The 144,179-nt window shown below is 19.2% G+C and overlaps 22 protein-coding genes across 22 annotated transcripts; 17 read left to right on the forward strand and 5 right to left on the reverse strand.

Annotated features, from left to right (window-relative positions):
* Nucleotides 1-174: 174 nt before the first annotated feature.
* MKS88_001547 (tryptophan-rich antigen) lies at nt 175-1,594 on the reverse strand (the record flags this gene model as incomplete). Its single annotated transcript, XM_067214482.1, has 3 exons — nt 175-231; nt 376-1,116; nt 1,535-1,594. The coding sequence occupies 3 exons, from the start codon at nt 1,592-1,594 to the stop codon at nt 175-177; spliced, it is 858 nt and encodes a 285-aa protein (XP_067074913.1).
* A 3,107-nt stretch (nt 1,595-4,701) lies between these two features.
* On the reverse strand, nt 4,702-5,757 carry MKS88_001548 (tryptophan-rich antigen; the record flags this gene model as incomplete). The annotated part of the gene is made up of 2 exons (XM_067214484.1): nt 4,702-5,475; nt 5,689-5,757. The coding sequence occupies 2 exons, from the start codon at nt 5,755-5,757 to the stop codon at nt 4,702-4,704; spliced, it is 843 nt and encodes a 280-aa protein (XP_067074914.1).
* A 4,474-nt stretch (nt 5,758-10,231) lies between these two features.
* MKS88_001549 (lysophospholipase) lies at nt 10,232-11,332 on the forward strand (the record flags this gene model as incomplete). The annotated part of the gene is made up of 1 exon (XM_067214485.1): nt 10,232-11,332. The coding sequence occupies one exon, from the start codon at nt 10,232-10,234 to the stop codon at nt 11,330-11,332; it is 1,101 nt and encodes a 366-aa protein (XP_067074915.1).
* An 8,275-nt stretch (nt 11,333-19,607) lies between these two features.
* On the reverse strand, nt 19,608-20,435 carry MKS88_001550 (uncharacterized protein; the record flags this gene model as incomplete). Its single annotated transcript, XM_067214486.1, has 2 exons — nt 19,608-20,228; nt 20,367-20,435. 2 exons carry the CDS (start codon nt 20,433-20,435, stop codon nt 19,608-19,610), a joined length of 690 nt encoding a protein of 229 aa, XP_067074916.1.
* A 5,603-nt stretch (nt 20,436-26,038) lies between these two features.
* MKS88_001551 (uncharacterized protein) lies at nt 26,039-27,031 on the reverse strand (the record flags this gene model as incomplete). Its single annotated transcript, XM_067214487.1, has 2 exons — nt 26,039-26,812; nt 26,942-27,031. 2 exons carry the CDS (start codon nt 27,029-27,031, stop codon nt 26,039-26,041), a joined length of 864 nt encoding a protein of 287 aa, XP_067074917.1.
* Nucleotides 27,032-34,670: 7,639 nt separating this feature from the next.
* MKS88_001552 (uncharacterized protein) lies at nt 34,671-35,537 on the reverse strand (the record flags this gene model as incomplete). The annotated part of the gene is made up of 2 exons (XM_067214488.1): nt 34,671-35,255; nt 35,454-35,537. 2 exons carry the CDS (start codon nt 35,535-35,537, stop codon nt 34,671-34,673), a joined length of 669 nt encoding a protein of 222 aa, XP_067074918.1.
* A 24,772-nt stretch (nt 35,538-60,309) lies between these two features.
* MKS88_001553 (uncharacterized protein) lies at nt 60,310-61,286 on the forward strand (the record flags this gene model as incomplete). The annotated part of the gene is made up of 2 exons (XM_067214489.1): nt 60,310-60,396; nt 60,525-61,286. 2 exons carry the CDS (start codon nt 60,310-60,312, stop codon nt 61,284-61,286), a joined length of 849 nt encoding a protein of 282 aa, XP_067074919.1.
* Nucleotides 61,287-63,271: 1,985 nt separating this feature from the next.
* MKS88_001554 (fam-l protein) lies at nt 63,272-64,230 on the forward strand (the record flags this gene model as incomplete). Its single annotated transcript, XM_067214490.1, has 2 exons — nt 63,272-63,358; nt 63,490-64,230. The coding sequence occupies 2 exons, from the start codon at nt 63,272-63,274 to the stop codon at nt 64,228-64,230; spliced, it is 828 nt and encodes a 275-aa protein (XP_067074920.1).
* Nucleotides 64,231-69,648: 5,418 nt separating this feature from the next.
* MKS88_001555 (PIR protein) lies at nt 69,649-70,560 on the forward strand (the record flags this gene model as incomplete). The annotated part of the gene is made up of 4 exons (XM_067214491.1): nt 69,649-69,687; nt 69,806-70,072; nt 70,190-70,300; nt 70,420-70,560. 4 exons carry the CDS (start codon nt 69,649-69,651, stop codon nt 70,558-70,560), a joined length of 558 nt encoding a protein of 185 aa, XP_067074921.1.
* Nucleotides 70,561-76,093: 5,533 nt separating this feature from the next.
* On the forward strand, nt 76,094-77,081 carry MKS88_001556 (fam-l protein; the record flags this gene model as incomplete). Its single annotated transcript, XM_067214492.1, has 2 exons — nt 76,094-76,180; nt 76,305-77,081. The coding sequence occupies 2 exons, from the start codon at nt 76,094-76,096 to the stop codon at nt 77,079-77,081; spliced, it is 864 nt and encodes a 287-aa protein (XP_067074922.1).
* A 2,965-nt stretch (nt 77,082-80,046) lies between these two features.
* On the forward strand, nt 80,047-80,868 carry MKS88_001557 (uncharacterized protein; the record flags this gene model as incomplete). The annotated part of the gene is made up of 2 exons (XM_067214493.1): nt 80,047-80,133; nt 80,260-80,868. The coding sequence occupies 2 exons, from the start codon at nt 80,047-80,049 to the stop codon at nt 80,866-80,868; spliced, it is 696 nt and encodes a 231-aa protein (XP_067074923.1).
* A 7,728-nt stretch (nt 80,869-88,596) lies between these two features.
* On the forward strand, nt 88,597-89,573 carry MKS88_001558 (uncharacterized protein; the record flags this gene model as incomplete). Its single annotated transcript, XM_067214495.1, has 2 exons — nt 88,597-88,683; nt 88,812-89,573. The coding sequence occupies 2 exons, from the start codon at nt 88,597-88,599 to the stop codon at nt 89,571-89,573; spliced, it is 849 nt and encodes a 282-aa protein (XP_067074924.1).
* A 1,999-nt stretch (nt 89,574-91,572) lies between these two features.
* On the forward strand, nt 91,573-92,530 carry MKS88_001559 (fam-l protein; the record flags this gene model as incomplete). The annotated part of the gene is made up of 2 exons (XM_067214496.1): nt 91,573-91,659; nt 91,790-92,530. 2 exons carry the CDS (start codon nt 91,573-91,575, stop codon nt 92,528-92,530), a joined length of 828 nt encoding a protein of 275 aa, XP_067074925.1.
* A 3,722-nt stretch (nt 92,531-96,252) lies between these two features.
* Nucleotides 96,253-97,176, forward strand: MKS88_001560 (PIR protein; the record flags this gene model as incomplete). The annotated part of the gene is made up of 4 exons (XM_067214497.1): nt 96,253-96,258; nt 96,419-96,621; nt 96,780-96,888; nt 97,012-97,176. The coding sequence occupies 4 exons, from the start codon at nt 96,253-96,255 to the stop codon at nt 97,174-97,176; spliced, it is 483 nt and encodes a 160-aa protein (XP_067074926.1).
* A 3,768-nt stretch (nt 97,177-100,944) lies between these two features.
* MKS88_001561 (fam-m protein) lies at nt 100,945-101,827 on the forward strand (the record flags this gene model as incomplete). The annotated part of the gene is made up of 2 exons (XM_067214498.1): nt 100,945-101,031; nt 101,153-101,827. 2 exons carry the CDS (start codon nt 100,945-100,947, stop codon nt 101,825-101,827), a joined length of 762 nt encoding a protein of 253 aa, XP_067074927.1.
* Nucleotides 101,828-104,415: 2,588 nt separating this feature from the next.
* MKS88_001562 (fam-l protein) lies at nt 104,416-105,411 on the forward strand (the record flags this gene model as incomplete). The annotated part of the gene is made up of 2 exons (XM_067214499.1): nt 104,416-104,502; nt 104,620-105,411. 2 exons carry the CDS (start codon nt 104,416-104,418, stop codon nt 105,409-105,411), a joined length of 879 nt encoding a protein of 292 aa, XP_067074928.1.
* Nucleotides 105,412-114,989: 9,578 nt separating this feature from the next.
* On the forward strand, nt 114,990-116,007 carry MKS88_001563 (fam-l protein; the record flags this gene model as incomplete). Its single annotated transcript, XM_067214500.1, has 2 exons — nt 114,990-115,047; nt 115,346-116,007. 2 exons carry the CDS (start codon nt 114,990-114,992, stop codon nt 116,005-116,007), a joined length of 720 nt encoding a protein of 239 aa, XP_067074929.1.
* A 2,754-nt stretch (nt 116,008-118,761) lies between these two features.
* MKS88_001564 (fam-m protein) lies at nt 118,762-119,673 on the forward strand (the record flags this gene model as incomplete). The annotated part of the gene is made up of 2 exons (XM_067214501.1): nt 118,762-118,848; nt 118,975-119,673. The coding sequence occupies 2 exons, from the start codon at nt 118,762-118,764 to the stop codon at nt 119,671-119,673; spliced, it is 786 nt and encodes a 261-aa protein (XP_067074930.1).
* Nucleotides 119,674-122,209: 2,536 nt separating this feature from the next.
* MKS88_001565 (fam-l protein) lies at nt 122,210-123,217 on the forward strand (the record flags this gene model as incomplete). The annotated part of the gene is made up of 2 exons (XM_067214502.1): nt 122,210-122,296; nt 122,423-123,217. 2 exons carry the CDS (start codon nt 122,210-122,212, stop codon nt 123,215-123,217), a joined length of 882 nt encoding a protein of 293 aa, XP_067074931.1.
* Nucleotides 123,218-133,565: 10,348 nt separating this feature from the next.
* On the forward strand, nt 133,566-134,527 carry MKS88_001566 (fam-l protein; the record flags this gene model as incomplete). Its single annotated transcript, XM_067214503.1, has 2 exons — nt 133,566-133,673; nt 133,775-134,527. 2 exons carry the CDS (start codon nt 133,566-133,568, stop codon nt 134,525-134,527), a joined length of 861 nt encoding a protein of 286 aa, XP_067074932.1.
* Nucleotides 134,528-137,190: 2,663 nt separating this feature from the next.
* Nucleotides 137,191-138,104, forward strand: MKS88_001567 (uncharacterized protein; the record flags this gene model as incomplete). The annotated part of the gene is made up of 2 exons (XM_067214504.1): nt 137,191-137,277; nt 137,415-138,104. The coding sequence occupies 2 exons, from the start codon at nt 137,191-137,193 to the stop codon at nt 138,102-138,104; spliced, it is 777 nt and encodes a 258-aa protein (XP_067074933.1).
* Nucleotides 138,105-141,014: 2,910 nt separating this feature from the next.
* MKS88_001568 (uncharacterized protein) lies at nt 141,015-141,695 on the forward strand (the record flags this gene model as incomplete). The annotated part of the gene is made up of 2 exons (XM_067214506.1): nt 141,015-141,034; nt 141,239-141,695. The coding sequence occupies 2 exons, from the start codon at nt 141,015-141,017 to the stop codon at nt 141,693-141,695; spliced, it is 477 nt and encodes a 158-aa protein (XP_067074934.1).
* Between the last annotated feature and the right edge of the window lie 2,484 nt (nt 141,696-144,179).

Genomic DNA, 144,179 nt, shown 5'->3' on the forward strand with positions numbered 1-144,179 from the left:
AATTTATCTGTTCGTTTATTCGTTTATTCGTTTGTTCGTTTGTTCGGTTGCTCGTTTGTTCGGTTGCTCGTTTGTTCGGTTGCCCGTTTGTTCGTTTATTCGTTAGTTCGTTTGTTCGTTTATTCGTTCGTTCGTTTGTTCGTTCGTTTTCTCGTTTGCTAATCATTAGTTGATTTATTGGTTTGTTTGCCTGTTATTTGTTCCTTTCCCTTCAGACAAGGTTTGAGGTTTCTGAAGGTATTATACGTATAAAAGCATGGAATAATATTACAAACTCTTTTCCTCAATTTTCCTTCCTTAATATTTTCTTTTTTTTTTTTTATTGTATCTTTTTATTCGTTCTTGTACGTAATTATGCTTCTCATTAAGCCATACATTCCACTGCTTCTTTATTATCCATCGTTTAATAAAAGAATTCATCCAATCACCAAAAAGAATAATTTTACTTTTTTCCCATTCTAACCATATATTGTTGCAATGGTTTTTATATGTTTCTTCCCGTTCCTTAATCCATGTAACCCATTCATCCGATTCCCTATTTATTCTTTTTCTCCACCTGTAATAATTTAACCAATCTTTTATAATTTTCTTCTTCCTGTCGTTATTATTTCCATTGATATCCCAATATTCATCTTCCTCAAGTTTCAACTTACTTGTATTCCATTCATTTATTTTCTCCTTTGTCCATTGATCCCACTCATTAATAACTAGTTTACAAAAAGAAGAATGAACTTCTTGAATCCATTTTTCCCAATCTATTGTCATATAACTTTTCCCATTTTTTTCGATCCATTCTGTCCAATTAGTATCAACCCAACTTTTACATATCCAGAATACTTCTGATCTATATTCTACATAAATGTTTTCGTTATAATGCGACCATTTATTATTCATAAATTTTAACCATTCATTCCATGAACGTTGTTTCATCCATTCCCAATAACTTATTTTTTCTTCTACATTCATTGAGAAAAGTTCATAAAAGACATCCATGTTTTTCATCCATTTATTCCACTCTCTTGTTTTCCATGTTTCTGTTAATTGTCCATTATTTTTCTTAAAAATTAAAGAACTTTTTAGTTCATTTGTAGTGTTACTCGTATTTACATAAAAAGTCTAAATAGTAGCAAACAAATATTTGCATATATGTTCAAGGAAATACATGATGAGTACATACGTCCATGCATACATGCATATATTTATACATATATAAGTATATACGTAACTACATGACTACACAACTGCATGACTACATGACTACACAACTGCATAACTGCATAACTACACAACTACTTAACTACATAACTGCATAACTACACAACTACTTAACTACATAACTACACAACTGAATAACTACATAACTACACAACTGAATAACTACATAACTACACAACTGAATAACTACATTACTACACAACTGAATAACTACATTACTACACAACTGAATAACTACATTACTACAGAAATGTACATATTTTTAATTTAAATCGTTAAGATCTATGAATAATTTTTATACAGATTTTTTTCGACTTACAGGAGCAGCACTTAAAATGATAGATAAGAATATAATATACAGAATAACAGATAAATTCATGGTATTATTAATTAATGCCCCTATAGTATTTGGTAATTCTTTGGGTACATAATTATATTATGGCTATTTTTTTAAGCAAGGATATTATTAACATATAGTAAATATATATTCTTACTTGTATTCGTATTGGTATTCGCATTTGTATACATACTTTAGTATACCTTTTAATTATAGCATGAAAGGAAAAAAAATACAGCTAAAGCACTTTTTATATGTTATGGATAATTATCCGCACACATTATAAATTATTTAATAAGTGGGATGATATTACACAACAAGTCCAGGAGTATCCTACATTTTTAAAATTTCTTTATAAAGAAAAAAAAATATATTAATAAATAAATGGTATAATGGACGATGTTTTAAAAAACTGGATGTGTTAAAAAAAAAAAAAAAAATTGAAAAAACAGAAAATTGTTATAAAAAATGTAATTTTCTATTCACATAAAAATGGCACAACAGCAGATGATATTACAACTAAAATTATTTTACAAATATTAAATAATGAATTATATGGCTGGTTTAGTTGTCAACTGCTCCATAAGAAATAATTTTATTGTGCATTTAAATTTTAAAAATTCAGAGAAATGACAATTGTAATTATTTGAATTATATTTATACAAATATGCCAATTTTTACGATTTCTTTAAATATTTAAGTTATATATTTTTTTCTTTTTTTTCTAATTTTATTAAAAAAAGAATTAAAAGTGTTATGTCTTTTAAAAAATATCATATCGTAAGGTTAGAGATCTGTGTACTATATTATGAATATTTGAACATTAATGTATTATGTATGTATATATATATATATATATATATATATATATGAATTTACAGTATGTTTAGAATTACGCACATTTGTGCAGGACATTTTTTAGAATTGTTTTAATTATTCACTTTATATACATTTATTCGCATATTGTTACGTATTATTCATATAAATATATATATAAAGAAACCCTTTTGTAGTAAATAAATATGGATGCATTGGCGCTAAATGCTTTAATTACGGACATTTAAATTGATGTTAATGAAATGAATATTGAAATAGTTGAAAAAAATTATTTTAAATTTACATACCAAATTTGTACTTTTAATATTTAATAACAATAAAAAATAAAAAAAGTTATTTAAAGATTTTTATATTTTACGAAAATTGTAAATTTTTAGAAACATTAAAATAAATTTTTTTTTTCATTTTTCATTTTTAATCCTTTTTTTCCTAAAAAAAATTGCCTTCTTAATTTATGGATATAATTGTAAGTTCGTTTAGAAGAAAATTCTCCATTTTAGTATAGTAAAATTAGGAAAAATACAATTGACAGAAGAATTTTTTTTTTTTATTAATATGATTATGATTCTAGTAGACTTTTTCTTACATTTAAAGGCGATTAAAAAAAATTAAAATTTCCTATAACATCATATGAAATTATATGAAATTATAGACATACAAAGCATAGTATATTATTATTTTTTGTGCGATTAAGTAGTGAATCTAATTTTTAGTAATTATATTTGAATGCCTTGTTTTACTGTTTGTATTTATTTTGAATGCAAAAATGATATTTTAAATAAATCCTTCGAAAAAAAGGAAAACATTTATATCTGTCTTTTATAAGAATTGCTAAGGTATATAACTTACTGCAGCAAGGGCCCTAGAGTTGATCTTTTTGTTGAGCATTTTTTCCATAATCTGGAATATGTGAAAAGTATATATATATATAAAACGCATACATATTATGTAATGTATATAAATACACATATAATGCGAATATATATATATATATATGTGCAGCAGCACCATGGGAAAGTATTTCATGAGTACTTTCTATATAATTCAATAAAAGGAAACGTAAGAAAAAGAAATTACTATCAATGAAAAGGATTGAGGGTATTAAAATTTACAAAAAAAAGTTAAAACAAGAAGAGTATTTTTTGTAATATATGAAAAAAGAAAATAATAAAGCGTAATAATAATTGTAACGGTAAATGGTGCCATATTATGTGGGACAATATAATTTGTAGTAAGTATGGCAATAATTTTTAAACTTAAAAAAAAGGATATCAATAATTTAATAATTTATAATTAGTTCCTTTTACATATTAAACAAGTAAAACTGAAATATTATTGTTCCATATAATTTGGCATTTTGTACATATATTTATAAACATAAAATATTATATAACAAAATATCTCTATAATGGGTTTACTTTTTTGTTTTTTGCTTTGATAAAAAAGGTTCACATTTCAAATAAAAGTTCAAGCAAATATTTAAAATTCAAAAGATAAGCAAAATAATTGTTATAAAAATTATAACAAAACAACTGGGATGACATACAAAATAACAAATATATAAGAAACTCATTAAAACACAAAAATATCTCATATAATGAATAATTTCACATTATCCAATTTTAAAATGTATTTATATATATATATATATATGTATATGTATATATACACAAAAGGGAAATAATAACTTATTTAAAAAAAGAACTAAAAAAAAAATAAAAACTTTAAAAAAAAAAAAAATTTTAATTTAAAATTTAAAAGCACTACATATGTAATAAAAAGAAAAAAAATTACTTCAATGAAAAAAAAAATAATAAAATTTCACTATTTTAAAGAGAAATCGTAGAAACCTAATTAACAAAAATACATAATAATTTTTAATTTTAAACAATGTTCATTTCTATTCATTTTATATTTTCGCAAAAAAACAGTTCTGTATTCATATTACACTAATTAGTTGTATTTTACCTATTTACTTCAATGTAATACAATTTCTTGACGGAGAATATATTACTGTAAGAACCATATTTTATGTAAAACTTCAACTTTTATAATTTTTGCATTTTATATTTTTATTGTTTTCATAACTCTTAAAGATTGTGTTGATTGAAGGAAATCACACTATGATAACGTAGTGTATCATAATAATAGGAACACCTCAATTAGTTAATTCCCACTTATTTTATAAAATCAAAAAAAAAAAAATTCTCTATATGATTCTGTCTATCCATACATCAATCTATGTATAAATATTTGTTTATTTATTTTTTCCCTCTTTTTTTATATTTTTTTTACTAATTTAATCTGTCTGTTTACCTAAACCATGAATTCCATTGTTTTTCTTGTGATAATTTATTAATAAAGGCAGCGACCCATTTATTAAAAACAGACTGTTTATTATTTTTCCATTTTGAAAAAGTTGGGCTACCATTTTTCGTAAGCGCTCTTTCTTTTTCAGTTATCCACTGGAACCATTGTTTTCTTTGTGATTCGTTTCTTTCTCTCCATTCATTGTAATTAGCTGCGTCAACTTTCTCTTCTGGAGTTTTAGGATCTGGAGGTCCCATAATGGCATATTTAAGCCAACGTTTATCTTCTTGCACTTTCCATCCTAATGAATTCCATTCCATAATTATGTTAACTTTAAATTTATTCCAATTTGCATTTAATATATTAGCTATATGGGAATCCAAATTATTAATATATTCTTGCCAATCCTTTTCTAGGAGTTTTTTACCATTTCCATTTAACCAGTCCTTCCACTGTTTTTCATTCCATGATGAAGATTTATTCTTAAGGTCAGATTTATATTCACTATCCATCTGTGCATTAAAATTCATCCATTTCTTTTCTTTTTCTTCTAACCATTCTTTAACGCTAATATCATGATCCTTAACCCATCCTTCTATCTCTTTATTTATTATATCATCAAAGTGTTTGAGTTCTTCTTCAGCATGTTCCATAAAATTATTCCACTCTTTCATTTTCCATTCTTTTGTTTGGTTTCTCCACAAATCTTCAGAATATGGTTTATTTAATGGCTTATCTTTTACATCATTTTTTTTTTTTTTTTCTGTTTGAGCTTCCTACAATCGGTTTAAAAAATATTACATGGAAGAAATTATGTTTTTTCTTTTTAATGCTAATTTGATTGTTATAAAATGTTAAATGCATACGTGTATGTGTAAATATACATACATGTATGTATATATATATATATATATATATATGTAAACGCATAAGTACATACAGACTTCATAAATAATATATAAATATATATTCTTATCTATTTTTCATACTGCTGCAAAATAGATATTTAAAAGAAGAGAAGATAACACAAGAATGCTAACATAAATCTTTAATGTCATTGCTGCTAACTTTAATATTTAGTAATATCTGATTTTTATTTATTGTTAAAAAATTCCTGCGAATTGAAAAAATTAAGCTACAGTTAAAACACAAATATACATATATATATACGTTTTTTATTTTGATTTACACTTCTCTGTTTTAAAAAAAAAAAAGAGAAAATCTGTAAAGATAATTAATTAAACTGATAAAGAATATTGTATTTACTTTAATTAACAGTTATTATTATACTCCTAATTATACTTTGTGAATAAAAAGTAGAAAATAGTAATTATTATATAAAAACAAGTGTTAAGTAAAAGACGTAAATCCCAAAAATTAAAAATAATTTAATTAGTTTGTATGAAAATAAAATTTGTTTTTTTATAATTAAATTTTACAGGATTAAAAATAATGGTTAAATAAAAGGGAGCTTTTATTCTATATTATATTAAAGGAAAACAAAATAGAGCTTTTTTTCTTTAAAAATTTCTTTTTTAGATTTAAAACTTATAGCTTTCAAAGAATTTATTAAATTTTTTTACTATTTCCCCATTGGTGCAAAAATTTGAACTTTTTTTTGTTAATATTCAAATCAAAAAAAAACAAAACAAAACAAAACATTTAAATTTAAGTGAATTCTTTTTTTTTCTTCTAAAATTTTACTCTAAAACTGTAAAAAATAAAAATAAATTATTAAATAATTAAACACTTAATATATTAAACATTTAATATATAATTATTATTATTATATAATAATATATGTAATACTATATATATGGAATATTTTGTAAAAAACTGAAAATTTTCTCTTCATTTTAAAAATTTCTTTTACATTATACATAGTTAGCATGTAGTTAAACAATCATTTAATAATTGATATAGTAAGATAATATAACTTTTCGAAGTTCGTGCAATTAAAAATTCTCTACATGTATATATTTTGAGAGTTTAATGTGAACTAGCTGTATTAAATATTCATTACTGCAGTATAACAGGTGGTGGTGGTGTTTAATCGAATAAATAAAGAAAGATATATTTATATAAATTGAAAAATAATATGTTAAATAAAAATGCATAAATATTTAAAAAAAAAAAATCAAAAGAACAAACAAAACAGATTATTAAAAATACAAAGAAAAATAAACAAAAAAAAATTTTTTTGTAGCCTATAATTTATATTTACTGCTTTTCATTTTACGCCTTTATTTTTAAGTACTAATATTAAAAAAAATAAAATATTTCATGAAATAAATTTTAACTGTTTGTTTATATTTGTAATATTTTACAAAAATATATATTTATTAATTTATTTTAATTTTTATTTTAATTTTTTTTTTTTTTTTTTTGACAGAAACTTTCATTCTTTTATAGTAAAAGAAAAAATTGTGAAATTTACAAATGCACATAAAACTTTATTTTCCTCACTCTCAACATGTTTAGTTATGAATATATTATTTACTTTTAAAATGTTAGAATTAGAAATTACTATGTTATTTTATTTATTACATTTGTTATTATATAGTTGTGTTAATATAATATTATTAAATTAGAAATAAGTTATTTGATATTATTAAATTAGAAATAAGTTATTTGATATTATTACATTAGAAATAAGCTATTTGATATTATTAAATTTGAAATAAGCTATTTTGAAAAAAAAATGAAAAAAATAATTCTATATGTTTTTTATATTTTCACTTGCAAGCGTATTAATATTAAAAAAAAAAAGTGCTTTATTTAATTGTATAAAATAAGCATATGCTAAAAGTTAACATTTTCTATGAATTTTTTATTTTAATGCATAAATTAACAGGTAGGGCAATTAAAAAAACATGTAATAATAAAATTTTTTATTTTTATGATTTATTTATTAAATATGGAAAGCACTTATATAAAAAGTATGAATTGAAATTCGGAAGAAAAATAATAAAAAAAAAGATATACAAATAAAGGCACACATAAAAGGAGTTATCACGAAGAAAATTTTTTTTTTTTGAATAATAATAATTTATATACATTAAAAACAATTAAATAGTATTTTAATGATGGTTGATATAAAATAGAATAATGTTCATTTTATATTGTAGAACGGAAGTGTTATTACTGCTGTAAAATGTTAATTTCTAATATTATGTATTATTAATTAGAATATTTTAATGTAAAGATTAATTTTTTCATATTTGTAAATACATTTTAATTTTTATAATTCATTATCGTTTAGACATAAAGAAAGTAAGCCATATTTTAGTAATTATAAATTTAAAAGAAAAAAAAAAAAAAAAAAATACAATTAGAAATAATCGTTCAATTGAAAAAAATATATAAAAAAGTACAAAAAATGTAGTTATAAGAATAATTTTTTCGTTTATGGAATTGAAGGGTCAAGCATAAAAAAAAAAAAAATATTTTTTTTAATTGTGTGAATGGATGATTCATATTTAAAATTTATATGAAAATTTACTATAAAAAGGAAAAATAATAAAAATAAAAAATAAATAAATAAAATAAAGTAACAGTATTTTACACATGGAAAAGTTAAAAAGGAAAACATTCCACTATAAGTACAATTAAAAATGCATAAAAGGTTTCCATAAAACAATTGTCTACGAGTTTGAATCATTATATTATTCCAATTGAACTGATATATAATGAAATACACATTATTTATGGAACTGTTTTTTTATTATGTTTAAAACAGTAAACATTTACACAATAGTAAACGTCAACAGCTTAAATGTTTAATATTATTATATAGTAGGTAAATAAAAATTTAGTAAAAATATTCATGAAAATAATTAAAAATAAAGCGATATCAATATGTACAATGGTGAAATTTTCTCCTTTTTTTGTATATCCAAAAATAATAGTCTTTTAATTATAAACTATATAGCATAATTTTTATTTGTTACAACTAATAAATACCTATTTCGTAATAATAAAAATAAGAGAAAAAAAATACCATGAAGTTTGCTAATAATGCTATAAAGAGCGCTTAATATAATTAGCTACAATAATTCAGTAATCACAACATTATAAATGTATATATATATATATATATATATGTGTATATGTGTTTATATAAGCATTACTGTAACAGAAAATAATTTAAGATTAACTTACTTTCTTTGTAATAATAAAAACAGTTAGTCACATTAAATATTATAATTAATTAATCTTACTGTTGTTTACTAACAACATGAAAAAATTCCAATTTAATTAGCAAAATGAATTTTTTTTATTAAAAATTTAGCTTTTACATAAATTTATCCTATCACTGATAAATTTTTCATTTAAATTTTTACTCTGTTCTAGTATAGTAGATTAGTAATTGAAGTTATTCCTTAAGTACTTAATCATCACTACCTTGAATATTTTAAGGGTGAACCTTTAGAATCGTAAATGATACTTCATATGTTGTTCAAAAATGGATATAAAAACAGCATACACATATATATATATATATATATATATATATAATGTGCTTGTTTAACACAAAAATTTTACTTAATTTTCGTCTGTCATGATGGGAATGCTAATAGTTATATTTGGTATATGCAGGAAGAATAATTCCACATTGTTACATTACTGCTAATATAAACTCCCACAATATACATATTTTTGCGTAGAACAAATAAAAGAAATTTTATTTTAAGCAAAATAAATATGAACTTATTGATGTCATTGCAATTTTATAGTTTTAATACAAGGAGGATAATTTTTTATTAAAGTGAAAAATTTTTGAAAAAAAATGTTAATTTAATTTTTTCTTGCAAAAATAATGATCACATTTTATTATTTTTATGTATACTTTTGAAGTAACCAACAAATATGTATTTATTTAATGCGTATTTAAAGGAAAACAAGGATAGATAGAAAAAAAAGTATGCAATAAAAAATTCTAAATTAGCAGAATAAATAATATATAAAAAAAATCCTTTCTTAATAGCTCTGTGTTGAATGTTTGTCTTTGTGTATTTTACCGAAAAAATTTAAGCCTTATTTATTTATATCTGCATATACATATATATACGTATAAATATATAATATATTTTACAATACTTTTTTTGTTTTTCGTTAATTTAAATATTTATTATTTTTTAATTTTTTTTTATTTTATAGTGAATTATACCGTGCTTAATTTCATTATATATTATTATAATTTATATTAATTTAGCGTATATCTAATTTAATTTCGCATTTTCACATGTATTATCATATATATATATATTTTTAGCTAGCATTAATTATTTCGCTTAAAAAGTGTATGTTGTTCATAATTAAAATTTTTTGATATAATTGTTTGTATTCTAATTTAATTTTAATTTAATTTATTTTATTTTTTATTTTATTTTTTTTTTTTTGTATTGTATCGTTATATTTTGCTTTATTTTTGTTGTATTTTTTTTTCATTTATTTTTAAAAATTCATTTTACGCTACTTTTATTTAATATATTATCTTTTAGGAATTATTTTATTATTCATTATTTTATAATGACTGAATGCGAATTACTAGATAATGAAAAAACATACACCAAATTAGATGGAAAACCTCGAATTGATTCATTTTTTAATAAGGATGGCTTATTATTAAGAACATATGGGTGGCTTGTAAAAAATGCCATAGGTATTATAGTATTAATTCATGGTATACAATCACATACTAGAATAACCTTTTTAAGACATAACATTGAAATAGGAAATAATGATAAGGTTATAATAAAGGATGCAGATGATTTTTATGTTTATAAAGACAGTTGGATAGAACATTTTAATAAAAATGGATATTCAGTATTTGGTTTAGACCTACAAGGTCATGGGTTATCCGATGGATGGAAAAATTTATATCTACATATAAATAATTTTGATGATTTTGCATATGACGTAATTCAATATATTAATAAAATTCACGAGACAAGTATAACTGATAGCGAAAATTGTATAACATCATATGATGACAATGAAAAAAAAAAAAAAAAAAATAATAATAATAGTAATATTAAAAAGCTTCCGATCTACTTAATTGGTTTTTCAATGGGAGGAAATATTGTATTAAGGACATTAGAATTATTAGGAAAAGTAAATAATAATAGTAATTCCAACCTAAATATTAAGGGATGCATATCATTATCTGGGATGGTTTCTCTTCAGCAATTACCACCCCCCAAAACTTCTGCATTCAAGAATATTATGTTATTATCAAAGTGTGTTGCACGTTGTTTTCCTACATTTCGACTTTTTTATAAATGCCCACATAACATGCATCCAGTTATTAAAGTTCTTTTAACTTCTGATAAAATTCGAAGTAAAAAATCCATAACATGTATATTTGGTTCTGAACTTTTAAGAGCAATGTATAATTTAGAGAATGATATGAAACATATACCTAAAGATATTCCTATATTGTTCGTTCACTCGAAACAAGATAGCATATGTTATTATGGAGGGGTTTCGTCATTTTATAATAGACTTGATGTAGAAAATAAGGAACTGCATACAATAGATAAAATGGATCACATAATTGTTTGGGAGCCCGGGAATGAAAAAATTTTAGAGAAAATTATAGAATGGCTTAGAGATTTACAAGAGAAGTAAGTAATAATTAATAGACAAGTTTATAAAAAGCAGAATTAAGGCAAACGGATTAATTGATACACCTTCTAGGTTTTGTTGTTTCTCATTTGTGGTTTAAGGTTTATGCATTAGGATTATAATTTTGATACTCACGAATGAGTGATTGGTATCCCGGTGAATAATTTAATTGTTTTAAAATAAAGAGAATTATTTTTCAAGTCATATGTAATATTATCTAAAAAATCATTGTAATTTATACTTTTATTTAGTTAGTACCATAAAATGGTTCGTTTATAATTAATGTAAAAAAATATAGTTTATATTAGTTTCTGTTAACATTTTCATTTAATATTTAAGATAAGGAATTGTGATTACAGAATTAATTAACTGAAAATAAAAACAGTGAAGTATATTTTTCACTTCACGAAAATATTATTATATATTAAAAGAAAGAATATAATTCTTGCTCGTTACAATTTTTTTTTTTTTTTTTTTTTTTTTTTTTTTTTTATTGAATTCATTCCGAATTTTATTCCTGTTAAGAAGAAAATAAATATAAAGTATATATTAAATTTAATTAGAGGTAAAAATGAAAGAATATAACTGGGCGAAGCTTGTGGAAAAAATACTTGATTTATTAGGCATTGGTTATTTATTTAAAATACGTATATATAACCTTTAAAGGATAAGAAAAAGTAAAAATTAATATAGATATTGGCATATATATTTATGAATAATATAAATATGAAAACTATTAATGTAGAATACCTAAAATTTTAGCTTTGAGAAAAATGAAAATTTTGAAGTGTTCAGTTATGAAGGGACACTCCTTATACTGCTGTAATGTTTTTTTATCAAAATTAATGTATTCGTGGACGAAATATTTTGGAAGTATTTTTTCTTTTGTTCATTTTTTATAAATACTAAAATGATTGTAGTTTTGTATTGTAAATTGTGGAATCTTTAAATATATATTTTAGAAAATGTTTCTCTGATTATGTTGAAAACGTTTCCAAAAAAGAAAAAAAAAAAAAATAATATAATATAATAAAATAATGAAGGAATGAAATAAAATACATTTTTTTGTTATTTTATATTTTATGATTCCTTAAGTCGAGTTAAAGCCCGTAAATCACTTTCGTCTGTAGGTTATAGCAAATAAAATTGAAATAAATTTTTTTTATTATAGCCACTATTTTTGAAATTGAATTATACTTTATTTTATATATTATATATTAATGGTATACCTCTCCTAACAGAAATATACGTTTATTATATTAGTCATGTGCTTATGGGGTGAATTAACGAATAATTGTCATAGCACATCCACGTAACTGTACAAGTTCAACTAAACAAGGTAATAAGAACTCGTAAAACAACATATTTCCAATTATTTTCATTTCCTCATATTGAAAATAAGTGTAATATGTATGTAAATTATTAATATTAATTTACATAATTAAGTAAAAAGCGTGTACTAGAATGATGCACATTTTTTAATTTTATTTTATTTCGTTATGTAAAAATAATTAGGAGGAACAGTAACAGTAACACAATCACTGAATAATATGTTAGTAAGGGGAATCATGTAGATGAACAGTTTATTGCTACAGGAGATTTTAGAACGTTAAGGAGGTGACGTAAGGGGAAAAACGTTTACAACGTCTTTTCCTTTTTAATTAAAATTATTGCACGAACTTTATTAATGTACAATTTGAAATATTCTATTAATGAAAGGCAGCAATTACATATATAAATACCTTTTTTTGTATATTTTTCATATTTTATAATTGATTAACTCCAGATAAGAAATTTCATTAATATAGAAACAAATATATTTTCTTTTTTTTAATTAGCTAAAGGGTATATTAATAAAGTTAGTGTACTTTCTTTCTTAAATAAAGGGGCAACAAAAATATCGTAAATAATGCAATAATTTATATGTACGATAGAAAGCGGAGGTAAGTAGAATATACACAATAAGTATATTATAAATACATAGAAAAATATGTGTTATGTTTAAATGTAGATGATAAATTAGATGAGGAAAATGAAGAACATGATAAATTATTTGGAAAACTAAATGAAGATATGGCTGCATACAACTATGGCATTATAAGCTCTGATACTGAACATTTTATGAAATCTTTATATAGATAAGCGAATTGTTACAAGAGCACAATTTTAAAAATTAGAGGGAAATAAAATATGGTATATTAATACCAGAACTTTTAAAAAAATACAAAGCCCCTTATTGTGGAAAATTTATAAAATATATATTACATCTCATAAAACTTGTAAAAAAAAATTATATACATTTTAAATTAAAAATATATCACTGAACGAAAGAGGAAAATGAAAGCGTTATGTGAAAGAAAAATTAATATGAAAATTAAAAAGATTAACACGTAGGAATATTTATATTACTCTTGTTTTATTATGGGATAAAATTTTATTCATATTTTCAATAACGAATTGTTTAGGGGTTTATATATATTTTTTACAAAATTATCATACATAATGACATTTTATATAGTGTTCAAACTTGTAAAAATTCATAAATTTTTTATACCTTATTGAAAATTTAAGAAATCTCAGAAAATTTTGAGATTACTAGCACTTTATATTATAATGCACTCTGAAAAAATATTGGTGCAACTGTTTTAACTTAGAAGGAATATCGGCGTTATCAATTATTATAAATATTCAAGAGAAGGGATAAATGTATATTCCTAATATGTGCACCATTTGTTATTATAATATATATACATATATATAGCATTAAAAATAATAATTCATGTTTAGAAATTTATTACAATTTTGTACTATCCTGTTTATATGAATGTGTCTTTGTATTTTATTTTTTTCAATTTACACTATCATAAATCGTATTAGAAATGTATATATATATATATATATATTCTTAGATTCATATTTTATTTTTGTTTATGATTTTATAGTAATATATGTTTCTAAGGGATGAGAATTATATAAGATAAATTTTTCCTTACGAAAGAATTCTATTTTTTCTGCAATTAATTATATACAAGTATATAATAATGAGGGGATTTATTTCTATGCAAAATAATGAGTTGATAAAAAATTTACTATAAAACAGGTATTCGTAACTTTTATTATTTTATTTTATTTTATTTTATTTTTTGTTTTTATACAGTCATTTGTTTAAAATAATATATGTATATATTATTATTTATTTTTCATATGTCTGAAAAATAGTTATATAAAAGAAGAAAGGATGACACACGAATAATAACATAAATCTTTAATGCTGTTGTTGCTAACTTTAATATTTAGTAATATCTGATTTTTATTTTTTGTTAAAAAATTCTTCCGAACTGAAAAAATTAAGGTAAGGTTGTAACACAAATATGTATTATATATATATATGCATATATGTTTTCTTATTTGGATATGCACTTGTCTCTTTTTTAATAAAAAAAAGAAAAAATCTCTAAAGATAATATAACTGATAAAGATTATTGTATTTACTTTAATTTATTAACAGTTATTATATTACTCCTAATTTTATTTTGTTAAGAAAAAGTAAAAAATAGTAATTACTAAATAATAACAAGTATTAAATATAAAATATAAATCCTAAAAATTAAAAAAAATATAAATTACAACTAATTTAATTAGTTTTTATGAAAATAAAAACTTCATAATTAAATTTTGCAGTATTATAAATATTTGTTAAATAAAAAGGTACTTTTATTCTATATTATATATTAAAAACCAAAAAAAAAAAAAAATAGTAGCATTTTTTCTTTAAAAATTTCGTTTATAGATTTAGAGCTTTGGGTTTATATAAAATTTATTAAATGTTTTTACTATTTTCCATTGGTGCAAAAATTTAACTTTTTTTTTAATATTGGAAAAAAAAAAAAAATAAATAAATAAAAAAAAATATATAATTTTATTTGAATTTTTTTTTTCTAAAAATTTACTCTAAAACTTTAAAAAATTAAAATATATTTAGTAATAAAAGATAACATATAATATATTATTAATGTATAAAAATATATATAATATTATATATAAGGAATATTTAAAAAAAAAATAGAAAAATTTCTCTTAATTTTAAAAAATTCTTTTACATCATAATATAGATAGCATGTAATTAAACACTTATTTAACAACTGATATGGTATGGATAATATAAATTTTGAGAGTTCGTGAGATTAAGAATTTTCTACAACCATATTTTTTCAGAGTTCCATGTGAACTTGTATTAAAACTCGTTATTTAAAAAAATATGGGTGTGTGCTTAATAGAATATATTTTATATATACATATATAAATTGAAAAATAATATGTTAATAAATAATAATGTACATATACTTAATAAAAAAAAAACAAAAAGGATCATTAAAATTTACGAAATAAAATTATTTTTCTGTTTTTATAATTTATCTTAAGTTTTTCCTTTTCATTTTACCACTCTATTTTTAACTACTAGTATTAAAAAAAAAAACAAATGTTATATAATAGATTTTAACCGTTTGTTTATATTTGTAATATTTTACAAGAATATTTATTTATTTATTTTATTTTATTTTTTTTTGTTTTTATGTAATGATTGATTTAAAATAATATATATATATATATATATATATATATATATATTTTTACATATCAAAAAAATGTAATAATATGAATTTAATAATATATATATTATTTTTATGTAATTAGATATGTTTATATGAACGTAGTGTATAATTTTGTTACTGACTTGTTACAAATTCTGATATATTGGAAATAGATTTATAATAAAAATATATTATTAACCATCTTTATTTAAATAATATAATAAATGTATGTTTAAATTGTTTGGATCATTTATGTAAATAGTTAAAATTGTATAAAATGTAAAAAAAAAAAAAAAAAAAATGGATAATATGTATTCAATGTAATGACATAAACACCTTTTAAATAAAATTATCAAAATGATGAATTAGTTTTGTATGTAATATTCATTAAATATTATAATGGTGTATACTTTAAAAAACATATCATATATTTGAATATATCATTAAATAATAAAAAAAGATCATTAAATTATTTAAAATTACGGATAAAAAGTGCATTTACTAATACATAATAGTTTAGTACACGTATATGAATCCATGATAATATTCTAAATATAAAGTTTACAAATAATAAGCATTATACAAATATATTATTTTTCTGATATTTGCATGTCTATGGCTTTATTCACAAATCAAGCTCTTTTTGTGTAATATAATATAATAATTAATAAATTGTTGGTAAGTATATAAATTCCTTTTAGAATAAAATTATCCATATTATATTTATTATATTATAATTTTTTTATAAAAAAAAAAAAAAATTATTTTTATCATGTTGATTCCTGTTATACACAGGAAGAACAAAAGCTGGAAAAAATACAGAGTACAGAAAAATAAATATAAATTAAACATTTTTGTAAATTTGAATTATTAGAAGAAAACGAAAATATTTAGAACAGTTAATAATAGTTGGTGCACTAATTTAAAAAATAATAAATTAGTAGTAATACACAAATAATAATTAGTAGTAGATATAAATAATTGTATATTATCAGTCAAGTAAGAAAATAGTTCTACTGGTATCTTTAGAAAAATTATATAGTAGAAGTGCATAAAAAAAGGAATAAATGGAATTTTTAATATTTAAAATATGTTGTTAATAACCTTAAGTGCTACACTATAATAATTCCTTTTAGAAATTTTATACAACTCAAATAAAAATAATAAGTTTACACAAAAAGGAGATTTGTGAATGGAAATAATTTGTACAGATTATAAAGAAAATACATGAAAAATATATATTAAATATAAGATTTTATAAATGCATGTGCAATTATTTTATTTAATATGATTATATGGTGCTTACGCTTTTGAATCTGTATTATGTTATCATATATTTATTAATCATATTTATTTCATTAAAAAGAAATATTTAAGCGAATTTAGTTAATACTCGTTGGTAAATAAAAGTTTAAAATATATTTTTTTCCTGTAGAAATGTATTATAATATGTGTATTTATATTATACTATATGTACTATGTAAAATAAAATTATGTATTTGTCAATATTAAATATATATATAAAAGAATTTTTTTATAAACAGTTGAAACTAATTTTTGTACATATCGTGTTATATTCTGAAATTTTTTTTTTATATGTTTATATATTTAGTGTTATTTATATCGTAAACACTGATATAATATGGAGAGTCAAATAATTAATTATTAGATGCTATTCACTAAATTGTTAACGTGTTACTACGGGAGTTCATCCTACCAGTAATAAAAAAAAAATGTAATTCTGTATGAGCTAAGGATAATACTTGAAAACGTTTACTCTGTTATTGTTGAAATAAGGAAATGTAAGAAAAAAAAAAAAAAAAAGTTTTAAGTCGTAAATTGTGAATTAAAGAATAAATATTTTGTACAAATTTGGTTGTAAAAATCATTAACAGAAATATGGTAATACATACATTGTAGCACAATCTAAATATATCCCAATTTGAATATTTTTTTATGATATTGTATAATTTAAAAATAATATTGTTAAATGAAATTTTTTTTCTTTTTAAGAATATCCCTTCAATTTAAACATGTGGAAGAATATAAATTCTATTGAGACAAAATAAATATATTATTTTATTAGATAAATGACTTATATATATAGAAATCTACGAAGAGCACATAATAAACACGAATGTTTTGGTTAAGGTTAAGGGTTAAGCTTTAAGCGCAATGTATTATATGCAAATTTACCTTAGAGGCAGAAAATTTTTTTATGAATGATAAAATAATTTTTACAAATATATGTAAAGAATTAACAAATTACTAGTTATATATATGATCAGGTGAAGTACATTCAATGATATAATAGTTTTATAAAATACGCAAAAAGACGAAACGGATATATATTTATTAAATTTAACTAAGTATTTAAAGAGGTATATAAACTATATTTATGAAGGATATATATATATATATATATTTCATTTTAAATGAGAAATAAAATGTTAACAATATTTTCTTATTAAAAAAATGATTAAAATGTAAAAACTTGAAGATAACACTAGAGCGGGTCGTCATTTAATGTTCCCGTCTATGATGTATTCTGTTGGAGTAAACTTCATAAGATTACTGGAGTCGCATTTTTTTTCGTCCTTTGTATTGATATATTAAAATATATATATGTGATTCACATGATTTAAAGTTATAATGAATAATTAAAAATTAAAAACTTAACCAAATGGAAATGTAAAATTTCTTATTTAAAACTGTGAAGGAATAGTTGATGTAGGAATTACATTAATGAAAAGTTATTAAAAACGAATTTCCTTTAACGAGGTAATAATTAGAGTTTATTTCAAGATACATAATATAATAATATAATTTTAAAATAATAGGATCTTGTAGTTAGTATATAAAAAAATGAGAATCAATTTTGATATGGTGTTGGTCTTCCCGTAAACACACATCCGTAATGCATAAAAAGTGGAAGAAAAAAAAAAAAAAAAAAAATCTATATTAACTGGTACAAATAAACAGTGCTAATAACTATACATTTTATTTAGCAAAACTAGTAATAAATATTAATTATTAGTAGAAGTCTATTATTGATAAAAGCCAAACAGATACGTAAATTTTTAAAGAAAGATGAATGAATTAATGTAATTTAATTGATTGAATTTTGTCATATTTTATAAATTAGTAAATGTCAATATTTTTTACGGAAACATAATTAAGAGGAAAATAAAAAAAAAAAATTTACATATATATATAGGTATAGAAGTAGTTATAGATATATTTATATCGCTTGAAAGTATATTTTTACATAAATTGTGAAAATTTGATAATTCAAAATTTAAAATGATTTCGATTTACTTATATAACTTTATACATAGAATTATATGAAGATAACTTTTTAAGATAAAATGTAAAAAAATGAATAATTTATATAATATATATAGCTGCATTAGGGATATACTCATCTTTATTATTAAAGTATAAAATTTTATGTACTTTCGAATTGCTGTAGTAAATTAAAAAATTTTTTAGATTAATTTTATAAGATGAATATTTTTTCTATATTAATTACTAGAACTTTGGACCTCTTTATCAAAAAATTGTATATATACTAATTTAAAAAGAATGTACTATATACAATAAGAATAAATGCTATTGAAGAAATATTACAAACAATACAAAAAAAAAAAAGAAAAAAGAAAATACAGGGTTTCAACACAAGTTAATTACATTGATATTAAGAATATGTAGAACAATATGCTAACAGATATAATTAGAATAAAAAACATAAACAATGCATACACAGTTATGATGGACATAGCTGCATAAAGTACCTTATTTTTTTTTTTTAAATATGAAAATGCCTCTACTATATGTCGAAATTTAACTGAATGAACATTATTAATGTAGTTGATGTGGAATAAGTCTGATTTAAATTTTGAGCTTGCTTTTTTTGATAATTTTGTTGGGTTCTTATGCTTCACAACATTATCATAATGTTTTGAGGTATCAGATTTTTTTTTTATGTTATGTTCAAAGTTGCATGCATCATGTTGTTTTTGATGATTTTTACATTGCATCAAATTATTAATTTCTTTTTTGGAAACTTCGCGTAGTACTAATTTATTAAATTGTTTTCGAAAAAGGTCATCATGAGCTAATGCATTTAGTCTTTCTCCAAATGCATCATCACTTTCGTCTAATAAACTATATATTCTTTTTTTTAACATTTCATATTTTTTTTCTTGTTCTAATTTTGTTTCACTATATAATAATCTACTACATCTTACATTAAATGTGTTATTACTGTAGAATACCTCATTCCATGATTTACTGCATGTGGTTAACTGTAAATAATGATACAAATATTCAACATTTAAATTTAATTTATTTATATATGTACTAATCAAATTTTCTTCTACTTATAGAAACATAAAATAACAAAAAAGAACAAAAATTAATTAATTACAAGAATTATATGGTACCTTACAGGAATATTCCCATGCCCATATTAAAGTTGAAAATAGTATATTTTTAGTAAAAAAGACTAGCATATTTATATTTTCTTTTTTAATAAATATTTTTAAAGTTACTAAAACTTATGTAATAATTGATGTACTGTATATATATGATATTTTCAATAATATTAAGCAAATGGTTGGTTTATAATTTATTTTAATTATTTGCTACTATGTAAATATAAAAAACTTTTGAATTTTTTTTTTTTTTAATTAAGTTTAATTACTGTTGCGAATAGAAGATCACACAAAAAAAATAAAATTATAAAAATTACATATTTTAGTAAGAGGTTTATTTAAAAATTTTCTTAATTCATAATACTTAAATAAGACATATAAAACATGATTTAATAAGTATTAAAAGAATAATATTGTATTAAAATTATAGTTCTATAGGAAAAAAATTAAAGGAAAAAAAAAAAAATATATATATATGTTTCATTCATTGAAGAAATACTACGATATGGATATAATAGGGAATTAAAATCTCTGTGACAACATATGTACTAACTTGTATGTACAAAATAATTTAAGAATAAATATTATGTTTAAATCTGTTTTTAAAAATTGTATAATAAAAATTTTTTAGAAATGATCATTTATCCTGCTGTAATGTTTTCCAAAATTATTTTTGATAAAAATTCATAGGGAAAAAGAAAAAATGACAATATATATAATATTAATAAAATTATAATATTTTGCATGCATTTATATTATATATGTTGTAGTAGATTTAGATATACATTAATTTAGATTGATTAATTAATTAAATCTAAGGTGATAAGATATAATTACACATAGCGTACCCATGGTTTTACACTTATAAAAAGTATATGTATTTTTTATATTGTATAATAACTCAATAATATGTTCTGTTAGCTCTTCGTATGGTGATGTATATATATTTATATATAAATTCACTAATTCGAATAGTATAATTCTAAAAACAACATTAAAACTATAAAAGTTGAACTGGTAGGTATATATACATTTTTTTATATCAATTTTAGTGATACAAATACGACTGCATATAGTAAGAAAAAAAAAATTATAAATAAAACATTGCTCTTTTAAATTATGCTTTGTGGTTTTCAACATTTAACCATATTTGTATATATATATACATACGTACATTTTTTTTGGTAATATTTAGAATGATATTTTTATTTCAAGTTTTTTATTTTTTGTTCAATAATGTAATTTGTTTGTGTTAAATGTTATTATTTTATTTTTATTTTTTAATTCGAAGATTATTAGAAATGTGATGCAAAGAAGTGAAATATTCTGCATTTATGTTTCAGAGAAATTATACTTTAATTAAATTTTATGCAGGATTGAAATTATGAAAATACAATAAAAAAAAAAAAAGAAAGAAAGAATTTTATGTTTAGTTAATATGAAGTATTTTATTTAATTATTTATAAATACTTTTTTTTTTTGTTTTTTGTTTTGCTATTGTTTTTGCTCTAGCTTTAAAAATTTATATTTAAAATGGATGCAAGATGTTTAATTGATAAATATTATTTTACAAATTTATAGTTCAACATGTTTAAATAAAAAAATTCATATAACATATTTAGCCTATGTAATTATAATATAATGTAATATGTTGGCACAAACAACTGTTAAATGAGGGGAAAAAAAAAGAGAAAAGAAAGAAAAGTTCCCTTTTACATATTGCGTACTTACTATTTATATACATATATAAAGCATTAAGGAAAAGAACAAAAATTAAAAAAAATTGGTATTATTAATAATAAATAAAAAATTATATATTTGAAGGGAATAAGTTTAATGTGAAAATTTCCTTGTCTTTGCATTGAAGTTAATAGAGAAAGAAGAAATAATATTTATGGTTAATTTTTTAATTTTATTGCTCTTCCTGTTTGACTTTGTTTCGTTAGATTAGATATATTGTTAAATATTCATATAATAGTTATTTAAAAAAAACATAAATTTCACAATTTCATAAATATATAACAACTTTTTTAATTATATGCAAAAGGATAAAATAAAAAAAATAAAGAAAATAAAAAATAGGTATCAATCTAGATATGTATATTCTAGCTTTCTAAAATTTGTATATAATAATAAAACTTCGGCTTTTGTCTTACTATTATTTCTAAAAGGTAACAAAAAATAGAAATTATTTGATTCTTGTGTTAATAATTTTATTTTAGCATCCTCATATTCCATAAAAAATATGAACATTTCATGTAATTTTTATTTTATGAAAAATTGTTAAATTTTGTTTACTTACGTTACTTTTCCCCGTTAATTATTTTTTCTAAAACCTAATCATACTGATATGTTTTATTTATGATAAGCAATATTAAAAGTGGTATGACATTGTTGTATTTCTAAAAACTTTGTTTCGAAATAAAAAACCATAAGGAAATGGAAATAAATATTTAAAATGATTTATTTTCAAATTGCAGTGAAATACTTTTTATTTTATCCATATTTTATGTGTATAAATGAAAGGAATTTCTTTATTGATGAAATAAATTTTTTTTTAAAAATATGTTTTTTATCAAAATGTCGAATTTGTAGATGTATTAAGTAAATGAATTTTTATAATTTAATTCTTCTAAAAATATTTTAAAATGGTTTTACATATATAAGTTCGAGGGAATCAGTACTAAATTATTTTTTTAGTTACTTGCTTTTTCTGTATATTAATAAGAAATTGACACTGTATATGTATATATATAAGTGAGTTATACAATCTTTACTAAGAAATTGTAAAGGATTTAAAAAAATTTAGAGAAATATAAATAATATCTTTATATTAAGTAGAAGTAGGAACTACATTCTATTCACTCTTCTTGGTAAATATATGATTACTATAAGGAAATGATCATAGAGATATTTTTGTTACTTCTTAACATAAAAGCTTTTGTACTTATCCTTTCGATGTGGACATGTCAGTATTGCAGTAATGTGATATAATTACAATATTCAATCATTTTTGTTGCATTATTTTTTATATTTTTATTTTTTTGATAATATTATGTTTTGTAATATTTTTTTGTAATAACATACTTTTCTGTAAATAATATATATATGTATATGAAAGAATAAATCTATTGCAAGAATGATTTTCTTTTTTAGATAATAAAGCTTTTAATAGAAACAATGTAGATATTAAATATTTCTATACATTTTTCTTTGGTGAGGAAAAAGAATAATTTGATAAAAAATATTGTATTATACATTTTTACATATTCTATAAATGTCATATGATCACGTTTGTAGTTATTTATAAATTGTTCCTATTACTACTAAATATGTATTATTATATAAATATATTTTTTTATTTTTATGCTTTTTCTTTTTTGGAATTTTTTTTTTCATATATTAGTACAACATTTGAATTTTCTCATGAAATGCATGAGAATTTTTGAGTTCATTAGTTTCACGATAATTCGTGAATACTGAATATTTTAAAAGCATATAGACTTTTGTAAAAACATATATATACTTTTGAGGAGTACTAATTCAAAATGTAGTATTAATTATTCTTTTTTGTTATCTATGTATAATACTTGTTAGATCATAGTTAAAAACAGACTTAACCTAAGATGATATAAATATTTGAAGTGAAATTAAAATGATTATGTATAAAAAGAATAACATAAAATAGAAGGTTAATAACGTTCTCATATTTGAATTACGTAAAAACTGTTAATGTTCGAAATTCCAAAGGGCTGAAATGAAAATAAGTGGTATGAATAACACTTTCAAAGAAATTCAATTGAAAAAGTATATGCCTAATATATAATGGAATCAAAAAGGGTATAGGAGGTTTTAAAATGTTACAATATGTAGCTCAAAAAAAATTAAGGAAAAGTTAGTATATAAAATAAAGGGTGAAAAATATATAAAGTAATGTGTAGATTTAATGGATTATGTTATGGGGATAAATAAGAAACACTCAAATTGATTATTTACTTAATGCATTAAAATTGTGATTTTCTAGGGGTATAAAAGAGAGAGAAACTATGTAAAATATTTTTTTTATGAATTTTTTAAAACAGAGTACTTGATATGTAAAATATTTTAGGATTTTAATAACTTTTAGGGTTTTAACACTTACAAAATATTAAAAAGCAGAATTGAGTATTGAATTAGGGAAATAATTAAGTAAAAATGTCGTGTAAAACAATTTGTAAAAATTAAAATTTAACTTTGATGTGGGAATAGTTCATTGACAGGTTTTATCTAAACAAAGGATATTTATATCTATATCTATATATATACATATTTAGGGAAGAAAAAAAAAAGAGGAAACAAGTAGCTGTAATGAGATAATGATAAAAAAAATACAAAACATTATATATATATATAATTTAGGTGAAGAATGAAAACAAATAATTAACACTTAATACTTGTATTTCCAAAAATTAAAAGCGAAGAGAATTGTAAACGTAAACGAAACGGTTGATGAGTCTTGACAACTATAATAAGTATTATGTAACATTTTTGATGTATATTTTTATGAAGAAGGAAAATGTAAAGAAGGCACTCATTTTTTATATTATTATTTTATTTTTATCTTATTAATTTTAATGAAACACTTTCTTTAATGCCCAGGAACTATCGTGCTCAGATAAAATTTGTAAAAATTTAATATATATATATATATATTTATTTATTTATTTAATTATTATTTTATTAGAAGTAGAGTTTTAGTAATGAGAGGCTTCAAAAATAAATATTATTATTATACATTTTTTTGAGCAGCAGCGCGTAATTTAAGAAATTGTCCTTGTGCATGTCTATATTTTAGCATATAAGTGCTATACTACATAATTTAAAAATTTTTTATAAATTATATGTTAATAACATATGATTATATATTTCTTTATGAAGAAATAATGAATGATTAATAAAAAAGAAGAATTAAGAATTAGTTTTAAAATTAAAATCTATAGTCCTTAGGATGCATGATAAGGTTTTAAGCGTCCTGCAACTTATAAGGTACACAAATGAATATTTATATCGGTTTGTTTTTTTCTATATCTTATATATTAAATAGGAATAATTGGTTGAAAATATATCCGAAATATATGATTTAATAATATGAAAAAATTTTAGTAATAGTGAGAATATTAAGGTACAATGTTCTAATTGTGAAATGTTTAAACATAAACAAATAATTTAAGAGATAAAAAAATATTATGTGAATTAAAAGTAACTATATTTACTTGAGTAATAAAAGTAATTTATTTAAAGTCATTAAACAAGATAATAGAATTTAAAAATTATTGAATATTATTTAAATGTATAAAAGCCATGAAATAATAATAAGTATGTTTCTTTTCTATAATAGTCATAAAAACGTAGTACATTACAAGAAAAATACATAAAACAAAACACACTTTTTAATAACAATTATTTTGTGGTGAAAATATAAATAAACTGTTTTTGTGCAATTACAATGTTTATATTAGGGAGAATGTAAAATAGTATCAATAAAATTTATTAATATAAAAAGTAAAAAGCCAAAATGTTCACATATTAATAATATAATAGGAATGTGTATATTTTTAATTCTTGCATAATACAAATTTGCTTTAGGATATTCAAACTACAAGATTATATTTAAAGATTTATTTGGTTGTTTTATATGTATTCTAATATTGTAAACATTTTTTGTAGGAATTGTTTACATTTAAAGCTGTTTTTTTTTTACTGTATTTTTTTTTATTAAACAAATGGTAAATTCCCATTAAAGCACCCAAGGAAGTAATTATACCAGCACTCGCTGCTGCTGCTGCTGCTACTGTTGCTGTTGCTGTTGCCATCAATGGAATTGTTGAACCGAACAAGATTACCAGGACAGGAGGTAATGTTTTATGCCTTCCCATAAATTGTACAAATTTACTACGCTTTATTTTATGTTCAAGAGGATCATAATCATTAGAAATATTAGCTTTTGAATAATTTGACATTTCTGATAGATTGTACGAATCTGTTTTTTTTAATAATTTATTCTTTTTTAATTTTTGGTTATCTTGTACTATGCTATTAACTTTCAAAATTTTATGAAAATTTCTTCTTTTCATATTATTTCTCATTTCAGAATTATCATTATATTCTAATTCACTAAGTTTTTTTTTAAAATAATCACCAAATTCGAGTGAATTATACATATCTCCAAAACTTTCAGAGGCATGCAGTAATTCACTAAATTGGTCCTTAAATTTGTTATCTTGGAATGATTCATTTATGCGTCTATCAAATTCATCATTGTCTTCATTTACTAATTTTGATATTTTTTCTTTTAAAGAAGAATATCTTTGTTGGTGTTCTAAATCTTCTTTTCCCATTAATAATCTTCGAGCTCTTAATGAGTGTAAGTTCTTTTGGTTAGTTTCCTTATCCCATGATTTATGAAAATTATTTGGCTAAAAATTACAGTAAATATTGAAATATTATGAAATATTATTTATTTAAATGTTAATAAAATTTTCCTTTTAAAATGAATACGCAAAATAACAAAAAAGTATAGAAATTTCTTAGAATAGTTATATCACCTCTTCATGCGAATTCTTCCACGCCAATACTAAAACTGTGAACGTATAAATTTTATAAAAAAATAATGATTTATTTTTCTGTTTACACATTTTTTATTTTCTTTAACTTGTTGGATTTATTATAATGATAAAATTTTCAGGTATATAATATCTATATATATTTCTTTTTTATTATATTTATAAATTTTTGCGTTATAATTTGTGTAGTAAGAGTTTTTTTTTTTTCAAAGTACCAAACTTTCCCCCTTTACTATTTTAATATAGCTATAATGTATATATATATATATAATATATCAAATAAAAAAAAAAAATAATACAGTAGATATTTTTGCTTTAGTAAATGTTGTAAGTAAAAATATTATTAATTAAAATAATTTTAATAAAGTTTTAAAAAATATTATATATATATAACTTACTAATTACACGAATTATATAATTGATCTTTATTTATAAATATGTATACTTATTTATATATTCGCTACATATTTTAATAGAGTGATTCGTTAATATAAATACAAAAAATGGATAAAATGTATATTTAATTATATTGGTTAATATATATAATGCATAATTTGAATAAATATATTTTCTTTTTTTTTGTTAACATTAAAAAAATATATAAGATTTAAAAATTATCAATACATTCATGATATATAAATTTTTTGAAGTTAATTTTCTATAAGATTAATACATATAATAACAAAAAATATATATATTAAAATAAAGATCTTCAAAAATTATTTAATATATGAGGTATATAAAATATTAACATAATTATATATTTTAATAGAAAAAATCTTAATAAAATGTTAAAGAACAAATAAGTAATAACTTATGTTAGTCTATATTTATTGTTATATTTTATATATAAAAAATAGTAATTTCAATTTATTAAATAATAATTGAACATTTCTTTTTTATGTGGTTATGGTATTAGGTATAATTATATATTAGTTAAAAATTTTTAGTTAAATAATGCATGACATAGTATTAAAACAGAAATATATGATTACGTATAAATGCTTTTTTAAAAAAATTCGTGTTATTTAAATAGAAAATATAACTATAAAAATAAGTTAAAAAAAAAGAAAATCTAGAATATGTTGAATATATTATAATGAAATATATTAATATATTTTATTGGGTACATTAATGCAATTTTTGTACTGTATTTTTCAAAAATTTACGCGGAATTATTGAAGAATGTACTACATAACAGGGAAGGAAAATTGTTTATCTGAAATTCATATCCCAATCCAAGTAAATATGGCATGTTAAAGAATAAAAATAAATGATAAATTACTATTAAATATAAATAGTTATTATTGGTTAAAATTATATACACACAGTTTTTCCAATACAGAAATATTATCGAACATTTTTTTTTATTGTTCTTTAAAATGTTAATATTTTCCTATATATCTCGAATATAATATAAATATAATTTAGATTTATAATTTATTATTGATTTATAAAAACTGGTTACAAATAATTTAAAATATGGTATTTTATATTCTTCATATTTATAATAATAATATATTACTACGTTTGTTTATGTTCTTTCATTTATTTATACATACATTTGTAGAATAATTTCTGTTCACATAAGATGATTAAGTATATTTTAAATGGTATATAGTAAATTATTCTTCTCATGTTAATATATTCTTCATATTTATTAATTATTTTATAAATTCTGCAACAGTGTTAATGTATTAATATTATGTAAAAATATTTTAGGTCAAAATGTAACGAAGTACTTTCAAAGCTTAGCAAAACCACATGCATATATAAATCTATTGGTTTATAACTTCATAATATTTCTACTTAAAATTTTATTATTTTCGAGAGGTACCTTATAAATAGATAGTATATAAATTCATTCTTAATGTATATTTTTTACGAAAAACGATAAAATTTGTCAACATTGATGAACATTTTTATAAAGTTTTTGTAGCATGAAGATTATTAATTATCTAAGATATATATATAAGAGAAATTCTAAGTAATGTTTATTAATGAATTACAACGAATGTTCATAATATCATTTAGTATACCCTAACGTGCCTATTTAGAGTACTGAATTTGGCTTCCATAATAAAAATTAAGGGGGATAAAATATATCTTCATAATGTTCACTTATCCACGAAATCAGTGTTTTATAAAATATGAATTGGCATATTTATTTGTGTAAAAAATTCAATTTACTTTATCTTTTTTTTCATAGTGCATTTTAAATATAAAAATAAATATAAGTTTAATTCATATCAGAACTGATCTGCATGTTATAGAGCCTTATAGACAATTATACTTTTAAATGTTATATGTAAAAAAAAATATATAATAATATTTCTATAATTATTATTATTACACTTGGGGTACTGAGATGGATATAAACGAAAAGATTTTATTTTTAAATATTTTTATATGACATATTAATAGGATATATTAAAGTCATCAAGTGAAGGAATATGTGATTCCTATATTTTTCAGAATATCAATCCATATAAGTGTGTTTGAATGTTTATATTAATTTATATGAATTTCAATATAGCCATAGAACTAAATATTTTTATGCTAAGTGAAAATTATATATCCTTAAATAATATATAATACCATTAATAAAATTACTAATAATTGTGACTTCAACTCATTTGTAAAATGTGCATAGAAAAAGACGAAGAAAAAGCTAAATAAATAAATACAATAAATATAAACAATTAACATCTTGAATAATTATATTGTTCATTTATTATAATTATTTTTAATATGATATTATATAAATATTCTTTAAAATTATATTGTATAAAATGAGGAAAATTATATGTATTTTCTTCTTAATCTTCTACTTAAAATGTTTATTTATAAGGTGTAATTAGCATAGTTTTTCTTTTTATACGTACATTTATATAGCTCGAAAAAAATAAGATAAACGAAGGGATATATATAATTAAGATGTTCAATCATTTAAAAAATTATTTAGTTCAAAAATAAAAATGAGTAATGGAATGAAGAACATCGGTAATAATAATTTTTAATTGTTCAAATTTTTTTAGAAATATTCTTCTATTTTATAACAGCAAAATATGGAGTACGATAATATATATATAGATAAATATTCTATTTTTTTATTATCGAGTATTATGAAAAATTAAAATATTGTACAAATATAAATTTATAAATATTAAATTATACACCTTAAAGTTATTTCATTTTTTATAATTGTCTTTTAGAAATAATTTACCAAGAATTATCATGTTTTCCCCATGCTAAAAAATATTTTACTCATTTGTTTTGTGTGTCATATATAGACATAGGCCGCAATATATCTTATGTACTGTATAGAAGTGTACAGGTAAGATATATATATATATATATTTTAAAAATCTAATGTATATAAAATAAGGAATACAGTATACCATTATTAATTGTTCTATATCCATTTATATCACAATTATTTATCGTATGTATATTATTCCCATATTTGTTATTAATGAATGAATAAATATATTATATTTTTTAAATTACATATATTCAGCAAATAAAATTTTTTATAATCTTTATATTTCATTACATATAACAGTAAATTCTATTCAACATGCAAAGTAACTTTATATATTAATAACAAAGCAGAATAAATTATCAAATAATGAAATAATGTTGTTTTTTCAATGACACACGAAACATGTTATTATTATTGAAGAATTAAAAATTAATTCTTCTTGAGGACGAACGTAATATTATATTGTTATAAAATTATAAATTTTCAATATTTAGTGAAATAAAAGAAGTTTAAACAAATTAATTATTCAAAAAAAAAATGAAAGAAAAATTAATAAATAATATATATATATATATAATTAAAACAATTAGTATGTAGTGCCCTAATTTTAGATTTAATATTACTGTGGGATCGTAGCTCCCCTAAAAAAATTATGTATTAATCCAAGATATATATACAAATAAAGTGTATGTATAAAAAATATAATTTATAAATGCTACATATAGTGTGATTTCACTGAAGGAAATTAGTTATTAAGGAATAAAGAAAAATATATTGTTTAAAATTTCATGAATCAATATTTTAATATTACATATACAAAAAATAATATATTATATATATATATATATGTATATGTGTTTACATGTTTTTTAATTTTTTTTTGCAACATAACATTCTGCTTAATTATATAATTGATTTTTTTTCCTGTTCATAAGATTTGAAGTAAAATACGCCTATCATTATGTTTTATTTTTTATTCCTTAAGGTGAAGTTCAGATTTAAATTATATCAATTTAAGGAAAATAACGAATTATATTATATATATATTGTTAAATAAAGGTATATGAAAATCTATATCATGTATTCAAATATGCCTTTTTTAAAACCTTCATTTAACCTGCATATAAATACAATAATAAGAAATTTTCCGAAAAAACATATATTAATAAATTATCGAGGACGCTATATTTTTCTTTTTACATTTTTAATGTTTAAATTAGTGTAATAAAAATACAGTGGAATCTCTACTCTTATAAGAAATAAAGTTGTATGCTTTTTTTAAAATGTGTTATCTTAACAGTTACATTTAACATAATTGTGTAATTTAATTAATAACAATAATATTTATATTTCTAAAAATGTGAATGAAATATACCTATGAAAGAAATTAACTGTTTATGTTCATATTTAAACTGCTTGACCTAGTATATTAATTTGATATAAAGATAGAAATAAATATTAAGTTATTAGTAATGTAAATAATATCTAAATTAATACTTAGTTATTATTTTAAAAAAAAACTACATTTAAAATATTATTATAGTATTGTATAATAATAACAAAGTCATATAAGAATAATAAGCAGTATTTATATCGGGATGATGTAGGGAAAAATTTAGGTTAAATATGCAAATTGCAGTGGATTGAAAAAAATAATCGCTAAATTTTATATCTCATTATAAGAATTAAATTAATAAGAAAAGAAACTTATATTCTTAACATTAAAATAAAAACTATAAAAAGAAATAGATATTTGAATTAAATCAATATATTAATAATTATTTAAACCTAAAGCGTAAGAAAATTGAAGGTGTAACATATAAACATGCAAAGTTAGTTTAAATAAATCTTGTTAAACTTAAAGTTCTACTTAATAAAAAATATTTGTTTATATGTAATAATAAAATAGAAGAACTAATAATTATTGATTATTCTACTAGTTAATATGAGGCTTCCATAGTAATGAAGAGCATAAAATAAAAATTGTCAAGACATACTTAGCATAAACGTTTTTAAAATAACTACTAACATTGAAAAAAAATGAGTTTATTATTAGCTCAATTCAATGTAAATAATAAAACAATTTTGCCATAAATTGATAACATTATGGAACAAAAAGATGAAATATTAATTTATTTTTTAAGAGTAATTTTAAATGGTATATATAAAACTCTTTAAACTTGTGTGAAAAAAGAAACATACTTATAAAAAATATATTACTTTTCTAAAACTTGAAAAGAAGAGAATATAAAAATTCAATATTTTATTACATAACTGTTCCGTAATAGAAGGGGGAGGAAATGAAACTCGGAAACTTCATGTAAGGGGTACAAATAAAATTAGTATATAATAAATTATTAGGTAGAAATATAAGTTTTTATACCATTACAAAAGTTTAAAAATTAAATACTTTTGAAAATTTTTTGTGTTATGTTGAGATAACGTCAACATTACATTAATACTATTTACAACACATTAACGTAAATTAGAGATTATTATTTCTTTTACAAAATGTATGAAAACAAATGATTTTAGTAGAAAAAAAAAAAAAGAACGTTGATAAAGAAATTAATTATTGGAAGAATTTTATTATTATTTTCTTAGAAATAAAGAGATAGAAGTAAAAATTGAAGTTGCAAATTTTGAATGAATTATACATATAAATAATTATGAAATTAAAAAAATCACATGATTATTATTATAAAAACTTTTTTTTCTTTGTTTATTATATTTAGCAAAACACAATTTATTTTAACATAATATCACTGTAGTTAGGATATACACTTAAAAACACTTGAAAAAAAAAGAAAAAAAATAGATTTTTAGATTCATTTATTTATCCCCCGTAAGAAAAAAAATTTCAATAAAACGTTATATATGGATCAAATAATATAAATCTATTTTTAACATCTAAATTTATGCACTTATTAAGTATTTTTGAAAGGAATAATTTTTTTTGTTTTTATGTTATAATATTGGAAGTATGCAGACTTTTCTATAATTGACAATATTTAATAAAAAGGAAGATAAAATATTAAGCGCTTATATTTACATACGTATATGTCTATTTGTACATATGCATATATTATTATGAAATGAAAATTTTCTCAAATGAAAATTATGTACAATTATTTAGAAAATATCTAAAGAAAAAGAAAAAAGAAAAAATTATATAGTGTTAATATACCATAGAAATATATAAGAAACATACTGTGTAATAGTAATTAATTAACATAAATAAAAAAGAATTCCTTCAAAAGAACTAAGTGTATAACTAAGTTAATATCGCAGTATTTTCCCTCTTTGATAAAATATGTTATATTTAAGGAAGAATCTAATGTTTACGTTGCTCTTTTTTCTTTAAATACCCACATCTTCATAAACGAACGGTGTATTAAGGAAAGGCATTAAATATAAATCTTTGAGAATATATTTAATTATATTTAAATATATAAGATTTTAATAAAAACGTTCATAATAATTAAAAAAAAATTAAATAAAACTAATAAATATCATTTTAGCTTTACCAATATTAGATAATAATCATTAAATCACTTTTAACAAAAATAACGATATGTATGAATATAATTTTATTATGTTCTCAAAGTTTTAGAACATAAACATCAATTAAAGTTTTATGAGTGAACAACAATTACTTTATAAAACTAATTACGCAGCATACTTATTTATGAAGTATTAAATCAATATACACACTCGTAGTTATATCTTTTATATGTATTGGAATACACATATATGTTAAAAAAACAATAAAAATTATCATTCAAAAAATTCAATTTTTTTATTACATAAATAAATAAAAAATTATATCCTAATTATATTCTAACGAACAATTAAAACATATGTCGAACATTAAAATTAGAAAAAATATAAAATATAACGTTAAGGGAATTCCTTAGAATAGCAAATTATCAAAAAAAAAAAAAAATTTATTATTAAATATATGTATGTATATATACATATATATACATGTATATATATATTTTTATTTATGAATTATACAAAATTTGAAATACAATTAAAACGAAATAAAAACATTAATCATTATTACAAGTAATAATTTTTTTTTATATTTTCGTAGTTTTGAACTTTTTGTTTTTATGCCCTTTTCTTTGATGTTATTCCTCCGTTCACCGACTTGAAAAATTTGTGTACCCCCTTCATCTTACAGAATTTGTAAGCATAGTAAATCATCATAGCAAAAAATATAAAGGAAGATAAACCTAAACCTAATCCGGGAAAACTTGCATCTTTCAATTTATGTGAATTAGTAATACACATGAAGAACATTATAACCAGCATGTTTAAAGTTGGTGGAATATATATCTTAGCTTTGTCCAAAAAGACTAAAAATTTTTCATATCCACTTTTAAATCTACAGTCTGCATAATTAGCATCAGATGTATTCTTTTTCATTGCGCGTAACATTTAAACTTCAAATTTTTTGTCTAAATCATATAAATATTGCATAAACCCTTTTTTAGGTTTTTCTTGCTTAAGAGCTTTACGAACCATGTTTTGTAACGATTCTGATCTATTCACATTATCATCATTATTACTTCTTGATGTATTTGATAATTTTATTTTTTTATTTTTTGCAGAAGTTGATGATTTATTTTTTTTATTTTTTGGTGCATTAGTTATTTTTAAACTATTAATACTATCCAATGATTCATAAAATTCGTTAAGGTTTAAATTTTTTAATACACTACCCTTTTTTTTTAAATTTTCATTATTCATAATATCATTAAACTGTTTTTGAAAGTCCCTATTTTCAATTAATGTATTATATATCCTTTTAAATGAGCTATTCATTTGTAAATCATTTATTTTTTTTTCCAAAACATAATCATCATCATTATCTGATGAATCAATTACGTCTTTTCTTAGGTATAAAGTACTATAGGGATAAACAGCCTGTACACCTGTATCTCCTTTTAACAATCTACTAGATCTTAAACCTAGTGCGTTATTCAGATGGGTATTATTTCCATATAATTCTTCATAGTTACTCTGAAATATAAATGATTAAGTTAAATATGCAGAATTTATAAAAACAAATATATATATATATATATATATATATATGTAATATAATATTTTTATTTCAATTCTGTAATAAAATTTTCATTTCTTAAAAAAAATGAAAAATAAAAAAAAAGAGCATATATATATAGAAATTTCTAAAAGTTTCAATTTTTTACACAATACCTCATGTTGAGATGCCCATATTAAGAGGATGTAAGTAAGAACTTTACCCCAAATTAAGAACATATTCGTATTGTTTTTTTTCATTTTGTAAAAAATTACTAGTTTCAAGGTAAATTTTTTTTATTGTGAAATAAAAAGATTTTTATATATATTATTGTTACTCTATAGTATTTTCAAAACTAAATAATCTTTAAATATTTTTTTCTCTGTAATTCTTTTTTATTAAAATGGTTTTAATGTTATTTTTTTTTTAAGTAGAATGTAATAGTATTAATTAAAAGGAGTTTTCGTAAAAAATGACTTAAATTATTATGAACTTCAGACTTTATAGAACAATTTTTAAAGTTTAATGTTTATAAATTATTTTTTTCACCGAATATAAAGAAATATATATATTTTTTCTTGTATATCTAATATTATTAATATATTGTTAATAAAAAGTTTTTTTTATAGTTCATATAAAAAAATGTACATAAAATATTGTTGCTTTTTATTTTATTTGTAAAAATTAAGAAATGGGAAATAGTATTTATATATTTTTTTTCAAGATTTATTTTGCTAAAAATTAAAATAATATATATTTTAGAAAAATATCTAGTATTTTTGTAGTATTTTATAACACATCTTCTTATTGTTTTTTTATTGTAAAAATTATAGTAAGTGAAAAAAACATGCTAGTACAATTTTACAATTATATTATTTTAATATGAATATAGTATATTACCATATAAATTTTATATTTTTAAGGTAAGAAAAGATAGTGAAAATTTATGATAAGGATGGTAAATCAATTAGTTAATAGAGGTGAAAATTTTTATATGCTATAGAATTAAAAATATTACATTTTTGTTAATTGTATTTTTTAAAAATATTTACTAACAAAATAATATAATTTGATGTAATCCTATAAAGTGCTATGTTATATATAATTTAATATGTATAAAAGAAATCCTTAAAATTAATAAGAAAGAGTCCGTAAACATATTTTATTACAGCTAAAAGTTTTATAGTATCCAGTTTTACTTTTATAAAAAATGTAATAATAATACACATAGAAAAAGATAGACACAAAAATAGGAGTAAATATATAATAATAGAATAATAAAATACATTTATAAAGGAAACGTTACGAAAAACTAATATTATTTTAGAAATGTTTCATTAGGACTTAAAATACCCTATAATGTGCATATATATGTACTATTACACTTTATATAAGAAATAATACATGGGTATATAATATATTATATATATATAACTTTTTTTATATTTGCTATTGTAAGTAGAGCCTTGAAATGAACATGTACACAACATTTTCATATTAAAATAACTTCATTTCTTTTAATGAAGTATTTTGACATTAGAAAAACGAAGGAGCATTTCACCCACGAAGTGTGGTCATTCGTACTTTAGATTTAGCTTTTGTATATTTTTTTAATATTATGTATTGAAATAATCTTTATAGTGCATAAACAAGAAATATCTTCAATAAAAAATATACGTTGTAACGATCTTATTGTTGAATGTGCCTATATATTACTTATAAAATGTAGGCAACAAATAAAAATGTATAAATTAGAAAAGTTAAAAGAGAATGAACATATGATTTTAACAACAAGAGTATTTATATATAATGTATACTTTATTTTTCTAGTGTAAATATTTACTTACATTTTTTCTAAAATTAAATAAAAAATTAATAGGTATATCATATACATATTCTATATATCTACAATAAAAAAAGAAATTATTAATTTCGAAAGAATTGCTTCTTAGTATTTTTCTCTATAATTATGTGTATTAACAAAAAAAAAAAAAGAAAAAAAAACTGTCCATAGCTTTTGAGAAACTTTACTGAAAAAAAATAAAAATAGGAAATAAAATAAGAAATATGACAAAAACGTTTCAGTAGAACTATGGATTTCTTCTTAATTCTCATACTGATAAATTATTTTCTTGTATTGTATTATATTATGTAACATTAGTATGTTCTAATTTTAAACGAACAAAAACGTAGCGCTTCATTTTTATCTATGTTTTCGAAAAATTAATATATTGTATCTATGTTTATATTACACAAATATTCCACTATATGCATTTTTTAGATGTTTGAATTTTTGTAATTTTCTCTTTGAGATTTATTTTACATAATAATTTTCTAAACATCTTAAAAAATTTACATCTTTGATTACTTCTTTCATGAATTTGTACAAGAAACAGGAGATCATAGTAACGATATAGAAATTAAATAAGATACATATCTATATATATTTTGTGTGTGTTATTATAATTTTCCTTTTTATTTAATGGTAGATTGTACGTCACACATATATACAATTAAAAGAGACAAAATCAGAGTAAAATATTTTTACAAAAAACTCCATTTTGTTAGTATTGTATAAAATTATAATATTCATTTTATAGTGTATACGATATTCTGTTAAAAAGTGGAATTATTAAACGTTTATATGCCGCAATACATAGCAGGAGTTCGTAAAATATTTGTATTTATATAACCTAAGATATTTAGGTTAAAGCGAACTTATCACATCACCAGATAATAAGAATATCATATTTTGATACATGCCCCTTAATGCATTGTATGACTAATAAGTATTTAAATGTAATTTATTTCTGTTATTATTATCATTATTATTGTTATGTGTTTAACTTAATTAGTGACGAATTTTGATCATATATATTTATATATATAAGTAATATTCACAATTTTATGCTCTTTAATATTAAAAATACAATTTATTAATAAATAATGACACATCAAATACAGGAATAAGATACACGTTAATAAGAATATTGTAGGTTTATATTTTTACCATTTATGGTATATTAAAAAAATAAATACATTTTAGCATATTTTAGAAGCTATGGTAAATAAGTGATCCACTTGAGATTGTTGAAATTTTTTTAGATTATCTAATTATATGTTTAATAATTTATCTTCATAAATATGGTAGTTTTGTGGGAATACAGCAAAATGTGATAATATATTATATATATCATCCAACAGATAATAGAATGTTATGAAATGAATAAAACTTATGAGATTTTCAAAATATGTATATCTTTGATATAGTATATATTTATTAGGTATATAAAAAATCAGAGGAAAAAAAATACTTCTAATTGTATTGAAACAAATTCAGAGGCGGTGTAATTATTAATATATTAAAAATTCTGTATTATTATTGTTATACATATTTGTGTTTCCAATTATTATGTAAAAGGAATGTTAAAAAATGCCTAAAGAGAATATTGCATACTGCAAAATATTTGTCAAACATAGTGATATTAAAATATTGTTAAAATGTAAATAACATGCCATTAAAAGAATAACATGTGTAATAAAAATTTTTAAAAGATTTAAAAAAAAGTAATAAATTATTAACAACTCACAAACAAATTAATAATGTTAATAAGATGCTAAATAATGAGCAAATTTCTCTTTAAAAAAAAAAAAAACATAATAATATAATCAAAAAGCACCCCAATATACAAAAAATCTAAGGAAAAAATACAACAAACATAATAATTAAACAATATAATTAATATTTTAATAGAGGTTAATTTGGTACTGTTGTACAATATACACTCTTATCAGCTGAATGCAAATAATAATTAATAAAATAAAATGGTTGTATATACTTTTAGATTAACACATACATCCAATAAAGATCTAACATTATACAACTGGTATTTAATCTATTTAATCTTATATATTAAGTATTTGTATTTTTATTATTTAATAAGTAGATTAGCATTCAGTAAAAACAAATATATATTTTTATAATATATTCCTTTTATCAAAGATTATTAAGTAATTTTATATGTATAAACGGCTTTACATTAATTTTTTACATGCCAATAAGAATAAGTTAAATATTATATTAATGTAGTAAAAATACATTTATAATATGTAAATTAAAAAAAATAAAAGAAAAAATTTATTTTAATGTATACTTAATTTTTTTAATTTAGAATAAAATATTTTTTTTTAATCATATGATTACAATACATATTAAGAAAAATAAAATGAAAATTATGAAAAATTAATTACCTTCGTATACATAAATAATAATGCTTCATTTTATTAATGGTCTTTTCTTTTATTATATATACATAAATATATTGAAAAAAGAAAAAAAAAGTGTTACACAGAAGATTGAAATTATTTATTAAAAAATGTTTTTTGTGAAATTTTATTATTAATTTGGAAATTTATTTTATTTAATTTTTAACGAATAATAGACATGCTACATTTATTGAATTCGGCATATAACTATAACAAAAAATAGTACAATGTTATAATATATAGAAAAAGCAACAATTTTATTTTGTAAGAAGTCTAATGTGTTTCAACATTTGTACATTTCATATTGATAATACCTAGTTATTTGTGTATTTTATAATTAAGAATTTATTTTTTATTTTTAAAAAGGCATAAGTAATTTCTTGAAAAAAGAATAAAAAAATAAAATATATACATTTGATTTTAATTAACATTAGTATGAAATGTTTTAGATCAACAAGAGGATATAATTAGAGATGTATATGGTATATATGCGGAAAATGGTTCTATGTAAAATCCATTTTATACGATAACGAATAATTTACATAACAGTTTATTTTTTTATATATATTCTTTTTCGAAAACATGAAATTATCAAGATATATTAAAATGTGTAGTTGGAAAGTGCGTAAATGAGCTATCGAAAAAAGGAAAAGAAAAAATGAATTTCATAAAAATGGATTAATAAATAAAGACATTTTTTACTTTTTAAAACATTATATAAATATCTCAGATTTTTATTTTTATGCATATGCGAAAATATGTTCCACGTAAAACAAATACATACAACATACATGAATGGAAGCACATTATTAGCAAATGTAATATAATGGGAAAAAACTGTTTATTTTGTGAAAATGAGTGAAAAGTAAAAAAAGGAAATGAATAATGTAAAAATAAACTTTGTTATTTTTTTACTAACAATGCAATAAATAAATGGTTACCATAAGATATGAAAAAAGACAAGCAACATAAGCATATTAAATGAATACGTATAATTAGCATTTATATATTTTTGTTTATTTACTAAACAAAATTATAAATATCCTAATTACAAAAAATGTATATTAAGTTATTATGAGAATGCCAAAGGTAATATGATTCCTAATAGACTTCATACATTTTAAAAGGTACAATATTTATTATTTTAAAAAAAAATATATATATATATATGTATATATGAAATATATAAATTTATATTTTAATTTTTATATGACGATTATAAATAATTTAAAATAATTTCTTTGTTCGTTTACATTTATTTATACGATTTTGTTTACTTTTTACAAAATACATGAACTTTTACGTTATGAAAATGTTTTTCTCATATTCATGTTAACCAAATTTTAAAACATTTTTATTTGTAACAAATAAAAAATGATTCAATTATACTAATGAGTTAATAGTAAAAAGGTACAAAACACTCATTGTAATAAACAAACTTGAAAGTTTTTTTTTTATATATATAATTATTTTTAATTTTACTAAAGTGTAGAGTTTGCTTTTTTATACAACATACGAAGTTTTATGAATATTTAATTTTGCATACATAAATATGATGTATATCTACTGATGAACATTATTTTTTTAAAAAAAGGATCAAAAGAAAAAGACGAACTTTTTACATCATTTTACAATAATTCATAAAAACTGTAAAAATATGCAATTTCAATTTTTTTGTTATATTTGTACACGCAATAACATCATAAATATATCATATCATATTTTCTCTGGGTTTTTGAAGACGAAATCACATATGCTTGAATATTTTTAAAGCAATATTCGATAGTTGCGTATGTTAGCATTTTTTACTATATTTGCATAAATGGAAATAAATTAAAATAATTTTCGTTTTCTTATAGCGTAGTCTATGTGATACTGTGTATTACTAGCGAAAAAATATATTTAAGATAACTACATATATATATATATATATATATGAATTATTTTATATATATATTTTTAATATAATTTTATTTGTGATATTTTTCGAATTAATTTTTTAAGTTTTTTGCTTTTTATTTTTGGCCTTAACTGTTATTTTCGTATAAATTTTATTGTCAAAATCAGATATTTATATTTTGTTTATTTTTTAATATAACTAATAGCGAAAATTGTAATATGTATATTAGTATATTATTTATTTTTTAAAGAAAAAAGTGATAATGCATATTTAATTTTGCGACATATAATATAATTATAAACTTCATATATATATATATATATATTATATACATATATTTTATGGATATTTAGTCAGTTGTCCCTTTAATTCTTTTTTTTCGAATTTTATTGAAACAATAGATAAGGGGTTTTGATGAATTTTGTCATAATACTTTAATTTATGGGAAACATACTTCATTAAATTGGCGATAATATGCATTTTTTTTATTTTTTACATGTATTCATCTTTTTAATTGTTATTCCGTTTTGTTATACTTTTTTCATAATGAATTAATTGCTTTATTTTGTTATGTTTTTATAAGGATAATTGCGTACATGTTTTCGCGTCGTTTGAACATCCACATTAGCTTATTTCAGTTGATATTACTTTGAAATGTTATAAGGCTTTTAATTCTTTTTAAAATTTATGTAATTTTTTATGTATTTGTATTTATAATGTATTAAATTTTTCTGCGTAATATATATTAATAAAATTAGCTAAATTAATTTGTATGTTTTGAATTTTTTTATATATTGTTTTTATTTGTTTGTCCTATATTATGTTGATTTGTGCATTTGAAATAATAATGCTTACAATAAATTTTTATCCAAATATTTTATAGAAAAATAGGTAACTGTTCATTAACAATGCATAATCGCATAAAATGATGTAAAATCATGGTACCACGTACGATTCATTAATTGTTAAATGCAATTCAGGAATTTTTTCTACAGAATGAAACACTTATGAAAATGTAAAAAGCTGTTTACAAGTTTTATATGATTTTATTTTTTAAGTAAAATGATATCATTTTTAGTAATTTATATAATGCAGGAGAAAAATAGATGACACCTGTTAAGATATGTAATTGAAAAATGAGATAAAATATGTTTTCACAGCTATTGTTAAATTTATGAAAAATAAAAAAACAAGTTACAAATTTATTTTTATAATATAATATATTTTATATAGATTACATCATTATGTTTTCTATGTAAGTTATGCACATTTTTACTATGTTAGAAGTACAAAAAGTATCGTCCTTGTCAGAATTTTTACTTTTTTAAAGAATAATTTTGGATATTTTGTAAAATTTTGGTTTATTTCAAGCAGTGCATTTGCATAAATGTATGTCAAGCGTACATATTTTATAGTAATGTTAATAGGTCAAAATCTATGTGTTACATGAAAACTATGGTATTTAAAGTAAAGTCATTTTTTCAATTCTCCATTTTGTTAAAATTAAGTAAAAGACAGAACATATTTTAACAATAAAATATAGGTTACGTTATAAATAAGACAATAATGCTTAATAAAAGTTTAAAATATTATAAACTTTTTATATAATAAAATAGAATTTATATATTGTCTACTGTTGTATGTTATAATTTATAATGTTTTCATGAGTTGATTTAAATTTTGAATTTATAATATGCAACAAATAAAAGATGGTAAAGAATATATGAATTTCTGCATATTCCAGTATAAACTAAATAGGATATTTAAAATAATACATGATTCTAGGTTCAGTTAAAAGTCATTATTTCTAAGTAAAAATATACATTTATATGATGCATTTCCCATTTGTAGCAACATTTGAAGTGGTTAAAAAGGGTTATTATATAAATATTTCAATACATATTACTAATAATAATCATTTAGAACAAATGAAATTTACTATATTATGTAAAATTATTATTGTTATATAGAATGTTTATAACGTAGTATTTTACAAAGAATTAATTCATAACATAATGCTACATTTTACATTGCTATTATATTCTTAATTTTAATTTAATTTCTCTTAAAATTAGTAGTGCTTATTTTATATGATAATTATAGAACTTCAAAAATTTAATGTTTATAGAAAATTATAGAGCTACGCTTTCTAATAAATATTTATTTAAATATTTTAGTTATAAAGAAATACATAATATGTATAAGAATGAGAGGCATTAACGTATACATATAAGCAATGCAATGCCGCAAATATTATCATTTATGTAAATAACATATATATTAAAGTAAAATAGAAGATTTAGAAAAGAAAGTAAGGGTAAATATTTATTTTAAAAATTATATATAGTTAATTATATATGTCACATATTTTTTATGAAGTAAAATAGAAAATTTTTTCATGAAGAAAAGTATTTATGTGTTTATAGGATTAATTTTTTTTGTCGAATTGTGAGAAAGGTAAATTAAAATGGTTGCCTTCATACCTATTATATTAAAAATTGGACATTGAAAGTAAAATAAGAGACAATAAAGGTTATAGTAATAAGTTAGGAGGCACTAATGGACGGATTAAAGCGCTCTTTAAAAAGATTGCAACAAAATTTAGAGGATTATACAGTTATTATATTAGAGAAAATTGTATAAATCACTGTTATTCTGTGAAGCATTGGTTTTAGTACAGGACAAGGAAAAAATTAAATACTCGTAAAAATTATAACAGAAAAAGTTTTTTCTGATAAAATTTTTTTATGTAATGAATAAAATTAATTCTGGACTCTTAAGAGCTGCACTGCATGAGGGTATTCTTAAGTACTTTATGAAAATATAGAAAGAAGAGAATGATTTGTATGATTATTTTATATAACATGATAATGTTAAATGTGACTAGCCTCATAAGGATAAATTCCTTATATATGAAGAATATATTATTCATATTAATAAACTATATGAATACTGTAATAAAGAACATGGCTGTTTTTTTTTTTTTTTAAAAATATGTCAAACTTGTCGAAATTTTTTAAATGTGAAAGAAAATACAATCCTATTTATCCTCAAATAAATTAAAAGTTTAAATTTACGGATCAAATAAAAATAATAATAAAGAACACAAAGATGTAACAAATACAAAATTAGTGTATTTTAAGAATCTTAATTTATTAACCATCCAATTATCTAGTTGTAGGCTTACTAGTAATATTTATAATGTTGGAAAAGATACAGATAAATTAATAGTTCATAATCCAGAAAAACATTAACATGAAGAAAAGCAAAATGCACCAATAGTAATTTGAAGAAATCCACTATATATATATTGTAACATCGGATTATATTACTTAATAATCAGATGACTAAACAGAAAAAGTAGATGAAAGAAATATCATTCAGTAATCAGATAAATACAATTTGCTATTAGATGAAAACCCGCAAAAATTATGATAAGATATACGAATAGTTTTGAATGTTACTGTAATTTAATAACGTGGATTATCTGCTGGTTCCTATTTAGAAGTTACTTTATAGCAAGGTAAGAGCATAGGCAATTCTATTATCTCTGTAAGTATACATAATTAGTTGCACACTTTTATCATCCATTTTTTTTACTGTAGCAAAAACGAAATATAATATACCACAGTTAAATTATTTCATCACTGAAATTCTGCTTTAATTAATACTTGGAATATTTTATTTTTTTTTTTACAATATTGCAAAGTAAATAAAAGTTTTACGCTAAAATATATATATTTTATATTAACATTTGTAATTTAAATTTCCTTAATATTTATAATAATAAAATTTATAAATTACATATGTTTTGCGAATTTTAATTGTTCTTTTGTTTACTACCTTTGGATTTTGTTTTCGCAAAAACGGATTTAAAGATAAAAATAATTAAGAACTGTGTTCATGAAGATATGGAACATTTATGAGTGTACGAGTTTGAATATGTGCTTGGGTATTCTCAAAGAAGGGCATTATATCTAAATTATTATCCATGAAAAGATTCTTAGATTTAATTGTATATTTAGATTAAAATTGTTTGGAGGATATTGTTAATAAGTACAAATAAAATTCCATCTATAGTTGCATTTAACAGAAAAAAAAGAAAAGGAAAATACCAAGTTATAAAGAAATAAATGTAGATAATATACGGTTAGAAAGTTAATGTCTAATGAAACACATGCATCTTATAGATATAAAGAGAAAAAATTCGTAAGGTTCAATGTAATAAAACAATAGAATTATGAAAGTTTATATAATTTAAGTATTACATATTTATATTAAGTAGCATATCAATAATTAAAGAGTACAAAATGAATTGTAATATGTCTATAGTAAAAATAAGGGAAATTTTACGAATAAGAAAGTTGAAAGGAATAATGTATGTATATTAAATTAAGATAAAAAAGCTATAAGAGTTTAATATAAATTGGAATAAATAGAAATAAGTATAAATATGATCAAATATATAAAAAATTGATAAAATTAAATATCTAGGAAAAGTTAAGAAAAAAAAAAAAATAATTAAGAGTAAATGTTATAAATTATTTGTAAATACAATACGATAAAAAAAAAGTTAAATGTATGGAAATGTTGAATAATAAGGTCTTAATTGTGAACATAATACAAGAAAGCTTTTAGGAATATGAATAAAGTAAAATAGAGGTTCTTTTCATTCTTGTTATATATTATGTTCATAAGTTCTTTTACGCTACATATTCTAAAATATAATTTTTTTAAACTATGATTTTTTTTTTGGTTTAATGTTATTTTTGTAATTTAATGAGTTTACTATATTTAAGAAATTGTATTATTTATAATACACTGTTTTTAATGTTTGCATAAGAATATTATTTTTTCATATAATTATTCGAAAATTTAGAAATTTTGTTAGTATTTCATTTACTAGAATAAGATTCTACGAAACAATTTTATTATTGGTGTAATATTCTTCTAATTACACTGAGGAGTTACACATAATTTATTAAGAAGGATGTATAATTTTCGTAAAAAATAAATCTTTATAATATAAATGAGTTAATAATTAATAAATGAAATATAAGCGTTAATTTATTAATTTACAGAAGCTTAAATTATTTATAGGGTTGTGTTTTAATGAAATTATATAAAAAAAATTTTATGTTTAAGTACACATTATAATGGAGAGTCTATTCCATTTATGTCATCATATAAATTGGAAAATGCACATTACATTCTTCCCACGTAAAAATATTTCGAATGACTGTCTATTTTTATAATGTGTTAAAAAATATGTTAAAAATAATAGGATATATAAATGTAATTTATTTTAATATTGCATAAACTTATAGTCATATCGTTATAGTAATATTAAGCGTAAATATTTTTATTTCTCATTGAAGTATAATTAACAATATATGTAAACATTTTTGATTATATACATATTTCATTTAACAGGAATATTAGTATTTCATTTTTGCAAAAAGTGTTAGCGACTATATTAGAGAATCTTTAATTATATTTGAATAATTTGTGTGTCTCTTATTATAGAATGTGTTATTATTGTAACAACCTTAGTAAATGATTGGAAAATTATCTTATCAGTTAATTTTATATGCAAAAAAAGGTTTCTATACTTTCAATATTATGTATAAATTAGAAGAGAATATTAAAAGAATGTATTACTGAAGTTCATGTGATGTAACTAATTAGAAAAAAGTAGTTAAAACTTTAAAAGGTTTTTTTTATAGATCTGTGTAAACTTTAATAAACTTTAATCATTAATATTATACATAATAATTTTTCTTATTTATTTAAAATATATTATATATTATTAAAATGCTATGAACAGCTTGTGAAATTAATATTTTGAGAATCAAAAGATATTTAAAGTATAACCAATATTAATAATATACTTGATATTATATATTAAAATAATTCACATATATATGTATGTGCAAAAAAATATTTAAATAAATATGACTTTTCTTTTTTTTTGCCTTTTCATATAACTAAAACAATGTTTAACAGAAAGTTAATTAAACTTAGTGTCTATTCAAAATGAATATTCATTTTATTTGTTCCTACAGTAAATATACAGTTTTAGAATATTCTTGCAGTTTTAGTTCATAATAAAAAATATTAAATACAATATACTTTCTTCGATATTTTTATAAAAAATTCATAAAACAATATTTAATAAATAAATCTTTGATAAAATGTCTGAAAAAGGTTAAAGAGAAAGTTTAAATAATTCACTTGCAAGAAATCAAATTTCCATATATTTTTATTGTGTTTGTTAGTGTGAACAAAAACTGAGTATGCATTATTGAAATATGCTTGTGTAAGTATACAACATAATATTTAAAAAACGTTTGATAATTTAAGTAAAATATGTGATTCATAAATTACTTGATATATATTTTATAATTTAATTACTCATTTTGTGTATAAATAGAAGAATATATTAATTTTCTTTTGTTATTTTAATTTTAAGTTATTTTTTTGCTTAGCATATTGTATTTAATTGTTAATTTTTATATTGTTGGTTAATATTTATTTATATAACGCAATAGTCATGAAAGGTAATAATAATAAATTTCAGCTTCATTCTGCATTTCCGCTTGTTGTGATAGGTATAAAAACACTTTCATTGTTAGCATTATTATATCGAAGTTTAAATATTATAATTCATGAATTAATTGATATATTTGTAGCACAAATTAAAAATAATATGTTTTCTATTTACGTGGGTTAATTAATAGCTATGGAATCTTTGAGACTACTATATATATATATATATATATATATATATTATTATATAGGTTGTTTGAATTAGTGTTGTATAGTTATTTATTATATTCTAAAACTTCTTATATATAGAATTCATGAAAAACTTCCTTTTTCAATATTATTATATATTTAACATTTTTATAATGAACTTCCTGGAAGTTTCTTTATAAATCAATGCTGATCTTTTATGTTTTGTTTGAATTCTTATTTATTGAATTTTTTTTTTCTTTAATTATATGATACTGTAATTTCAGAGTTATCTAAGGTGTAAAGGTTATTTTATTTTTTGAAAAATACATTAACTTAATTTTAATACACTATTCATATTGCTATATTTTTTCTTATTATTCATTTGATATGTAAGACTACATACTACACTATAAATTACGCAAATTTTGATATATTTCCCTATTTTTTGTATTTATAGGTTCAAAATTAATATTTTAAGATTTAAATGTAATTTTCATTTTTAAAAAAACTGTTTTATGAGAGAACGGAATAATGTTGTGTTTGTTTTAGATCATATTTTCAATACTTTTTAGAATATTATATGTGCAATAATGTAATATATATATTATTTATTCTCTCCTTTTTTTTTTCTTATTTTATTTCTCAATAAAAGTATAACTACTCTGATATTTTTATGTGTTTTAATGCTAATAAAGCTGTTGCTAATATTTTGCATGTTATTTTTTTCTGATTAATTCCGTACAGCACGGAAATTTTGATGAATATATTTATCAAATTATCTATAGTGTAAATTCATATACACGTTCTGATGATTTATGGGTTCCTTTTTCAAGTACATGGCATATATTTCCTATTTGTTTTGTTAATAAAATTAAATGAGAAATAGAATAATATATTATTCCTTTTAATTAAATGAATAATTAGAATATAAACTTAAAGTTTTAGTTTTGATTATTTATAATAAAAGTTGTTTGTCACTAATACATACGTAAAATGTATACAGTTCTTTATAAAAAATTATATCTCATAATAAGGGAGGATAAGTTGCTCTTTTAATTAATAAAAAGCACTTCAATATATATCAAGAATGTACATAAATATGTTAGTGAAAATATTCTTAAGTATTATTATGCTTTCGTCATAATGAGTTTCTATAAAAATGTTTTTTAAAAACAATGGAATTGATAATATATATTTAACTTATCATAATTTTTTAAAAAGATAGTTATCTGTACGTAAAAGGCTTGTAAAAAAAGAAAAAAAAATAGGGTTTCATAAAATTGAATATAGCATTTATTATATTTCGTATGTTAATTTGAAATATGCAAGTATATATATAGTTCTTACTGGTATATTTATTTCATAAAAATTACCAAAAGAAATGTAAATGCATGTATAAAATATTTTTTATTTCTTTTAATGATGTATGTATTATTATGGAATTTATAATTTTAAAACATCTAGTTCTCCGTATATAAAAAACTTGTAAAAAAAAAAAAAAAAAGGAAAAGAAAATAGAGTTTCGTAATATCGTTAAACATTCGTAATATTTTGTATGTAAAGCTTAAATTTGAATGTATATATATTATATTTGTATATTTAATTCATAAATGTTTCGAAAAATGTATATAAGTACAAGTAAATATCCAGTATTTTTTTTATTGCTTTTAGTAATGTTTGCATCATTATTGATTTTTTTTCGTGCATGTATATATATGTGGGTTCTTTAATATACATTATTTATTATATGATATATATATATATGATTTAATGATACTTTTTTTTTTATATGTATGTGTATATAAATAAGTTTGTATGCTTTAATGGTGTAATATTTTATATATATATATATACGTATGCTTTAATGATTTAATATTTTTTATATGTATATATATATGGATTCTTTAACTGTATACTTTTTTTAATATTCATATATATAAGTGAGTGTGCTTTAAGGATACAATGTTTTTTCATTATATACATATGTATGTTTTAATGATACTCATGCTTTTATTATCATACAGCGTTTAACACGTATATGTATATAAATATATATATGGCATTTTTTTTAATGGCGTTAACTCATTTAAATTAATTTAACTGTGAACTTTTTATGATAAAGTATTTATTAGTAAATTGAAATTATTCTTGTTGAATATTATATTTTGAAAAATTATTTGCATATGTTTTTAAAAGAGGACTTAATTTATTTCTCACATGAATCAGCGCATTTGTTTGTTATCATCTGTAAAATATGTGATAAAACTGCTGTGCATTACTATGTAAAGAACTACTTTCAGTAGTTTCCTTTTTGTATTCTTTAAATTTCTGTACCATAAATGTAATAATTCAAGTCCTCTTTTTTGGATTATATATATTTTGGAGAAAATTTTACGAAGTTTTTCTAACATCACTACAACAAATTTTATACATATATAATAATTTTTAATAATACATTTCATTGTGTTGTAATCAATAAGGAACAATAATATTAGGATATTATAAAATTGTTGTTACTAAATATTGATTTTATATACCGCTGTTACGTTTATTATCATTTTTTTCTTAAATATATTATTCATAGTATGTCTTTGTAAAACAAAAGAAATTAATTACTTGTTTATTCTAAGATTATTATTATAAAAAATAATATATGAGTAATTTTTCTAAATCTTAACATATCATTCTAATATATTTATTAAAAACAAATATTCTGAGCACAATTTTTGTATGTAAGTAATTTCGATCAAAATATTCTTGAAGTTATTTCTATTGCATGCACTGGTATTAACAAGTTTTTATTTTAATGTTTCTTTTTTTTTATGTTCACACATATAAATATAAATTTATATACATAATAATAAAATAGTGAGAAATATAAATGTATAAATTCTTAAATGTATTATATATTCATATTAAAATGTATTTTAAAATACAAAAAATATATAATATTATAAATTTATTATGAGTGCATAGAACATTAAAATTTATAATAATTTTTAAAATACAAATATTTTCATAAATTATATAATACGATAAAAATTTCATTTACAATATTATATTTTTTCCCCCATTTAATGTTAATAAGTAACTACGGAATACATTATAATTTGTAATAAGAAAATTTTCTTTTTTTAAATATTAATTTTTTTTATTTATTTTTATAATTAATAATATTTATAAGAAAAAAATTTAATAAAATAAATTTTTATATATATTAGATCTGCTAATCTGAAATCATCATGATCACTCATAACTACAATCAATGTATAGTAGTATATATGATCTAAGTTTTACACTTTTTATATTCTAAATAAACGATTACAATATTTAGAAATACTGAGATATATATTTTTTTTTTTCACAACGGTCAATAATTTTATTTTTATATAATTGCTATATTATTAAGTAATTACTTTGTATATTTTGGATATTTTTAAATTCACATTAATTGAGTTAATGTAATAAAAGTTAGTTTTTTATAAATAACAATATGATAATCATAATAAATTGCATTTTCGAAGTTATATTACTTATACTATGCTTTTTGATTAATTACACTTAAGTTTTAGTAAGTACTTAAAAAAAGATAAAAAAAAAAAAAATTAAAATAACAAAAGTCGAATCCTCACCAATTGAAGGTACATTATATTATTATTTTTTTTTTTTTTTAATGAATATATTATAATATTAAAGTTGAATATCATGAAACCAAATATTAAGTCACGCTAATTTTTAAAAATATTTACGTTCATCCTTTTAAGATGGATATGTCATTTTACCATTAATATGACATTATAATATAATTTTTCCTTATTATATTATTTGTATTCTTAGTTCTTTATTTTAAATAATATTTGATTTTTAAGAATAAAATTTTTTATTATTTTAAATGCTGAATATTTGCTTTGAGCATTTTGAGTATGTTTAATATTTTTTTTGATGAGAAGCTTGATGTATACATAAATTTATATTTAAGAACTTATCGATTACTAGCATAACATAAACTTGAAAACGGTTTAAGTATTGTAGAATTAAAAGATGAGATACCTAATAAATGAAAGAGCAATGAAAAGTGGGATACATAAAATAAGACATAATCAAATGGATGTTCATTAAATAATGAAGAAGACTATAAATTAAGAATAACAAATCTTTTGTATACACAGTAGGATATTCACGTTTTTAAAAAAGGCTGTTGCACAAAATGTATAATATATATAATGTTAGGAATAATAGGAATTTTGGTACTTATAATTTAAAAGAGATGGCACATGCAATATATGTTTTGTTTTTTGCTTCTTTTACTGTGATTTCAGGAGCTGCACTAGTATTATTTTTTAGAATATGTAGACTATAATTTATATTGGAGTTTAAGTAGAATTTACATAACAATATCAGAAGGAAGAATTTTATTAACATTCACTTTTATTGTTTTATTAGAATTTCTTTATATATTCTGTAATTTTGTAATGAATTATGAGTTGTATAATTTTAAAAGTAAAATGCGTAATACGAAATATCCATCTTTATTTATAGAAGTTTCTTAAAAAAATTAAGATCGTTAATTTCTTTTGTAATATATACACATTAGATCTATTAATGCAACTGATTAGGTTTTATAAATCTTCTTCCATGGGATTATCCTTTTTCATAATAAAAGTTAAAAATATACATCTTTAGATATTTTGCAAGTTAGTATGCTATAATTTCTTTTAATTTGTATTTTAGAGGATTTTGTTGGTTTGATACAATATTATGCTTTTATATGTATAATTTTATATTTAAATAGTTTCGTATGTAACATGTATATGTGTTTTACAATTAATATGAAAAAACAAATTTAAAACAATTTTATTGAAATTTTGTGTTAATTTATTTTTGTAAATGTAAAAATTAGTTTAATTTTTATTATATGTAATTTTACCTTAAATTATTATTTTTTGATGTAGTTAAAGAATTTTATTTTTTGTTTTAAATTAAAAATAAATGTACCCTATTATTGTTCACATAAAAAGCCAAGTGAGGGAATGTAGTTTCATTGTTAATTTCTATTTCATTATATTTTTTATTTAAAAATTGTAAAAAAGTGAACTATGGGGCCTTTTATCATTGTAATCATATATCTAATTTTACTTAAAATGTAAATTTATTTTATAGGAGATAATAATAATTTTAAAAAAGTGAACTATTATAACTTATTAAATTAGGTTATATAGGGGATTTCAAAGGATATATGTAATAATTACTTTTTGTTTATTTTTCTTTATTACTTTTTCATTATTTTAAAATGACAGATTATCTAAAAATTAAAATGGTACGTAACAAAAAGGTTTACAACAATTCTGACAATTTAAATAGTAATATATAAAAGATAAACATTTTAATTATTTATATTTATATTTTTATTGTACTTTTTGGCTACTAGGGCTATTTATACTATTATATTTTAGGCACTATTATACTTTACAATTTTCTTTTTATGTTCGTTTCAATTATATAACATAACATAGAATGTCATTTTTTTTTCTTTAACTGTTTTTCAGTGTGTCCAATTATTAATATTTTTCTTTACCAAGTGGAATGATTATTTAGTAATTCAAATGAGTTATTACGTTTATTCTATGTTTTGATCTGAATTCTTATTGAATTAAATGTTTTGCTATAAGTTTATTAATTTAATTTTTTTTTTATGAATATTATATTTGATAAATAGACATAAGCGTATATAAAATATGAATGTTTTATATAAGTTTTGAAAATAATATAGTTATTAGAAAAAATAAATATATGTTCCTAAAGTTAGGTGAAAAATAAGTTATAGTAAGAAAGAATATAGTTAAAACTCCAAATATTTCGTATTTTTGAAATTAATAAAAATATATAACTCTTCAATGGTAAATATTGGTACATTTATTAACAGTAGTATCATTTAACAGACACACGAACGTTATCGTAATGACAATTATAAAGTGACTACATCATGAAACAGTATGTATATGGTATTTCCGTATAATATATATATTATACAGTTTCATTTATATTTGAACAAAATTTCAAAATAAAAATGGTAATATGTCCTCCTATTATTATAACGTTGAGAACATCATAAATTAAAAAAAACTAGTATACTATTATTAAAGGTATACTCATAAGAAATGAGTATTACGAGAAATATTTTATCTACAGGGGGTCAATAAATAAAGATTTAATATAAATATATGTATATAGTAATAGTCCTTATTTGTGATGTATAGTTCACTCAGGAACGAAAGAATATTTCACGAAGATATTAGAATTATTTATAGATTATTCTTTGATATCCTTGAATACGAATAATTGATATAAATTGATATGTATAATTAATAATTATAACATTAAAAAAATATTATAAGAAAAAATAAATATTCCTAAAAATGTAGAACTTAATTTCATGAGAAATTGGTGAATAATTATTGAATAGAACATATAAATTGTATCATTTTATACTATCTAAAAGACATAGTATTATGTACTAAAATATGATTTAAAAAATTTTTATATAAATATAAAATTGTAATATATGAAAATGTAGGAGTATTTTCAGGTAAAAAAAACATCATATTTCTAAATATGTATATATATATACATGTGAATGTGTAAATGTGAAAATATTAAATAAAATAAAATAATTATCTTATTTTTCTTCAATGCTACATGACAATATGTATTACATGACATACACAAAAATTTTAATTTTTTCAATTTTTTTTTTTTAATTAACTAATTTTTAAAGGAGTAATTTACTTGCAAATATTATTATGATTTTATTATTATATAATCAAAATAATATATTTAACATATATTACTTTAAAATTATGAACGCTTTATGTGTAACAAACAATGTAAAATAAAAATATTAAAAAAAAAATATTTCTACATTTATAGATATATTTAAAAAAAAAAAATGTAATTCATTTTATTTGAATTAGTTACTTAATTTTTATAGTTTAGCATTTTATTTAAATGAATATTCACGTATAATTTAATAAAAAATAAACATGGAGTTCAACTTTCTAAGGAATTTTCAAAGTGAAAATATAACACAGTTTTGTAAAATATATTTTTTATTATTTTATATATTATAAATTTGGATTTCTTAATGGTATTATTTTATTTGGTAAATTATTTTGTTTAGCAGTATTACTCAGTGAAGTTATTTTTTTAAAGTTATCATAATTACAAATAGTGTTATCTTAATAAATTTAATTCTACTATTTATTTATTTTTTTTATTATAGTACGTATGCTGTCTGCTATATAAGTATATTTTTAGAGAGAAAAAATAGAAAATTATTGAATTTCCTAAAGTTTATGTATTTTCTTTTTAGTAATAATAAATAAAAAATATTTTTTTAAATTATATAATAATTATAATGTTTTATTTATAATAATTTTATATAATGTTATGAAACAGTTTTTATGTACTTTGATATTTAAAATAAAATATATTTGTTGGTGAATTTAATAGAAAAATGTAACTTGTAAATTAATAGGGTATGAATATTCCACATATCCTAAGTATATTTTTCATGTTACGATATAATTTGTAAAATAAAAAAAAGATTACCTTTTTTTTTTCATTTTTTATTCCAATAGGTTATATTATGTTAAATATAAGAGTTTATCTTTTCTAGGTATATAATAATATTTTAAAATTGTAATAAGTACACAAAGCTATGTTTTTGTATTAGATATATAAGAATAAAAAGTGAATAGCTATATACTTAAATATATGTTATGTTTCAATTCGTGCTATATATATTTTTTTTTATTTTGAACATTAAATAAAAATTTTAAATATAAAATATGTTATATTATTTTATTTCTGGAATGTATTAATAGTAAGTATTTAAAATTTTACTGTGAGATAATTAAAATATATATATATTGTGGGTTTTTATTTAACAGATTACGTTCAGTAGAAAATTATTTTAAATAATTATATTTTTTTATATAAATAATATATTATAAGATATATGTGAGAAAATATTTTTTAAATTATCTTTTCTTTAACGTATTTTATATTTTTACATTATTTGAGAAATTTAATGTTTTTCTAAAAGAAAAAAAAAATATTGTATATAAAAGTACCATTTTTTTGATTCATTCTGAATATTCAGTGAAATATCCACCTGATCCACAATATTATTAGATGAAATATTTTTAACATGAATGAAAAAATAAAATATTTTATTTTAATTAAATCTCTTACATTTATACTTTTTACTTGGATATGTTATTATTTAAATAATAAGGAATAATGATAACAATCCAGAAATTGTTTTATATATTTTACTGTTTTGTGTTATATATATATATATATATATAATAATAATAATAACAATAATAATAATAGTAACAGTAATAATATTTTAATGATTAAATAAATATATAACATTGTTCTTAATTAGAATATTTTCTAATCTTTGTAGTTTATTTGCTATATATTTTTAGATAATACAAACTTCTGTGATAACATATTATATTGAAAAACAGATAGATTAATATCAAAAATGAGATGGAGAAAGAGGGTATAGATTTAAAAGATAACTTACCTAAAAACAGAGGTAATTGTTCAAAAAATGAAGAAGATGGTTGTGAATGAGAACATGATGGAGCATATGAATCTAAAGTTAACGATAATTCAAAATCTGATGAAAAAAAAAATAGTGCAGAAAGGAACATCTTTTATATGTAAACCATTTTATGAAATATATAATATGTTGGAAAAACTATTATATAGGGAATTTATTCCTATATATAAATACAGGAAATATATTAATAATTCCAAAAAAATATTATTTAAATCTTTCAGCTTGTATTAGTGCATTCTTGATATTTGTTCTAATAATAATGTTTTCTTTAACTGGATTTTCATTATTTATATTTGGCGTTAATATTTATGGTAATTTTCAAGAACAGATAATAGATACTGATTTAAATTTTTTGGAATATCTATCTTATCCTTGAGAAAAGAGAGTTATATTATAATTAGTTATTTTAAGTATATCAGTTGTTATATATATACTGATAAAATTCATAAAATATAGAAATTATGTAGGAAAAAAAGTAGTCTAATTCTAGTTATAACGATTACGATGCTTTTAGAAACGAATTTGCATGTAACTAATGAACTACATTTTTGTTAATAACATAAAATGCCAATACAAATTATTTATTATATATATGCAAACTTATTATACAATCTATGTAATATAAAAATTTATATACACATGTATAAGAGAAAATATATTAAATATATAAAGCAGTTCGCTTCTTTTGTTTATTTATTTTCCTATTATAATATATTACTTTGATTTAATATAGAACTATAATTTAGGATATTTATGTAAATGTTCTGATCCATAAAAATATATAATTGTTATTAATCATAATTCACGATAATATGAATATTTTAATATTCGAAAAAAATATATGGGAAAAAGTTTTAAGTATATTTATATTGTAATAAATATGCGGATTTTTAATTTAATATATAAAATATTACATTTATTATAGCTTTAATAAAGTAATAATTATTGATATTTTTAACAATTATTTTTTTAAGGTTGTAAGGTTTTAATCGAAGAATTTTTACTAAGACTTTATTATATATAATTTTTTTTTTAGAACAGCGTGTACTACTTCATTTTATAAAACTAAATGCATGTATTTTTTTTTGTTAATATATATTTTTTATTTAAATGCAAACATAACAAGTAATATTTAAAAAAAATTATTTTGAGGAATATATATTTCAAGGCTTTTTTTATATAAGAACAATTTTAATAAGTTGTTTTATTTCATGCATATTCTAAATATGAAATTGATATGTATTAATTCTATTTCACTTATTATAATGGAATACTGGTAGGAACTTATAATGTTTAGAATTCATGAAGATTAACAAATAAAAAAAGGGATCAACTCGCGTTTGTAATTGTGTTTATTAACATATATATATTGAATTCAATTATGATATAAACAAATTACTTAAGTTTTCATAATAAAATATTATTACACATATTTGCTTTTCATATTATTTAGAGAATACATATATGAGCAAATATTAGTATGTTATTAGTATATATTATGCACCAATTACTCATTTTTTGTGTCTAAAACAGTTAATAAACTAATAAAAATGTACATTATACTTATAATAGAGTTTAGGTAAACGTTCCACGATATGTAAATAAATTTTAAAATAAATAAAAATTTTCCGAATCATATATAAATAAAAAATTATGTATTTGTGGTATTCGGAATCATTTCCTTTAACTTTTGTTTACAGACGCAAAGGTAACATCTTAAATACTTACGAAAATTTAAGGTGTTTACTTTAGTTACTGGGAAATTTAATAGATGTTTTTAATATATTTGTTAATAATATAATGTTAAGTAAAAGAAAATCAAAATTATACATATATGATAGTTAATAAAAATGTAATTATACATTTATTAATGTTATAAGCTCAACCATATTTTAGTTAAAATATATTACTATTTATTTTAAACAGAAGGATTAATTATGTATGTCAATATATATGTCTTCTGATTAAATTTATGTAGATGCTTTTATTACAACGTTATCTTGTTCAAAAGTGTTATTGTGCAAATTCAAATTCAGGCCTTAAATAAAAACTAATATTTTTTTAGTTATTATACAATATTTATAATTAAAAATGTTATTTTTATCATATGAAGTAGAATTTGTATATCCTTTTTTTTACAAAATTTTGGTAGGAATTAATAATATTTAGGATGATATTTGTATAATTTTTAATAAAAATATTTATCACTTTGCTAAAAAAATTTTTAAATGGTTCCTTAATAATTATTTTACTTTTTTCTTTTGTTAGTATTAAATGGTGTAACATTTCGTTTTATTATATTTTATTATGTAAACATTACACTTATTCCTACAAAAGCGTTTTAGTTCATAGTTCAATATCTAGTAAGAAATTTCAGATATACTAGTATAATTTTAATTTTTAGTAATACTGTATAAGGTATATTATTAATAGTGATAAATAAAATATATCAGAAATAAATTAAATGATAACAACTTTCATGATATTATTATTGAAATCACTTAATTTCAGATTTATTTTAATTTTATAACTATTATTTAAAGGTATATTATAAAATATATTAATAACAAAAAGGAAATTAGAATTCATAATAGAGTTAAAAAAAAACATTACTGAATAAAGACTATTATAATATTAGCAGATTCTATACGTTTATTACACTTTTTTTTTTATTACATTTTTTCTATATATGTAAGTTTCGTTAAAAAGAAAAAAAGTAATTTGTGAGTTTAAAAATATCTCATTTACAAATAACGATATAAATAAAACTAAAAATGATCATTTTCAAAAGTTATTATATAAAAATAAAAAGTTATTATTTTCCTTTAAAATGATATATTTTAATACATTAGATAGCATATAATAAATTTGAATTGTTAAATTCATTGTAGGCGATAAAAGAATGCGTGTGTTATAATTAATGAAACACATATATTTTCACAAAAAGTATATATTTTGAATTTATTAATACTTTTGTTTTGTTTGTTGTAAATAATAATATTTTTTTCATCAATAATAACTGCATTTTACTTAATATAATATTTATAAAAATGGAATAGTAGCAAAACTTAAAAGTAATAATTATTCTAGATATACCTAGAACAATAACACATATCTATATTTTATACGTTCCATATTGTAAATAAATTCAATATTTCCTAATAATTAAAAATCATAAAAAAAAATTTGTTTAATCACTGTAATAGGTGATTAAGTTGTACGCTGTACATATATATGAATGAATTCAAGTTGCATCATTTTACTTAAAGTTAATTTTTTATAAATAATATCAATTACCATATTTTAAAGAATTTTTTTTTAGGTATATTTTTTTTTTTTTTTTTTGCTATGTAGTAAATCATTCTGTATATGTTAATTTGTTAAGAAAAAATATTAAAAAAAATAAAAGAGGTATATTTTTATGGTTGGTAATGTATAACTTGATGTTAATTTTTCCTTTATTATATATATTACATTATTAAATATCTATAACATGGAAAAAAATATTATGTTTATCTTTTTTATCAAAATATCTTTGTTTATCGTTTTTATTTGGATATGTCATTTTTACAGTGACATGGTATGATAAAACTTTTTGAGTGAACTTATATTTTTCATATTTTAACTGTTTATTTTTATTATTTATTTTTTTTTGGAATGGGATTATTTATCCATTTACTTATGAAATATTTACATTATTTTTTTTAGAGTAGGTTTAAAAAATTTTTGTACGAGAAGAATAATTTTGGCAGAAAATTACATACACCAATTTGTCGATTATTGGGAATTTATATTGACGATATTTATCCATATGTTGGTGAATTAGAATTAAAAATACCATATAATACAAAACAAAAGAACAAAAATTTACTTAGAATTGATAATGAAAAATGGGACAAAGAAAAAAAAGAAAAATTATATAGAAGTTCATTAATTAAGGAACAATTGATTAAGAAACTTATGAAAAATAAATGTACCATGTTACATGGATCATATTCCCATTATGAAAAAAAAATAATGAATGGACTTAATGATAGAACTTTTTTTAAAAAAATGATGTTAATTAATGATAAGAACTATAAAAAATTAAAAAGTAAAAAATACAGATTACGACTTTGCTTAATTTTATTATTGTTCATATTTGTATTAATTTTACCTATAGTAGATTTATCATTTGGTGAATTTAAATCTATCGGTAATTTTTTAAAGGAATTATGTAAATTATTCGGATATAATAATACGGGACTACAAGCACAATCTGAATCTCCTGGGGCGGATGGTTTGGGTGATATATTGTCATCTACATGTCAGTTGAAGAGTTTTATAGGAATTAAAGTATTTGGTGTTCTAATATATTGTTTACCTATCTTAATAATGGGTATTATACTTATACGAGGAATTTTTTATTATTATAAAAATATTATAAAACATAAAAAAATTAGATTTTTGGAAGAGTTCGAGGAATGGTAAGAAACATGTTTATTTATGTTAAGCCATTAATGTTATGTACTAACTGTAATATCTTTAATGACATAATATAATAATAATTTTTTAGATTTTATATATGAACATACATATACGTAATTATATTTATATTTAAATGTAAAAAACATATGTTTCTATTTTTTTGTGAATTTGAATGTTTAAAAGTTTCTTAATTTGTAATTTAATGTATTCTTTGCTGTAAATTAATCATTATGACTTAATATATATATATATATATTTATTTTTTTGTTTATATTATAATTTTAGAGAAAAATATATACTTGTACGTTAAAATTAATACATAACTTCATATTTAATATTATTTTATTGAATTTATTTTTTAATTTACGTTTTAACCATATATATTTCTGCTTTACATTTTTATCATTTTCTATTATAAAATTATTATATTTCAAGGTTATTAAGAAAATGAATTATTACTGTTAAATTAACAGTGAACATTCATTGTTTAGTACATAATGAAAGGAAGTGATAATATTTATCATATTTATATATTATTTTTTAAATATAATATTGTATTTAAAATTTTATTTTTTTTCTTTATCGTTAACTTCTCAATTTATTATTTAGGAAAATATTATTTTCTTATAAGAAAAGTAAAATAAAATTTTATATAAGATTTTTGCAATTATATTTTATAAATATAATAATTTTATAATTGTCATCTGGTTTACACCAGATATGCAGCAGAGGTAATGGAAAAGAATATATATATATTTTTTTTTTATATGTATTATTAAAAAAAATAAATTTCATTTATTTTTATCCATTTTTTAATTCGAATCTATAAAATTATTTATCTGATAAAATATAATTGTAAAAATATCAAACAAAAAATATTATATTAGCTCTAAAATTTTCCGTACAAATGTTACTATATTATATATTTTGGTAAACAATATTGTTACACTTCCTTATTTCTAATTTGTATATAATAACCTATATATTAATATAAGTAAATTTCTATTATTTGTAATTTCTTAAATTATTATTATTGTATGAAATATTCATAAACTTATTTTGATGTTACCTTTTTTTTTATTATTCTAATATATTAATAATTGTTCAAATATACATATGCAGATAAAAAATAAAAACATTAGGGGTGTTAATAAAAAAAACCTCCATTTAGAAATAATAATAAAAATTAGATTTAATTAATTAAATTTTTTAAAAGTATGATACATTAATAAAAAATGTCTTTATTTACTTTTTAAATGTACATATTTTTTGATGGATTATAGGTACGTAATAAATTTAAATTTCGAAATATATTGTAAACCATAACATAATGTTTCTGCTTATATGACAACTAAAAAGTGTGTTATATTTCATAAAATAGAAATCTTGTACCAGTTATTTGGTAGTTCATTAATTATTACAATTAATATATAGTTATAATAATTGATATTTTATAAAATATATAGCTCGTTTTTTCATAATATAATATCTTAGAAATTTGATATAATAATATGAAAACATCATTAAAATTTAAAATTAATCTCCTCATATGTAAAATATTGCTATAAATCTATATTCTATACGTTTTATGCTGTAAATTAAATGAGTATTTCGAAATATTAATATATCAATTTTTTTTTTTCATTTTGATATATTTGTATAAAAAAAACTTACAATTACTCAACTATATTAAATAATTAACATATACGTTGTGAATATTTATGAATGAATTAAAATTATAGAATTTAATTTAAAGTTATTTCTTTGTTCATAACGTACATATTAAAAATTTATAATATGTTTTTAAAGGCATTTATTTTGGTCCATATAGTAAAATGCATTTTGAGTATATATATATCATTATCTTTCTATAAAGAAATAGTAAACAAAAATTGAAAAAAAATATATGGTACTATTTTATGTTAAATATATAACACTTATTATAGATACAATTCTTTCTTAATATATAATAAACTTTGTAAAACATTATGATGGAACAAAAAATTGTGTTGTTATTTATTAAAATTTCAGCGTTTACACTTTTGCCTTGTATATATCACTTTTATAATAGCATGGTATTATAATATTATTAAAAGAAATTTGTAATGTTTATATTGCAATTATTTACTTTTATTAGTTTTTTTTTTTAGTATGATAATATTTTTCCATTTAAATAAGAAATAGTTACATTTTTTCTTTCTTTTAGAACACTTTAAATAAAAATTTGGTTGAAAAATGGAATCTTCGTAGAAAATTTAATTCAAGAACTTATAGAATATTAGCAAATTATAAACATCATAAATATTCAAGTAATGCAAAACTTAAAGAAGATATGCAATTTAATGAAGCGAAAAAAGAAAAAAATATATATAATAATAAAGAAGGAACAAATGAAAAACACAAACTATCTTGTAGAGGTTCATTATACATTAAGCAATGCGGTAAAAATGTTAAGAAAAGTAAATGTGTTAAACCTAAAACAAGTAATTGTTTCGATTTTGAAAAAAAAATATTTAAAAAACTTGATTATGAAGATTACGTTAAAAATATTATAACTATTGATTATAAGAAATATAAAAAACTAGCACGTAAAAAACGCAGAGTACGTATTGCTTTACTTTTGTTATTTATCTTGATATTGATACTACCCTTATTAGATCTTTCATTAGAGAATTTAGTAGATGGTGGGTTGTTAGGCTTATTACACTTGTTATCCCCAACTTTAGGCGAAAAAAATGCCCTGACTGGGGTAGATGGACAGTTGGTTACACTGTTAAGCAGTGGTCAGTGGGGCTATTTAGAAAAAATATGTGCATCAACTATTTTCATTTATGGCGTACCTTTCCTTATATTTGTTGTTATATTTATATTTGGGATGGTTTATTACTATAAAAAAGTTATAAAATATGAAAATATTAAGTTCAAAAAAAGATTAAATAAGAGGTAATATGTGTTTTTCTGTGAAGATGAATTTAACAAATGTAGTGATACATTTATATATATTTTCAACAAGCATAACAATAACTATTTTTATTTTACAAATACACCTATATATACTAGTGGATTTATCGGGAGACAGTAAGAAGGTACGTTCTTAGTTCTTTTGTTAATTTAAATATTTGACTGTATGAATAAATTTTAATTTGTATTTTAAGGAATGACTTTAGCTTAACTAAATATTTTGTTTTTATATATACATGTTCATGTTAAAGTATATTTCATGAATAACATATACATATTTGTTTTAAAATCATTATATAATGGAATAATTTGTGTGATATTATTGGAGCGTGGTACTTTCAATCTAAGTAAACATTTTTTTTTTTTATTAAGTCTAAAATAATTATTCGTTTAAGTTATTTAAGTAAATGTATTATTATAGTCATGTTAACAATAAATATGGCGTTTTATGCATTCAGTTTATGTATATGAATAATTTTTATCACAGTGGGATATATATAAATTTTTTTTTCACCAAAAAAAGAATGTTAATACATATTCTATAAAATATATATTATTCAAAATGTTTTATAAAAAATGCCAAATGCGAAAATCTTTTTAAAGCATGTAATATTTTATATGGTTTAAATGTGAAATTGTAAATATATAATGAAATAATGTGCTTCCTAATTATGGAATATTTATAACTGCTTACAAATTTGTGGATTCTAAATCATTATAAAAATGTAAAGTTTATATAGCATATGTTATATTATTTTTGTATCTAATTGTAATGTTTACTTAGGGTTCCACAAATTACTTGAATATATATTACAATGAAAATTATAATTATAATTAAATAATTTATATATTTTTTATATCATTAAAAGATAAAATTATTGTACAGTAATTAAGAAAATGTTAATAGATAATTGGTTGTATTTCTTTCTAAATATCAATTATTAGGGGTTAAATAATGGAAAGTTTATATATAATTTCTTAATATGTTATATGCTGTTATTTTTGTATATCAATAATAATTATATTAGATATAGTGAATAATTTAATTCATGTGCTTTGGTAAAATTGATGAATTTAAAACAGTAATATACTTATTTTATTAATAATATATATAACTTATTTTGTTTTATATATAAGTTCTTTTAATTTTTTTAATATGTTTCTTGGTTGAATTGCTTTCTAAACTTATTATAATAGTAATTGGTTACTTACTACATTACCAACTAAACAAGGATATCAGCTGATACGAATTACGATAAATGTTCAATTGTTATTATGAATTCAACTATTTTTAAGATGTTTTAATTTTTTATTAATTTTTATAAATATACTAAATTCTTAAATTTTTTAATAATATATATTCTATATATTACCTAATAAATAAATATATTGGGATGTTTTTCTTAGGTTAATTTTAATTTTGTTTATTTTATAAATTATAGAATGTGAAACATGATATAAAGGTATATAAATATATTTTAAATATAGTACTAGCATGTGGGGATTAAATATTTTATTGAAATATTTATGTATGTCTATTACTGGATACATATTCCTTGTAAAGTATTGAAAAGAAAAATATGTTATATTAAGAATATTTTAGAAAATGAAAAATTATTAAATTATATACACTGATAATAATTTTTATGCTTTAGTTTTATATATAATATATCTATACAAGTTATTTTATTTCAAGATAGACAATACTTATAATATACAAGCTTTATTATTCTGATTAAATCATATAAAAATATTTATTAAACATCTATTAACTCAAAATTGCACAATACGTAACAAAATAAGATAGAAAAAATATTTTTTCACATGGGATAAGAACAAATATTTGAATATAATTTATTTATTAAAAGGTTTTATATCCTTAAGTTGTAATGCTATTTTATCTGTTTACCTCTTTAAATGATCAGAAGAATATGATCATAATTTTGTGTACATTTTTATTGAATCATTTAATAGTAATTTAACTGAAAAATTCATGTTTCTTTATTTTCAACATGTCAATATATATACGAAAAAAGGTCATAGAAATCCATAATATATTTAAAAATGGAAAAGGAACTGTTTTATGGAGTAAATAAGTAGCCTTAATGATATACACTCATTTCATTAATAATATTTTTAAATGAAAGACTTTTTCAAATTAATGTAATATATTCTTTTTATTATTTAATATTTGTTTATTTTTCTAATAAAAATGTATAATTCATTAAATAGCTTTTACTATATATATATTTATTTATTTTCACCACTGATATATAACTAGCGAAGAAATTCAGCGATCATAAAACATTGTACGCGTAGTAAATAAAAGTATAATCAAAAGAATTTAATTACTATGCTGAGTAATCTAAATTAAGAAAAGTAGTTTCATATGATAAGAATTTAGTTTACATTTTAGTAATACAAATGTATGAAGTATACATTAAAATTGCGTCAATATATAATTTGCATATCATTTAAAATATTTAATTACAGTTAAAAAATATATATATATCTTCTATATTTTTTCAAATTTTTTACTGGCAAAAATTTATTTCATACATTATAAATAATATAATATTTAATTATATTTAAATATGATTGTTATTTTAACTGTAATATAAAAATACATTATAACAATTTCCACTTCAAGGATATCTGAATACATATTCTTAGACTAAATATAAAATATGGATGATGAAAATGGATTTTTTCTTAGTTTATTATGTTATCTTTCAACAAAAACGATTATCTGTAATAATATGCTTCATATGACTAAGACAAGTTGAAGTTTTTGCTAATATATTAAATTTGATGATTTTCTAAATATACTAACTTATTAATATATTATTTTTTACTATATGAAATAATTTAATTTATTACCAAAAATACATAAATTTTATTAAAAATAAATCAATAATATTACAATAGTTATTTAAAAAAAAATTTTTTTTTTATCATTTTCCACCCGATCTTTCTACCATTAAAAGGTACAAGAAGAACATCATAAAGAAGAATTTTTAACTTAAATTGTAATGATTAATTATTTTGGTGTGTACTTTTTATCGATATATGATTTATATGAAATAGTATATATGAAAAAATGAAAATTATAAAAAAAATTACATATATAATAATCATTATAAAATAATTATTTTTATAAATTATTAAAATAATAATTTAAAAAATGCAAAAGTACAAACAATCTTGTAAGATAAAATATTAACCATACATGAAAAGGCAAAAAAATTAAAAAATAATTTAGGAAAAGTATTTATCAAAATAATTAAATTATTTTATTATAATTATGCGGCATTTATTGTAATATTATTAGTTTATTACGTATGATCTCATGAATAAAAAAAACAAGCCACTTAATTAGCACAGTTATTAATGTCTCAGAATGAAATATATAAAATAAGAAGTAAACCATATAGATGAAAATTAAGGTAAGAAATCTTTTAAAAATATATAAAATATAATTTTTTTTTTTTTTTGTTCATAGAGAATTTTAGTATTAAATATTTATTTATTCTTTTATGTTAGCTTTATTAAGAAAACATAATCTTATACGTATTTATATTTTATTACAAATAAGTTATAAATGTATGAACAAAGTAAAGCATTATATTTATAGAGTAAAATGGAAATACATATGTATAAAATAAATAACAATAGCAAAAAATAAAAAAACGAATAAATAATAATAAATAAAATAACTAATTTCTTCTATTCTATGCGTATCTTACAAGAAGTAATTTCATGTAACCATATATATATGAATAATATTAATTGCTACTTAGCTTTGAAGAGCAATATATTTATTAAACACGATTATAGCCATAACCTTAAATTACAATATTTTATAAGTATGCATATATAAAATTTTGGATTTTAAAGGAATATATACATAAACATTCTAAAATATTCTTTAATGTTTTCATAATTCATTGTTATAATTAGTTATATTTTAGTTCATTTATCATTAGAGGAAAAAATATTAGAAATAATAAAAAATACTTATATATTTTTTAACGTAATAATGATGTTTTTAGACACTATTTTTGGATCTATTAAACATTTAAAACAAATATAGTAGTTTCCTAAAAAAATTAATATATTGTATGGAGGTAATATTAATACTTTTTTAGTAAAATAAGAAATAATATTTTTATTAAACTGCATAGATAAAAGTATTATTAACCTTCTTTTTAATGAAATTAATATATATTTTGGTTTCTTAAAAAGTCTTATTAAAAAGAATTCTTTTTATATTTACTTTTGCATATAAATATGCTGATGTGTAGTAAAATTTTCATTATGAGTTCCGAGTTATTCAATAATAAATGAAATCTTGAGTTATAACTTAGAGAGTTGATAAATGAAGTTGAAGAAATTTTCATTTATAATGGACGCCTTAACAAATAATGAAACTATAATAATAATAAATATACTATAAGCAATATTATTGTGTTATTAAAAACTATTTGCTTTCTATGTTTTATTTATACTTTTTTTTATATTACTCTTTTATTTATATTTTTTTAATTTTGTTTATATGCATTCTTTTAATGATGATAATGCAATTCTGTAGTATTATTGTACTATCCGCAATACTATACATAAATAGTTTTAAAGGAATAATTACTTCAACGAAAAGAATATTTAGTATTTTTATTATATAACCATCATTAGACATATACAAATGTTTATAATTGCAAAAATGCTTACAGGCCCATAAATCAGTATGCATATAATTTTCAACTTGTTATATTAATAATATTATTTACTACTAAAAATAGTGTAATAATAATGAATCGTTACATATATATATTAAAGATTTACTATGCTACGATCCTTCTTTTTTACTATTTCCTATTATACTTCTTAAACATTAAAGTTATTTTATCTTCAATTAAAAATGTTAAAATAACAAAAACTATACAATCATATTTTATTCTATAGAATAAATTCAGTTAAAATTTACATTGAGAAATTTGTAAATAAATGTAAATATCAATAAGAAAAAAACATAATACGTGTCATTTATAAATAAGTTGTCATTATTTATGCATGAAAATTTATATATGTATGATATTAATCATTTCATGTACTGTGTACTTTGTAAAATTGAAGGGAAACTATGGAAATAGATGAAGTATTTTTCATTTATTTTCATTTTTTATAGATATAATAATTTATTCTCCTTTATTTTAATACTATTTTTTTATTAAAAAAAATGATTAAATTTATTCTGTATAAGTATTTATGGGTTTACGCAATCGATATTATTTATTAAATATTTAAGACGAAATATTACAAGATTTATCCAGGAAAAAGGTATAAAATAAATTAAATAATCCAGAAATTAATTTAGTTAATAAAAGTTTTTGTAAAGAATCGAATTATGAAAAATGAATTGACAAAAATGCTAGTTTTAATCTTTGTAAAAAGGTTGAAGTTTAAAATATATATCCAAAATTGGAAAATTAATATATTTTTCTAATCTGAGTAAATCAGAAGACTGTTATAACCGTTGTTCACATTATAAAAACTAGGTATAGGAAGAAATATGGAAATTGTTTAAAACATATTTGTCACATACTAATATTTGTAACATAGTTACAGCTTTTAGTAATTTGCAGACATCTATTATAACGAATCAGGAATTTTATAGTTATTATGATTTTGGTCATAATATCAAAGAGGAGCTGAATTATAAAATGAAGGAGAAACGTTTGAATCATTATTTTAGAAATCATAATTGCTTTAAATGTAAGTATGGGATTATGTTAGAATTGATAAACATAAACAATAACTTAAGTCTATCTGTAATCTATTTAAAAGAGAGAAGATTGAATATTGCTGACATAAAATGTCGAAGTGTCTAAATTATTTTTTGGAATGTGATTATAAGTTTGATCAAAATAAAATCTTATCTGGATTAGGATCTAAAAACAGTGGAAATTGTAATGGATTACAAAGAATTGTTACAGCTGAAATCAGTGGAAAAATCAGGAACCAAACCTTTAGATCCTGAATTATTGAAAACGTTTTATGTAACATAAGGCAATACATTTGACGATGACAAGAGGTTACGTTGTATTTTTGCAGCATTCTCTGTGAGAACCCGTAGTAATGGTACTGGAATTAAAACTAATGGACAAGGGAAAGTTAGGAATCCTTAGGGAATTCCAGTTGCAGTATTCACAACAGTTTCACCAGGATCTTAATTGACAACGAAAACAGCTTCATCGAGAGAAATGGAAGCAACACTACGAGCAGATTCAACAGAAGGAAATCAGACGAAAATTCTTAGAGCTCACTAAGTAGAACTTCAAACTGCAACAAATCAGAACAAAGTGAATTATATCATTCCCAAGGAAGTAGCTAAAATATTTTCTTATTACAAAGGAATAAATGAAAAAGTTAAATGGAAATTTAGGTATGAAAATAGCAACCTGATCCAAAGTAACAGGAGAATGATAACTTTCGTATTTTCAAATAATTTAAATTCTTGTATAAAACAGGTATTGCTAGAAAAAAAAAAGGGATCAACTGTAAACCAAATTATACATGAAGTATCATGATACTCCGAAGCATTAAAAGTATTTAAAAATGTAAAAGAGAAAAAGAAAATGAAAGAACAAGAGCGCAAAAATCAGCAACATTTAGAGTATCAGGAAGTAGATCTTTAGAAACAGTAATCGATACTGTATCTAAATAAGCTATGATTACTAGAATGGGAATTTCATATATAAAAGCATTTCTTAGAATTATGAATACTTCTCGTAATACTGTTGATACAAAATCTAGTATATTAAACAATATGGTTTTCCGTGTTTTTCTTTTGTTTTCCTATATAAATGGAGAAATTTTGGTTTTTTTCCTTTTTAGAAAAGTAAATACTAAATTATATTTTGTTTTATGAATATATTATAAGTTTCTACTTATAGTATATCTCTTTTAGAATTATGTATTTGTAAAATAATTATATTATATTTGTGTTTTGCTTACTTAAATTAAATATTTTTAATAAGCACATATCATAATTTCAAACTAAATATATACATTATTTTACCCTCTAAATTTACGTAAATAAAATATATATATTGATATTTATTTAAATATTAAAACAAAAGATTTATGCATAAGAAGAAATATTTTCTATTTTTAAAAACAATTGTTCATATATATAAACAATATTTTACTAAGATTTGTATGGCTATTAAATAATTAAAAGAAAACAGAATAATCTCTTTGTTAAATCTACGAGTATAATGGCCAATTTATATGACACTGATACAATTATATAATGGATTTAAAAATGAAAATTTATAGGAATGTCATTTGTACATATAATGTAGGATTTCGTTAGAAGCGACTTGTTAGTAATATATAATATATTCTTTAAAATTTTTATGATTATTCTATACAACATTATTAGAGCTTTATTAATATAAAGCTAAAGTTTAATTAATAAATAGTTGAATGTTATATATATTTTTTTAGTTTTTAAAATTAGTAAATATTCTAATTCAATACATAGATAGATAAAGTGTTATTGCTTTTTATATATAATCTCAACTCTGATTACAATTACTTTTTATTTGATTGAAATATTTTAAAAGTTATGTCTACTATGGGAGAGGAAGTATTTTTAAATTCTTACTTATTGATAAAAAAGAGTTATGATCATTTTAATATATGACTGTTATATTTTTCTTGAAGCTAAATAATTATTTTTTCTTGAGCAGAAAAAATTATCATAATAGAGAATAAATTGTAACTTTTTGTTATCTATTAGTTCTATTTCACATATTATTTTTATTTATACAGTGAATTGTATAAAAAAGATATATATTTGAAAACCAAATTGTATTTTTTTAATTTATTTTAAAGTTTTTATTTTTAAAAAATATTTTTAAATATATTTTATAACAATATTTAAAATCCCCGTGTAGTGCATTTGTATCTGGTAGGTAAATAGTCTCACATTTTCAAATGTATATTATATATTATAGTAACTTATCTATTTATACATGAGTATGATTTTTAAAGAAGTGAAATTTAAAGATAATTTTAAATTATGTTATGGTAATTTAATATAATAATATTCATAACTTCTCGTAAGATAATTATATAATTGAAATTTTTTATATAAAGTTAATTATCCTTTTTTTATCTAATTTTTGTATTCGCGATGGAATTAAAGAAAAAACTATTTATCATGTTCATTAAAATATTTTTATATACGTTAATATTAATTTAAGTAATTTAATATTATTTATGATAATATTTAATGTGAACGTGTTAGAATATCGTGTAATAAAATTTAAAATGCCTTTTTTATTATAGTTATAAATCAATGAAACTAACTAATAGGAATAATGCACTCTTATATTATTAAAGAAGGTGCATTAAAATAATCCATAGAAATTGTATATTAATTTATAATGTTTGTTAAAACTCAAATTAACTTATTTATATATACTTCTTATATTATTAGGAAAATATTTTGAAGGTTTTATATTCATATGAAAAATATAATGAATACAACATTGTCTCAGAGAAAAGGTTGTTAATAAATATTATGGTGAAACGGTTGTATTTGAAACAAACGGATACATGAGCAAACAATGTAAAAAGATTGCAAAAAATTATTAGGATATCATTAAAACAAAGAAAAAAGAAAAAATAGCATAAATATTCTCATGTATGTTTGAATTAGTGGTTATATGATAAAATATTATAAGTTTTTAAAAATAAATAACACAAAAATGTTGTATAAGAAATTGATAATGAATTTAAAAAAATACCAAATTATAATTGTTTTGAACTATAATAATATCTTTGTTCGTTTGATATTGATTATTTTAATTTAGATTATTGGTTGGAAGTGAAATATTTATATGATTATTTAAAATTATATGATACTATTGAAAATAAATAAAATTCTGAAATTGTTTATTGTGAAAAAATTAAAAAATAACTTAATTATATTAATGAAATGTATAAAAATCATATAAACCAAGAGAACTACTGTTATTATTGGAGATAGTGTGAAAAATATTTTGATTGTGATAGTAAGTATAGTCCAAGGAAATTATTATCTAAGTAATAACTGCAATTAATCACACTATTACTCAGAAAATATTGAAAATAAGAGCACTGAACAATCCTCTGAATTATTAGGATTCAATATCAGAAATTATGAGTGCATTTAATTTTTTTAAGTACAAGCAACTGCATGATAAGGGATATGCGTTATGTAATTTAACTCCAATAATTAAGTAATATAAAAAGGTAAATCCAGGTTACAGAATCCAAGAAACAAATAATAATGGAAAGTTTTCATTTGTTGGTGTAATTTTAGAAAAATGAGAAATTTCAGATATGAATTGTTTAGATGATGAGGATTATTCAGATGCAGCAATTCATAAATTTCTTAATAAATTGGGAAATGAAGATCTTAGTAATATGTTTAAAGAAAAAGGACCTTGTTCGAAATTCACATTACGAGAAGGCAGTGATCATTACAAAGAGCCAGATTAATGTTGTGGAAAAATACTTGGACAAAAGAAAGAAATGCCTATGGAGATAGAAAGAATTAAAATTAAAAGAAATAAAGAAACCGAAAAATTTACTTATTTAGTAACAGTTAATAAAGTATTATATAGTATAAATTCTCTTTCTTCTGGTAATTTAGGAAGCTCACAGAGTATAACTAAACAAGTTGTAATACATAATATACAGGAAAAATAATTAAATCTGTTGATAATTCCATAAAAACAGATAATATAACTTAATCGGTTCTTATATTAATTTATTTGCTAGTTTCCTTAGGTTTTGGAATAAGTTTTCCGTTATTCCTTTTTTATAATGTATAAAAAATCGATTTTAATATATAAATTATTTATGTTATTATAATTTATTTTCAAAAATAAATTATAAATATAAAATAAATATACATGTTATATTCTTTTCTAATATATATTAGTTTTCTCACTTGTATAGTAGTTAGGTATAACACTGCTAAGAAAAAGAAAAAATAAGGATAGGAATCATACTACAATTATGCACGAATTATAAGGGAATATTTTACAATATTATCAGATGCATTTGAAAAGAAGGCGATATTGCTATTCTTATCATCTTCAATGAAATATCACCAGTAAGCTACACATATAATGTCAAGTGATTTAGAACTAATGTACTAAGACAATAGATTATGTTTGCCATATATATTTCTATATAATACGAACTAGATAAAAAATTAAAAAGGCGATAACTTTAAATATAAGAAATTTTGTTTTGAACATTTACATCTATATAAACTTTTTTGTACATTTTTATATAATATATTAATTTGAATGTTTTATTTATTATTATACAGTTTTTATGCAATAACATAATTTCCTTTTTGTATAATTATTTATTATATTTTTTATTTTTTGTTATAAGAAACTTTAAAAAATAAACTAGTATCAAACTAATATATTTAATAATGAGTTATCTTTAATATTTAATAACTTCTGATTATTATATTATTTCAGAATATATATCAATATAAGGTTAATTAATTTAAGTTTTTTGTATTGTATTAATAGACTAGAAGTTTATGGTTTATAATTTACTATTCTGGTGTAGTGTTCATTTTATGGAACTCAAGTGGTAAACATTCATTAGAATAATATTTATTTATAGTAACTCTAAGTAGAAGTTATTTATTATTAAGTACTACAATAATGTATGAATAAGTGAAAGGATATTAACACTTGTTATTTTATTAATGGTATTACATATTTCTTGATTTTATTCTATTGTATAAAAATTACTTAAATTTATATGGTAAAATAAAATGATAGAAAAAAAAGATATTTATTTTTATTTTAAACCGAATAATACAAATACTTTACTGAATTAAAGTTATAAGTATCTTTATACATATTATAAAAGTGTGACCCTTTTTTTTTTATTTTTTAAATGTTTGTTATAAATATATATAATTATAAAAAAGTGAATTAGAAGAATTTAAAAAAATTTTATTTCAGTAATTATACGGATTAAAATTAACTAAACATTTTAATTCTAATACGTTATGTTAAAAAAATAAAGAAGCAGTCATATTGCATTAAAATATATATGTTAACATAATGTGGATATTGTATTATTAATAAGGTTTCTTAAATATAATATACATTTCATAATAATTTATATCATTGCATAGTAACATATGAATTTGTTTTAATTAATATACCGCATAAATCTGTATTAATATTGATTGTATCATTTATTATTGTTATACGGGTTAATTTTTTTATTAGAAATAATAATTATTTCCGAAATATAATTTATATAAATTAGAATAATTAATATTAAAACATCCCCAAGATTAGTAATTGTGCTCTTAATATATAGTATAATAGAGCAATGAATTATCTCTATTTTCTACAATCTATAAATTCAGTGTTCCGAAGTATTGAAAATTATACATTTATTTTTTTTTTTTGAAAATCATAAATAAAATTATTTAGTTGCCATATTATATAATTATATTATATATTAATAATACATATTAATGAATTTATATTACCTTGTTTTAATTGTTTTTTGTTTAAGATATATCATTAGTATAAAAATTATGTAATATATATTTTTATTGATTTGTTTTTTATGTAAGTTGTGAATAACTTTATGGTTATATATATTTTATTATATTTTTTCGGTAATATATATAAGAATTAAATTAAATTAAATAAGTAAATATAGTATCTTTTATAGTTGAAGGAATATTATAATAATGTTTATTTTTTTCTTGTTGAATATATTACAATACTGAGATGTATAATATGGAAAAAAAAATTAAGTTACTTTTCTTTATTAATGTTTACATCTTAATATTTTTAAGTTGGATAGGTCATTTTTCCAATAATATAGTATGAAAATATTATTTGCGAATACGTATATTATATATATTTTTTGTATTTTATATTCATTAATACTGTTTTTTGGATGACAATATTTATTCATATAAATATTGAATATATATTTGTTCATTAGAATAAATTCGAGAAATCCACATATAAGAATCACAGTAGTAGTAGTAAATTAAATATTGGAACTTACAGATTGCTTGCAAAATATAAAGGGGATAAGAATTTAAATATTTTATGTTCAAAAGAAAAGTTACCAAATAATGTGGTGGATGAAGTAAAAAATATATCTATTAATGAAAAACGGGAAACAGGAATACAGGAACAGTCAAATAGAAGTTCAGTGAATAATGGGAGAAGCTATAAGCACGATAAGAAAAACAAATCTTGCATGTTAGTGACAAAAAAATATTCCCATTTAGAAAAAAAAATATTCAAAGAACTTGATTTTGAAGATTTTCTTAAAAACAATAGGACAATTATTGATAAGACTTACAAAAAAATAATACGTAAAAAAAGCGGATTAAGACTTGCTTTGCCTGTAATTCTGCTTTTATTTTTCTCAGTATCTCCAATATTAGAATATTATTGTGGTTATGGTCCTTTATTAGGGATGTTTAAGCTATTATATATTATTTTTCCTAGTGGGTGGTATCTTACTTTACACAAATTTTTGAAGAAATCTCCTTTATTTTTCCTGTTCAAGTCAGCGGAAATCGAGGATAAGCGGATTATAGTGCCGAATAAAGAAATCTTAGGGGATTACGTTTATGTTGAGAGTTTTTTACGTATTCTAATGTATATAGTACCACTTATTATATTAGGTTTTACTCTTATATTAGCTGTTGTTTATTACCATAAAAAAGTTAAAAAGTATCAAAAAATTAAGTTCAGGAAAGGATAAAATGAATAATAAGTAATATATTCTTTTGTATAAAGAATCTTTTAACATTTAAAAATTCCTTTATTTCCATTAGAGATGAGACTAGCAAAAATTCACAGAATTGCTTTAATTTTATGAATGTTACTATTTATACCTGTACTTTTTTTTATACAGTAAAAAATGTTCTTAGCATTTTTGTAAATTTAAAAATTATAGATTTTTTAAAAGTATATTTTAATAAATTGTTTCTATTACATTAAGAATTATGTATTAATATATATATTTACGTATATTAACAGGATTTTGTAAAAAAACGTTTTTTGTTTATTGAAATTTATATATTATAGGACGATTCACATAACAATATTGAAGTGGTGTGCTAATTTACATTTGAAACATAATAAAATATACTTTCTATTTTTTAACTGGTTGCAGTTTAATATTATTATTTGCTGACACAGTTAAAGGTAAAGTATAATTATTTTTAAATTAAAGATTATTTGTCTTTTTTAATTTTTATGAAACCATGTGAAGGAATATTGTTGCACTGATATATATATTTATATATATATGTTTTCTTAAAAAAACAATGTTTATTCCATAATATATATTTTATTATATATGACTTATAAAAAATATTTATTATAAAATCCTTTAAATAACATTATGTTGTTTCTGATTTATTTATAATGGAAGGTATAGATGTACAATTAAATAATATATTTATTACTTCCTTCTGACTTATGTATTATAAATATATACATTTAAATGAAGAATTGAAAACATTTAATTTATTATTATTGTGCTCATGGGGTATTAATGAAGTTATGGAAAGTCTAATTAAATGTATATTTACTGAAAACATATAGTTGGATAAACTATATATATTTTTTTATATTTTACATTTTTAAAGAATAAACTTTATGAATTAAATGTAATCAAATATTAAGTGATGATATAATGAAGTTTTCCTGTTTTTTTATCTTTATTTGTTCATAATAATGGACCTATAAATATGTGTTATATATATCTTTAAAAATAAAAATCTTCATTAATGCTAATGAAAATAAATATATATTATCCATAATCACTCAATGAATAGTTTTTTATCTATATATTTTTTCTATTTTATATTCTTATAGGTTTATTATATAACATGCTAATATCCTTATAAGAATGTATAAACATTTACATAGTTTATATTAACAATAGTTGGTTTTTTCAAAAACTTAATTATAATTTTTTAAACCAAATAAAAGTGACAAAATAAGTTACTTTATTGTTGATAAACAATAAATACTTAAAATAATTTTTATTAGTTATATATGTTTAATAAAACGTATTTAAAAAATTACTCTATTTTTTTTCTTATGCACAATTAAATAAGTTTGATGAATAGGGTTCCCCTTGAAACACTTTTGACAATTTTATTTATATGTTAAAATCATTTTTTTATAGATTAAAGTTAATATTTTAATATAATATTAATATATGTTTTAGTTATCGCATTTATGTATATTTTAAAAAATATTAATTAGCAGATGAAATAACGCATACTGAACTTTTTTTGTGAAAATATACATACAACCTAGTGAAAATAAGAATAACTTATATTGACAATTGTTAAATAGATGATTAAATACGTTGCTAATATGAATATTCATAAAATATATATTTTTATTTGTTTTTTGTTAATATTAATTTTTATCATATGTTATGAAATTATACTCATTACAACAAACAATAAATATACATATTAAAATGTTTTTTGGTTTGTAATTTTTTTTTATTCATATGAACTGTATCATATATATTAGTATGATTTTAATTTTTAGCACTAATTTAGATAAATATATATTAATTTGAACTATTACAATGCTTTGACATGTTAAAGGATATGTATATTTATTATTTTACTAGTACACATATGTGATTGTTAATTTACGTCTATTATATAAAAATTACTTGAATATCTATGATATATTATTTTGATATCTAAAATGTTTATCTATTTTTTGTCATTGCACAATTAAAAACTACATTATACCACCATGATTATTCTGATATTAATACATTTTAATGCATGAATAATTCTATATTTTTCTATTTTCTTCTTATTGTATATTTTCTAAATTTGCATGTTTATTTAAAAAATAAAATAAAATAATTTGATAAATTATAAAAATTTCAATTTATAAATAATTGTACAAATTAAAAGTTATAAATTTTGAAAATTATTGCTGATATATAAAAATTATGTTGTTATTTGACCTTAACATACATCATTTACTATCATATTAAATCAGTAATCTTTTAAAAATAAATAATAAATTATGAGTGCAAGTTGTATGACTAAATTTAAACAATATTTTAAACAGAATATTTCTATTTTAATTAATCATAATTAGTATTATATTGTATAATAATTAATATATTTTATCAGTAATAAAAATATTTTCTACGATATGGTTTTTTTAAAATATAATTTTTGTGAAAATATAATATTTTATAAGAAAAAATCATTAAAATTATAATTTATACCCTTAATATATGGTATATTATTTTATGAATTTCTGAATAATATATATTTTAAATTAAATTAGTTAATATGAAATATCAAGAAATTATATATACTTTTTTTTATTTTATTTTGACAATTATAGTAAGAAATAATATCAAATTTTTGTATTTAATAATTAAATTATATATTATGAATTTAAAATTATTTTATTAAATTATTTTTTTTGATTAATGGTGAGTGTTTAATAAATAATAATATAATAAAAATTTTATAATTTATTTTTAATTTATTATTCTTAATCTCTGTTACAAATATTAATGTTATATGTATTTTATTTTTTACGAAGAAATAAAATATAATTAAAATTTTTTTTTTTAAATTAGTATAGTTTATCAGAAAAAATGTTTAATATTATTTATAATTCTTTCCATAATGAATGTATTGCATTATTAAAAGTTTTATATCATGGTCCAAAAAAGGAAGTTAATATTTTTTATTAAAATTAATGTATTTATTTTTTTAACTTGGATAAGTCATATTGATGATAATAAGGTCTGATGATATTATTTAAAGATATTTTATATTAGTTATATTTCGTGTGTTTTATTATTAATACCTATTGTTTGCATGAAATTATTATTTTTTTTAAATCACGAATATTTACTTTATTTATTTTAGGGTATCATTGATAAACATTTCTATAAAACGATTAACGTTTATAGAATATTAAGCACAAAATACTTTGGATTTTTTAGAAAATTTAAAGAAGGGGATTCGAATATTGTAAGTGTAAAAGAAGATATCTCTACTATTAATGGAGGAAACACAATTTATAAATCTAATAATATCAAAGAAACCGATGAAACAAATTTACAGTTAAATGAAAGTTTATTAAATAGTGAAGGTGCTTGCGAATTATATGAGAAAAGTATACCATCTGTACATATCGAAAAAGATTCATGTTTTAAAAATAATGTCTTAGGCAAAATGTCTTTTAAAAATGAAGATAAGAGCGTTATGAATCCTAATAATGAGAATATTAAGAAGAAGACATATATTAAATATGTTTTTCTTTTTGTTTTGCCTATGTTGCTTCCATTAGCTGAATTGATAATGCACTTATATGAAACGTTGTCGTGGTCTGATTATTATGGTAGTTCGACTGATGCATTATTAATTATGTCAATAGTAAATATAGGAGTTATGTCAACATTAACATTCATAGTTATAATATTTATTATTTTTATCTGTATAAGCCTTAAAAAAGGGAAAAATGAAAGCATTTAAAATATGAAACGAATAATTAGAAAAAAAAGAATTTTTTTTAATGTTGTCCTTTAGAACAATTAAGCTATGTAAATCACTTAAAGATAAACGTATGTAAAGAATAATATTATAAATTTTTAGATTTTTTACGTGCACTTGTATGGTTATATATTTTTTAATGTGAATCTATGATAATATAAATCTTTAATATTTTTGTGAATTTAAGTGTTTTAATGTTTTCATTACATATTGAATATAATGATTCCGCTTAATACGGTATTATTGTTCATATATATATACATATATATAAATATATATGTGTATTTAACTAGATTTTCATGAAATATGTAATCACCTGCGTTAAAATTAATATTAAAAATCACAATTTATATATTAGCATAAATATCATGTGTTAATTTACATCTGTATAAGTAAAAAATAATCTTGTTTTTATGATGTTTTACTCTTAAATGATTATATGCTGATATAATCAAAAGAATATATTATTTGTTTCAGGTTATACAAAAATTATCCTGTTCTGTATACGATCAAACAAAGTGAATAAATGTAGTTGTATTTGCGTTTTAATTTTTTATTTAATTTTACGTAAATTTATACTACCAGTTAATTACTGTTTGTATAAATTGTATTATAATATATTTAACTTTACACAAAATATAAGTTTATTTTATAAGAGCTACATTTACATTAAATAAACGTAATCCAATGAAACATGGCGAATGACTTCATGTAGACAATTTCAAAAATATATATGATAATTACTTTTTATATATTTTAATTTTTTATTCTTATTTTATATTATGAATTAATAGTTCTTAATTAATTATTAATGTGTTATATAAGGCACAAAAAAGTGAATAACATTTATAATATTTTAAATAGTATAGATTAAAGATAAACAAAATTTTGAGCATTTTAATATTATAATTATGATAGATTCTCTTAGTGACTTATATATAATATTTACATATTATTATACTCTACAACTTCTGGTTTTCATTAGGTTCCTTTATATGATGTAGAATATAATGGTACTTGGTTTATTGTTTTTTTTTTAATTGTTTTTCTATGAATACTCTTAATAAAATTTATATTTTAGAAAGGAATTGAACTTTAGTAATTTATATTAATCCATTTGTTTATTTTTGCTCTAAATTTTGATCTCTATATTTAAAGAATTATAAATTTATTTTATAATCCCATTAATAAATTGAATTTTTGTTTTTTTTTAACCTTATATTAGTTGAGCTTATACATATATATATAATATATAAACTCATTAAGAGTGTTTTGAACTTAGAAGATTAATTAAAAAGAATTAATATTAATAAATTAATGGTGTAAAAAATATAAATATGTCACTATGAATAAACATAAACGAAAACAAAAGTTTCGATCATTTTCATTATTTTTTTAAAGTAGATAATTTCGTTATGGTATATCTTAGTACACATATTAGTAGTAATAGTATAGTTGCAAATATTCAATAGCTTTATAGAAAATATCACTGTAAAAATGATAATGAAACTATTGGAAAATAAAATTTAACTGAAAATACGTATCCTATATTATCCTTTATTTTTAAACAAAATACTGAAATAACTGAATTAATATACACCCGAATTATATAATATGAGTAACATTACTAATTAAAGAAAATATAAACTACTATAATAAAACTCGAGTTAGGAAGAAATGAGAAGGACAAGTGACATTATATACAGAAGATGTAAAAAAATATTAAAGCTTTTATATAAATTATTATATTAATCCACATATATATATATATATACATACGTGCAATAAATATATACTAATATATATATATATATATATAATATGAATAGTACATGATATATACATCTAATGAAGAACAAGTTTTATATTTAACGGAAAAATGAAAATTGTTTATAGATCAAATTTTCATTTGGTTTAATAGATATAATTAATTAAACTATATCATCATACATATTTTTAATAAACGTATCATTTAAAATATAATATGGGGGAAAATAAATACGCAAAAAATATGTGTAGCCAAATTAGATACATCAGAATTTATAATTTACTAAATAAATAGAAGAATGTAAGTTTATATAATGCGAATTATAGGATATTCTTCATAATATATAGTATTATTTATTAACATATTCTCTTATATTTTATTATATTAATACAAATATGTATAATTTAGGATACTAAGTGACAATCTTGTAAGAGATATATTTAAAGATTATGAAAAGGAATCTTATAATGTATTCTTATATTTATATATATAATACATATACACTATATATATATAAGAGTGTGAGATAAAGTAATAATTTAATTATCTCATTTTTGTGTAATGAAGTAGTGAAATATGTGCTATGCGTCATATAAAAATAAATTAATTTTTTTTTATCTTCATTTAATTAATTACTTTTTTTAAGAGTAATTGACTAGAAAATATTATATAAATTTATTATGTATATAATTAAAGTAATATATTTAATAAATATTCCTTATATAATTAACAAGATTCTAATAGTAACAAACAGGTTAGAATAAAAATATTGAGATATAATATTTTCTTCTTCTAATGATGTATTCTAAAAAATATCTTATTTATATTATTTACTTTAGTTTCATAAAATTTATAATGAAAAATGTGATTTTCAGTAGTGTTTATTTATAAATGATTAAAAATGAATATTCTCTTCTGAAATATATAAAATATTCTTGAAAAAAATTAATTCATCAAAGATTTTCCTAATTTTTTTTTATGTAATATTTATATATTATCCATTCGCATATCTTATTTATATCATTTTATTTAAAATTATATTTTAAATTATCACAATTAATGAAGGTCTTTTTTCACTAAATTGCCCTTTACACTTTAATTTTTTATTTTTTTATTATTTATATTTCTATTTAATATATAAATTTTTTTTTTTTTTTTGGAAAACATATAGACGGAAAAATAATAAATCCTTATATTAAAGAAGTTTCCTTTAAATAGTTATAAAAAAAAATACATTTAATAAAGCTATATATAATTAAAATGTTTTATCTTTAATAATTTTAATGCAAAATTATAAAAGAGCTCCTATGAATTTCAATTTGTAAAATCTGAAACGTTTGTCGATGAACTTATTAACACAGTGCAGCATTTAGTAAGATAATGCATATATATTCTATATATCCTATATATCATAGATTAACTAAAAAATTGTGTAGTAAAAAAATGTATACCTTTTTTTTTCCATCCTACCATTTCTGTTATATTTATTAAATTTGTTTATGTTTTTTAATTATAAAATCATTTTTAAAAGGTATAATATGTACACAAAACAATTTTTATGGTTAGGAAGATAGAAAAAATTAATAGATATATTAATATATGTCATGGTCTCTAGCCGCTCAACATATATATAATTTTTGTTTTATATATAAAATAAAAAATTTTATTACCAAAGAAAAAAATTTATTTCATTTTCTTTCTGAAAAGCATTAATAAAAAAATTTTCAATTTATATCTTAGATAACTGATGCAAATAAATATTGTGATTTTTTAATTGAATGAATAAGTTCTACTTAAAATTATTTTAATTAGTGCTGCTATTTTATAAATAAAACTTTATTGAGAAAAATATTTACTAAAATATATTTAAAACTATACTCTCACTTTTATACTTTATATTTGTATATTATTTGTGGAATTTAATTCCTTTCTTTTAAAAACAATATATAAAATATTAGCATATATACATATATCTTTCTTCCGGTACCTTTAGAATTCTCAATGATATTTTTATTTAGTTAAAGATATTATAATATAATTGCTTGATGAAAAGAAAAAAAAAATTTATTATTTTATTTAAAACTCTTATCTTTATACTTTTTATTTGTAAATTTTTTAATTCAGATAATGTGCTATATTGATAATACTTAGGACACTCGCTCAATATTCATTGTTTCTTCATATGATATATATATATAATAATAACAATAGAATATTTCTTAATAAATAAATACATATATAACATTGTAAAAAGTTAAAATATATTATTTTCTTTGTAGCATAGGTTTTATAAATCATTAGATAATATGAATAATGGACGTAGTACTTTAGCCTTATGAAACGGTAGACTATTGTTAGAAAATGAGAATAAAAAAAAAATATATAGAATTAATAGCTGTGTTATTTGGAAATGGATATAATTATTCAGAAATTGTAGATGATAGTGGAGGATCCATATATGATGAAAAATATGAATTTATGAATACAGATAATTCAAGATTTTCATGCAGAAGATTAATCAAAAAACGCACATGCTATTTGTAAACAGTTCGCAGAGATAGATAATTTCTTTGGAAAATATGTTATAAGAGAATTAGTCTTATATAAAAATTTAGGAGATATACACATTCTACCAAGAAAGAGGTTTTAAAACATTCATCATATATTAGTACAGCTTTGATATTTGTACATCCTGTAATACTTTTTTAATGGTATCTCAATTTTTTATTTTAACTGCTTATTATGGTGATCTAAATGATTATCGTGGACATATAGAATCATTCATAGGAGAACTTCCTCGTACCTTTGGATTGGACTATATGTTTGCGTTAGTTATTCTAAGTATTTCAGTGGCTATTTACGTACTAGTAAAATTCTTGAAATATACAATTGTTGTACGGAGGGAAGGAGTTTAACCTAGCTATAATAAATACATCGATTTTATAAAAAAATCTTTTTCTCACCTAAAATATATCTACTATATTGCAAATGATATTATGTTCTTAAATAAATTCCTTCTTGTATGTATATAAATTATATTATTCATTCTAGATTATGTACTCGTATATGTCGACACACAAAATAGAAAAAATAAATTTAATATTTATTTTAATTTGCATATTTTTATATTTTTGTTTTGTTAATACACTGTATTTTTATGAGGTAATTTATTAGTCTTATTTGTTATACATATATATGTATACTTTGTATTTCATAGAATCGTTTATTATATATTATTAAGTTTTCTTAACACATATGTAATCTGTATGTGAGAACATTATATGAATACATGTTTTTATGTAAATTTTTTATGTAAAATATGTTCTCATTTAATTTGATTTATAAAACAAAAATTAAAGGAACTTTAATCAAGAAATGAGGCAATTTATAATTTTAACAATCATATCTTTTCTTGGTTTTTTTATGGTTGTATATGATTAAATGATTACTATTTTAAACCTATTTATTACATATTAGTTCTAATTTAAACGTATGTGGTTTTTTTTCTTTTAATAAATCTAAATTTTTATTTTTATTTTTTTTTAATATGTATTATACAAGCATATACTTAATATTTATTTTAACAAATTTTTATGAAAGGTATGTATTGTACGAAATTTATCATATAAACATATTTTAAATGGAATTTTATATTATTTGAATAGTTAAAGATAAAATTATCCACATGAACCAATATTATTTTGCTTTTATGAATTAACTGTTAATAGAAAATTACCAATTTTAGAATTCATGAAAATATATAATTAAATAAAGGACTTACATCCATGTATCAATGTATAACATACGTAATTTTTATATATAATATACTTTATAAGTATTAATTAAAAATATATTACAAAAGAAATTATATAATAAAAATATATTTTATTTTTATGTTTTTGATATTAAGTGAAAACATTTTTGAACCAATGTTAATTTGTGTTTAGAACGAATTACTGAACTGTTCTTACCTTTATGTCTTAAAGAATATGTATTTTATAAACACGAATAACATACTAATTGTAAAATTTAATTAAGCATCAATCAATATATAAAAAAATTTTTATTCGAAATATATTTTTTCTGTAACATCATTACATATTAATAATCAAACATATATATGTGAGCAGTAAGAATTTTTACTCTCCACTTTTGTTTATAACAGGAAACGTAGAATATTAAATATGTACAAAAATATAAGATATTTACATTATTGAATAGGAATATTATTGGATATGTTTAGTCATATTTTTAATAATATTATGTTAAGTGAAAGAAAATTTAAGTTATACGTTAGCTCAATAAGTGCATAATTATGATTTTGTCTATTCTACAATTAACAATATACATTAATTAAAATTTTAAGCACTATACTAACTAAAAGAATTGATTATGTTAGGGAATATATATGCTTTTTAATTATTTTTATACACTTTATTTTAATGCAACTTTAATTTTCCCAAAAGAGTTATTGTGTAAATTCAGTTCAATCACCAAATTAAGTCCAATAATTTTTTAGTTATTATACTATACGTATATTTAACAACGTATTGTACATCATATGAAATGGTTTATGTATTTCCATTTTTTTGCAAAAATATAGTTTTATATTAGAAAATCGAGTATAATATTTGTGTAAATATTAATAAAAATGTTTACCACATTACTAAAAAAAATTTTAGTATATTCCTTAATAATTTTGGTTTTTCTTTTATTAGTATTAAATATTATAATATTTTACGTAATTATATTCTTTTATTTAAACAATTTGCGTATGTCTACAATGTCGTTTTAGTTTATAGTTCAGAATATTAGTAAGAAATTTCAGATATATTTGTATAATATTACTTTTTTGGAAAAATGTATATAGTATATTACAAATAGTGAATAGTAAAAAGTATATGATGTAAATTAAATCATACCTACATTCATAATATTATTTGTGAACGTACCTAATTTTTGATTTAATTTTATAATTGTTATTTGAATACATGTCATGAAATAAGTTGATAACAAAAAAAATTTGAATTATTATTCATCATATAGTTAAACAAGTACATTATTGAATCAAGATTACTATAATATTGACACATTTTATACGAGTATTACACTTTTTTTTTTATTACATTTTTTCTAAATATATATATTTAACTAAAAAAAAAAGTAATTTGTGTGTTTACAAGCATATCATTTACAAATAAAAATTTAAATTACAATTAAATTAAAATAATTTTTAAAAATTATTATACAAAAATAATAATTAAGTCATTGCATTCTTATAAAGAATACATATTTTTATGAATTATAAATATATAAAAAAAATGATTTTTTAAACATATTGTATACTATAATGTAAGGAATTTGTTATAATTAGTAAAACTAGAGAATTTCACAAAAAATATATATTTTAAATTTATTAAAATTTTTTCTTCATTTTTATAAATCCTAATATATTTTTTATCAATAATAAGTACATTTTCCGAAATATAATATTTATAAAATTAGAATAATTTCAATGAAAACTTAAAAATAGTAATTATTCTAGAAATACCTAGAACAATAGCATATATCTATATTTTATACATTACATATGATAAATATATTCATAATTTCTAAGTAATAAAAAATCATGAAAAAAAAATTTGTTTAATTACTACAATAAGTAATTAAATTATACTTGGTTAATATATATAAATGAATTTATGTTGTGTAATTTTAGTTAAAGTTAATTTTTTATAAATTATATTAATTATATTATTATATAGCGTTCTTTTTTAGGTTTTTTTTTTTTTTTTTTTTGACTCTGTAGTAAAATATTCTATATATGTTAATTACGAAAAAATATTTACAAAAAAATAAAGTTATTTTTTTATTTTTGGAAGTGTATAACGTGATGTTAATTTTCTTTATATTTTATATATTACAATATTAAAGACTATAACATGAAACAAAATATTAGTTTTATCATTTACATCAAAATTTTTATGTTTATCCTTTTAATTTGGATGTGTCATTTTTACAGTGACATGGTACGATAAAACTTGTTGATGGAATTTGTATTATTCACATTTTTATTGTTTATTTTTATTAATTATTGTTTCAGGAATGGGAATATTTATCCATTTTTGTATGAAATACTTATAAATTTTTTTTTTAGAATAGGTTTAACGAAATTTTGGATGAGAATTATGGCTCTGGAAAAAAATTAGATAAACGAATTTATCGATTATTAGGAAAATATGAAAAAGGTATTTTTTCAAATGTTGGAGATTTAGAATTAAAGATCCCATATAATAAAAAATGGAAGAGAGAAAAATCATGTACAATTGATAATGAAAAATGGGTCAAAGAAAAAAAAGAAAAATTATATAGAAGCTTATTATATAAGGAACAATTGATTAAGCAACTTATGAAAAACAAAAACACTATGTTTCATAAGTCATATAATCATTATGAAAAAAAAATAATGAATGGACTTGATGATAAAGTTTTTTTTAAAAAAATGATGTTAATTAATGATAAGGATTACAAAAAATTAAAACGTAAAAAGTACAGTTTACGAATTTGCTTACTTTTATTATTGTTCATTTTGATATTAATTTTACCTGTATTAGATTTATCACTTGGGGAATTTAAAACTATCGGTAATTTATTAATGCAATTATGTAATTTATTCGGATATAATAATACGGGACCACAAGCAGAATCTGCAACTCCTGGGGCGGATGGTTTGGGTGATATATTGTCATCTACATGTCAGTTGAAGAGTTTTATAGGAATTAAAGTATTTGGTGTTCTAATATATTGTTTACCTATCTTAATAATGGGTATTATACTTATACGAGGAATTTTTTATTATTATAAAAATATTATAAAACATAAAAAAATTAGGTTCTTGGAAACGTTCAATGAATGGTAAGGAATATATATATTTATGTAAAGAAACCTTTAATGTTATGTACTATCTATAATATCTTTAATGGCATATTAAATATATTAATAATTTATTAGATTTTATAGATGAACATACATATGCGTAGTCATATTTTTAAGAAAATATAAAAAAAAATATTTTTATTTTTTTTGTGAATTTGAACGTTTGAAAGTTTATTATTTTATAATTTAACCTTATGCTTGAACTTAATTAAATATTGTTGCTTAATATGTATGTATTTCTGTTTATATGAACTGTTCAACGAAAAATAAATATTTATATTTAAAATTAATGCATAACACAATTAATATTATTTTATTGAATTCATTTGATAATTCACATTTTAACAATAAATATTGTTGCTTTACATTTTTTATCATTTTCTAGTACACAATCATTATTTTTTCAGGTTATTAATTAAACGAATTATTAATTTTAAATTAAAAATTAACATGTTTTGTTTTGTATATAATGAAGGGAAGTGATTATATTTATTGTATTTATATTTATTTATTTTTTTTTTTTAACTATATTATAGTATTTTAAATTTCATTTATAATTTTATGTTGTTAATTTCTTAATTCATTCACTGGAAAAATAATATTTTTTTAAAATAAAAATAAAATGGAATTTTATTTAGTATATTTACAGTAATTTTTTGCGGATAAAATAGTTTTGTAATTGGTATTACATAGTTATCACCGCATATGTATTAGAAATAATTGAAGAGATCATTTTTTTTTTTTTATAAGTATTAACAAAAAAAAAAAAATTTCATTTATTGTATTTATCCTTTAATCCGAATCTGTAAAATTATTTAGCTGATAAAATATATTTGTAATATATATAAGAAAATGTAATATATTAGCTCAAATATTGTCAGTAGAAACGTTACTATATAATGTATTATGGTAAAACATATTGTTACACTTCCATATTTTTAATTTACATATAATAACCTTTATATTAATCTCATAAGTATATCTATAATTGGAATATTTTTAAATTATAGTAAGTGTATGAGCATTCTTAAGCTAATTTCATTGTGTTCTTTTTTTTTATACTTTTTATATATTAATATTGCTTCATACATATATATATATAAGTAAAAAATCTAAACCTTAAGGGGATTAATTTAAAAAATTTACATTTATAAATAATGGTACAAATTAAATTTAATTAGGAATTAAATTTTTTAAAAATTTCTCAGAAAAATATATAGTAATACTTTATTTACTTTTTAAATATATATAATTTAACATAGAATTAATAGTACATTATAAATTGAATTTTCTAAATATATTGTAAACCGTAACATAAAACAATTCTTTATGTAACAACTAAAAAATGTGTTATATTTCACAAACTAAAATTATTGTACAAATAATTGATTACTTTATTAATTATTACAGTTATTGTATAGTTATAATATTTAATATTTTATAAAATAAATAACACTTTTTTTCAAAGTGTAATATCTTAGAAATTAGAACTAATAATAGGAAAACGTCATTATAATTATAAATTGCTGTGTTAATATATAATATATTGCACTTTACCTATGTTCTATACGTTTTATGCTTTAAATTATAAGAGTAATTCGAAATATTAATATATCATATATTTTTATTTTAGTTTGAATATTTTTTATAAAAGGAACTTCTGATAGCTCGACTATACTAAATAATTATCATATAACTTTTGTATAATTATGAAATAATTAAAATTTCAGTACTTATGTAAAAGTTATTTTATTATTCATAAAGTAATTATTAAAACTTTATAATATATTTTTAAAGGTATTTTATTTTCATTCCCAATATAAAATGAATTTTAAGTATATTTATATTTTTTTTTTTCTTTGAAGAAATAATAATCAGAAATTGAGAAATTATATGTAGTGCAATTTGTCGTCGAATGTATAATGCGTCATTACAAATATAATTCTTTTTGAACATATTGCAACTTTAGAAAAAAATATATAATGGAACAAAAACTTATGTTGTTCTTATTTACTAAAATTTCAACGTTTATACTTTTATCTTGGATATGTTACTTTTTCAATGACATAGTATGATAATATGATTCATAGATATTTGTATTATTTATATTTTAATTGTTTATTTTTATTAAAGCTCTTTTTAGGATAAAAATATTTTTCCATTTAAATAAGAAATATTTACATTTTTTCATTTTTTTAGAACTGTTTAAATAAAAATTTGGATGAAAAATGGAATCTTTGTAGAAAATTAAACATAAGAATTTATCGAATATTGGCGAAATATAAACATTATAAGGATTCAAGTAATTCAAATCAGAAAGAAGAAATGCAAATTAGTGAAGTGAAAAAAGAAGAAAATATATATAATAATAAAAAAGGAACAAATGGAAAACATAAAAAGTCATGTAGAAATTCACTATATAATGGGAAATACGGTAAGAATATCGAGAAAAATATATCTGGTATACCTAAAACAAAAAAATATAGCATTTTTGAAAAAAAAATTTTTAAAGAACTTTATTATGAAGATTACGTTAAAAATATCAAATCTATTGAATATGAGGAATATAAAAAACTAGCCCGTAGAAAGCGAAGAATTCGAATTGCTTTACTTTTGTTATTTTTCATGGTATTGGCAATACCTATATTAGATATTTCACTAGAGAAAATTACAGAAGGTGGATTGTTAGGCTTATTACACTTGTTGTATCCAACTGGAACTGATACAAATCCTCTGTCTGGGATAGAGGGACACTTAGATTCATTGTTAAGCCAAGGCACATGGAATATTTTAGGAAAAATATGTGCATCAACTACCTTCATTTATGGTGTACCTTTCCTTATATTTGTTGTTATATTTATATTAGGAATGGTTTACTACTACAAAAAAGTTATAAAATATGAAAATACAAAGTTCAGAAAAAAATTAAATTTGAAGTAAAATGTGGTTTTTTGTAAAGATGAATTTAATATATATAGTCATATCTTTAGTGATATACTTAACACTCATAACAATAACAATTTTTATTCTATAAATACACTTATATATGCTGATATTTTTATAGAGAGATAATAAAAAAAGTATGTTATTAGTAGTTTTGTTAATTTGAATTTTTGACTGTTTAAAAATTTTTCATCTTGTATTTTAAGGAATGACTTCAACTTATCTAAATATTTAGTCCCTATATATACATCTTCGTGTTGAAATATATTTCATGAATAATATATATATATGAGTTATAATTAATATATAATGGAATAATTCATGTATTTTTATTGTAGCATATTTTTTTTTATTTGAATAAAAATTTTATTTCTTTTTTTTAATATGGATCTAGTCTGAAATGCTTATATGTTTGGGTTATTTAAGAAAATGTATTGATATTGTTAAATTAACAATAAATATGTTCTCTTTTGCCTTAATTGATTGTATATGAATAATCGTTAAATAAGCAGTACGTATATAAATTTTTTTTCACCAAAAAAAGTATGTTAATATTTATTATATAAAATCTATTTTATGAGCAATATTTTATAAAATATACTAAATGTAAGAATCTTTATACGAGACTTGACTTTTTAAGTAGTCTAAATGTGAAATTATTAACTTATAACGAAGTAATGTCCTTTTTAATTATAGATTATTTATAACTAATTATAGTGTTTCTTCAGTGTTTCACATATTGTACGAACATATATTTTATTGGAGATTTATATTTTAATAATCTATATAATTTATGTATTTTTATATCATTAAAAGATTAAATTATTGGACAATAATTCAGAAAATATTAATTGATAATTTGTTGAATTTCTTTTTAAATATCAATTATTTAGGATTAAATAATAGAATATTTATATATCTTTTCTTAATAAGATCTATGCTATTATTTTTGTATTTCAGTAATAAATACATTAGATATAATGAAATAACTTTATATTATATAAAATATTAGGGGAATATTATATTATAAGATATTTTAGGATACTTAAACAAATTAATATTAAAACCTTAAAACATTTTTTTTCACTTAATCTTTGTACTTTTAATATATTTTAATTTCAATTTATATTCAGTATAATGAAGAAAACACACATATATAATAAACATATATGAATTATGATAGAAATATATAAAAAATCATTATAAAAATCAATGTTAAAAATTAAGTTGAATAACTGTTCACAATTAATAGGAAAAAACTATATATAACTGTATTAATTTTAAATTAATTATATAAAAATGATATTAAGAACATCAGTGGAATTGGAAAATATATATACATTAACATTGACGTTATAATAAATTTTTTTTTCGAATATAATTATATGTCTACATATCATAATAGTACAAAATAAATTTATATAAAACAACATAATGATTATAATAATTGTTATGTGATAATCTAGGAATATATATATTACTATAAGAATGTATTTAATGAAGAATATTTTTAAATAGATACTAATTTATATGTAGAGAAAATTAAATATTAAATAAATGTCTGTATATTAATGAATTTAATTTATATATTAAATACTTTTTTACTATCTATTTTGTGAACGAAAATTTTTTAAATGTAGTAATTCTGTATTCTTAAAATAAACATGATTGCAAATTAATTTTTTTTTCTTTTTTTTTTAAACTTCATTTAATAAAAATTATGCTTAAAAACATTGAATTCTTAAAAAATACATATATATAATTATATTTAATGACGATTAAATAGAATATTTCAAACATATTTTAATAACACTTTGCGATGTATATTCATAACTAAATTGGTATATAAATATACTATATATATATATATTTACATCGTTATTATATTAAATTATAAACATTATCATATTAATAACAAAGTAATTGACCTTAAAAAAGTTTTTCATTTTCATCATAAATAATTGAAAATAAATATGTTATTTTTCAAATATTCATAATTTCAATATAAAAAATATTAATTTTGAAAAGTACATATTTTTAAAGTATATTTTATTTTTTTTAATTTAATTGTATAAATTCTATGATTTATTTTTAGAGATAAATTAGTCTCGTTCATAAAAAAATAATTAAGTAAAAAAAATAAAGAAAAAAAAAGTATTTGAGAAGAATTTTAAAAAACTATACTTTAAAAATATAATTTCTAAAAATTACATTTTGTAAATTAGCTTATTCACTACTAAAATGCGTAGTAACTAAAATATTATGATTTATAACATTTTTTGGTATTCATTAAAGATATGCTATTAAGTAAAAATATGAGTAATATTATAGTATATATATAATAATAGTTTATATAAGAAAATATTGTTCATTTGTGTAATTTTATATTTGATGAACATATTGTATACATGCATGATAAATGGGAAGTCAATGTGAACTCAAAGAAAGCATTTAAATGTAACACTTAATATATTACTTATTAATATTTGGTATTATTTCAAATTTATATTATTTCGAAAAATGAAAGAAATTCGCTATTTATATTGTGATACTTTTTCGTATATTTATATTCAGAAAAATATAACTTGAAATTGAGTAATATTTAAAATTTTCTTAATTTTAAGTACAAAATTAAGATTTTCAATATTTACAATTTTTCATGAGTGCGTATGATATTATCATATTTACCTTAATGCATTTCATAAATGAATAATTATAAGATTTTATAATAGTAATAATAATAAAAAGAATATTTATATTTCTGATTTTTATGGAATAAAATGGATTTTATTCATTCTGCTATTTTTTACAACACTGAAATTATTATTCTAAAACCATATAATTAGTCGGAAAAGATATTTTTTACATGTTCCATTTGAAAATTTTTTTTAAGAAAGCTTTGATATTATATTAATCACTAATTTTATGATTAAAAGTTATATGTATATATAATAATGTAAAAAAATTTAAATGGTATAATGACTGGGTAATATATTTTATAGTTAACATATAAGTATATTGGAGAGGTAGAAAAGTTTGAACGATTGAATCTTTTGTACTATACATGATAATAGTAAAAATAATTATAAAATTATTCAATAGTTATTTTATATTATATTTTTCTTAGTATAAAAATATTTATATAATATATATGTAACTGTTTGTTTGCTTATGATATAAGTTATAATAAATAATATATTAAAAAATTTAGGTTAACTATTATACTAAGTTTTTTTTATGTATGAGTTATTATAAATTAAAAAAAGTATTTCTTTTATTATTATTATTATAAATAAATGATATTTAATAAATATAACTGAAATAAGTTTATTAGGAAAAATATAATTTTATTATAGGAAACACTGTATTAAAATTTTTATATAAATAGCAAATTATTCTTTAAGATATACACTGTATGTTGTTAATATAAAAAAATATGAAAATATTAACTTTCCTAAATTTTTTATAATAAAAATGGTTTTGATTTGTGGTGATTACGAAATGAAGTATTATTAAAATTTTATGGTTATTTATTTTGGTGTTAATAATTTATAAATATATTGTGTACTAATGAAATGTTTATATTTTAATTTCTTATATATTATAGAAAATTATGAAAATATTGATATATGATTTTTACTTAAAATATAAAGATCTATATGTGGGAATATTACAAATTCTTATTGTTAATTTTATTACACTTAGTATAATTTTTAAGGATGGTGGTAAATATATAATTATACGCGTAATTTACATAATAATTTTTATACAATACTTTAAATATTATAATGAGTATATTATTTCGTATTAATTTATTAAAGCTTTTAATACATTTGCAATCTATTAGTTTTAGTTCATTTTGTTTTTTTTATTTTTACTTTTTAGGGACAAAAAGTAAGTAAGAAAGTTAAAGTTTTTTCACATTTTGATGAAGATCATGAGTCTTACGATCAGCAAATATCTGCATTATTAAGTCCTTTAAAGAAAGATCATACGAATTTGTATAAAATTGGTTGTATGCTTAATAATAGTATTAGAATTAAAGTTGCGTTGAATTCATTAATTAGTGATAGTATTAGTGAAACTGAGTACTGTGATTTATTAAATGAATGGCTAGATCAAAAAAAAATGAATATATAAATGAAGGAACTAACTGTGAAAGTAATACCAAATTATGGGAAGAGAAAATTGAAAAATTGTGGATACCATTAATGCAGCATGCATATGATAGTGTTTCGTGTTATAGAAAGGAATTAACCTATAACTGTTTTATTTTACCTGAAATGAACACTTCCTTATCTGTGGGTTTTACACTTCTGGGAACTTTTATTATTACGTTTTTTATTTTGTATAAGGTATTATAAGAATTATCCTTATAAATTATGTAAATTAAGAAATATATATACTAAATTTTATTTAAAATATTATTATTGTTACACATAATAACATATTTCATTCTTTTTCGTTTTTTATAATAGTTTAGTCCGTTTGGACACTGGATTCACAATTGTCTACGTAAAAAAAGAAAAACAATACAGAACATAGTTCCAGAAGATTCATATAAATTAATTAATGAATCCTCTTATATGGGGAAATCACATACTGAAAGTGGAAAAATTAGGATAAGTTATGGTTCTGTATGAAATTCTTAATTTACATATAATTATGTACATGAAATATATTTTCATATAAATATTTAGAATGAAAATATTTATTTACGAACAGTTTTATTATGAAGGAAAAATAAAAAAATAACATAGCGGGCATATATTTAGACAATAAACATATTACAAAAATAAAATTTAGCGATTATATATATAATACTTTAACTTTAATGATATATCATATATAATTTATTATAAAACTTTTTATTATATTATAGATTAGTAAGAAAATATATGATTAATATATCTTATTTTATTTAATAGAATGTATATATCATCTACAAAACATGATTTGATATAATTCTATTATCCTATTCTCTATAACAATAAAGTAAAAAGTTTATGAGATCATTATACTCACTTTAATCTATAAGATATACTATAATTTATATTTCTAGATGTTTCAGTTGTAATCATAATTTTATGGATTTAGTGTTATTTCATTAAATAATAAAATAAACAATAATAGGGTATTTTATTTAGTTTTAATATAGGAATTTATAAAAAAGTTACTAATATAATTCTGAATATATAAAAAATAACATGATAAAACATTTATATTTCCAAAATAATATTGAAATATCTTCAAATTTAATTACGTTAATTATTTATATAATCTATAAAATATATATTACGTAATGAAGATATATAAATAACATTTATTTTATTATTTATAAATATATTAACTATTAAAATAAATTATAGTTGCATGTTATTAATTTCTGTATTTCTATATTTTCATATATTTCTGTGTATATAATATTAATAACGACAAATAAAAGTATTTATATTAGGAAAAAACTGTATGATAATGAATAATTCTAATATATATTTATAAATATATTAATGTAATAAAAATTCTATTATTATTCTTTATGTTATGAATAATATAAACAGAATAATAGTATTATCATGCTTTAACTAGCTTAATGTTTTTTAAATGTATATTTTTATTTAATTTTAAAGATAATTATTATTTTCATTAGTTTATGAATATGAAATGTAGTTTCATTCCTTTTTTATTTATACATATAAAATTAATTTATATATATATATATATTTTTTATGTAATTATTAAAGTTAATAATGTCTATGAAATAGGACAAAGAAAATAGACAGTATATATATATATATATATATAAATTGTCATGTTACATATTTTATTTTAATATATAATTATTTAATATATATGGGAAAATATTTTTATTTTATTACATGTATAATATATAATGAAGCCATGATATCCAAGCACATTAATTGATTTGTTAATAATATTATTTATATATATGTTCTATCTTTAATAATTTATATGTTTCTTATTTTATTTTTTATTTTTATATCTATTATGATTTCATAGGTAAGAGGAGAAATGTATGTTCCATGAAATTAAATAGATTTTACTCTAATAATAAAAATATTTAGTCAACTTTTATTGAATATATTAAAACATAATTATTTATTGTAAATTACTTTTCGTATGTAGAAAAAAATAAATGCAAAAATTAAGTAGTATTTTTTTTAAAATAAAAAATTTCATACAATATAAACCATTAAAAAGTAGGCAATACAAAATTAACTAAATAGTGGATGAGAGTTTTAATATTTTTGAATATATTTAAATAAATAAGGAACTATCTGTAGATATTTTTTTTGGTAAACTTGAATAACAAGAAATTAGTAGGTATTTAAAGAAATTACCAAAGAGGGCATAATATGAAAAATAAGTATGATTGTGTATTGTGAGAAGTTGTGTCAGAGAAATATATTTAGAACAAAAGTTATAACTCCAACTGATATAAAAGAATGTACCCGAGATGTTATATATATTTTAAATACTTTTTTAATATATTATAGTAAATAATAGAATATATTAAAAAATTGAAATTACATATGTGCCTTTGTTTATAATATATATTGATGTTTATTATAATTTTAAGAATATTAAATTTATTATAATAGTAATTTTTTTTTATTAAATGTAAAATTATAAATAAGAATTGTAATATAATTTAGAATCAATGGAAACCTATGCTATTGAAAAAAAAAAACAAAAAAAAACATTAGTAATATTGAATACTCCCTTAAATTGAAAAAGCTCGAAACTTTTAGATAAATAATATATGAAATAAAAAACAAATGATATTATGAATATTATAAAAGAAAATATATTAATCTTTCTAAGAATTCTGTGTAATAAAATATAATATATAAATTTATAAAAAAAGAATTCGATATATTATAATTACTATGCTATGTTACATATTAGAATTAGAATGTATAGAGCATGCTAATTATAAAAGAATATTTTGAAAGTTGATTCTTTAAAGGAATACATAAGTTAATTTAATTTATTTTATCATAAAGTATTATAAAAACATACTTTTTATATATTGAATAATTTATAATAATTCAGTAGAAAGATAAAATTTATCTAAAAGGAACATAAGATAAACCATTGTTTTAATGATATATACATTTTTTTATTCCTTTTATTCATTTCTTTTTTTTTCCTTAACATTAAATGTTATAATACATTCTTTTTTCTAAATAACATAAATATTGCATTAAAGGGTTTTTGCCCTACGGTGGGGATTATTAGTAAGGAAAGAATAAAAATTTTTATTACAAGCTTGTTTTTTTAGAAGGAATTATTTGTACAAGTTTATTAATTTTGAAGGTTTTATTAATTTATCTATAAGAGGAAGAATATATATATATATTGTTTTAGTATTACATTTCTGTCATTATTGATTGAATTTATTTTATATAGATTTCATGAATAGTTTGATATAATAAATTGATAAGAAAAAAAAATATCCATTATCATAAATGAAATAATACTAAAATTAATTATTAGGCAAGGTTAATTCATATAATAATGTATTTTATTTAAGAATTAGTGCTTTTATCTTTATTATTTTATATTATATTAACAATAATTCTATATATATGTATTTAATAAAAAAAAGAAATTAAGTTATAGAATTTTAAAAATTTTCATTTACAAATAAAGATATAAATTAAATTTATTAATATTTGTAATTTTTAAAAATTGAAATGCATAAAAAAAATAATTATCTTTTACATGCCTATAAAATATATATTTCTTCATAACTTTCGGAGTACCATATAAATGCTGTTTTTTAAATACATTATAGGATATAACGGTTTTTATATGCTCAAGGAGAAACTAAAACATGTGTTACATCTGGCATAATACTGAATTTTTTTTTTATGTACTATTATTCTATTTTTAAAATATTTGACGTTTTCTTAAAAATAATTGGTTTTTGCTAAATTTGGTGCTTATAAATTATAATTATTCGTAGGATTGTATCCTTAAAATTATTAACTCTTTTCTAAATATATAGATGGATATTTTGTATATATATTCTCTACATTCTGAATGGTAAATAAGCTCAATATTTACATATAACGCAATATTACATATTTATCACTAAGTTTATTCTAAAAAGGATTATTAAAAGAATAATTTTATTAGAACACTACCTTAATTAAATAAACTATAAATTTTAAATATCTATGAAATCATTAAAATTATATTATTTTAATGAAAGTTACTTTACATTGTATATGTGATAAAATCTAAAATAGTTATATACATCTTACTGTGTATGTACAAATGAGTTATAAATATAAAATTTTAAATATAGTATTATTTAACATTAGAAGTATAGTCTTTTAATTTTTTCGTTTTGAATATATGAAATATTAAAAATTTATATGATGGAACAAAAAACAAAATTATATATTATAGTTAAAATCGCTGCCTTTCTCCTTTTAACTTGGATATTCCATTTTGACAATGATCGGGTGTGAATATATTATTTAAATACAGTTACATTATTTATAGTGTTTTATTTTTATTGATTCTGATTTTTGGTATTACATTATTTATTCATTTAAATAATAAATATTTACCCTGTTCTTTTAGAGTACATTTATTAAATCACTGAATAAAAACTGTTACGATGATAGAAAATTAGCTATTGGGAATCATCGATTACTGACAAAATATAAACAGGATAAAGATTTGCGTAATACATGGTTAAAAGAAAAATTTCCATATAATGAAATAAATATACAAAAAGATATATCTAGGAATGAAAAAGGGGTAAATGAAAAAAATAAACAATCAAATAGGAACTTAATAAATAAGGATCAATATTATACAGAAATTATAGATTATAATAATGGAATGTTTGATGGAAAACACTTCCATTTTGAAAAAAAATGGATAAAAAAAAAGGACTATGATGATTTTGTTGAAAAAAATAGTAGAATTTGTGATATAGCTTTAAAGAAAGTAAAATTTAAAAGTTACGGATTTGGATTTTTTTTATTTTTACTTCTTTTTTCGTTGGGAATTGGAATACCCGTATTAACTAAATTAAAGTTTTTGGAAAGTACATGGAAATTTATCGAGGAATCTGAATTATTGAAGGAAGCATGTAAGAGTATAAAAACTTTTATGGAGAATGAACAACCCTATCTTTATCTAGTTTTATTTATCTTACTTATGTTTATGGTGTCCATTATGTTTTTAGTAGCGATTTATAAGATCTTAAGGAATAATGAAAAATATAATAAAATTAAGTTGATGACTTAATAGATGAATAATAAGTTATATATTTTTTTGTGGAAATAAGTCTTTAATGCCAATTAATAACGGTAATAATTTTAGCGATATATTCCTAACATGAGTAACTATAATTTTGTAAATTTACATATGTTATAACAGTTTTTTTTTAATAAACAACAGTGAAAAATAATTTTTTGCATTTTTTTTTATTTTGAATGTTCTAATGTTTTTTAATTAGTATTTTAAATTATTATTTCAAAATAATAGTATATATTTCATATAATGTATATATCTTCGTATTCAAATATATTTCTTTGAAAAATATATATATTTGCTATAAAATAAATATATAAGGGAATAATTCTTATAATGTAATAGAACAAGGACAATTTATACATGTACTAAAAAGCAGTTCTTTCCATTTTATATTTTACTGTATTCTAAAATGAATATTTTTTCACATAATTAGGAAAATGTATTATTAGCTTTAAAAGAAAAATAAATGTGGTTGTTTTGTATTTAATGAAAATAACTTAATGTATTATTTTTTATCTATATCTATATATATATATATATTTTACTGGAAACAACAGTTAATGTTTATTCTTTAAATATGTTTTATGATAAATATCCAATAAGACATATTAATTGTAGAAATTTTTTAAATGAACTTCAGTCTTTTTTAGGATTACAAATATTTAATAAAACAGTATTCTTTATTTTTATATGATTTATATAACAGTTCAATATCTATGGAATTATAAAATTTTGCAATTACGTTATGGTTTAAATCAATTATTTTATGATTATAATTATTGTAGTATCAGTTTAATTCTATAAAAATTAATCAAACTTATGTTAAATAGAAAATTAATTAATAAATATATTATATGTTGTTTTTATTATTTTTTTTTATTCAAAAATTATGTTAATGAATTAAATTTTATCACGTATTTATAGATATTTTGTAAAAATATTTATATTTTTTTCCAACTCAATTGTAATGTTTTGAAATGATATATATATATAACAATTTAAAATATAGTTAGCAATTATAATATATATAAAATTTCTGAAACATTTTCATCATATGTAGGTATTTATTTATATATATGTACTATTTTTTAGGGTTACCTATGAATATATTAAGTAATGATTTAATAATATTACAATGATATATAAAAAGAGGTATAGTTTATATTGATCATCACTAATACTTTGATAATTATTACGATAATTTTTAAAATAAAATAATAGTAAAAAATATAATTTCTTTTTTATATATAATTAATAAATACAAATATGGGTTTTACTGTAAAGGAATGTTGTTCATATTATTTTTATTAAACGTTTAGAATTTCTTTGCGTAATTTCATTATCATTGAAAATTTAAAGTATGTGATTATTAATATATTTACGCCATTATATTACTTGAACTTTAAGATTAAACCTGAAGTTACTATTTTATTATTATACATGCGCAATTGTATATTTAGTTGTACATAATAAAAGTTATTTCGGTAGTTATGATAAAAACAAATACATGACTAAACATACTTTACATTTTTATTCTTGAAGGAATTAACTTAAAAACATTTCCAACAATATCAGTTTGATATTAGCATAATTCATGAAAAAATTATTTTGTAATTTATTTCTTTTGTTATTTTAATTTCATTTTTCTATTATGTTTTTCCTAGATATGAGTAGCTTAAAAAATGAAAAAACAAAAGAATAATGAAGTAGTATAATTTAGGAATATTTAAGTTACAGATAATGATATAAATTAAACAAAATTAAAAATTATATTTTTTTTTAAAATATTATACAAAATTGAAATATTATAAGAACCATTTTTAAATATATTTCAAATTATAAAAAAATTCATGTTTATGTGGTAAATTGTGAATGTGCTATAAAAAATATAATACAGAGTATTGCAAGAATCCTTTTTTCTTTTATCTATGTATTATTATTACTATTGTATTATCATAATACTTAATATTATTTTAAAATAACAGCATGTTATTCGAAAATACAATATTTATATATTAGATTGATTAGTAAAAAAATATATAAAAATAATTGTTATTATCTGAATTTATAGAGCAGAGAGAATACTCTGTTCTATATATATGCTATTATATACATTATATATTCTATACCTTCCATATTAAATATATTCCATATTATATGGGTACTATAAACTGTAAATAATATATTCTAATTGAATTCACTTTTTATAAATATTAAGAAAACATATGTTTTCATTTTTTTACTTTATTTTGTAGGAGGATTAATGTACTATATTTAACAGTTAAATCATATGTCTGAATATTTATATATGGATTAAAAATATTTTATTTTTATATAAATTAATTTTTTTTTTTAAATATCCTCAAGACAGATATTATATAATATATTTTTAATGTTATTTTTCTTTATAATTTATGCAAAATATATTATATTTATATGTTTTTTTATTGTGTTTTGATGAAAGAATAAATAACAGGGAAAAAAACTAAATAAATTATATTCTTCTTCATGATTTGAAGATTATTTTTTATTCTCAATATTTACCTTACTTAGAATATATAATATTAAAAATATATATCATGGAACGAAGTGTTAAGATACACTTATTTATTAAAATTTCTGAGTTTATCCTTATAACGTGGATATGCCATTTTATGAATCATGTGGTACTATTATATTAATCATATATGAATTATTTATATTTTTCTAGTTTATTTTTACTAATACTTTTTTAGAATGAATATATATATATACTTTAAATAACAATTATATACTTTTTTTAGTGTATTCTTAAGAAAAATATGGAAAATAACTGCACGTTTAATAGAATATTAAATACAAGAACATATAGAATACTTTCAGAAAGTAAACAAGATAGATATTCATATATTGTAAGGTTAAAGGAAAAAACACAAAATAATGATATACGGAAAGAAGAAGATATATTTATTAATGGAAAGAAGGCTCCAGAAAAACGAAAGCAATTAAATGGAAGTTCACAAAAAAATGACAGATGCAATAAGCAAGTTATGAAAAATAAATCCTATATATATGAAACAAAAAAATATTCTCATCTTGAAAAAAAAATATTCAAAGAACTGGATTATATAGATTTTCTTAAAAATAACAGGATAATTAATGATAAAACTTACAAAGAAATAATACGTAAAAAATTTGCCTTACGAATTTTTTTACCAATAATAATATTATTATTATTGTCATTGTCACTCATATTAGATTATTCTGGTTCATTTGGACTTAGGAAGTTGTTGTTTAAGGTGTTGAAAATTGCTTCAGAAAAGTGGTATTCCAAATTACAAGATTTTCTAAAGAATTCACCTGTAGGTGCCTTTTTTAAGTTAGTGCAAAGAGAAGAATTTAAAGAAATAAAGAAAGCTGGAACGTCCAGTATGAAGAAGGTAAAGGTAGTATATGTAGATTGGGTAAAAGGTTTTATGGGATTTTTAATATATTGCATACCTTTCCTTATTTTAGGTGTTACAATTATATCGGCGGTTTTTTTCTACCATAAAAAAGTTAAGAAATATGAAAAAATTAAGTACAGAAAAACGTAAAAATAGTGGAAAGAAATATTTCTCTTTCTTTAATGATCTATTTAATTTAAAGTAATAATTTTAATATTCTCAGTGCTACAATTAATAAATATGCGCGAAATTGCTTTAATCTTATAGATGCATATACTTATAGATTTCATTTTTGCTATAAAACAGTGAAGTATACATATTCGTAGATTTTTTTTACATTTGAAGATATTAATATTTTTCAATTTGTCTTGCAAACATTAGTTTTAGATTGACTAAATATGTTGGTTTAATAAATAAATTTTCATAAAAAATATAAGTGTATCAAAATGAAGATGTAATAGAACAATTCTAATTATATTATTAATGTGTAATAATGTATATTCGATGTAAAAATTGCTTCTTTATTTTTTTAATATTATAGTAATATAAAATGGTTACTTATGTGTTTTCTTAAGAAAAAGTATTATTAATTTTATATTAGTAATAAATATTTTCTTTTTTATATTTAACGAAATAAAAAAATATATATATTCCTTTTAATTGATTTGTATATATATATTGTTTTTAATAAGGAAAAAACATAATTATTTATTGTATAAATAATGTTTTATGAGAAATAATTTATGGAGTATACTTATAGTATAAAATTTTTTGAAGTAATTTTAGTTTTTTCTGAAAGGTATAAATTTGAAATTATAATTATGCAACAATAAAAGATCCTTATTTTATGTACATAATCTATAATTGTATAAGAACTTATTGTTTGCATGTTTTTACAGTTAAGTGAAGAATTTAAAACATAAAATATTTTATTATTGTGAATATTTCTTTTATAAATTAAATTTAGAATATGTTAACTATATATATATTTTAATGAAAATTTATAAAAAAATAACGTACAAAATTAAAAAAAAAATTTTATATATATAAAAAGCTAAATATATGAATTAAATGTAATAGTATATTATTGGATAATGTGAATAAAGTCTTTTTTTTTTTTTTTTTTATAATAGTAAAATTTTAAGCAATGTATAGCTGTGCAAATGGTTAGATTATTTTTAGGGGTAATGAAAAAAAATATATATTTTACTCAAATATATGATCATGTGTATGTTCTTTATATATTTGTATCGTTTATTTTTATGTTTGTACATATAATAAATAATGAATTAATATGATTTTAAAGATATATAAAAATATATATATATTAAAATGAAATTACTAGTTAAATTATTTTTATAGTGCTCCTTTTTTAAATAAAATAATATTAAATGAAAAGTGTTACTTACTATATAGATATTCCATAATTACTTGACAAAAATTTTTTGGTTAGATAAATTTTAATTATTTCTATTTAATAAATTAAGTTATATTAGTTGTACAAGTTTTAATTGAATTACTGTAAGTTACCTGATTTTACATAGAGCATTTTTATTAGTAAATTTCATGATTATATTTCATTTATAACATATAACTTTTTATAGATTAAAATGAAGTTATAATATCAATATATATTTTAATTTTCTTACTTTTGCATGCATAGTAGGTTATTATTTGATCAATTAAATAGGAAATAAGTTTTTTTTTTTTTTTTTTGCAAAAATATGCTTAGGACGTGGAAAATGTTAGAGTACCATATATGGAATATTCCAAATGGTTAATGTGAATAGATTACTAATAATTGTTTTAGCGTACAATATTTATATGTGTATATTTTTGTAAATATTTAGTACTATTGTTTTATATTAAAATATTTTCTAGCGTGTATATAACATATATATATGTGAATGTTAAAAAATTCGATTACAATAATATATTCTCATTTTTTTTTTTTATTTTTTCTAAACCTTTTTTAAATATTTGTATCTATATATGAATAAATTATGTATATTTCTTATTTGCATGAACTTATAAAGGGTTATATGGGTTAAATTTTATTTTACCTTTTTACCTAAATATTTTAGTTCACTCTTTTATCTCGCATATAAACTATTCCCTTTTACTCTTCTTTTTTGCATTATATATTTAAACAATCATAATTAAAAAAAAATAGTTATTAAATTTTAAGCAAATTAATTTGTACAGGTATTTTTATAAAAAAGGAAAAAGCTGAATTCCCATTTTATCATTGTGAAAATATGAATGAACTACGAATACTGTGTTAATCTGTTATAGTGATTGTTGTAATATACGTATATTAATTGTAAATATTATGTTGCTTTCTTTTCTTGCTATTATATTAGTTTTACCTCTAAATAATAAAGGAGATTGCATGAAAATATTTTAGTAGAGCAGAAAATTGAGAATAGAGAGTATTTATAAGATGTACAATATAAGTATAGCAATATTAACATAGTGAACAACGTTCTCTCTTTTTTCTAGGTTACCTACGTCCTTATGAGAAAGGTATAATTTTAATAAAAGGATGTAAAGAAGAAAAGATGAGAACGGAGAATAAGCAAAACGATAGCTGAGAGACCAAGCAGAAGTAAAAGTTGAATAAATGAAAACAAGAATCATAAGAAAAAAAAAAAATAACATAAGTATAACTTTGTATGATGACAAATATATAAGTACAATGTTCATTTTAAAATCTTTTTTGTTTTTTACTTTGTTTTCCATGGTGAGTGAATGATTAGAAATGTATTCTTGAAATAGAATAAGATGGGTATAAATGGTTAATACAAAACAGTTATGAAAAACACTTGTAAGTGTAAGTGTTTACCAAATTTTTCTACTTTTTATTTTCTTCTCTTAGTTCGTTTGAGGAGGTCAATATTTGAGAAAATTAATGTGCAATTATATACTCTAATGGGATTTGTGGGTATAAAAAATGAAATATATTTTTTGCGAAAGCTTTTTATTTGTTACATAAGCTGTTACACCGAGTAAATTTGTATGTTTATATATGTGTGTATATGTGGATATATATGCACGCATTTTTAAAATGATAAGTACTCTTACTTTTTCTGCATTTGTGCCTTTCTATGTTTGATAAAATGAATATTTATTTTTGTATCTAGTAAAATACTTTTTATTATTTGTTCATATTTTTAAAGGTGTTGACACAAATTTTTTCTCATGCACAGAGTTCACATAATAAAATTGGAGCAAATACACGAAATAAAATGCATATGATACAAAATGCTTTATATTTTTCCCATTAAGGTTCATTTCAGAAATTTCTTAATATGACTGTGTTTCACATGTAAATGTGTAAAAATTTTTTTACGTTATTGTTTCTATAAGAATTATTTTATAAAGACGTTAATGTGTATATAATTCACTTAAAACAAAATAAAACGTCTAATATATATATCAACTGAAGGTAATTTCATGTAGATTAATAATTGAAGTAGTTTGAGGATACAGTTACGTGAATGCATATATATTTTCATAAAATATAATAATTCATGATTAAATGCTTACGTATGCATATAGAGCGTACTTATATGCATATAATTTATTTTTTCTTTATCATGATCTTTCCTTGTACGTGACAGAAAATTTATGTGGAATTGTTATAAATGAGTACGCATGTATACATATTTATATACAAACATTTGTAAGTTATAATTTTTTTTACAATTTTTTGAACATATTACGATCTTATGTTTCCACATGACAGGTAAGTCTACGTAATATTTTATATATATAGTACAGAACGAGTAAATTAATGAAACTCTGATATATATCAAGGGATAATATCAACAATGAATAATGTTCATTGAAATAGCTATTTCATCTAAGGATGTTAATAAAGAAAATGAATGAGAAAAACTATGTAAGGTACCTGAAGAAGGCGTGGTTTAAATTTATTAGTTGCCAAGATATTTCCTTTAGCGCCAGCTCCACTTTATATTGAGTCAAAGGTACAAACGTACTTTTAATTACCTTTATTAATGATTTCAATACGTAGTGTTAATTAGAACATACGTTGTAAGTATTATGTGATTCAATACGCTTAATGGAAATGAGTAATGTATGAACGTATAAAAAGAAAATGTTAAAGTTATTAGTTCGTCTTAGTGCGATGGAACAAAGTTTATACATACACATGTATACATATATGATGCACTTATGAGTACGTGTACATGCTTATAATATTCAACATCCATAAATAAGCATGTAAGCACGTATGTACATGTAATAATGCAAAGTATGTGAAAATAACATTTATATGCAAATATTCATATAAAGAATTAAATCATTTGAAACTTAAGAAAAAAAAGGTTATACCATATTGTTTTTATTTTTTTTATATTTATGTAGAGATAATATTAGATAAATGTATATAAACTTGTTTGTAATATTAAACTGTTATATGTGCTTACAAAAATAAATTACTTAGAAAAAATAAATGTCCGTAAAATTCTAGACTAGAATGAAAGACGCATAAATAAAACTCGTAATTATCCTCATTTGGGGTATGATTTTAAAATATTTATATTTTTATTAAATTACTGCAGTTAGACACATAGTATTGTTAGTACTGTAGAAAAGATTTATTAGTTCTATGATCAAGATGGCTGTAAAAATATTAATTAATGAAAAAGCAAGAAGATATTAATTTTACTGAAAATATGGATAACGATCCATTAATTTTTAAACAAAATATTAAAATAAAAAAATCCATATTCCTTATTTTTATTATAACATTAAGAACTTGTTAAATTAAAATAATCCTAATTTAGTATTACAATAAGCATATTTATGTAAAATGAATATTACAAGTGATATTATATCTACAACAATTTAAAAAATATTATGGGATTAATATAAATATATACATATATATAATAAGTATATATGTGTTTAATATCTCTACTCCCTCGTGACATAAGTGTTAACTTAGAAACTAAAATATTTCAAAAAAAATGAAAAATAATTATTGAATATTTTTTCATTCTTCTGAATATGTATAATTATTCAATTTAAATTAACGCGAATAATTTTAATAGATACAACTTGCATAAAATAATTTAGGAAAAAACAATGTTCCTAAAAATTATCAACTGCATTAATTACATGCATATTAAGGAAGCAACTATAAAACGAAACTTATAAGTTTATTTAATTTTTATCATTGTATATTATGCACAATATATAGTACTATTAAATAAGTTTCTCGCTTATACTTTTTTATATGAGCAAGAATTTATAATTTTTGGAAAAATTTTGAATATCCAAAAGAAAGGGTCACTTAAGGGTCCCGAACAAACAATATTTTAAAATATGTTTATATATATATATATATATATAGCTATATAAGAATATATAAACATGAAAAAATGATATAAAAAATAATTATCTTATTTTTGTCTTATAATGTAGAGTTATATGCATCATATAAAATATTAAAAATTTAAAGATTTTATATATATTTTTTTTAATTAATTATTTTTTAGAAACGTATTTACCTTACATGAATTAGAATCAATTTATTATTGTACAGTAAAGTTATTATATTAAATATATTATATTTTTTTAATGAATTCCATTTACTATATTAAACAGAAATTATTTAATATAAATATTTCTGCTTTTATGACTGTATTCATAAAATATTTAATTTATTTTATTTAAGTTAAATAAAATTTGTAAATTAATATAAAATTTTGGGTAATATTTATTTATAAATCCATAAAAAATATACAAAGTTATTTTCTCCGTAAAAATATCAAAAAGAAATATAATGCATTAATGATTTTACTAAATTTTATTATATATATTGTTATTTATAAGTTGTTTGTATTTCATGGTAATATTATTTTTTTTGTTGTAATTTTTTTTTTATTATCATAATTACTAAAAATGTTTTTTCTAATATATTTATTTTTAGAATTTTTTTCCTTTTTTATTATTATAATTTTTATGGAACTTACAAATTTATGTTTTAAAAAAAACAAAAAGAAAAAATTATAAATGATTTTTAAATTTAACAATTTTCTTATTAATTATAATACATTTAATGTATTATTTTAAATTATATGTAATTATAATATTCAACATTTAATAATATAATACAAATATATAAAAGTGTTGTGTTTGATAGTATATTTTAAAATATAAATATTTTGAATGTTATCTAATTCCTGAGAAGAAAAATTTCCAAATTATTATGTTATAAAAGTTCTCTATGTTATAAATATATGACCCATGTTATATTATATTTTGTGCTGTAAAAAACAATGTCTTTTCTTTTTGGTCCTGTGCATAATAACATATTCTATACATTTATTTATGTTTTTCAATTATAAAATAGTATTTAGAAATATAAAATGTACAAATAATTACGAATATTATTAGGAATTAGGCAAAAATAATTAATAACTATATTTCTAATGTATGCTTATGCACCTGTTCTCACAACATATATATATTTTTTATTCTAATTTTCAAATGAAATCATTGTACAAAAAGAAAAAGGTTCTCTATTTTATTATTTTGCTGTGAATCTTTGATAACTGATATTTAGAATTCTTCTGTTATACTGTAGTGTATACATGTATTGAGGATTCACTAAAATAATTATTATTTCAAAAAATTATTTAGCTGTTGATTTTCTGATAAATAACATTACTGGAAATATTTACAATATTATTTTTAAATTTATATTTTCTTTTTTATACTTTTTATTTATATTTTATTTATACAAATTAATACTTCCTTAAGGAATAATATAGCAGCGCAAATAATTCTACACTTTTATCCCTACTTTGTGAATATACTGTGAATTTTTCTGCGACCGTTATATATATTATAAATTTCATTAATTCGAATATAATTTGAAAAGTTAATTCTTTTGTATTAGTTAAAACATTTATATTTGTCTTTTTTGTTTGGGTACGTTTTTATTTTAGTAATGCGTTATAATAACCTAGAACAAAATTAACCTTTAACTTTACGCTTTTTTATGTTATAAAAAATATATATACGCTTATATGGAAATTTCCTTTAAGTATATTTAATATATTATAAATAACAAAAGCATTTTTTATTAGTTTTAATATACCTTTAATAAATCTTTAGTTATAACCATACACGTGGAATTTAGACTGAAGAATTCTTATATTGCTATCAGTAAATTAGAAGAGAGAATATAATATAGGATTAGTTATATGTTATTTGTATATAGATATGATAGTTACAATAATAAAGATTATAATTTTGAATAAGCATATGATGAAAATTTTTAGTGTAAAAATAAATATAATTCAAGTAATGCAGTAAAAAAAATTAATTAAGAAATAAACATATATGTTATGTAAACAATTTTCTGTGATATATATATTTATTTTTAAAAAATTATTATATATGTATCTCGGTCATATATATATTCAAAATTAATGTACTGTGATACTTTTTAAAAAAAATTTATAAATATTAAATATTTATAAGTACTACTTTAGCGTTTACTCCATAAGAATACTTTCTTTAACAGTATATATATATTTTTTTATTTTTCCTTACATTAGGAAATTTATTATAATTTATAGAAAAAATACTAAGACGATTATATAATTCTGAAGAGGGAGATACAAAAGTATTATTGTTAATTATTTAATTATGTATTTTAGTGTTTTTTTATATACTGGTAAATTTCTTAAAATAAGTTTATGAATAGAAGTAAATAAAATTAAAGATCTGTTATAATTAATATAATACCATAAGAAATCATGTTCTTAATGTATATAATGAAATTTTTCTTTATTCTTAATGAAATTGTTCTTAAAAAAAATTAATTGTTATATATTTATAAATTTTTTCCTATGGAACATGGATAATATACAAAGGTAAATTGATACAGAAAAGTAGAAATATATATATTTAATATATTTAACAGTTTCTATATTTCTGTATTTGATTTAATATTTTTATTAATCATTTTTAAATAGTTAAGTATCTCGATTTAACATATGTATGCAATATATTTTTTTTGATTAATAAAAATTTAATATTAACCTTATTAAATATTCACTAGAAAATATGTACACTATATTCAAAAATTATACCTGTAAATGTTTCGAGTATAAATACATTATAACAGATATGTGATAGCACAATTTAATATATAAAAATAAAATTAGTATATCTTCATTCATCAACAGATATAATTTATATAATAATTTTTTTTTTTTTTTAATAGTTTAAGTAAGCATTTGAATGATAATTTTAAACACTTTATAAGGTTTTACTTCAAATATTAACTCATTATGTTGTTCTTCATTTAACTAAATCTAAATATTTCGCTTTTTGTGGTGATTTGTATTTTTTATTTAAAATAAACATGACGAATAAAAATTTATAAAATAAATATTATAAGATATACATTTTTCGTAACATATTTAATATAAAAATATTTTTACAATATTTTTATATATTACTCATAGTTCATATATGAAATTACGAATAAATAAGATTATAATTTTCCTTTAGTGAATGGAATATTAATGAAGCATTATCAATTTTAGTATTAGTGAAACTTTATATTTAAATGAGGGACTTAAAGAAAAATTATAATTTTACTTTTTACTTATGTGGTTATTGAAGTCTATACTTTTTTATAAAAAATAATAAAATATTTTTGATAAAATATGTAAATAACGACGGATTATATTCATTTTTACATTTAGCATAATTAATATACTTTATACTATCGAGATTATTATTATGTTAATACACTTGATACAGACATTACTTTAATCATTTTTCATTTAATTTGTAATATATCTTTTAAATATACATATTTAATTATTAATAAAAATTAGATGATTTTGCAGAATTTTAATTTATATATAATAACATAATATATATATAATTAAATACCATGTCCTTCAAAAATTATATTACAAAAGTAAAAGGACAATCATTATTTATATTGAACTCTATACTTATTTAGTATATTATTTGGTTTGTTATAAATATAATTTTTTTTATATATATTGTAGGTCATAAAAAATGTATAAGTTTATGTAGTAACCGATGGAAATACTATAGATAATATAAAGTAACACAAAATATTTTTTTCTTCATATATTATTACTGTTACATTAATGGTATAAAAACATATATTATTTTAGAATTAATTTGTTTTTCAAGAGTATAATGTTCATAAAAATTATATAATTCATAGAAATACATTATTTAATTCACTAATACTTTTCTTACAATATAGAGTAATGTATTATCTATATACTCTATATTCTATATATATTCAACATTTCGAAATATTAAGGAATTATATATGTATTGTTTTATTTAATATTGAAAAGAATCAATCGAATATTATTTAATTATATTATTAAATAAATAATTTATTTATTTTGAATATTTATTAATGAATTAATTTTGTATTATTTTAACTAAATTTGTTTCATTATAAATAATATTAAGATATGAATTTTAGAGTTTATTTTTAAAGTTACCTTTATTTCTCTCTACTGTAAAAAAATTAAGGTCATCTACTTTTAATATGTTTTTACAAAAAAATAAAAAAAAAATAAAAAAATAATTAATAAGAAATAATAGTATCCTCTATCATTAAAGGGATATTATATTACTGTTATATTGTTGCTGAGTATATTATAGTTTTAAACATCTATATTATGGAAAAGAGAATTAAGTCTACATTATTAATTAAAATTACTACGTTTATCCTTTTATGTTGGATATGCTATTTTTACATTCATATGATATATTAATATTATTTAAAGATATTTATATTATTGATATATTGCGTGCTTTGTTTTTATTAATACTGTTTCTTTATCATTAAAAATTTTATTCTATAACTAATATTTACGTTTTTTTGCATTTTAGAGTAAGCTTTGTAAATCTTTAGATAAAAACTGCAATCATGATAGAAAATTATATTCAAAAACTTATCGTTCAATGGCAATATACAAATAAGAAAAGTATTCAAGTACTTTATATTTAAAAGAAGAATTGCCAATTTATGTAGCTCAAGAAAGAAAAGATATATCTAATAATGAAAAGGTTGACTCAGGTAAAAAGAAAAAATTAAGTGGATTTCCCTTGAAGGTTGCGGGTGGTCATAAATCAGATATGAAAAATAAATCTTGTTTATTTGATACAAACAAATATTCACATATGGAAAAAAAAATATTCAAGGAACTTGATTATATAGTTTTTCTTAAAAATAACAAGACAGTTAGTAATAAGGTTTACAAAAAAATAATATGTAAAAAATACGAATTGCATATTTTTTTACCTGTATTAATCTTCTTTTTCTTATTAATACTATTTATAGTAGAAGTATCATTTGGATTTGCAGGAAAACATAGTTTATTATATCAATTAAGTTTAAACAAGGATAATTTAAAATCTTTGACCGAAAATGATTCATGGTCACCTATTGTAGAGGCGGTTAAAACGTTAGGAGCATTTTTGGAACACAGTATATCTAAAAAACTGGGGGAAGATGTATGTTCATGGTGTGAAAATGCATCAGATATTACTAATTATTGCAAATTAGGGCATTTTTTTCGTATTTTAATATATTATTTACCTTTCATTATATTATGTATCACTTTAATATCAAGAATTATTTATTACCATAAAAAAGTTAAAAAATATGAAAAAATTAAATTCAGGAAAAGGTAAAATACCTACTAAGGAACATTTTTATTTCTGTGAAGATATCTTGAATATGAATTAATTAATGCAATACATATATTTATATATTTAATACATATACGAATAATTGCTTAAAACTTTATAATTACATGTATGTATACATGGATTTTTTGATACACAATAGTAAATGTAGATGTTCTTAGATTTTTTGTGAATATGAATATTTTAATGTTTTTCAATTAGTATTTCAATGTATTATTCAAGATAAATTGAATATTATGCCTTAATACATAAGATTTTTTACTTCAACGGATTCCTATAAAAAATATATATTTTTGAGTTATAATAGATTTATAATAGGGTAATACATGTAATTTTAGTAATAATATTTGCCAATTCATATTTATACTATAAGGAATACGGCTTTATATTTTATATTTCTTTGTATTGTAAAAATATTTTTTATTTAATTATTTAGAAAAATGTAGGATATGTTTAAAATACATACATATGTGTTTTGTTTTGTCTTTTGTGTAGCTAAATAAAAATTTTATATAACACTGATATGTATATATATCTTTTACTAAAAAATAAGCTTAATATTTATTTTATAAAATATACTTTGTGATATATATGTCATAAAAAAATTTTATTGTAAACATCTTTTTAACAAAACTTTATTTCTTTTTGTATAGTTTGAATGGGGAATTATAAATAAATAACAACATAAATTAAAATATTTATTAATTATGTCTTATTTATAATTGCTTAATCACTTCAGTTATCTAATTATTCGAAATTGTATAAAGACATTAAGCATTTTAACATTTTGTTATAGTTCACGATTGTGGTGTTAATTCAATTTTTTAAAATTAAACATATTTTTTATTGAATATTTTTAAATAAATATGCTATATGTACGTTTTATTTTTAAGATCGTTAAAGTATTAAATTAATAAACCATATATAATAATATTTTAATATATAATATGTTGAAATTGTATTCGTCGTTGTTTTTTATCTTTTAATTATAATTAACCTATATACATACGTTACTTATCGTAAAAATCAAAATGTTATAGAAGAATAATGGAAATAAATGTATTGTTTTCTATAACGATATAATTTGTGTAAATATATTTTTTACATTTGCGTTATTGTTTATACTTGATTATAAATATAATAAGAGTTAATATTTATTTAAAGATGTTTAAGATCATGTATAATTAAATCCGTTAATTACTAATTCATTTTATTTTTAAATTCTATTTTTTAAATAAAATATAATTAAAAAAAGAAAATAGCACAGTTGTTCTGTACATAATTTATATATATGTAACCTTATTATTTTTGATTAGATAAACTCTAATAAGGTGTATTTATGAAATTAACCTTTTTTTCTTTTTTTTTTTTAATGTTTAATTTAATAAATGTTATTCATAAGATTCCCTTTGTGATATCTTTTTGTGTAATTTTCATCTATTAATTTTATTTTATATAAATTGAATTAAAAAATATATTATAATATTTGCATATGTTTATATATGACATTTAAGTACAACTCAAAAATTATTTTTCCTTCAGAGAAGCATCTCATGAAAAAATTCCTTTTAGAGAATGTTAAAACATACAAAAATTGAGACAAGAATATGTGCGCATTTGGACAGGGGAATATTGAAACTTCTAATAAAAAGAATTATAATAAGAGAATTTATTATTTTTATTATTTATTTTTTTTTTCTTTTTTTTTAATATTAAATTTTTGTTTAATTTAATTAAATACTTTATACAATATAATCAATGTATATATGCTTAGATATATAGAACAATAATACTGAGGCTATAGCTTTCATTTTTATTCCTTAACTATATAAATATTTTTTCTAAATACATATAATTAATTAAAAACTAAAATATAGAAATGAAATATATATATATATATATATATATATATATATAGCTATTTTCTATTTAAAAGTAATAGTATGTAATGTATTTATTTAAATTCAAATTTTTTAAAGAATTTTACAAAAAAATTAAAAATTATATATTATTTTCATTAAATATATAAATTTTTATAGACTAACTAGCCCTATATAAATTAGTTTTTTTAAATATATTATGATCTACAATAATAATAAATCTCATATTCATAAAAAGTAAGTAAAGTTGGAGTTATATATAAAATAACACAAAATAACATATAAAATTTTCTTTTATTATTGCTGTATTGTTTAAATATTTAATATTCAATCTTTAAGGACTATTTTTTTAAAAATACATTATTTATAAAATTAGAATTATTAAAATAAAAATACTAAAATTACTATTACTGTCTTAATATATATATGTACATTATATATATATATTCGGTACATTCTATACAGTAGATGAAGCTAATATTTCCTTGTAATAAGAGATAAAATTTATTTCTTAGTTTATTCATAAAACGACAATAAAAGTATTATTTAATTAGTTCTGTATGTTAATTATATAATTTATGTAATTAAAAAATTTGCGAATCAATTCAAATTATTTTATTTTAATGAAAGTAACGTTTTGTTTTAAATAATATAATAATACAAATTGTATAACATATTATTGAAATTATTTTACTTTGTATATTTGGTAAAAACAATTATAGTTATATGCATTTTATGATGTATTTTGTAATCAATAATAAATGTAGATTTTTTGAACAGGTGTAACACTGTTTATTATTAATAAATTATATTATTATCAACTTATTTTTAATATTTTAGAATATTAAATATTTATATAATGGAACTAAAAAATAAACAAATCTTACTTTTTAGAATTGCTTTTTTTCTTGTTGTATCATGGATATGCCTTTGTAACAATGATTTGGTATGATAAAATTATTTAAGGTTATTTGTAAAATTAACACTTTTTGTAATATATTTTAAAAAACAAGATTTTTAGGGTTATATTTTGTATTCTACTAAATAATATATATTTACTTTTTTCTTTTAGAGTATATTCAACTATTATTTAGGTGAGAACTACAATATTTGTAAAAAAATATATGCGAGAAATAGTCGAATACTAGGAAATTATAAGAAGAATAAGGATTCAAATATTATAGTTTTAAAAGAAGACGTACAAAATAATGAAGAATATGAAAAAAAGGATGTGCATAATAAAGAAAAAACAAAAAACTCATATATATTTTCATTAAATAAAGAGCGATACTATACAGAAATTATGGATTATAATTCTAGTATGTTTGATGGAAAATATTTTCATTTTGAAAAGAAATGGATTAAAAAAAAAGATTATGATAATTTTGTTGAAAGAAATGGAAGAATTTGTGATATAGCTTTAAAAAAAAGAAAGTTTAGAAGTTATGGATTCGGAATTGTTTTATTCTTTCTTTTTTTCTTAGTGGGAATAGGGTTACCCATATTGCGCGTTTTTGACTTCGTTGAGGATTCAACTTTTACACCTTTTAAGACTCTTTGGAAATTTATATATGAAGACACAGGTCTAAAATCAATTATAGAAGGAACAGATTCACAAGCAGTAGCAGGAGAAGTAGCAGGAGTACAATATTTTTACCTAGTAACATTTGTCGCACTTATCATTATATTAGCTATCTTGCTCATCGTTGCGATTCCTAAAATATTACGAAATAATGAAAAATATAAAAAAATTAAGTACATTTCTGAATGAAATAAATAATATTAAGCAAATATTGTTAAGTTAAAATTGTCATTAATATGATTTAAGAACTTGATATATTTTATTATATATTCTAAATGATCATAGCTATGATTACCATAGTTTTATACATATAAGCGTATATACACAGGATTTTCGATGTACCATAGTAAAAATCAACTTCTTAATTTTTGGGTAAATTAGAATATTTTAATATCTTGAGACATAAATTTTAAATTATTAATTAAACTTTGTTACATGTATATGATATAATATATATATTTGTGCATTTATATGAATTTTTATAAAAAATATATTTATGTTCCTTATAATGAATATATACTGTAAAAATTTATATACTCTCTTTGAATATTGTGATATTTTATATTTTAATAAATAAGTACTTCTCTATATAATAAATCTTGTTCTAGACTAACATTATTACTGTTCGTGTTACTTTGTGAATGTGCTATAATTTTCATGTTAACTATAATGTGACTTCTTTTGTATTTTATGAAATTAGTTGCATATATTTAATTATATTGATATATATATATATATATTTAATTTATGTACAAACTTATTTTTATTTTATATGATATGTTTTATCTAAAATATGTTATTAAATATGCTAATGGTAAAATCGTTTTTAAAAAAATTAAAAATATTTGAATAATACATATGTTAAATAATTGATATATAATAAATAAATATATTAGTTAAATATAGATTATATATAACTGTTTACTAAATTAGAGATTTCAATCCATTAAAATTAAAATATGACTTAACCTTTATCACTTTATTATTGTTCCTCATTTAGTTTATATTTAATTTTGAAAAAAATATTTAATTATATATTATATTAGAATAAATAAATAAATATATATTATACTGTTTTATTGTTTTTCGAATTCAAAGTTGAAATTAATGAATTAATTTATTTAACAAATTAATATACAATACGTAAAAATTTTTACATTTATATTTAGATAATAGTGAATTTCTAATGAATTATTACATATCTGTAAAAATCTAAATTATCCTTAAAATTTATTAAATTAAATATATGTTTTCTACTTTCTTTTCATTATATATAGGTATTTATTTAAACAAATGTATGATGTTATCTTAATTGTCTATAAGTATATTTACTAAATTTTTCATATTATTATGAATATACATAAAAATACATTTAGTTCATATTGAATATTACTAATTCATTCATATTTATAAATTTAATTTTTTAAATAAAATAATAGTAAAAAAAAGAAAATTCTTTCTTCACATAAAATTTATCAATACAGGTTTAGATTTTGGTCTTGGGTTTTAAGTTATTTCTAGGAAGTTATCAAATTGTAGAAATGCGTTTTCTTATTCAATAGAAACTTTGAGTATTTTACTTTTTTTTAGTATATTACTATGTTGTTATACTGAATTAGGGAATAAGTAAATCTATCATCCTTTAATGACGTTTTTTATTTTATTTTATGAACTTTTTCTTAAATAACTATGAAAAAAATAAAGTGTTAACAAAATACATTATATAATTTTATTATTGATGGAATTAAACTAATGTGTAACTCTATGTAGTCTATTCTTACATTGAAACAGTTAAAATTAAAATGGAACTACATTTTTCTTGTCATTCTATTATTTTCTACTATAATTTTGATAAATATGTACATATTATTAAAAACAAAAAAAAAATAAAATAAATAGAACTTAGAAATATTTAATGTACAAATAGTAACGATGGAAAAACTTAAATAAAAATTATAATTCGTTTTTACCTTTAAAAAATATATTGTTTCTTATGTTTCGTAGTATACTATAAATTCGATCTTTTAAAAATTTTATGGACCACATAAAAATATCCATGTTTACTTAGTGAATAAGGAAAGAGCTATAAATAATATAACATGAAAGGTTTTATAGAATATTATTTTATTCATTTATTATTACTATTATTATAATAACATAGCAGTATTTATTATTCTTAAATAATAAAATGGTCTTCCAAAACATGTAAAAAAGTTACAATTATTAGTAAAAAATATTATTTGAATTAGATATTATTATCTCAAAATATGGAATTATATATAATTTGTCTATATATTCTATAGTATATGTATTCTATATGTTCTATCTTATATATAACCTCAGAATTTATAAATATTTAAGAATCTTATAATTTCTTATTAATTTGTTTTAAAAAAATATTAAGAAATATTTTTATAATTACCTTGCAATATTATATTAATAAATTATATATTTTAAATATTTGAGAATGCAAATTATTTTATTTTAATGAAAAATATTACTTTAAGCATAAAATTAAAAAAAATAATTCTAAAATATTATTTATAGTTATTTTTGTTTGTTTCTATTATCAAAAACATTATATTAATATACATTTCATTATGTTTTTATAATACATTAATAAAATTCTTTTACATTATAATTACTATGTTATATTATTAAATGAATATTATACGATTGTTTATTTTTCTTCTACTGAATATATTAGGATATAGAAATATATATAATGGAACAAGAAATTAAGTTATATTTTTTTATTAAAGTTTCTCTTTTTATATTTTTTACTTGGATATGTCATTTTTCCAATAATATAGTACTATTACTTAATTTAAAGAAATATGTATTATTTACATATTTAGTTTTTAATTTTTATTAACACTGTTATTCAGTACGAGGATATTTATTTATATAAATAATATATATTTTCTATGTTTTTTAGAGTATATTTGATAAATTCCTTTATGGGAAACGAACCAGTGGAAGTAAATTAGATATAAGAAATTATAGATTACTAGCAAAATATAGACATGATAAATATTCAAATTTCTTAAATTCAAAAGAAGAGATACCTAATTATATGATGAAGAAGGAAAAAGATATATGTATAAACGATAAAGGGGATATACGAAAAATGAATCAATCCGATGCACATTCACTAAATAATACTGGAGGATATAAATTACATAAGAAAAATAAGTCTAATATATTTGAGACTATAAAATTATCTCATATAGAAAAGATAATATTCAAAGAACTTGATTATATAGATTTTGTTAAAAAAAACAGGACAATTAGTGATGAAACTTACAAAAAAATAATACGTAAAAAATTAGCTTTACGAATTACCATACCTTTGTTATTGTTTTTGTTGTTGTCAGTATCGATGATAATAGATTTTTCTTGCTTTCACTATTTTAGAAAGGGAGTGTTTTACGCATTACGTTTATGGCTTGGAGGTTGGTGGTACGGTTCTTTAAATAGTTTGCTGGAAAAATCCTCTTTAAATTTTTTATTTAAGTCTGCAAAACAAATAAAATTAAACAGGTGGACTAGTGAAGGAACAAAATTGGCGGATATAGAAAAATACGATTACGTATATGGATTTTATAGATATCTGTTATGTTTAATATATTTAATAGCTTTCTTAATATTGGGTGTAACACTTATATTAGGAATGGTTTATTATCATAAAAAAGTTAAAAAATATCAAAAAATTAAGTTCAGAAAAAGGTAAAATGTACAAAAGGAATATGCTTCCTTGTTTGATGAACACATTAATATGAATTAATGCCTGTAATATTCTTAGTGCTCTGCTTAGTAAACATAACTATAATTGCTTAAATTTTATAAATAAACTTACATACAAGTGGACATTTTTATGTACAAGAGAAAAATATGTTATTAGTTTTTTAGTTAATTTGAACATATTAATATTTTTCAAATAGTATTATAATATATTTTCTCGGATTAATTAAATATATATTTATCGTTGTATGCCTATATTCTTTATTAAATAGGTTTTTATAATAAGATATATTTGTACATTAAAATTCATATATGATAAAACAAATTATATAATCTTGTTGAATTCTTTTGATAATTTATATTTTAGGTAAAAAGTGCTGCTTTCTATTTTATACTCAGTTACATTTCAAAATGGTTATTTTTACAGAATATTAGGAAAATGTATGATTAGTTTTAAATTAGCAATAAATGGTAACTGTTCAGTATTTAATGAAAGAAATTGAATATAATTTGTTGTTTTCGTACGTATATACTTATTTTCTTTTTTGCCAAATAAGAACCTAATATACATTATATAAAATATATTTTATGAAAATTATGCTATAAGAAATAATAATTGAAAAAACCTTTTAATACAGTTTTAGCTTTTTTTATATATACAAATTTGAACACATATATAATAAAAATATTTCCTTATTAAATATATATTATTTATAATTGTTTACCAAATTATGGATTTTGTACCTTTACAATTGAAAAGAAAAAATGGATTTATTTATTATTAATCTTAATTTTGGTGTTAACTACTCTGTTTAAAATTTAATTTAATATATACTATATTGAAAATTTATAAATAAATAAATTATATTTTTTTTTTTTTTGGACATTATTTAGATATGAAATGAATGAATTGATTGCTTACATATATGGACGTATATATATATAAATCCTTTTTTATCTTTTTTATAATAGTACTATTATAATTATATGTATATATCTGAAAGAAACAACATTAGTGCTATTTGTAATGAAAAAAATAAATATTTTTTTAAAACATTATAGTAGTGTGTATGTATTTTTTATATATATTTCCTATTTTTAATGTATATAAATGTATATATATTATATTAATTATTAATAATAGATTTTTGTGTATAGTACTTATTTTATAAATAAAATTAAATTAAAAAAAGATATTTTTCATTTTTAAGACATTCTTAACTACATAGAGTTGTTTTTATTTTGTTACATAAATTTTAATATGTACCATTCAAAATTATTATGTATTTTTATAGAAGATTTAATTAACTGTGATATATATGAATTAATATGAAGCTGTTTTGTTCGTTGTTTTCATAACTAAAGTTAATATATTACATTTTACTTTTTATGAATTTAAATGAATATTATATAATAATAATAATATATGTTTTAGTTATCTCATTCTTTTAGGATTGAAACGTAATATTTAGTCAGTGGTATAATACATACATATATTTGTTTTTGCAAAAATATACTAATAAGACATAAAATTTGATGTTAACATATATGCTCAATTCTATATGGTGAGATCGAAAAGATTACTAATAAAATTTTTAATAAAATATATATATATGTATTTTTTTTTTCTATAATATTAGGTATTACTATATTTTATTAAAATATTTTGTTCTATGTACATAATACATATATTTATGTAGAATAATTATATTAAGATAATATTTTTTTTAGTTTAATTTATATGAAATAAAAAGAAACGAAGTACAATTATTGAAAAATAGTAATGCTCATTATTTCATAATGTTACCTATTTAGATATACATGAAAAACAAACTGAGTAAATATTCAGTTATAATACAATGTATAATGTTACATGTTATATTATTAGATTTATGTTCTTGAATATCTATCCGTATTTTTTTTAAATATTAAAAGCGTAGACGTATTTTAATTATATTATTATTTTTTTTATTATTTTATGAAAATTAATTACAATATATTTTTCAAAAAAAATTTTATTCAAAATTTTTCATCATATATTTTTTAATAGTCCATAAGGCTAAAAAATATGAATTTTTAAAATTAATATATTATATGGAGACAACTGTAAAACGCAGTTACATTAAAGTAAAAACATTCCTACAAGATGGAAAAGAGAGTAACGATATTGAAGGATTAATTAATATAGTGTATAAAACCTACTTTTATATGAACAATTGTATAATTAAATAAAAAAATATCATAATAAATGTTTTTGATCTAATTAAAATGTCTTATATTTCAAGTATCTATTTTAAATTTTTAATATCATTTGTTTCCCGTTTATTTGTATTATTATAAGTTATGTAAAGTTAAATACATGATACCAAATTTCATTAGTGCAAGTTCCCAAATGTCATGTTAATAAAATATTGAGTATATAGAATTTTAAAACAGAAATTCAAGCAAAATTTTTAAGAAAAAAAATGATATAAGAACCTTCTATTGAATCTTCTCCTAAAAGAGTTTTTTATTTGTTTATGTAATTATAATACTTTAATGTATATATATATTTATATTTTTTTTTCTTAATATTGTTTAAATTGTTCTTATATATATGCATGAACATAAGGGTAAAGAATATAAATTACACATATATACATATCCCTAAAAAATTATTTACAACATATTTTGAGCTCTACCGTTTATCTCAGTTTTTTATTTCTCTCTTTTACCTGGATTTCTTATCTATCTTTCTTTTTGCAGTTAACGCTTGAAAAATTAAAGTTAAAAAATAAAAAATTATAAAATTAAAAAATTATAAAATTTTAATGAAATAACCGGAATTATTTTTAGAAAGTAATATATAAATTGCATGATTCCATTGTGAGAGAGTCTTTGAATTGTTACTATTATATTGAATTGATATAATTATTTGTGTAATATAAATAATTATAATTTTAAAAATTATTTTACATCTGTTATTTGTATACTTTTTTTCATTTTAGCCTTAATTAATTTTTGAATTTGCATGCAGAAATTTTGTTAATTATAAAACGGTGTATTGCCAGAATTAATTTTATGTGAACTGCAAAAAAATAATATTACGTTTATAAAAAATATTCTTTTTTTTTTCAGATTATATATATTTGTATTAGGACTACTTTTTCATCGAGAACGAACGTTACTATGAAATAGGAAAGAATGGAGAAGTACGAAAATCATATCTGTCAAACACATGCAAAAGTGACTCTAAGAAAACGAAAATAAGAAAAATAAAAAAAAGTAAAAGAATATGAAATATCATTAATGACGACATAAATTATGCATGAATAGGTGCAATTCTTAATTCTAATATTCCCCTTTTTTTTTTCTATGTTCAAACAGCAATTACAGAGATATTCTTTTAAAAGTGAAGATAGATATCCTTATAAAAGTTTTATGAAAAGGACAAAGAAAAAAAAGGATATAATTTATTAGCGGTATTTTTCTGATTTAATTTTTTTATCCTTAGTTTGTATGAAAAGGTGAAAATCCATAAATATAAGTCTCTAATTATGAAATTTGTGGGAAAATGTACGTATAAAAACTAAAAAAAAACAACTTTAAAGAATTTATGTGTCATGTATACTTCTATGCCATGTAAATATATGTGCCATGTATACTTCTATGCCATGTAAATATATGTATGCATACTTATATGCATATATACATGTGAATATGCGGATGTATATATATGCATTACGTAGGATGGTCGGTCCATATGCATACTTCAACATATGTACCTGCCCATATTTTATAAAATGCATATTCATTTTTATGCCTATTACAACACATCGATTTCACAATATGATTAATAGTATAAACGGACATATATTCTACTACACTGAAACAACAGGAGAAGATTAAAACAAATAAACGTAATAAAATGTATTTTATATGACTTGTTTTATCTATTTACCTTTAATATATTTTTGATGAATTTCTCATAATAACGAAGCTTCTTATATATATAGGTAAATTTTTTTTGTGTTGCTATATCCACCAGATGTATATTTTTATAGAGATGTTAATGTTTACTTAAAAAATTTAAAATAAAATATATCTAATAAAACATTTATTCTCAAAAGGTGATTTTATGTATATGAATAACTAAATTGATTTTAGTATGCAGTTGTGTGCATTATTGTGTGTATACATAAGATTGCACTCTTCATGAATGTATGAATAATTATGCGTATAGCACTTATGCCTATTGTTTTTTCTTACTTGTAATAGCTTTCTGTAGAACTTTTAGTATGTATACATTGAAAAGCTGTAAATGGATGAACATACATATATATGTACATATAATTTTTTGCATGCTGTAAATTTATTCACATATTATTTCTCACAGTATCGCCTTGTGTTCACATAAATGTTTATATATATAAGATGGAATGAGACATATGATAGAACTCGGGTATTTGACAAGGGACAATATCTCAAGGCATGAAGTTAACTGAAACATGTATTTATCTTAAAGATTATAAGAAAAAGAAGAAAAAATATATACATAAGGTAACTAAACGTTACAATAATTGAATTAATTAGATGTGTATATAATTCGTTTAACGAGAGCTTCATTTTATATTATACCTTCATTGTAAATTTACATGCAGTTAACTTTATTAAAGATTCTTATAAGGGTTGTTAATTAGTATATTTATTATTAGCATTGATAAAGCCGAAAAAAAAATAAAAAGTGGAAATGTATATACTGCAATGTTGTAAAACGAAAAAGTAAATATTATTAGTTCGTTTTAGTTCTATGAAAGAAGATTACGTATATGAATGTGTGCACGTATGAATACGGTGGTCTTATGAGTGTATGCATATCTTTATGATATTCATCCCATATAAACAAGCATGTAAAAAAGTATATTCAAGTGATAATAAAAAATCTTCGCGTAGAAATTACTTTTATATATATATATAATGAATTTATTCATTTGGAACTAAAAAAAATAAAATAAAACTATAATCATTTTTTTTTTTTTGGTAAACATTACATTAGTTATATATACGTAAACTTATTGGTAATATAAAAGGGTTCAATATATTTTGAAGAAAATAAATTAATTCGAATAAATAAATTTTAGAAAAGTGACTGAGTATAATGAGATACATGTAGATATAAATTATAATGGTCCTCATTTTAGCGAATATCTTATCATATATATGTTTGTGTAAATTTCATAGAATCTATAATAGTAGTAGTGTTATAAAAGAGATTCATTAGATCTATAATAAGGATGATTATAAAAATACTACTTAATGAAACAATAGGAAAGTAATAATTTCGAGGAACATATTTATAATCCACATTAATTTACCTTTAAGTAATATAATGAAATTAAAAGAGCCATATATTCCATTATTTTTACGACATTAATTGAATTTCTAATTAGGGGGAAAAAAATTACTAATACAAAAGGCATATTTATGAGAAATGATTAATACATCTGATATTGTATCTGCAAGAGTCAAAAATGATAAGGTATTTAATAATATATATATATATGTATTTATGTGAATTCATAGATGTATACTTATAAAATAAATATATATATTTAATAATAACATTAATTTATATTGTATACATTTACTAAGGAAATAATCAGTATTTCAAAAAAAAAATGAAAATTGTTTATAAATTATTGTTTCGTCTTGCTAAATTTTCATTAGTATTTATCTTAAATTGACGTGAACATATTTGATTAATATAAAATGCATAAAATAATTAAAAAAAAACAAATGATCCTAAAAAATATTAACTAAATTAGTTGCATAGAAAACTAGAAAATAATTATTAAAAAGAAGTTTATATGTTCATGTTATTTTTATAATTATATAATTTTCATAATAGGTAGTATTAAATATTAAGTTGCGTTGTTATGTTTTTTTATATAAACATAAATTAGTAAATTTTGACAAGGAGTCATCCAAATAAAAGAACCATTTAAATGTCTTTAACCAAGAAACATATTAATTATTTATATATCTAAATATATAAGTTTATATAGTGTATATACATGCGAATACATAGAGTAAAATAATATTTATCTTATATTTCTGTAATGATCTAGGTTGATGTATATTAGTAGCATATGGAAAATTTCAGGATATTTACATATATTTTTAATTAATTATTTTTAGAAAAGTAGTTTACTTACCAAAATTAGTGTAAATTTATTATTATATAATTAATATAATATATTTATGATATTACATTTTTATTATTATCTACGTTTATTATATTAAATAAACAATATATAATAAAAATATTTTTTCTTTTATAGGTATATTTCATTAATAATACAATTTATTTTATTTGAGAATGTTACATAGCAGTAGTCATTTAATATATTATTTTAAGTAATACTTATTTATATACCAATAAAAATTATATATACTATTATTCCTTCCATAAAAATGTCAAAAAGTATAATAATACATTATTGGTTTTTTTAATTTTTATTATATATTATATATATTTTTTTTTTATTTATTAATATTATTATTTTTTACTGTAAATTATTTTATTTAAGATTATTTTTTTATTATAATTTTTTTTTAATAATTATAATTACTATAAATTTTTTCTTATATATATTCTTACATAGTTATTATGTTTTTTTAATATAGCATTTTCGCTATATATTATAAATTTATAAATATTTTAGCGAAAAAATAAAAATATATAAATTAATTCTCAAATTTAATAAATTTTATTTTGATCATAATAAACAGGATTCTTTTTTTTTTTTTAACTATATAGAAATTATTTTATTATATTTAAAATAATAACATGCAATTTTATAAAAGCGTTAAATTGTATAGAACTCTTTAGAACATTAGTATTTTTTATTTTAATAAAATTGCACAATATAATTTCAATATTATTCTAGTATAAATATTTTACATGTTTTATATATATGGGACATACTAGATTATAACTTGTGCTATAAAAAAAAGTATTTTTTTATTTTTTTTTCTATCGTATGATTACTATTATATTATATACTGTATTTATTACTTGTAAATAATGTATAAGAATTATAACATGTATACATAATTAAGCTTATTATTAGAAGGTTCAATAAAAAAATAACTATATTACTAACATATGTTAACATGCTTATTGTCAACACATGTCTGATTTTTTTATTCTAATTATAAAAAAAAATTACTGTATACCAGAATAGCCATTTTATTTTTTTTCTGAAAGGTATTAATAACAAACATTTTGAACTGTTCCATCAGGCTATTAATATATATATGCTTTTTGAGTATTCATTAATAAAATTCGTTTCCCAAATATCATTTGATATTTGCTTTTCTATAAATAAATTAATTTCATATATTTAGAAAAATATTTATTAAATTATCTTAGATTTTTTACAACATGTACATTATTTATGGAATTTAGCACTTTTTTAAAAAATAAAATAAAATAGCTAAAGTAATTACTATACTCATATATTACTAATTTGTCAATATTCTCTATATATTTTGCCAAAATAGATGTGTTATAAAATCAGAAAAAATAAAAATTTATAGAATAAATAAATATGTTATATTAGAAAAATCACGTAGATTTATCTTTTTCAATTGTATATGTCCATATTTAAATAAGGTACTATAATAAACGAGAATAAAATTTTTCTTATATTTTTGTAGCTCCATGTTATATATACATATATTTATAAGAATATTTTTGTTATCTCTAAGGAAATTTAGCACATTATAAATAATAAAAATATATTCTTTTCATTATAATGTACCTTTTATATATCTTTAGATAATTAGAATATTGTGGATGGAATATTAGACAAAGGATTCTTATATTATTTTCAGAAAAAAAGGAGAGATATAATGTAGAATTAAAGGTATGTTATATGGTAATGTATATGTTGGTTCATGCAATAAAGAGGTAATATTGAATTAAAATATATTGGAATGTATTAGCGTAGATACAGTGATAATTCAAGGACATCCAAAAAATTAGTCACGAAATGATTATTTGTTTTATTCGAGCCATATATAGTGATAAATATGTATTTTTAAAAAAATTATAAGGAGTATATATTCCTATATATAAAAACAGAAAATATTCCTGTTCTATCAAGAAAAAAAGTGTAAAACATACAGAATGTATAAGTATTACGTTAGCATTTACTCTATTGGATAATTTTGTTATAGTATTTTTATTACTTTTCTATTTATTATTCCATTAATAAATTTGTGATATATATTAAGGTGAGAATTACTAATATAATTATTTAATTATAAAAAGAGATTTACAACTGTATTTTCACTTGTTACTTTTTATATATTTTAATGTTATATGTTCTGTTAAATTTATTAAATAAGCCTGTAAATTAGAAAAAGACAAAATAAAAGCCTCCTCAAAATTGATATATTGCTTTCAGAAATACTTTTTTTCCTGTATCTAGTGAATATTTCCTTTATGCTTAATGGAAATATGCTAACAAAAATTAATTGTATACTTATAAATTTTTTTTTATTGAGACTATATATTATACAAGCATATATTAATGAACAGAAGTAATAAGATGTATAAGAAGTATTTTTAACGGTTCTCATATTTCTAGATTTTTGTTGTATTACAATTTATTTTTCGGAATATATATATATAATATATATTTCTTTATTTATTAAATGTGAAATTTAAATTGCTGAATATTCAGAATATAAATATATATCATATATGCAAAAAATATATGTGCAATAGTTTCATTTGGATTAGTAATTCAATATATATGTGATATTTAGTCTATTATACTATATCGTAATTAATGTAATTTCACGCACCTAATGAGATAACTTTTATAATTAACAATTCCTCTCTTTTCTTTTTAAAGGTTGTAACTTTTCATTATTGATCTTATTAATATATATACAATACATTACTTTAATTTTAATATATTTGCATTTATTTTTATTTAATAAAATATAAACTATTAAATTTTTTTTGTTAAAATGTACTTCTTATTTAAATGTAAACATAACAAATCTTGTTTATAAAAAAGTTATTATGAATATTACATGTTTCAAAAGTTATTTGATATAAGAATATATTAACAAAATTCTAGATTTTTTTATAGTTCAAGTAAAAAATTATAATTAAATAATAATATAATTCTCCTTTAGAAATAAATTATTATTAGTAAATTGTCAATTTCATAATTTATAAAACTTTATTTTTAAATGAGAGACTTAAAGTATATTTCTTATTTTACTTTTTATTTTAGATAATTGTTTGTGTTAAAATTTGTTTATAAAAATTATTAAAAATCTATGTAAAAATATGTTGACATGAAATTATACTCATTATTACGTTAAATGCTGTTAACGAAGTATATTATTATTCCAAGATTATTATTAAGTTAATTTAATACTTATTCTATCCTTCACTTTTTTATGTATTATTTTTTTATCTTATTTCGTTTAAACAAATATTAAATTAAAAAGAAATTTGAAATAAATTGATAAATTTACAAACTTTTAATTTAGAGATAATGGTACATTTTACTCCTAATTAAGCACTATAACACTCAAAAATTATTTTACAAAAATAAAAGACGGTCTTTATTTACCTTTGAAATATATAACTTTTTAGTGCTTTAGGTTCTTTATTATAAATACGATATTTGATATATGTTATTTAAAATAAAAGAATGTATATATTTATGTTATATTTAATTACATTAGCATAATTAATATAAAACAAAAATATATGAAAAATATTTTTTTCATTTTTTACTTCTATCATTATGTTTCTATAACAATTAATATTTTTTTTAGGAATAACAAGTTTTTCAAAAATGTATTGTTTATAAAATCGGAATAATTAATAGGAGAACTTCTTTAACATCTGTAATACTTCTCTTAAGGTATAAAGAGATCCATTATCTATATTCTATACATTCTATATTCTACATATAATCAATATCTAGAATGTTATGTAATCATATATATTTTATTTTATTCTGAAATGAATTAACAAAAATATTTTTTAATTAATTTATTATTTTAAATAAATAAATTATATATTTTATATGTTTATTAGTTATTTGAATTTAAATTATTCTAATTGAAGTTCTTTTTCCAAGTCACTGCTGTAAAAAAAAATTATAATTATACATTTTTTAATATGTTTTTACGAACAAAAAAAAATTTATAAATATAAAAGAATAAATGTATAATAAAAGTTTCCTATATAAATAAAGGAATATTATATTATTATTAATTGTGCTTTTTCTCAGTATATTACAGTTTTAATAATCTATATCATGGAACAAAAAATTAAGTTACTATTATTTTTAAAAATTTCTACTTTTATACTTTTAACTTGGATATGTAATTTTTACATTTATAATTTAAAATATAATTATTTACAGGTATTTATATTACTTATAATTTTCTATTTTTTTTTATTTTAGTACTTTTTTTAGTGTGAAAATATTCATTTAATTGATAAGTTTTTTTTTTATTTTTTCAGAGTACGCATAACACACTTTTGGATGAATTCTGCAAACATTGTAGAAAATTTTATGCAAGAAATTATCGTTCACTTGGAATACATAATCAGAAATGGGATTCACATATTGTATGTTTAAAAGAAGAGATTCAAAATGGAAAATATGTTAAAAATGATGCGTCTAATAACGAAAAGTGGGGAGAAGATAAAAAGAAACTATTAAGTGAAAATTTACCATATAATGAAAAAGGCTGTAAAAAAGATAAAAAAAATAAATTCTGTTTATTTGAAACAAATAGATATTCCTATTTGGAAAGAAAAATATTTAAAGAACTTGATTTTGAAGATTTTCTTAAAAACAACAAGACAATTAGTGGTAAGCTTTACAAAAAAATAATACGTAAAAAATGTTCATTAAGAATCGCTATTCCATTGATGTTGTTATTGTTGTTATCACTAGCATTAACAGTAGAATTTTCTTTGGGTTATGGAATTTCAAATGTGCTATATTATGTGTTTTATCAATCTCTTGGAAAAAGCGCAGTTGATAAAATTGGGGAGTATTTGAAGAATGATTCTTTCGGTAGAATGTTTAAGCAAATTTTAACCGTTAAAGGTAAGCAGAAGTCTGCTCTTGTTCATAACATGTTTATTTTTTTAACATATTGCTCACTTTTTCTTATATTAGGCTTTGCATTTATATCAGTGGTTTTTTATTACCATAAAAAAGTTAAAAAATATCAAAAAATGAAGTTCAGGAAAGGTAAAATATAAAGTATGTTATATGTTTCTTTCGATAATGAAGTCTTTAATATGACGTAATATTTGTATTAATTCTCGTCATATGTTTAATATACATATATATAATTACGTAATTTTATAAATACATTTATATGTACTTTCCTTTTTTGGGTACATGACAATATATAAATGTGCATTATGATTTTAGGTGAAATTAAATGTTTTTTATTTTGTATTTTATGATATATTTTCAACAAAGTTAACTACGTTAGATTAATATATATTTATATATGTTGGAATTTCTTTTGATACTCATAAAAATTATATTTTTTTTGTGATAAAAATAATATATTATAGGAAAATTAATACAATTTTAGTTAAGTTTATTAATATGTATTTGTAATTTATGAAATGCCACACTATATTTTTTATATTGCTTCATTCTAAAATTATTATATGTTAATGCATTTAAAGATATGCATCATCTGTTTTTAAAAAAAGATGAGTATATCTTGCTTTGTATTTAATAAGGGAAAGTGCAGGTTTTCCGTTGCCCATTTATATATATACGTATATTATATGAAAAACACTTAATTTTTATTCTATATAATTTATTTTATGAAAACTTTGTTATAGAAAATTTTTATTTTATAAGTTTTTTTAACATACTTTTAGTTTGTATTTTGTTGGTCAAAAGGCAAAATATTGTTATAAGATAAAATAATACTTTTTTAAAATATGATCTACTTATAATTGTTTAATAGCTCAAGAATTATAAAAACTTCTTAATTAAAGTATGTTTTAGAAGAATTTATTATTCATGATTGTTATCAATGCTTTCGTTAATTCTATTTTGAAAAATCACATAAATATATATTATACTGAAAATTTATAATTAAATATACTATATATTTTTTTTTTTTACATCACTAAGGGACATATTAATGAATTAAATGTTATTATATATTAATGGATCGTATTTTCAGATTAGTTTTTTTTTTCATAGTTTTTATAATAAAATACTTATTAAAATGTATTATTTTTATCTATAAAAATTTTTTATTTACGGCAATTAAAAAAATATATATAATTATACGTGGATAAACGTATATGTATATATATATGTAGTATTTTTTTAATTTTTATGTACATATATTAAGTAAACAGTCAATATTACTTTAAAAATATATAATAATATGGAGAGTTTATATTTATAGTTAATATTTTCTTCAAATTAATATTTTGGTTTTAAGAAAAAAAAAAGGATATTGCTAAAAAGAATTACATTTTTATAGATAAGTTATAAATAGTTGCATCCTTTTATTTTGTTTTATGAATATTAATATTTTATATTTAATGGTTTAATTTATTTTTTTTAAAGTTAATTGATTAAAAAAATGTTACATATAAGGTTCCCCATACAAATGTTCAACAAGAAAATTTTTTGGTTACGTCTGATTTATTAAATATCATTTTTTTTTGATTCAAACGAAAAAAATAATACTAATATGTATTTTAATAATTAGCTATAACTTTGAATAATATGGTTTAGACTATGAAACTGCCTATGCATATTTTCATTTTTTAAAATTATAATTAGTACCTATAGAAAATTACAATCGAAGATATTGGAATAGAGCACATTGAAAATGAAAATATTGATAATAACAATTTTAATAAAAACTATATATATATACATTGTTTTTAATGTTAAATATTATAATAATATTTTTAAAATATATTAGACCATTTATATAACATTTATATGATTAGAGAAGTTGAATAATTACTTCTTGATATTAAGTTTGTTTTTTTTTATATTTAAGTTTTTGTTATAAAAATATAATTAATTAAAAGAAATATTAAAAAGAATTAATTTTATGTATATAAAAATTATTCATTTAAAAATAATGCCATTAATTTTACAAAATTAAAAATTATAATTATTAAAAGTTATGGAACAAATATAAAAATAAATTCCCCTTATCCTCTAAAATATATATTTGTACATATATTATTAACACATATATTATTTTTTTAAATGTTTTATATGTTATAGAAGTTCGTATGGACTTAGAGATTATCTAATGTATCCGTTATGAATTGCATAACACAAATTAATAATTCTTATATATATTATTATCATATTGCTATAATAATAAATATATTTTACGAATATTAATACGTAATTATACAGCATAATATATATACAATTATAATTATTTATATGATTAAATTCTTATGATTTGTCTTTATTGTATTGATATTGAGGATAATGTTTTATCTGTATTCTCTACGTTCTATATTCTATATAAATTTAATAATTAGAAATTTTATAACATCGTATATTTTTTTTTCTGTTTAATTTTGAAAAATACTAATAAAAAATTTGTATAATAAGTGCGCTATATTAAATAACTAAATTATATATTTAATATATTTTTGAATAAATTCAATTAATTTTATTTTAAATTTTATTATTATAAAAGGTATATAATATTTTTTTAATGTAATTTTTCTATGCACTTATACTAAAATTCATTGTAGTTATATAAATTTTACTAATTTTTTCCAATGTATCAATAAAAATAAATTTTTAAATAAATGATGAATTTTTGTTATCATTGGAAAATTATAATCATTTTATTAGTAATATTTTGTTTATTTAACATATAAGTATATTAAAGGTATATATAATGGAACATAAAATTAAACAAATCATATTTATTGAAATATCTGCTTTCATCTTTTTATTTTGGATATGTCATTTAAAGAGTTATATGGTATGATATTATCATTTAAGTATATTTGCATTATTCATGCTTTACGTGTTTTATTTTTATTAATAAGGTTTCATAGAATTAATAATTTATCTTTTAAATAACAAATATTTTTTATCTTTATTTTTTTTTCCCTTTAGATTATCTTTGATAAATCTTTTGAAGAGTACTACAATATTTATAGAAAATTAGATACAAGAATTTTTCGATTACTAACAATATATAAACAGGATAAAGATTTAAATATTTTAAGACTAAACCAAAATATACAAAATAAAACAGAATGTGAAAAGGATATAACTATTAATGAAAAACTGGTCAAAGGAAAAAACAAACATTCTAATAGGGATTTATTAAATAAGGCGCAATACTATACCGAAATTATTGATTATAATAATGGAATGTTTGATGGAAAACATTTCCATTTTGAAAAAAAATGGATTAAAAAAAAAGATTATGATTATTTTATTGAAAAAAACAGAAGAATTTGTGATATAAATTTAAAAAAAATAAAATTTAGAAGTTATGGATTTGGAATTGCTACATTCCTGATTTTTTTATTGTTAGGAGTAGGATTACCCATATTGAGGACATGCGAGTTATCAGGTATATTTGGAGAAAATGGACCGTTCAAGAAGTGTTGGGAATATGTAGAAACATTGTTGTCAGATAGTCTAAAAAAAACATTATCTGAAGGATATGTTTACTTAATTATATTTGGAATATTTATCATTACATTAACCGTTATACTTATAGTAACAATTTATAAGATTTTAATAAATAATGAAAAATATAATAAAATTAAGTTATTGAACGAGAAAAATGAATAATAAAAATATGTATTATTCTGTAAAGAAGCTATCAATATGAAATAGTATATATAATATTTTTTGTCAACTACTTAGTAAACCTATATACATATTCTAAAATATAGTATATTAACAAGAGTATATTTGGACTTATTCTACATACAATAGTAATAATATATTTTTTTAGTATTTTTGTGTATTTGATATTTTTATGTTTTTATAAGCGTGTTATAATGTGTCATTTTTACTCAATTAAATATTACGGTTTTATATATTTTTCTATGAGTTTAAATATATTTTTATGAATAATATATATTTTTTTTATTTAAATGATTATACAATGACACAATTAATATTTATTTATAGAACTGTTATAATATATATTTGTACTAAATATGTGCTACTTCTAATTTTATATTATTTTCTACTATAAAATTATTACTTGTTAAGAGTATTAAGAAAATGTTTTATTATTTCTAGATTAAAAATGGATGGGTCTTTTTCTATGTTTAATATAAAGAAGTAAATATATTTCGTTACATTTATATGTGCATATATACTTTAGTTACTTATAAAATAACTTAATATAAATTCTATATGATATCTTATGCGTGATATATAATTAAAAACATATTAATGTTAGAAATATTTTTAATAAACTTGAATTATTTTTGCATCGAATAAATATGAAATTATATGTATATAATTATATGTTATCGTTATTAATTATGGACTAATTATAATTACTTATTAGTGTGCGTATCTTATATTATGACAATTAAGTGAAATTTAAAATGAATTATTATATATGTTTTACTAATTGCAGTTATAATTCAATTTAAAATTTTTTTTATTAATTACATATTATATTGAAAATAAATAAAAAAATATAAGCTATTTTTATATTCCATGTCGTTGGAATATTAAATTAATGAATTAAATATAATCGCATATTAATAGATAATATTAATATACACTCTTTTTTTCTTTTATAGTTTAAATTTCTAAAAATACATTTAAAATTATATAAATAATCATTAACAGTAATTAAAATGAATATATTTTGGGGGATATTGCTTTATCATGTGTAGGTATATATTTGTGTGTTTGTTGCATTTTTTGTGGTTGTACATAAATATATTATTTAAAAAATTTATATGATTTTTTATATATATAAATGTGCAAATGATTTATATTGATTAATAATAATGCTTTCGCATTTAAAGGATTCCTTTTTTTTGTTAAAAAAAAAGAAAAAACTAATTTTTTTTTTTAATTATTGATATATAGATTTTTAGGATTTATAGATATGGACCAGAAGTTAAAAGTCAGTTTATTGCCAAGAAATAGTATACATTTATTAATATAATTTCAATTTCAGTATCATTCTTATATAAACAAATATTTATTTTGTTATTTGCTATGGTGCTTCAGAAAATATGAAAATAATGAGATTTATACATTAATTATTTTCATTGATTGTATGTCGATTTATTTCTAATTTATAAATATTACTTAAATGTCTATTATAAAGGAAAATGGCATCAAACATATAAATGTGTTTATATTGAAGAAATTAAAAATATTTGTCAAAAAATATTTTTTTTTAAAGTAAGGAAAAAAAAAAAAATGTTCCAGATTAAAGATTATTCGATGGAGTGCTCTAGATTATAAATATATTAACATATTATCTTCATTATATTAAACAGAACTTATATGCTAATTGAATTTATTTTGTAATGTTATAACATTTTTTTGTTTTATAAATTTGTATATGTTTAGCAATTTTATATGTAAAAATATTTATTTAATTCGTTAAAAGTTTTCGTTGTTAGAAGGATGAATAAGTGTAAAAGATAATAAACGAATGTTATTATGTACGTTAAAATAATTATATATAATGTAATTAGAAGAAAAAGTAATTATGTTAATTCAAGCAACATAATTTAGTGATACAAAAAAGTTACTATAAATCTAATAAGTTTTTTTATTTTTTTTTTTAGATATATTAATATTTCTCTAAGTATATGTTTATTTATATTTTGGGAAGAAAATATAAATACGTAATTTATATACTTTTAAATAATTCATTAAATAACAATAAATTGTATTCAGATTTATAATCAAAATATAATATTGCAAAATCCTTATACAAATATATAGTGCTAATTATTATAAGGCTTTTAAAAATATACGTATATTAATAGATTTTTAGTAACTATAAACGTTGTTTTATTAATATATAATAATTTATATAAGGAGATATATTTTTTATAAATATATTTTAAGGTTTATATAATCTAACAAAATTTCATTTCAGAACTTTATATAACTTTTCTATAATTTTTTCTGTTATATTAATTTATATTATTTAAATGAAGAATGAATATTTGCATGACATGCATAAATTTAGAATTATTTTATAAAAAATATAAAATGTTTGATAACTAACATTTGCATATATATTAATATATATTTTCTATATATTGCACTTTCTTTAAAATATATGAATTATTTTTTCAGTGATTAAATAATTTTCCACCTAATTTTACTTTATATAATTTTGTTTTGCAAATAATATTTTTTTTGTTTAAATAATAAAAAAAAATTTACTACAAATTTCTATTTAAAAATTAAACTGAATAATTTAAGAATTTACTATATAGTTTTATTTAAATTTTTTTTTACAATAGTGATTTTGTTTTTTGTCATTCTATAATAGAATTCTACATAAAAATTATACTTATTTTAAATTTATTTTTCATATGTAAAATTTAATGTGAGTTATATCTATATAACTTTAATATACTATTTTAAAATAAAATAAATAAATTAAAAATAATAATATAAACTGTTTTTTTTATCATTTTAAATATTTGAAATATAGTTAATATTTTCATTATTTAATATATTATAGGATACTGTAAGTATATGATAAAAGAAAATATTAAGTCGCTTATTTTTATTAAAATATTTGCATTTCCTTCTTTTATTTGGATGAGTCATTATATATATAATGTGTTATAACAAAAATATTTCATATATATACTTTTATTTTCGTTCTTTTGTTTCATGTTTTATTTTTAATAATAATATTTTCTCAGTATGCAAACATATATTTTTATAAATTACAAAAGATTTTTTTTTTTTTACAGATGTATATCGTTAGATAAACAACATGGCTATTTTACTTTAAGAAGTAATAGGCTATTATTAGATGACTCACTTGATTTGGGATCAATTGAGTATTTAAATTATGACGATAGAAATGCTACATTACAGAATGAATATGAACATAAAAATGATAATGGAACTAAATCCGAAATAAGAGGATCAAGAGAAAGCTGTTTAAGTATGGAAAAATTGTATAAATTAGATAAGAAAAAAAAGTCTTCACCACTTAGTAGAGTAGGTAGAATATGTGAACAAAATATATTTAATCAGTTAGATTCCATACATAAAATTAAGGATAATAAGTTTAATAATAAAATTACTGCAAACAAGAAGATGCGTAAAAAGGTGGCTTTAGCAGTTATTCCACCTTATTTAGTTATGTGGGCAGGATTAGTCATAAATACATTATTAAGTTCTGTATTTTGTAGTACCTTATAAGCGAATGTAGGATCAGTTGCATTTCAAATTGTAACTTTAGCTTTGATAGCATGTATGCCATTATTATTTATAATGGGCATTATTTATATTTTCAGAAAATTTATAAAATATGAAAAAATATATGAAAATAAACCAAAACTTTCTCAAAATGTATTAAATTTTTTGTTTGAAAAAACTTTTAACAAGACATAAAAGCACATGTAGTATTGTTTAAAATAATATGCTAATATGAGAATTATACATGCAATTTCGTAAACTTTATGACTTCATGTACATATAAATGAATATTTGTATATAAAATATAAATGCATATATTTTTAATTTCAAAAAAATGCGATCGTTTTGGTTATTAAATTTATACTTTAAAGAATTGTTTGAATATAATTTATTATTTCAGAATAATATATGTGTTCTTAAGCGTACTATTGTGAAAAATGGAAGTATGTTCCATAAAATTCATAAAAAAATGTGAAGTGTGAATTTATTCGTTAAGTTAGTTAAAAAATTTATAGTGTTATCTATGAAAAGTACACCTATAATGTTTCATTTCATTTACATTTATTTGAGCAAAATGATTATTTTGTTAACTAGTTAATAAACTGTTTGATTTTCCTAAAGTTAATTGTAAATATCTTTTTCTATATATTATAAAAACAAATAAGGGTAATTATATTTTTTAATAAGAGGTAAGTTTAATTATTATTTAATATAAATTGTATTATAAAAAATGGGAAGTCGTAATTATTTGCTACAATTAGTTTTTTAACACATACTTAACATTTTGAATAATTTATATAAGAAATTATAAATTTGTGATAATATAATATTTGTTATAAAAATGAATTATATATAGTTCATTAATAATTTTAGGTGTTCTAGATTATTTCTACTATACTTAGAATATGTATATTTAATATATTTATTACTTAATATGTACCTTTTAATGAATCTTATAAGAATTACATAAATATGTAATATATAGAAAAGTTATATATAATATATATATATATTACAAATTAATAAAATATAATTATATATGTATATTTTTATATTGTAAAATATTGTAAGTAAAAATTATCTTATGTAACAGAAAAAATTTGTTCTTAGGTATAACTTTTTTAAGAAGAAATACCATGGATATTTAATGTTCTAGTACAAACAAATTTTCAATAGACGAAAATGTATGACATAATAGAAAATTTATTGTAACTGTTTTCTATCTATTATTATTACTTCATGTCTTATATTTATTTATTTAGCAAAATTTATAATATAATATACATATGTCCATTCATATATATTTATATTTTTTAACTAGTTTAAATTATTAATTTTTATAAAATTTTTTTAAATATAATTTGGACTAATTTAAGAAGCAAACACGTAATATATATATGCTTGATAACTATTAGATTTACACATTCAATTGCATATTAAACATTTTAGTAAATTTAAAATGTAAAAATGAATATGTGTTTTAAAAAAAAAGCACTTTAAAGAATAGTTTAATTTATTTTATGGAATTAGTGACTAATAATATTTATCACATCTCCGATGAAAATTGTGCAATTGAAAGTCATTATATAATATTGTGTTTTTTTTTTTTATATGTGCTTTTGTGATGAATTTAGAAAAAATACAATTAATCGAGTTCATTAAAATATGTTTATGTATTAATAATAATATAAGTGAAAAAATAATAATTAATATCGTAGTTATTATGTGTTAATTAATAACTGCTGCCATAGAATTAAAATTTCTTTTTCATTATATTGAGAAATAAATGAAAATAACTAATATATCTAATGAACTTCTTTCTTATTGTCCATGGTGTATTAAGATAATCCATAGAAATTATGTAATAAATTAAAAATGTTTTCATTTTATTATAATACTATAAGTTATGCTTTTTAAAAAAAATAATACATGAAAAGAAAACAATAAAAAAAAGAATATATTTAAATAAAAAATGACATAATAATAAAATATATAAATTATTATATTAATAAAAACATAAAAAGGATCCATGTACTAAATAGGTACATTGATATTAATGTATGATTAAGAAATGTAAAAATATATTGAAGTTTGAATTGTAACATTCAACTTGAAGGATAATGTTTTAAATATTATAATATGATCAAGAAAAATAGATGAAATTGCTGAATAGTGTATTAGTACAGGCTTATGTTATGATATATATAATATATATCTTAAAATATATAAAAAGGAAATTCTTCATTATTAATAAAAGAATAAATAAATAAATTTATAAACTTTTCTTTCTAATTTATTCATAGAGTTCATGTTTACATTTGGAAAATTACATAATACAATAGATTTATTTCATATATAAAGTGGAAAATTATACTGCAAATGAAATATATTAACAGTGTATTCACAATATATTTATTTCTATATGGATATTTGAATAGAAATAAATAGGAATTAATATAGATATAAAAAAATTCTACAATACGCAAT

Source organism: Plasmodium brasilianum, chromosome 5 (assembly GCF_023973825.1).
Source record: "Plasmodium brasilianum strain Bolivian I chromosome 5, whole genome shotgun sequence".
NCBI lineage: Eukaryota > Apicomplexa > Aconoidasida > Haemosporida > Plasmodiidae > Plasmodium > Plasmodium brasilianum.